The sequence below is a fragment of the Nipponia nippon genome, unplaced genomic scaffold (genome assembly GCF_047370975.1).
Source record: "Nipponia nippon isolate SJK-2023a ecotype South Korea unplaced genomic scaffold, ASM4737097v1 scaffold_8, whole genome shotgun sequence".
NCBI lineage: Eukaryota > Metazoa > Chordata > Aves > Pelecaniformes > Threskiornithidae > Nipponia > Nipponia nippon.
In genome coordinates, this window is record NW_028262402.1 from 24860032 (window position 1) to 24981927 (window position 121896).

General features: G+C 38.4%; 1 protein-coding gene across 6 annotated transcripts; it reads left to right on the forward strand.

Moving 5' to 3' along the window:
• The first annotated feature begins 60804 nt into the window (after nt 1-60804).
• Nucleotides 60805-121455, forward strand: SLC12A2 (solute carrier family 12 member 2). 6 transcript variants are annotated; one of them, XM_087741605.1, is made up of 28 exons: nt 60805-61500; nt 78924-79043; nt 80951-81026; nt 81667-81762; nt 83410-83549; nt 85131-85241; nt 88167-88275; nt 88718-88845; nt 88933-89017; nt 93051-93199; nt 97281-97388; nt 98367-98490; nt 98913-98945; nt 99905-100006; nt 101203-101358; nt 102472-102571; nt 106117-106228; nt 108316-108456; nt 108671-108777; nt 110769-110848; nt 112218-112358; nt 113049-113096; nt 114654-114776; nt 114954-115065; nt 115561-115647; nt 117454-117589; nt 119064-119131; nt 120057-121455. In XM_087741605.1, the coding sequence occupies exons 1-28, from the start codon at nt 60949-60951 to the stop codon at nt 120190-120192; spliced, it is 3480 nt and encodes a 1159-aa protein (XP_087597731.1). In that variant the 5' UTR covers nt 60805-60948; the 3' UTR covers nt 120193-121455. The 6 variants fall into 6 exon arrangements, with proteins under 6 accessions (XP_087597731.1, XP_087597732.1, XP_087597735.1 ...); XM_087741606.1 differs by having other exon boundaries at nt 112221-112358; XM_087741609.1 differs by lacking the exon at nt 113049-113096.
• The last annotated feature ends 441 nt before the right edge of the window (nt 121456-121896 follow it).

A 121896-nucleotide genomic window follows, 5' to 3' on the forward strand; every position in this document is an offset into this window, starting at 1 on the left:
TGATGTGTTTACTTATGCATGCCTGTAGCAAGTTATTGTGTAATTTGCCCATACAGTGGTTTCGTCTGCATATACAATCACTACAATTATATTTGCAAATTAAGTACATATTCATGTACACATGCGGGATAACTGTATACACAATTTTTTTACTATTTGGACTATAAATTTTTTTTCAAGTGAACATTTATCTTATTCATGTATCCACCCAATTTGCGTAAGTCTTCCTTCTGGGTGAGAGCTATTATAGTCTGCAAATTACTTTGTTCTTATCTACACGAGAAAATATGTTTGCTGGCATTTGTACAGCTCTATCTATACACCAAGTTGTATAATCTGGTAACGTCAAAACACTCACACCTTCTCTTCATTACAGTTTCTATTCCTGATGGTTAGAGTGCAAAGCCCTCCACAGTTGAGATATTCGTTCTAGTAGTTTAGCTATGGCAGCATAGTCTAATCAACCAAACATTTCCACAGCTTTTGGGGTAGTTTTCTGGTTGGCATTGAATTCTGTGTTACCGTAGGTGAATTTACAATGGTAAACATTACTAGTTCAAAGCTAGCCCATTTTTACCTATATGCAAAAAGAGCCAAGGAAGAAAAAAAAGGGAGAATTTAATGCCGCTGGGGGCATTTGGGGATGACTTTTTTTTTTTTATGAGGTGTTGTTTGTTTTTTTTTTTTTTCTTCTTTTATGAGAAATTCATTTCTTAGTATAAGATGCTGTGTCAAAGGCAAGGAGAGAAGGGTAAAAATGATAGCTGAGGTGAACGTTGAAGTAACATTAAGTTGTTTTCTCTGTTGTGTCACAGTGGAAGAATCTGTTGCTTGTAGACCCATTACATAGTGGCAAATGGTGCCATGTTGCAACTGCACGTACGTGGCCTTAAGCCATGGGGTAAACCCCTCTGTACAGGCACCTACTGTTGATGAGTCGTGTGCTACCATAGCTCCCATCTCCCTTACCAGCTCCTCTTAGTGTCTGTTCCGTATACATAAGCAATCTCACTACTTAACGTTTTCTGTCCAGGGAGCAGGAGCAGACCAAGAGAGGACGAAGCAGGGAGCACAAGCTCAGCAGAAAGGGAAAGGTTATTGAGGTATTTGCGTAGCAAGTAGATGGCTGAGGGTTATGAGGCAGATCCCAGATTAGGTGAAGCTAGAAAAGTAAAAGAGATTGGGAGTGTCAGAGGAGAATGATGATGAGTGGGCATGGTATTGGCGTGGAGAGACTGAGGTTGCATGAAAAATGGATACGAGAAAAGAAAATTAATGTATGTCCCTTTCTGTGCACTTCTGTGAACTCCTGTATTTTCAGGGACTGCAGGTGCATGACCACCACTCATAGCATATAACCAAAGTATGCTGTGGAAGCCCTGGTATAATACTCCTTGAAGTTCTTTAATTGAAGGAAATTTAGTAAAGAACTTGAGAATTATTTGTTCACAGTAACAAAATTATCAGACAGCAGTAAATTCTTCAAAGTCGCCAGCCCTTAAGAATCAGTCTTGGGAAACAGGATATGGGATTTAGCATGCTGAGTACGGAAAAACACTACATTTATTTAGACAACATGAAAAATAACAGGAAAGTAAATTTCTTATAGTGCTGAGAATCCCTAAGGATTTAAAACAGGGATCGTCTTTTCGCAATAACATCTCTGCAGGTGCAGGTGGAAAGGTCTTTGAGTAGGAGTCACAGAGTAGATTTTTCTTAACTATGGACAATGCAAGAATATATGTTTTAAAAGTCAGAGGGGCTCCCCTATGATTTTAGCGTAGTCCTGGTTTGGATTAGATTGGATAGCCTGTTACCATCAATACCTATTTTAGCAGGATTCATTTAACTGTTTACTCCTGAAATGTTAGACTTCAAAACTACTGCTTATGTCTCATGGGGGCCGAGGGGCTACGTGAAACAGAAAATCGGATTAACTTACCTTTGTAGATGCGTACTGATATGTCGCAGGCTGGTGTGCTAATGATGTTTGAGTAGGGAAAGGAACTGCTGCAAGCTGCACTTCCAGCCTGAAGCTGCACAGGGCCACTATGGGAATCAGTGCTCCCCAGAGCATCTCCTGATGCATACAGTTTCACCATCTTCCATTTTGCTGTGGAAAGAGGGAGTGCCATAGAAAGTACTCTGTCGTTTCTGCTACTTTCTGTTGGTTCTTTATCTGAGCTTCAGAACAATCCTGTTTGAAGAAAAAGGTAGGGTTTAGTCCAATTGAATTCCAAAAATTTACTGTGTATAGTGCCTCCTATAAATCTTGAATATTGAGGATCTCCCTGCTCAGACTGGACTTAACAGATTTCGGAGGACTTTTCTGAAGAGAGAGATTTCCTTTTGAACCTTTGCCATCATATTGCCTCCTCTGCATTACTGCTTCTGATTCCCAAAGGAGCTGCGTTACAGTGGTCCTGTTTGCAAAATTTTAAAACTGTTCTAGGATAAAATATCTACACTGATATTAAAATACATCTATTAAAAAAATCTGGAAATCCTACAGCTTTGTAATGGTAATAGACCCATTAAACTGGACTTTGCCTGCAGCTTCCACTGAGGAAGCAAACTGAGAAGTGTGCAGGCAGGGAGATTCAGAGAGCAGGAGTCTTTTCTGGAAGGCAGAATGGAGTTGTTATATTTGGCAAGGTTGGAAGTTCTTTATTTTCTGACTGAGGAGTTAATCCTTGGACGACCAGAGGAGCTGGATTTAGGCTATGCATTCCTGTAACAGCCTGTCTGACAGCTTGTTTCGGGACATCATCTTATCTTTTTTTAATTAACAAGGATTAATGAGAAAAAACAAACCCAAAGTAACAGTATCTGAGAACTCAGACATTAAAGGATCTGAAAGAAGAGAATTTATCTGGTGAGGAGGTAGTGATGCTGTGGGTTTCTGACCTGGTTGTATTTTTTCATCAGGCAGCTCCTTCTACTATCTCACCTTCATGAAGTCACATATTGTGACTGTCTTGGAAATACAGTCCCTGTTCTGTAATGGTCAGGTTGCTTTCACATCTTGCTTCTCTTTCACTACTCTTCTCTTTCATGAATCACTATTACCATAACTTTGTTCTGAGCATTACTGAACGGGGAAAAAAAGTATTTGGGTCTAAAAATCAGTAGATGTGGAGCTTTATGGTGCCAAGTTTAGTCTCTTTTTGTTTAAGAGGAGAAACTTTATTTGAAATTAGGTGAAGGAGAGAAAATCTGGGATCTTACAATTTTAGAACTTGCTGAGGTCCTTTCACGGACAGCAAGTTAGTTTCTGGGAGATGCAACTATTATTTTATTTTCAAGTTGGTATCAAGTGTATTGCAACTAACCATCCAATTTATTGTGTTTGCCATAGGAAATAAATAGCCCTTCATTTGAAGCTTCAATCTTCCCTGAAAAAGTATTGTTTGGATGAACTATAGATTAATACAGAACTACTGTGAGCTGTTTGATGAAATATTTTCATTGGTCTCAGTGGAAGTATAAGTGAGGCACTAAGGGCAATTCCTGAAACATTCTTAGCATGAGTTCTGTCTGATTTTCTTTCAAGTTCAGAGTGCTTGCTGAATGTTCAGAACCTAAACAAATTTGGACTGTAACTCGTGGTCCTGGTCATAAGAAGAGTAAAATATATTTTTGCCTCGCAGTTTGCAACATTATGTTTTGAGGCATTTTTATAAAAGTGATATAGCTGTCCATGTCTCTGTATTTGTAGTCTGATTGGGCAAAGGAGAGTCTTTAAGCCAGTGTGTAGTCTTTTTAAGCCTCTTATAGCATCAAATTTTGAGAGAGCAAGAGCGAGCAAAGAAACATGCATTTCTAAACATACATTAACTTCAATGGGGCCAAGACACTTAATGTATCTTAACATATCTAATATATCCAATGTGGCAGTATTATAAAACCATTAAATGCTGTCCTGTCTGTGGAAATAGTAGTGATTATAAATGTTTTTCTTTAGTTTTTCATTTTAGAAGTTTCCTTTCACAAATTAGCACTCTACATGGTTTTTGTTTTGTTTTGTTTTGTTTTGTTTTGTTTTCTTTGAGAGAGAACTGCATGAATCAGGAGGCTGTATTTTATCTTTCTGACAGTTTGATGCTATAGGAGTACTGCTATCAGAACTTTGTCTCTGAAAGTTCAGTTTCATATTTTAATTCTCCCGTAAGCTATATCTGACTTTCTATTAAAATCAAACATATATAGAAATATGTGAGCTAAATATTTTTATGAAAATATTTTCTGATATTTGCTTTAGTGCAGACAATACAGTTTTTCAGCATTGTGCTGAAGAATAAGAATTATAAAACAAATTAAAATTGTCTGTTTTCCTTGGTCAAGATGAAAGGAAAAGCAAATCACATAAGTAAGAACAGTAGTTTTGTCTACCAAAAACATCAAACTATAGAAATAACTGTTCAATTTATCAAATATGTTTTATTTTTAATTATAAATTGTGGAAGACATTATAGCTTTTTTAGGGCTTATGAAAAAGGTATTCTTCTGCAGACAGTCTTCTGAGCATGCTTGCTAAAATTAAGGGATTAAGTCATTGCTAAAATTGGTAAATTGTTTACTGAGTAACTTTAGAAGCTTCACTTACACTTTCAATTAATTTTATTATTTTTACTATTATTTAACTAACTAATCCAAACAATGTCAAGTGCTGTGCAGTCATAGAGCTAAACATGATTCCGGTCCTTCAGAATTTGCAGTTTTACAGATACAAATTCAACAGTTAAGCCAAAATATGATGCATCTGGATCCAAATCTCAGCCAGTGAGCTCAGGGATAATATTTAGTTTAGTAGGAATAAAGTCTGTTGGTACTGAGAAGAGAGCCATTTTATCCTTCACAGAGAGCACAAGGCAGTTTAGAGCCTCACAGAGGTTATTGAAAGTCATTCTGCTATGCCCAGGCATTGCAGCTGATCTGAAATTTCTATCACTGTATCTGTGGCTAGTGGAGTAATGTACATAAGCTATAGTGCTACAATGTCAGATGCTGTGAGGGGCGTATTAAAGATACTAGAAAACCTGGAGCTTGGAATTTTCTTGTGTTTTTTTTTTTTTTTTAATTATTTGTGTGGTTGATAGGTCTGCTATTTTAATGTACTGTAATTCTTTAATTATTCCTCTGCATTACTGTGCATTTATGTAACTGCAATAAAATGTGTAACGTAAAAAATTATTAAAATATGTGCACCGATTCATAACACACAACTGTCTCTTACACATAGAAGACAAAAAAGAATATTAAAAAAAAGCCAAAAATCCTCATGCATGTTCCATTATTTCTCTTTTCTCTAGAAAGTTTCATATGGATCTATTCAGACTCAGGCATTCTAAAGAATTGGATTGTTTTGCTTTTATAGGTAAGCAAAATGAAATGTGTTAAGAATTACATTTATGATTAGAATGTTAGTGCACTTTGGTGAGTTACCCATATAGCCAAATAGCACACAGTTCACAATGTGATCAGCAGAAAAAATTTAATGCCTTCAGTAACAAGAAATTTTGCACTATGGAAATGAGTAATTTTATCAAAAGGAACCAGCAGGAATACTAGACCTCTAAGGCCAGACTTATTTTTAAGAGGTGAAGTGTGTACATCAGTAATTTACCTCAGAGTTGCCTACAGTAATGAAATTTTGAAAGTGTTCATTATAAATTTGATGAGGAGAGACTGCAGAGGTTAGGTATGAATTAATCTATAAGAAATGCAAATTACCTCTGTGTGCACCCTAAGTTGTCTTATTGAGCAAGCTGTGATGGGGGACTGAACACTTGCTTAACACTGTTGGTAACCTAAATGAAACATCATATACTGCTTTATCATCAACAGCAGACATGCAAGGGTTTTTCACATACTGCTATATTTCTCTATTACAATATGCTGTAGGAAGTTACCTACTTTCAAAACCAGTACATGCAGTAATACCTGCAGAAAAACAATGATGTGGCTCCACTGCAAAAGGAAAAAGGCTCAAGCAGTGGAAATAGGATGGCTAAAGTCATTGAGTAGTGTGGATGCTAGTTTTTCAAGTTTCTTGGCAGTGTAAAAGGCAAGCAACTGAGAGATATAGAGCCCAGCAGTAGTGACTACATGGTCTCATGAACGAGGAATTGTTTTAAACAGCGGGTGAAAATATTTTTTATAGTGCTCAATCTGCAGCCTTTACTGCTTAATGTGTCACAAGGAAGGATTCCTACCTTATATTATTGCCATCTTCCCCTGAAGAATATTGAAACTCATAGTATTAGAGAACATATAATGTTTCTATAATACCCATGAAGAACAAGATACTAAATCCACCACAGCATCAGGAAGAGAATTCCTTATATCGCCCTTTAATTTGGACTTTAAACTCTTTTTGCTTATGTTTGCACAGTAATATCCTCACTGAAAAATTATTTCATATGTTGGAACTCCCAGATGCTCCAATAATGCAAGTAACAATATTATGAAGGAATATCCACACTAATAATTCTCTAATTTGCCTTAAAAAAAGGAGGAAAGGGCTCAGAGGCTATTAAACAGCTTTAGCAGACAAAAGCACTTTTCTGTATGTGACTGAAAGATTTTTCTCTCTTTTTCATGCTAAATAGTACTTTTTTGTTACTGATCATATTCAGATTTCTCTTAACAGGGAGGGTTATCCATGTTAAAGGACAATATGGGATGTCAAAGACACTCAAGATGTAGGAAGACTTAAGGATACTGACAGATGAAAAATTGGACATATGCTGGCAACGTGCACTTACAGCCCAGAAGGCCAACCGTATCCTGGGCTGCATCAAAAGAAGCGTGGCCAGCAGGTCGAGAGAGGTGATTCTGCCCCTCTACCCCGCTCTGATGGGACCCCACCTGGAGTACTGTGTCCAGCTCTGGGGTCCTCAGTACAAGAAGGACATGGACCTGTTGGAGCGGGTCCAGAGGAGGGCCACAAAAGTGATCAGCACCTCTGCTATGAAGAAAGGCTGAGAGAGTTGAGGCTGTTCAGCCTGGAGTAGAGAAGGCTCCAGGGAGACCTTGTTGCACCCTTTCTATAGATAAAGGGGGCCTATAAAAAAGATGGAGAAAGACTTTTTACCAAGGCCTGTAGTGACAGAACAAGGGGCAGGGGTTTTAAACTGAAAGAGGGTAGATTTAAACTGGATGTAAGGAAAACATTTTTTACTATGAGGATGGTAAGACACTGGAAGAAGTTGTCCAGAGAAGTTGTGGATGCCCCAGCATTGGATATGGTCAGTGTTATGTTGGAGGGGCCTTTGAGCAACCTGATCTAGTGAAAGATATCCTTGCCCATGGTGGGGTGGGGTGGTTGGACTAGATGATCTCTAACGGTCCCTTCTAACCCAAGCCATTCAATAGTTCTATTCTATGATAGTTGTCTGCTTCTCCATTCACAAGATTGCAACCTGCTTCAGTTGTGACTTTCTGTTTGTTCCCCTGTAACTTTGGCCTGGGAAATTGGTTTGACCTGAAAAGTGTCAGATGAATTACTGCTGCTGAGTAACAATATGACTTGCCAGAATATGTTGCATAAAGGTGCTTTCCTTATTTAATTCATTGATTGTCTGAATAATGAGAAGGCTGAAACAATCAAGGCTTTACTGAGCAGCATTGAACAATATGACCGTTGAGTACATGTTTTCAATGTAAAATATCACCTGAGATTCCTTGCCTTATAACAAAACTGATCACAAATCTCAAAACAAAGGAAAATGCTTATTGACCTTTTTTCTTGACCTCAGAGAATGTTGAATTGCCCCATTGAAATAAAACATGGATTTGGCTTTGTGTCTGAGAATGTACTGAAACATGATATTACTTCAACCTTCTGCTTTTGCACTTGCTGCTTAGATGAGAAATGGCAGGCAAAGAAGAAAATTTCTAGAGGAGTTTATAACTACATATGTAAACAGGAAATGTTTGCCACATAGGGGCACTGCTATGTTTACTGTAAAGGTTCAGTGCATACAGTGGGAAAGACACAGATTTGCAATATGAAGAAAGCCAGCTCCTTCTGGCAGGGCCTGGAGCTTTCTAGATGGAGAGTTTATATCACTGACCTTTATTTATGGGAAGTTTGTTGTCTTGCATACTGTGTGGTGTAATGATCAGCATTTCTTATATGGAGCCCTGCTTCAAATACTATGTTAGAAAAAATACTTCGCATAAACAGATAAATTGCACAAGCAATGTGGATTTTATTAAGCTTGAGTTTCCCACTGAAGTTGATTTCAAGTGTAACTCTAGAGGTTTTTTCAGTTGGTATCAACAAAACAAAGCATTAGTGAATCACCTTGTTAAATGATAAACTGAAGCTTACCATAATTGAACTGTAGAGGTAATTGCCTGTAGAAATCTAAGAGGAAAATATCTGGTACACTGAGGGAAACTATATTTCTATAGAATATCCTTGAAGATATTGTCCCTTATTTTCATGTAGTAGCCTGTGAATTCAAAAAGTAGTACTAATCCGGATTATGTTTTCTTGTTGTTGTTGGGATTTCCTGGTTTTAGCCTCCCTGAGCATTTGCATTTCTGCTAGAGCTGAGTGAAAGCTGTGACTGGACCAAATGTATTAACAGTCTTGTGGATTGTCCAGTCCTGTTCTGGCTAACATAAAACTGTAATTTTGCATTTACTTGGGGGATTCATAGGACACGTAAATGTAACACTAACTAGTTCCACCAGCTTCACAGCATTCTTGTGCCGAGATACCAGCATGAGGCTACTCTAAAGAGCCACAGAATCAGAACTGGTTCCTTTGCTTTTCTTCAAGTAAGGAATAAAGTTGTTTTAAAATAAGCAGGGAAGTAAAAACTTGAGAAATCCCAAGTCCCAACAAATAAAAAAACTTACAAAACTTGCTATGATAACCTAAGGGGACATTTTTCCAAGGTGATTCAGATGTTGCAGGGCAGGGGGGCAGGTAAAAAATTGTGTTATTCCCATTGGTTTCGGTGTTGAAACCCCTTTTAAAATCCGGCCTTCAGTCATGGGTACTGTACTTAGCTATCAGAACACTTGCAGCCCTTATTTTTCAATATACATTTTTTTCTGAAGATCTTTAGGATATATAAGTGCTGTGAATCCTGTACTTACCACATTTTATATGTTTTCCTTCCTGCTGTCTTCCCCCTTTTGTTCTACACTGTCTTCAGGAAGTGGGGAAAGGGGTGATTTTCAACAGTATGGAAAAAAGTTGGATACTGGATTTGAAGATCTTAGCATTTGTCATTGTTTAAGAAGCTAATAAATCATCAGATATTCAAACTCATTCTACGGTAAGCCCCAGAGATTCTTCAAGCTCTATTCCAAATTCCTCTCTGTCAGTGTCATCGTAGTTGTTAGCTGTTTGCAGTAGCGATAGCAATCTGTCTTCACATACTTGGTATCAAAATATTCAGTGGTAAAAAATTCAGATAAAAGGGAATTAGAACTCTTCAGATACAGCTGGTGTAAGTTTAACTTCAGAAGTTTTCCAGAAGGAACCTACACTTGTCAGCATCGGTTGCAACCCTTTAACCTGTTTTTTTACTTTCCTAAGAATATGCGTAACAAAGTGACTAGAGGAAAAGGAAATTTCTCACTTATGCCAAATGAAATTAAAATTGAACAGACATTTTTTTTAAAGTTTACTTTAAAGAAAAGCATGACAGAAGAGCTCTGTAGAGGTCTCAGATCAGTGGCGGAGAGAGACACTAGGCTTTATTTGATTCTGGTGTCATCTACTCAAGTTTCACTGTAGCATGAGAAGATAAAGCAACTGGAACAAACTTCAGAGTAAAGTGAAAAGAAGATGCAGCAGCTGGTAGCGGATTTTAAGTCCAAGGCTATTCTGGCTGCTAAAATCTCTTAAAAGTATTTATCCAAAGTACCAAACAGCAATAACGTCAGGATAAATTTCATGGAAACTTCTGAGAACTGGAACTTTCTTAATTACTAAGTTCACAATGTAATGTCAAATCAGCTAATGTCCACACAGTTCCCACAGTTCACAGAAACAAAAGGTACAATAGTATGTTTCCCAGCAATAAACAGAACTTCTTCCTGCTTCGTTTTATCATTTAGAAAAACAAAATCAACAAATTTCAAAGCCAAATCAGAAAATGGAGCCTTCATGATAAGTGTAATCATATAATTAGCAAGGTATGAATAACCTTGGATGAGGGAATCACAGTATCGGTTAAACTGGAAAGAATGCGGCAGTCGCACTCGTTAGAGAAAGCACTGAAAAATAAACAGAAATACTAGAGTTCGAAGTTACTAAGCAACTGCATTTAAAGAAAGAAATGTCAAACTATGCGTTTCTCTTTGGGAGTCCTAGTTATTGAACTGACTGGAAAATTAGTGCTAAGCAATAAATTAGCCTGGGAAGTTTCTTTAGATATATTCGCAGTTTTGTTGTTATTGCTTTTTATTTTTGTCTGGAACACATTTCATTAACACTTAGCAAATATTTATAACACTAAAAAAGACAATCTAGGCAAACTGCGGTGGGATAATTCCAGTCAAGATGGCAAATTCCCTAAGGATGTTAAGATCACAAAACTACATGAGAAAGCAAAAGATCCATACTTTCTCTCATGTAGTTGACAAAAAAGGAAATGGAAATACCAATTAATGTTCCACCTTGCTCAGACAGCATGGTGGGAGTAATCCTTGGGGACAGAAGATTTTTTAAAAGGGAAAGAGAAATTTCAATAAATCTAGAGCCACACTGTGTCTGACCCCTGTACAGAATGCCGATGAGCTGACCAGCAGCCTTACGGATGTTATGGGTCGGCCAGAGTTGCAGTCTAAGCACTTTCCTCCTTCTTCCTCAGATGATTAAATCCCACAGGCTGGGCAGAGGTATGGTCCTGACCACAGTTAATCAGCAGCTCAAGGTGGAGGAAAGAGGAGGCATGTTACTCCTTGCAAAGCAAGGTCTTTTTATACATGCCAGTGGGCTCAGGGACGACTTTTGATTCTTACACGATCTATTGTTTAGTGGCACAGTATGAAACATACTAAAATATGAAATCATATTAATGCTCTGCAATCTGTAAGGATAGCTTGTATCTTCACAGATAGCAATCCTTTTTCACAACAGTTTAAATGTAGTCTTTCCACTATAAAGATTCCAGACGATGCAGAGTCTCTCCTATAGACTCTACAGTCTCTCCTAGAGACTGATGTACAGTGTCTCCTAACTGCCACTCATGACTATATTTAAGCCTTTTTTCCACGTCCATATCTTCTTTAAGAACCGTAACTTATTTCATTTAATGAACCATTTAATCACTGTATGATGAAGAATGTTTAAGAAGACTTTGTATCATTTTAGGACATAGAAAGTGAGCTGTATGAAGGACATGAAGAGATATCAAACCACTGAATGGATCCCATTCATGTGACAGTTTAATTTTGTCACATGCCATGAGACGATATATCCGTAACTTCCACTGGCCCCTCTGGACTTTGAGGCTGCTGATACTGTATAGAATCAAACTCAGGGTTGGTAGAAAACATATGTAATCAATTTTCCACTAGAGAAATCTGCTGTGACAGAAACTTCTTTGTTAAACAAATCATAGCAGTTTTGATCTGATATTTTTTGTAAAAATAAAATTAAAATTGGAAAATGTTTAAAAAATATCCAAAGGCCCATTTTCATATTTTAAATGTAAGTTTTATTGATAATTTCAAAATAATTATTTACTTTTGAAATTTCTTACAGTGTTTCAAAGGGATTTGAAGTCCAAGTGAAATATTTCACATTTATTAAAGTAAAATACTTATGTTGATCCAGTTTGGTCTTTCCAGACATGTGAAATTATTCATAAGCTTTAAAACCAACTTTCTGACAAGCCATAGCTAAGCTTGTGATAGAAAATATGAATTCATAAATGGTAATAAATAGCAAGATTTCTAATCCTGCATAAAACAGTGAGTAACTTCAGTTAGTCATAGAACAAACATGCTGTAGTCATGTAAGAATTTAGTAAATTCACAGGAAAGTAGAAGCTGTTACAGAGTCAGCAAGTGTCCTTCTGGAGTGATAAAGCATTATTTTCATAGCCACTGTTATCAAGTTATATGCACATACTCATACTAATGAAAGGCTATAACCTGCAACTTCATTTGATGGATCTTGTACTGATTTCACTGGGAGTCTTGAATAACTATGACCCAAAGTAAGTGAAATGTACAGAGCAAATAGATCTTTAAATTTCTACGTACTTTACAAAGACAAGCAAGCATTAAGATTCTTATTTGGCAGATAAAAAAGATTAGACTTGAGTAAGGTTACACAGGCAGACAGGCAGTTATGAAGCTAGGGAAAGAGCCCTGTTCTGACATGCTCTGAAAGCCCTGTCTTCCATGTTTCCCATCAGAAATTATTCAACTGTAGGAGAGTGTAGGAACTGTTCAGAACAGCATCTGTCTGCTTTTTGTACAGCATACCTATAAAAATCCCAAAATGCAATATTTTAAATTTGTAGAATGACTGGATTATTGCTAGTTGTCACCCAGGTCCTGATGAAGCAAAGAGCTTAAGAATCATTGTTAAACCCTTTGACTTCAATGAGGTTTGAGTCAGTTGCTTTTTTGTATGCATACCCTTTATTGTAAGTGTTTTCTGATGCAAAAGAGAGTCTAAGCTGGTTGGATTGCCTACTTGCATACAAATTCTGTAGTTGTTTTTTCCTTATGGTTAGTTACCGAATCCAGAAGCATGGGACTTGTACAAAGTATCCAAAGCAGCATCATATAGCATTGCTTATTAGCTAGCATCCCATGTACACAATATAATATATGTGACAATGTGATCCTGTGAGGAATTTGGTACCCTTAAACATCACTCCTTCTTTGGAGCTAAAGACATTGACATCTCTTTGGAGCACTTATATGAAAGAAACACCCTACTTAAAGAAATGCAAAAATGTTCATTCTGTTGAAGTTCTTCCTGTGATTTAGAAACAAAATGTATGAGTTTGTGACTGTAGTTGCTTCTGCAGTAGAGTCTAGTGTAATATTTTCCTTATTTAAGAAAACTTCAGCAGGGTAAGCCAGATGTTTAGTTATCATATACAGTTAAAAACCCCCACAAAATAACCCCCTCCATTTGTACAGTTCCTATAGAAAACACAAACTTCAACCAAGAAGGACATTTAGAAAATATCTTTAAAGAGTATTCACAAGGAACTCAGCTTCAAAGTTAAGCTGAGCACTTCTGCAGGTCTACCACTATTTTATTTCACAGACATAAACAGCTGAACATATGAGGTTTTCTCTACTTAGGATGAGCAATCATTCTGATTGCACTCTACTCTTAATCATTTAGTTCCTTTTTATATCTCTTTGCCTCAGAAATTGTTCAGTGTGAGATGAGATCATCCCATACGTACAGACATGCTAAGGACTAGTTTCAACACGTGCAGAAAGAAAATCTCAATGAAAACATTGCACAAACAGAAAAGACTTTGGCAGTAGGTCTTAACTACAGCAATGTAGCTAAGAATACTTTTTTTTTGAAAAAACTGCTTTTCATCAATACTTGGCTTATGATCGGAATGTTTTTCAGATTAATTTCATTCCAAGTTGTTTACAAGGGAGTGAGAGAAAGAGTGAGAATGAGAGTGTTTCAGTGACCTGGGAAATAGATTAGAGTACCCATGACAGCTATTTCTCTTGAATTAAACATAACAAAAAAGCACCATTTCCCAAAGATGTAACCAAATAAATGGTATGCAGAGGGGATATATGGGAAAGGCAGTTGAGACACACAAGCAAGTAAAAGAAATAGGGATGGTCTATGACTCCTTGAAACTTAGAAGCTGTTGTCTGAGTTGAAAAATGAGCATTGTCATTAATACTAAAGTTGTAAAACAGGTTGTCAGCTATGTGTGATGACTATGGAGAAAGTAAATGATTAAGCTTTTCCTAAGCTTTGAATAAAAAAATTGTTCATTTTTAAAGAATATGTCACTGAAAGGATATGTTTGTACAAGGATGCAAATAACTTTGCATTTTACTATGTTTTTGTTCCTTCTAAAGCAAAGTATAATGAGTATAATCAGTTGTCAGAAAACAGAAGAGCAACAGGAAGGAAGAAGAGACCTAATAATTGCTTTGACGTGTGTAAAATGAACTGTTTGTATACAAAATACCAGATTCATATTGGTGGATTTCTGCTCACCCCTGACGGTATGGATTATTTTACTACATTATTTATCCACATTTATGTATTTATCTTAAAGGAAATGGGACCTGATCCTAGGACTTTTGAAACTGACACAGTTTTCCCTTTTTATTTTGCATTCACTGGTCCCATCTCATGGAGAATAGAAGAGCAAACACTTGTATACATGGGATATGGTAGCAATTATTGGGAAGGAGGTTTATATGTCTTTTTTTGCTGGTGGTGGTGGTGGTGGGTTCAGTTTGCTGCACAGAGGACATGGGACTTGAGAAGGAGTTCTCATAAACCTGTCAAGAACAGGGAAGGGCCTTGAAGCCTTAATTGCCCTGACCAGCCTCACCAGGCATCCAGCCTCCAAACGCTGCACCCATTGGCCAGGAGCTCCATTTCAGCTCAGGCCCAGGTGCCCTGCTCCTTACCTGACCTATGCTCAGGTCTTTCGTGGACTTGTAGACTGGATCTGCTAGGTTGATGTTGCCTTGCATTTGCCTGATGACTGTGAGATTCTCGGTGGTCCTGGTCGTTGTCACTAGCTTACCCTGCTCACCTTGCTCAGGTATGGTCAGACTGCAGCTTTTTTGGGTGGGCACCTGTGGCTCCCATCTCACTGTCTGTTGCAGAGCAGCCCCGCTCGTGGTGTTCCCTGACAGTAAAGTCAGTCTGTAAATCTAGGCTGCAGGACAGTTGACTTGATCTTTACAGCATAGCTTACAGAGAAAAAGTAGTTATGAACGTAGTAACAGGATCATCAGTTTGGCAGCTGCTGTTACATAACTTCTAGTGCTTTATCCATGTGCCTTTAGAAGGCTATGACAGTGAAAAGGAGACTGCAATCAGAAGTCATATCTTCACCAGAAGAACTGGGATGAATGGTTCGGAGTCAGTCTTTGTGTCCATGTATGCCTGTTACACTGTGTGGCATACCGGGACTCACTCAGAAGAAACAAGGCAGCAAAGTCTCAAGGGAGATGACGATCTAGCTTGGAAATGGCATGGAAAAAGGGACATATTTTTAAGATGCCTTAACCTTCTTTGGTTAAGGGGGGGTGGATCTTAAATCTTTAGCCTTCCTTTGAACTTATGGGTCACGAGAGGACTACAGAAGGAGGTAGCAGCTATCTTAGATAACAGAAACAAGACAGATTTCATCTCAAAGGAGGGAAATTTCAGATTAGTCTAAGAAAAAGTTACAAAAACTGAGGTGCTAAACAGAGAAGGAACTGCAAACCATCATTTTTTAAAGGAGCGAATTGTTTTCTTCAAATCTTGCCTATCATTAAAGCTCACTGAGAAGTCTGACACAAGAGCTATCATCTCATTTCCACAGGCTTGCTGGAAATGAAAAACAGCAGTACTGGGACCTCTAATACAAACTGCCTCAGTGTACCTGCAATATAGAAAAGCAGACCTTCATCTGAATTGTGGGGACTTGTTTGACAGCTGGAGAGAAAAAGGGCCTTGAATACAGTGTCTGTCCCAGACCATTTCCAACTTGTTTTAGGGGCTCTCATGCTCTCTTGATGCAAGTGTTTGCAATTATTTTCTGCAAGTGTAGTCTCCTCACTGTCATATGTACAAAAGTAGGCATCTCTTGGGGAACTGCCAATGGAATAGCCAATGCAGTGGCTTAAACCACCCATACTTTAGCCAGCTTTATTGCTGTTTTTTTCCTTCAAGGCAATTATCACCTAAGGAAGTCATAGTTTTGTTTTTAAGTCACTGAAATAACTCAAGATGTGGGTAGAAGCCTCAATGGGACTTTCAAAAGCTGACATTTATCTTTAAATGAACTAGATGTGCAGAGTTTTTTGCAAGTCCTGCATAGGCACATAATCTTTAGATACCCTAATACCTTTAAATACCAGCACCTTGATAAATATCAATATAGGCTCTCAGGGACATCCTTCTAGTAAGTAATAAGCCCTCTTTGTAGAACAAAACTAATTTCTTTCTGGTGTTTCTTTTATTGCACATGCTTACTAATTTAAACAACAAATGGGTCATTTCAAGCTATAGAGTGGGGAAAACAAAGAAGTTGGTATGAGTGCTACAACCTCTGGCAGATTACGTAGAAAATAAATGTTTCAGAGGTGGTTTAACATCTAAGTACTTAAGCATTGCTATCAAATACAAATGACTGAGATAGGTACACTATAATTTCTTCAAATTAAAACAGTGTGCCAATATATGGAGAATATATAGAATGATACTGCAGTTTTATTTTTTAACTCTTGCAAGAAGAAAAGCTCTGACTGATATTTTTGCCAATATTTTTTATAACTGTAGGATGGAATGCTAACTAAATAGACAGCTCCCATCAAGTGAGAACTTTATTCCCACTTGTCATCTTTGTGGGTCTGCAATAGTCTTGCATTTTGCAGGACATCTTGTCTCTCTGTAAACTTCTCCCCATGTGAAGTACAAAAAGTTATGTTTTTGCTATATTTTGTGTTTTAAACCTGCAAGTACTAATGGAATATTAACAACACTTGGAATGAATGATCTTTTTGCAGTTTACCCCTAATACATTTGAAATTATTTTCACTTCAGGCACTAGTGTCACGCAGTTCAATCGCACACAGTAGTCAGTAAAGACACTCCCCTCTTGGCTACATTATCTTACAAGGCAATAGGTCCCTCTTCCTTCTTTTCCTCCTTTGCCTGAAACATGGGAATTTCCATGCAGCTTCCATTCTCAAGAGACCACCCACCCCCAAGTGCTGACAACAGTTACTACATACTCACTGTGCATTTCCCAATAAGGAATGAAGCCAAATTCTTTGACCTTTCATTTAGCTTTCACAGTAGTTTTGTTCCACTGACAATGCATAGTCCTGCCTAGCTAGATTCTGCAAGACTGGCTGTAAAACCAGTTTCAAGGGAGAACATTTACAAGTGGCATCGCTTACTCCCTCATTAACCTCTCAAACAGACACAATCCAGGAATCGAGTATCGTAGCTATGAGTTTAAAAATAAACAATTGGTATTATTAGCCTGCTCTCCCCCCGCTCTCCCCCCCACACTTTCACGGAAAGCATCGTGGTGGCACAGTGTGAAGCCAGCAGCTGCCACACGCTGAATTCTGTATGTAGCTCTGAGTGCTCTGTATTGAAAAGCAGTAGGACAAGAAAACATTCACATAATCCAAGCAAAGCAGATGATCCATGAGCAGGGGTGGCATGGAGGTGGGAACATGTACACTGGAGCTCCTCATTTTGGAAAAGGCTGAAAGGGACCCAGACAGCGGTCCATAAAAATCACTAGGGACAGGGAAAAGGCAAGTCGGCAATGACTGTTGATTGCCTCTTCAAATACAAGAATTAGGAAACATCTAACAAAACTACGGACTGGCAGGTTCAGCTAAAACAAAAGGGAGGTAGGCTAGGTAACTTCTTGCCACAGGAAGCGGGGAAAGATGAAAATTTTCATGTATGCAAAAAGGGACCATATAAACTTAATGGAAGAAAAATCCAGCAAGGGCTATTAAATATACTGGAGGAGTCCTTGGAGTAGCAGTTACCAGAAGTCGTGACTTTTCTGGGAAAGTATTATTACTAAGTGATGTTAGTATCCTCTGTTCTTATTTTAGGCATCCAATGTTTGTGGCCATTTCCTGCACACTCTTCACTACTCCTGTTGTTTTTATGCTTCTCTCCAGATTTTGAAAAGACAACACTGACACTGCTTGTTGCTATCATTTTTGTATCACTGCATCTGTCATGGTGATTGCAGCACTCTGTCACTGAAAGCATACTAAATATCAAACTCGTTCCCAAACAGGAGGGAATCCCAACGTTGCAGGTTCGATTCACTCTAGCCTTTTGGCAATAGCCGTCCTTATTCCTCAGGATAATTGGGAAGTCCCATTTCTCTCCTCCATTTTGCTATGCTGCAGTGATACTCTAAATTTGACTGCTTTATGCTTATCTAGCAAAATCAGTGAGGCAAGCCTTGCATACAAGAACTGTCAGTTACGTAATAGCTTCCCTTCACAATAAATCAAGTTGAACTTCTGTAGCATATTTATTCTTACACATTTTAGGGATTATTTAAAAGATTCCATGCAAGTAGCCATTTCTTTGTACATATTGCATAGTGGGTTTTCTCTTGTTTGCAGGTAGGGTGCAGCCAGAACTTGGCTTCTTGCTTCTTGCTGGCAGCTTCCACACGGGCTGGAGGACCACAGCTTGAGAGGCTGCCATGGAATTCAGTCCAATTACACTTGGTATTTATTGTGACCCTACTAATTTATTCTGCCAAGACGGTTAAGTGAGCAGCTTTACAATGAGCTTTACAATGAGGAGGAGGGCTGTATGACAGAGCAACTGTAAGTAGAAAATTCTGCCTATTGCTGGTACTGACTTCCTGAGTGCTTACATGGAGCCCTGGATCCAATGGAAAGAGGAAGGCTCCAAGAGCTGGATTAAATAGGGCAGCAGCTGCCAAAATAAGCAAGTCAGGTAGCTTACAGGGTAGAGCCTTGAGCACTTCCCATACACACACATCAAAAACTAGTGAGTGTAAAGCCACAGAGCAGACACACAGATTCCTTCTGAGCCTCACTGCTAAAGGCTAAGGGGAGGTTCCTGAAGCTGTGTCCGAGGTGACTGGAGGGGGTCTAGGTATTTCAAGCACAACATGTGCATAACAGCATCTGCGCTAACCTGTGTTATATGCAGTATTGTAGCCTAACTATATATTGACCTGAAAATTTTCTTGCCTGAAGATCAGTGCTTTGATCTTTTGGAACAGGAAAGAATCCTACATTTAATGTTATGTAACTTTTGTGCAACTCCCCAGTTGCTATTTTGCCATTTTTCAGATTTTCTTTGCCATCTATGAACATGGTAATCAAGCTGATCACGTCGTATTTGTCCTTTTTGCATCTCCTGAGGATATGAGGAAAAAAACTCAGCAGCTAACTGACTTAAAAGAGTGAGCCATTCACTTTACCTGCCAGACAGAAAGTCAGAAAAGCCTCCTCAAACTTTTTTGGCTTTGAAAGGGATGAATTTTTTTTTTCCACATTCCTCCAAGTAGAGACTAGTAGCACTCCTCTTATACATTTAATGAAAGGGGCACAAAGAAATTTCCAAAAGTCAGACTGAGAACGAGCTCCAGAGTTTTGACTTTGACTTGACAATCCTGCTCAAACTAACAGGAAACACTGAAAAATCTTCTCACATACAGGTTATTCCATTCCTTTGACAAATGTAAATGAAAATGTAAATGTAAATATAAATATAAACAGTAAAACTTCACCACCATTTATAGGTGCAGTTTTATGATTCCAAAAGCAGCTGCAAGCAGAGCCTCTAGAGCAGGCATATTCCCTACAGGACTGAAGTAAAATTCCTATGGTTTGATCACAAATTATCTTGTGCCTCAGAGTAACCCTCCTTTACTGTGGAACTCTTTTTTTCAGCTTTGCTTCGTTGTTGAGACACCCAGTCATGGGAAACAGCGATTAAAACCCTCCTCCTAACACATTGTGGGAAGAGTCCTTTCAGTTGCTACCATGGCTACGAGATATAAGCCAAGGTCATTGTTTGTTATGATTGTAGCTGTGCTGAGCCTGGGTTTTTTTAAAAATTGACAGCTGTTGCATATCAGTGAAATTAAATCATGTTTGAGGCAGACATAAAATGTAGGATTTTTCTAATTCAGGTGAGCCATGCTGATATTTCTATCTTCTCTACGGTCCAATCTCTGATCTTCATTATCACCACACTTTAAATACAGAGTAACACCTCTAATTGTCCTGCACCTTTAAAAAGGATATCAGAATGTGTAACTTCATATGGATAATTTGAAATAAACTGGTAGTTACAGAAGTGAGTTAAGTCTGCATGCTTGCAAACTTTGCCATGTTTTAGAGACGCATTTTCTAAAACTAATGACATTGCTGGCAATCTGTACTTGTGCTTTATTTAAGTCGTATAATCCTCTGAATTAATCAGATTTATCAGATTTACTCTGGGTGGATTTGGTATCAGGTCATTCACAAATGATTTCCAAAATAAGATCAACAAAGAGACATGGCGTAAAAAGTAAGGACACTTGTCTTTTTAACTGTAAGGTTGATTTGGCTATTTTTTATATTTCTAATTTAAAGAAGTTACTTTTAAGTATCTGGACTGTAAGAAAATCTGTCATATATTTTAAATGAGGCCTCTATACTAAAGACCACTTCCATATATCTGGTTAAACCATAGCACAGGATGCAAGGAGCTGGTCCTATGGTACCTTCTTGTTTTTCAGTCCCATTCTGGCAAGAACAGAGGTAAACCCAATTCCGATGGTAAATTAAAGCACATCCAGCATTGCTTTATTGTATATTAATGGAGATTATTTCCTCAAGTAGCTCTCAAGTGAATAATGCTTATATTGGTTAAAATTGCTGCAGAAGTCTAGCAAAGGTTTTGATAGAGGGCAGAAGCCAAGGCAGTAAATGTGATATGGTGTGATATTGGTTAAGACACTAACTTCTTTGGGGTAGTTTTTCCTAAACATACAGAGAGAACTAAAATAGAAGAAGCACAATCAGGTAATATTTCACATTTTATTTACTTTCTATTTCTAAAAGCTGCTTTTCATGTGTAACTTTCCAAAATTCATAATGATAGTTCTGACAGGTATTTATCACAAAAGAGAAATATTGCCAACTTGTGTATTCCTCTGCAGAGAATTTTCCATACTTCTGCATTCTCCTTTAAAAATGGTGTAAAACAACATACTTGGCATCTCTAGATCAAATATGATTAGTCTCTAAACATCCACTTCCTTAAAAAAAATATATATATACACACATATCATCAAAACTGTGCTTATCTTCTATTTCATGTGGACAGTCATGTAATACATGTACTTAAATGCATCCATGACCTTAGCTAAACCTTACAGTGCAGGCTCTTATTTTCCATCATTTCCTTTCTGACAGTGTTGACAGTAAGCCAAGTGAGCAGAGACAATCCCTATCTTGATATATACTGAAAGATTCATTAAGTACATCACTTTTCCAGGACTGAATTATTTAGTTTCAGAAAAGCATATGGAATAGAATATTTCAGAAAGAATCTCTACATATTAATTAACGCTTTACTCTCAAACCTTAGCGTATTGCAATACTTCTGAATGTAAACAGACTGATGATTTGTTAGTAGGGAGAATACTGGATGACAAATTCTTCAGTAAAATTATTTACAGGAAGATAGGAAATGAGTCAGGAACCTCAGGAAAAAATAGCTATCTTACAGGCATCTGAAAAAATGTCCAAAACTTTTTTTTTCCCCCAGATGGAGAAAGGAAGGGGAAATGTATCAATAGGAGTTACAAATCACAAATTCCTAACTTCCTTCTTAGCTGCATACCAGCTTTGTCTTAAACTGTTAGTGCTAGGCACCAATGGGCAAAACAGGCAAAGGAGAGAAATTGTTTGGCTTTATTCTGTATATTAAAGACTCCTTGATGCAGACACTGAATAGAACTTGAATAAGTAATTTGCTCTGCTTCTGAAATTCTTTGGAAATACCAATAGCACTGCACAGAAAAGCTTTCTGAAAGCCGCTTCAGGAGCTTTTCATATGCTATGCAGAATGCATTTTCATATGCTAAGCGGAATAACAGGATACTTGGTATGTAGTGACTACAGTTTTACATGCTAGGAGGAATCCAAAAGATTCATCAAAAGAATATTTACTTATTTCTAGGTTTTATCTTGGTAAATAAAATGCAGAAAATAAGGAAAGTTGAAAGTGTAGGAGCAAGTTTGAAGAGTAGAAAAAAGACAACTTTATGCTCTTTCATTTGCTCTAAGGAAGGTATCAGGGCACACAATCACTAAGTAACATTGTTTAAACTTAGATATTTCAAAGAAATGGCTTTCTAGTTGAGGGAGAGAAGATTTCAATAGCATTATCTGGTACATTCTTTTGAGATGACTTGCCATTTACATGTGGCAGTATATGAGATGGATGTCTTCCTGCGTTCTCAACTCTCTTCCTCTCCTTGGTATCCAAGACATACTAAAGAGTCTGCAAGACTCTTGCTAAGATCAAGTGGGAAAAGCTGCTTTCTAGTCAGAAATTTCAAGTGGATGAAGGACGGGGAATACTGAGGATACCTTTGAGGATGCATTTTTGTTTTGCTAAACAAGTGAGAGGAACTGCCACTTTTAAGTTTGCAGACGATGCCAAGTCGGGTGGAAGTGTTGATCTGCTGGAGAGTAGGAAGGCTCTACAGGGAGATCTGGACAGGCTGGATCGATGGTCTGAGGCCAGCTGTATGAGGTTCAACAAGGCTAAGTGCTGGGTCCTGCACTTGGGTCACAACAACCCCATGCAATGCTACAGGCTTGGGGAAGACTGGCTGGAAAGCTGCCCGGCGGAAAAGGACTTGGGGGTATTGGTTGACAGCCGCCTGAATATGAGCCAGCAGTGTGCTCATGTGGCCAAGAAGGCCAATAGCATCCTGGCTTGCATCAGAAATAGTGTGGCCAGCAGGATGAGGGAAGTGATCATCCCCCCTGTATATGGCACTGGTGAGGCCGCACCTCACATACCATGTTCAGTTTTGGGCCCTGCACTGCAAGAAGGACATTGAGGTGCTGGAGTGTGTCCAAAGAAGGGCGATGAAGTTGGTGAAGGGTCTAGAGCACAAGGCTTATGAGGAGTGGCTGAGGGAACTGAGATTGTTCAGCCTGGGAAAAGGAGGCTGAGGGGAGACCTTATTGCTCTCTACAACTACCTGAAAGGAGGTTGTAGCGAGGTGGGGGTTGGTCTCTTTTCCCAAGTGACAAGTGATAGGACAAGAGGAAACGGCCTCAAGTTGTGCCAGGGGAGGTTTAGATTGGGTATTATGAAAAATTTCTTCACCAAAAGCATTGGAACAGGCTGCCCAAGGAAGTGTTTGAGTCCTCATCCCTGGAAGTATTTAAAAGACGTGTAGATGTGGTCCTTAGGGACATGGTTTAGTGGTGGACTTGGCAGTGTTAGGTAGGACTCGATGATCTTAAGGGTCTTTTCCAACCTAAATGATTCTATGATTCTATGATTCTATGATTCTATGATTCTATGATTCTATGATTCTATGATTCTATGAACATGAACACAGAGAGAAAGGGCTTGTTTTTCCAGAAGTATAATTAAGTAAAAAATCCCCATGTCTGTTCATAATGGCAAGTTTTACTGGCATAGTGGCAGTAGAGTCATTACTGCCCTACAGAAAAGTTGGTCAGTTCCTCCATGTAGAGGAGCCTCCATGCTGCAGAGAGCAGCTGCTTTTAAGGCCTTTTCCCAGATTTGGAAGATAGAAGGGATGTGGATATTTTTCAGTTAAACTACTGTAATTCACTTTAAAAATCAGCCTTTTAACAGTAATTAGATCCAGTCTGACACTTTTATTTCCATTTTAGCAGGTCAGCTTATAGCTCCACAGTCCACAGATCCATTCAATTAAATCAACTGGTGAATATCTCTTTCTCTTCGCCCCAAGAGAGCACCCACATCCACAGCTCTAAACCATTATTCTCGACAAAGCAAGCTCTTTGAAAATGTGATGATTCCCTGACCACTCCATTATCAGGAGAAATGGAGGAAGACAGCCTGACTGTAAGTTAATTCACACCGATTGAGACATATTTGGAAAAATAAGTACATGTCAATCAAATCTCACTTATAGAGGCCTTTTTCCCCACAATACCTATACTTACTTTTATTGTAATCTTCACATACACATATGTCAGCAGTCAAAAATCCAGCCCAAATGTCAGTCCAGGCTTCAAAGAAGAACACATGCCTATATACTAAGAAAAAACATACACATATGAGTAATGAAGTTTGGGATTTTTTTTTTACACAGGCCTACTTAGGTTAAATTACTAAGATTGTATTTGCTGCTGCTCCCCAAAAGCAGCCTCACTAATTGAGTTACATGCATATTTAAATCCAGAGCTGCTCTTGCCTAAAAATATCTTCACCTTTGATCATGACAGAATAAGTATCTTCCATTGTGTGATGGTCTCAGATTGTGATTTGGCAAAACAAGCGGAAAATTACCTAACTGATTCTCTAAATTACCTAACTGATTCTCTCTACTCTTCTTAGTTTATTTCAATCTTTCCAAAACTGCAGAGAGGTATTTTAGGTATGTAACCTATACTTTAGATAGTCTGTGTTCCCGTAGAAATATCTTTCCTTGAAAATAAGTACTTAGAGTATTTTCATATCAGAACAGCTCAATCCCTTCTTTTACCGTTCCCAGAATGGGTGATGATCACAAAATGAATAGCCAGCCAGTATTGTTATGCTATCACTTGGTGTGAGATCTTGTGCATTATTTACTGCCCATCATTGAAATTATATTGTACATACAGAAAGATTAATCTCCTCCCAGATTTTCCCCAAGCAGTCTCATGATTTTAGGACTTCTTTTAACATAATTTAACCATCTTCCAAGGTCCTGTGTCTATTTGCATTAGAAACTCTTGAGAGTTTCTAATATGACTATTTAATCTTTGGATACTTATTACCATTAATGACCTGCCTCTTGCTTGTTTATAAATGTTGCTTAATAACATCCTGTGAAGTTAGTTGATAGTTTTCCTAATTGGGGAGGGGGGGGAGGGTAGGAAAACATTAAACTTAAAATTAATTCAGAATTACAGCTTTATAATATTTAACAGGAAATTTTTTTTCAGAATATTTAGCATGTAACAAATCATTGAAAAGTCAAACTCTTAACTTCAGCTGAATGAATATGAATTTCATGAATTTCGTGAATGAATGAGTTTCATGAATATGAAAGTGGTATTTTTTTCCAGAAATTTTGTTTGGTTGATTTGCTACCCACCTTTGATTATATGCAATAATTTACACAGCAAGACGCTAGACTTCTTTTAGCTTGAAAGACTAACATAAGTATATGATTGTGCTGGATTTGGCCGGGATAGAGTTAATTATTTTCTTCACAGTAGGTAGTATGGGGCCATGTTTTGGCTTTGTGCTGACAACAGTGTTGATAATACAGGGATGCTTTCATTATTGCTGAGCAGCGCTTACACAGAGTCAAGGCCTTTTCTGCCTCTCACCCCACCAGCGAGCAAGCTGGGGGTGCAGAAGAAGCTGGGAGGGGACACAGCTGGGACAGCTGACCGCAACTGACCAAAGGGCTATTCCAGACCAGATGACGTCATGCTCAGCATATGAAGCTGGGGGAAGAAGAAGAAAGGGGGGGACATTCAGTGTGATGGCGTTTGTCTTCCCAAGTAACTGTTACATGTGATGGAGCCCTGCTTTGCTGGGGGAGGCTGAACACCTGCTTGCCGATGGGAAGCAGTGAATGAATTCCTTGTTTTGCTTTCCTTGCATGCACAGCTTTTGCTTTACCCATTAAAGTGTCTTTATCTCAAACCATGAATTTTCTCACTTTTATGCTTCTGATTCTCTCCCGCTTCCCACCGGGGGGGAGTGAGCGAGCGGCTGTGTGGTGTTTAGTTGCCAGCTGGGGTTAAACCACGACAATGATACTAGCAGTGTAATGTATGCGCTGTGTGTTCTGGTACAGATTCACTATTTGTTGAATAAACATTTCAGATGTTGGACTTTTTAGCTTTGGATAAAATTTATAAATTAGTTCTGCTATTAGTCTAGTTATTCATTATTGAAATGCATTTAAAAACTTTGACAATGCAATGACTGCCTATGGATTCCTAGCAAGGCATATTATTTTGATACTTGCATGTGAATACACTTACTTAAGCTTGCAGCTCTAATTCTGTGATGTATGATTCCTAAATACTGAAAATGATTTAATGTATATTTGTATGTACATCTGGATGCAAATGCAATTGTATGGAGCCAAAGTCCTGGTCCCTGAAATACCTGTTTAAGCCAAGTATTTCACAAACTCTCCTCCTAAAATTAATGTCATGGATTATGCTGTTCTTTCAGCCATGTAGCTGAAACAAGAGTAGGTCTCATTAATTAATTAATGAGAAGGGAAAGAAAGAAAAGAATCAGCTTATCAACAAATACATTCAAGAGTTTAGTCATAATAAGGTGCTCTTACCACCATGTGAACTTTCAGGATACAGGATTGAGCAAAATGGGTACAGTTTTCATTATAAAGGTCAGGTACTGTTGAAATTTCGCTTCCACAGAGAAAATAATTTATTTTAATATTTTAATTCTCACCAGGCTGAAATTTGTCAGCCAAATTCAGTTCAAATCTCTGGTTTTCAGGTGCCGTTGGTCCAATATTTATGCCTTTTCAGCTGTTGGTTGGTGAGAACCTACAGAGTTCTAGAATAATTTCTCTAAAGCTCCTTTGAAATTGGATAATTTCCATGTATAATCATATTTCAGTCTTAATTGCTATAGATGCCAGGCTTCTCCTTCCACCTTTGAACTGAGAACATGTTCTCTTTTACCAGTTTAATTTAAAAGCCAGAAAGCCATTTAAGACAGCGGATCATCCCAACAACTGTATACAGCTTAAAGATGGTGGTGAGGAGGGAGGGGGGAAGAGAGCTATATTGTAGTTTTAATGGTATAAATAAGCAGTAGTGCAGTTTTTTGATTCATCTTTGCTTATATTAGTGGTTTTTTTAAATATTATAGCAGTATTTGAGGACTCCAAGCAGGACTGAGTTCCTATTCTGTCACACATTGTGCAAACATAGTAAGAAACAGTCTGTCCACTGAAAAAACTCTAGTCTAATCTGAGACAATAGTAGAATCACGAAGACAAGATAAAAAGTCATAGCAAAAATGTGATATCTAATTGTTATATAGCCAGCTGTTGATTATCTTAATGTGTTTATATACTTCTGATTAGCTTAATTTTTATTTATTGCACATTTCTGTCGATATATAACCACCACATCTGTGTGGACTTTGCCAATATGATAATACACACAAAAGCCCAGACTGCATCATCTATATTACAGAGCTGTTACAAACCTTGTCTTGTCTGCATCGACTGTCAAAGCAACTAAGCTGTTTTACAGATAATTAATTAAAAGGTGCTTATCCATGCTTGTTACAAAAAAGTCTGAAAACATTGAGGACAGGTTTAAAATCTTACCTTAATAAGAGTAGTATTGTATGAGTTCTGCAACACACAGTAGCAGTTAACTCTCACATTACTGCATCAGGTTGACTGGAGCATGACAATTTCATTTCTCATACAAGGTAAACCAGGCAAATCCCTGCAGCTGGTAAAAATTATAAAACATAGAAGAAGTGAAAATCCCTTAGGTTGTCTTTGGCCTTCTGTCCATTTAAGGAGAAAGTAAGTCTGGCAACATGAATTTTCCACAAAAATAAGACAGCAAAATAGAGAATTCATGATTCACAAAAGATGTAGCTTCACATTTTATTATGCATTTGTTTTCTCTCAGGAGTTCAAGGCATTGTGCTTCTGGAATTAAGATACTCTTGACTCAAAAAGGAAAATGCAATATTCTTCTTGATGCCCTGCACAGGAAGTTATTAGAATGGTATTTGTTTTCAGCGACTAAGCACTGGGTTAACCATGCCCCAGATTAGCACAGCAAATCATCTGTTCTGGTTGAAAGTGTTTGGTTTTAGCCTGTAAATAATGAAGCACATTTTCAACACACAAGAATCTTGAATTGCCTTCATTAATTCATGAGACATCACAGTTGAAGAAAACGTGTCCTGTTGATTAAGTTCTTGGATGGGAATCAACGGTTTCACTGCTTAGATGTATTAACTTTCTAAATATCATCACTGTGTGTTTCATTACAGAGAACACAATAGATTGCACACAGCTGAGTGAGATATACCCAGGAAGCCAGTCACTTAGAATTAATACACCGTCCTCCATGAATCAAGCTGTCCTGCTGGTGTTCTGCAGAAAGGGAGAGAAGGACATACTTGAAGGCCCTGATTCACAGGTGACGTTCACTCCAACCTCTCTTTCACATAACATGAAATGAATATGACAGGCTGGATGTTTGGTTTTAGAATATGTGCTACTGTGATAAATTGACAGGCAAGATGATCAAACACAAGGGATGAAATAAGGACCTGTGGTTTTGGTATTTTTAGGGAAATCAGATGGTTTGACAAAAACTTTTTTCACTGACAAATGGGAGATTTTTGAAACTTAACTAGAAATTAGTTGTCAGATATATATTCCTTCTCTCTTCTTTCTGTCTCATCCCATTATTCTTTTTCCCCCACTGAAGACAATATAGTGTAGTATTTAAGTTTTTTTTTCCCCCATTTCTATTTGAATCTTTTTCAAAGTGAGGAAAGTTTGGTAAAAGAAAAACAGATTACTTGTATTTTTTCCTCCAATTTTCATATTTGTATAGCTTGGGAATTACCTATTCTGCCACATTCAGTTGCAAAAGAGAAAGAAAAAAAGGAGAAAACTTAATTTGCGTTAAAATAATCACAGCATTCTGGAATGAAAATCAGAAAATGTTTTTACAAAACCCTTCTTTCTTTCTTTTTAACCACTTCAGTTACAGGAGGTGTGGAGTTTCTAGAATATAACGTAAGTATGAACTGTGCAAAATCTTGAGACGCTCGACGCGAACTATATGTTGCCCTTATTTACAAAGAGGAAGGCCCTTCAGTGATGTCCCCAAACATAGTGATAATACTGATAGGGATGCCTGTCAAGTGGGCTGTTATTGTGGAATTGCAGTGTGTTTGGGATAGTCCAAAGCTACAGTGTGTTAGCATACCACACTATCTTGTTTCGTTTTATGAGTTACTTGGCTTTGCTTTCCTTATTCTACCTCTTCTGTACCAAAAACTTAATTGTCTCATGTTTTTATTCCTGTTTTCAGTGCTTTTCTCCTAAATTTTTATTCTGTAGGAAGAAAAAAAATCTTTCTGAAATAAAGATGAAATTGGTCGATAGTTACCATTCAGGAAATATGCCTGACTCAATGTACAAATCACCTATGTAGCAGCTACTGCTGTCCTATTTGGTACAAACTCAGCGACAGAAATGCTATGATGTAGTTTATTCTGGCAATGGCTTCAAATGACCATGCAGGGGCCTGCAGGCTCCTGAACTGTTCTCCAGAATGTCCTGCCTTGGTGCACTGGTGGGTTAAAGTACAGGCTCCCTTGGAGCTGAGCAACAGCCTACCTCCGTCAGATGTTCCTTCACCCTGTGGTGGGTGCAGTACGGAGCAGACCCCAAGCACTAGCACTACCTTAAAAATGTAAGCATTGCAGGCAGATTCTTTCCTCAGACAATTTGCAAGTCTAGTGTACCTTTTTTACTGTTTTTTTGTGTCAAGAGTAAAAATTAGAAGAGCAAAGATAACATTATATGTTTCCTGAAGTATTTGAAATTCCTCTCCAAAGACTGCCATTTCCATACCATCCTGTACAGCTTTCTATTTCCAGAGTTAGAAACAGTTCTTTCACTTGACATTATTTGGTAGCTTGAATGGACACACAGTTAAAACGCTTTTCTCTAACTAACAGGGAGCTGGATTCCTGGTGTTCAGAATATGCAGAGTGTTGAAAAGATAAATAGCACTGCTCTATTAACATCTTAATGAACTTACTGAAAAGCCCATCTGATGTCTTAAATTCACATTTCATATGTGCTGAACAGTTTTATGTTTCTTTTACATTCCTTTGAAGTCCTTACATGCAAAAGATCATCACAGAATTTTTTTTTAATCTCATATATTAAGAGCAGTTGCATGTCTGACTCAAGACATGTTAGTGACTGCTGATATATGGCATACCAGAGAGAAAACAAAGTACTGGGCCTTTATCATAAATGCCACCTGTTTCAGAAACTGTCAGTCACCAGACTTTTGAACTTCTAATTTCATTCAGACATTACATTGAGAAGGAGGAGAGGGAGCTGGGGAAGGACAGAAAGATTTCAAGCCAAAAGCTCCAAAAACAAACTGCAGTTTTCTTCCAGCCCAGGGAGTACACCAGAAACATCCCTGCCTGAAACAAAGTGGAGGGAGGAAGGGTGAGGTTGAATATTGTGTTTTAAAGTCTACCTCAATTCCACATGAGCGGTTATTATAGATCAGGCCTGAAACATAGTTACTTCTGCATCAGCACAGATGAGACCCACTTTTTTCAAGATTTGCTTCATAAAACAGTTTCACAGTTTCATAGGTACACCCTTGGATGGACCATTTCCACAGTTCATTTAATCTGTGAGACTTAGGACAATTCTGAAGGAACTCAACGTTCAGTCTAAGCCCCTTTGACAGGGATTTTGACAATACCTTAAAAGACTGAGTAGGAATTGAGTTTAATTCAAATTTTCAAAAATTCTGTCCTTACATTGTAATTTCAGGAACTGAATTCCAAACTCCATAACTCCATCAGACTCACTGTTTAATAAAGTGAGATGAACGCATTTAATTTTTCATGGTCATTGTTCAGATGGGGTAATTATCTGTAAGATGATGTTAAAGAAATAGCTCCTCTGTGATGACAGTGTTTGTATCACAGTGTAGAATGCTAAGAACATTTTATGGAAATTTTATCTCATAACAACAAGTTATGGATCCTGGAAATATTAATACTCTGGATTGACATTTTCGTTCACAGAACTTCCTGTGGGTCAAGCTTGAGAGCCATAAGCAATATTATTACTTACTCTTGATTTTTTCTGGAGCAACTTAAGTGGTGTACACAGGTTGCAATACTTCTCAGATGGGTTTTTTGCCCTCTCATTCTGGTTATACAGATGGAGAGGCATTTAGTGAAGAGTTTTTTTAAAAAACGTCCTTGTGAGCTGAGAGCTCATCTATGCACCTGCAGAAAGCTCAATGAACTGGGGTGCTAGGATTCTGGGACAAGAAATAGGATTGATTTAATTGCTTGCTGTTGTCAATGTGCAAAGAAGCTTTCTGACTGAAGACTGTCATATCAGTAAGCTGTTTAATAAAATCAGAAATAGTATCTTAAGGAACTTGTGCTGCTTAAGGGAAAGCAAGTATTGTAAGGCACACTGGAGACCTTAAAAAGCAGCATTGGCTTGTTATGGTTGTAATTCATATTTACGTCACTTCGATTGTCACAGACTCAGAAAAGCAAGACAAACTGACTTATCCTGGATAATATTCAAAACCTCCCACATACAACCTGAAAAAACCCATCCTTTATAAATATATATATATATATATATCTCTCTCTTAAATATCCTACCCATATTCTGGAGTTACTCTTTTATATCCTGTTGTCTTCATGTTGCAAGAGCCTAATTATGCATGGCAAATAATATACCATTTTCTACTGTTTTTCTAGTAAGAGCTTAAAATTGTTAAAACAGGTAGGAGGCACCTTCCTAATAACATATAAACTACTGAGAAAACTAAGAAATTCATAGGAAATCACTGCTATTCTGGTACATGGTGCATTACTCACATGTTTTTGTAGACTGGAATCCAACTTCTGATACAAGCCCTAACTGAATACAAATGAAATATTCTCAAAGTACTTAATACATCCCAGAGCTGGCACTGAGCTACAACTGGACCTGCTTGGCAATTTCCCATCAGTAACTCCCCCTGAAAAGTGGGGACAGTTACACAGAATCAAGCCAAACTCTGAGAACCCTACACACATTCAGTATAAATGATCTACAGCTGTCACAGATGTTGAATCATACTAAAAAATCATCATTTAGTTTTTTGGATCAAAGCTGGACAACCCTATGCTCTGCTACATCTTTACTGTTCTTGGGAAAGTTGCTTTAGTCAATTTTTGTAGAATCAGGAATAGATGCTTTATTTGTATGTTTCCCCTGTGCATACCATGGATGGTAAATGCTTCACTTGAAATCATCTGATAGTTATCTGATCTGTATAGTGCCTAAGAGGGCGAGCTTTATAACTATACCACTTATTGCTTCGTCATTGGGTACTACTGACTGCCAGTCTAGCTTGTCACTAAAGGAATCTGAGTTGTTTAAATGTTGTGATGTTTGGGTTTGTTTTGTTGATAATCAGAGGGTATCGTGTGTCCAAATTATATATTGGGACCTTAGTAAAATAGGCACATCTAACCTTATCACCACTATATCAATTTTCACATGTTGTTTCTGGTTCTGAACTCTGAATAAAATGTGTTTTTACGATATCTAACAGACAATGGAGCCTCACAGCAGTTTATGAACTCCTGGATTCCTTTAAAAATTATGCTGGCAAATATTTAAGTGTGGAAAGTGCCCTTTTTAGAAACTTGTTTGCCTGCCTACTAGATTCTCATAATCTCTCTTTTAATTGCTGTATATTTATTGGATTCTGACAGAAAGTTGCAAAACATGCCTCTGGTGATTGCATACATTCAAACATATTTAGATAGCACTTGCCTTAAGCAATCAGGGCTGTGAAAGCAATCCTTATGTAAAAGAGGCGAAAAAACCCTGTAAACTAAAGAAGAGACAATGTTCTGTCATCTTCAGAAACACACAGTCAGTCAAACACTAATGCCAAGCATGCTAAAACAGTGGAAAAATCCCAAGCATTATACGTCAGCATTCCAGTATCTTTCAGAAATGGTTCTTGCAGCTTTGGACTCATGCAACAAGAAGACACAAGACATCAGCCTTCTCCCTAACTGTAACAATAAAATCATATGCTGCTTGGAACATGTAATTTATTTTCTCTGTTTTATATGCAGGTTAAATGTTTCCTCACACATTAAAATGCTCGGAAATATATGGGGAGCAGTGCTGTGTCAGTGAAACCCATTATTGGAATAGTATCATAGTCATACTGGTCTAAAACTAAGTGAGAAGTACGGTATTCAAGGATAGGTTTCTCTCTTTTTCTCTCTTTTATTTTCTCTCTTTTATTTAGCCAGCTGGAAAAAGATTTGCACAGAATGTTCTATCATCTAAACAGTTGACTTGATTGGCCTAACAGGTCATAATTTCCTTTTTTTCTACAGGAAGATCATCAGCATTCACATATCACCTTGCTGTAATAATTAGTATTAGCACCTGGTTCTCTCTTACTCTTAACAGTAGAAGGCATGAAAAAAGTGCCAGTTATGCCAAGAGGAAAAGACAGAGGGGAAGGAGTGTAACACAAATTATAATTTTAGGGAAAAGTGGGCGGAAGTCACTAATATGATTAAAACAATGAATTCCTTAACAAAAAAAAATTCAGTAACCTAGTTCTATCATAAGTATTAATTATGACACTGGTGTGTCTCGACCAGAGCACTTCCAGTGCATGGCAGATTCTGCTTGCAAAATCCATTAAATAACAATATGAGAAAGCGTGTGACTGGCTACCCAGTAATTTGAACATGTGCGCCTTCTCTCTGCATGCTGGCACTGCCTCTTGCTCGAATTCAGTAATGCAGAAGATTAAAGCTGTCACTTACATATAAGGGTTAAGAACTCCGAAAGGATTTATGATCTCTGTGCAGTCTCCAGGGAGAATAAGCAGACTGTTCCCTGCCAAAACACTCCTAAGCTGCCCTGCAGTGAGGAGCGTTACAGGAAAAGTACCAGAGTTAGACAGGGGGAGGGGGAACAGCGAAGGAACAAGGAAATGCAGCTGTCAGCATCTTACCTGCTGTGTCTCTTCTCCGTTCTTCAGCGTAATTCCTCTTTTCTTTCAAGAAATGTATTGTAAAATTGACTTAATTTTAATGTAAAGCTGACTTCATTCAAGTTAGAGAGTATATCTTCTGCTGCATATAGAAACTTCCTTAGAATAATGAACTTAAAGAACTTAGAAATAATGGACTACTAAGAATAGTGAACTACTAATGATGATTGCTCCTCTCCCAATTAGTGTGTTCATTGCCAGTAATCTAGCCTGAGCTAATAGTCATAGTTTACAAGTCCACTGATGGCTGAGACAATTTCTTGTCACTCTAGTGCTCTTCTGGAGAATAGTGCTTATCAGACTATAATTAAAGATTACAGTCTTTCGGTGTCTGAAAATCTGGGAATACAATTTGGTTTCAGCTCCTATCATTTAGGTATTAACTAAAGGAAAAGCTTCTGGAATTATCACAGTCCAGTCTCTTGTCAAAACACAATCACAGCGTCTGTCTCCCCCTTGACCACAGTAAGTTTTACACAAATTTACCCGTCAGCAGAGCTCTTTCAATCACTAATTTCTCAAAGGCTTTGCAAATGGGTTGTTGAGAGGACAGAAACCCCAGCTGAGGAAAAAAGACCTGTGATTTGAGTACAGATCTGCAGTGGAGACAAACTGCTTATGTGTCCCAGCTGTGCGAAGCCTCCAGCTGGAAGAATACGCATCTTTTTAAACATCAAAATCAAGAATCAGCCATAGTTCATTCATCCTATTGCTTGCTGAGCAGTTTGCTTTTCTGCAGCTCCATTCAGATTGTGGCAAAGGCGAGGGTGATGATAAAGGTTTACAAGAGCTTAAGCTAACCCATATGCTTAGTCGTGCGATTCACGTCATTTGCATTAGCTCTTTAAAAATTGTCCAGTCGGCATCGAACCTGCTGCACAAGAGTACGTTCAGTAGGGAGGTCAACCCAGCCTTGAATGCGAAGGGGGTGTTGTTTTTCATTGAACGGCTTTTCCCCATTAGTGATGAAGAAGCAGAGTTTTGTCAGTCCCAGAAAGTGAGGAAAACAAGCCAAAGGGAGGGTTTCACTGGCTGGCACAGGGAAGGCCCATGACGACTTCACCTGAATAGCCTTTTCAAGTGTAATGTTGCATGTCCTCACTTGTGTAGCAATTTATGTCTTGTTTGCATAAGGTGTGCGAATAAGATGCATCTTTCCTGTGAAACGGGAGCATTTCTGAACAGTTATGTAATAAAGGTATTAGTGTGCCTGTCTGCATGCACAGTGCCGAAGGAAAAGGGGAATAGTGTCTGAAACTGGAGGAAGTATGAAAAAGCTTAAAACTCCTCTGTAACTCCACATTAAATTTCTGTGCATCTTCCGTCAACGCTGTTCCACATTATAAAACATCGGCAATAGGAAATGCAGTCTGGTGCAAATTATGCACTAACAACCCGACTGCAACTTTGAATATGCTATGCAGCCCTGAGTACTGCTAAAACTGTGTAAGCAGGGAAAGAATTTGATACTTCTGTATATTAGATTGGCTCCAAAACACACCTTAGTATATCTCTGAAGTAGTTTTCTTATAATTTCTTTGAGTGTTTTAAGCAAATGAGCATCCCTGTGTAACAATTCATAAACAGGGAAAAAAAAAAAAAAAACTGACCACAGATTACCTAGAGATTTAGTTCTACCTGAACTCTGTAATTTGGCACAGTCTGGGTTAAAGTGGCTGTCCAAATGACTCATTGAACCTGGATCATTACATTGGAAAAGAACTGTTCTGGAAGGAAATTAATGAGTTGAAGGTACAAGACCCAGGATGCCAATATCAGTTCCAAGCAAATAGGCGGTTTCTTTATGGAACACATGTATTTTTGGATAGCAGTAAGACAGTGCCATAAGGAAGTGTAGGAGGATAGCAGATTACAAGCCAGGATCTCAGAGAAAGTCAGAGGCAGGAAACAAGCAGAAGAAGTCGTGGGGAGTCTGTCTAGATCCAAAAGCCTCTTTGGAACGCCTCTGAAGTTAGGAACTGAGAAGACACAGAAGAAGAGAGACAAGCTAATATATTTTCAAATTATATGATGCTTTTATTGTTATCCCCATCCCTTCCGTGCCAGAGGTAACAGCTTCATAAATTTTGCAACTGTTTTTGTCAGGAAATGAACTGAAGCAGTACTGCAGCATCCCCTTTTTCTTTTAGTTCCAGTGCCGAGCCACGGTGTCAGTCCTGTCGCCCTTCAACACCTGACTTGGCTCCTCTTCCAGGCAATGCAGGATTTTTTAGCTTTGTCTGAATCCCTTTCTAGCATGGTTCCTCCTCCATGTGGGCCAGAAGTCCAAGGCAGATGGCTGATAGCAGTTGACTGCATTGTGTCTCTGGCCACTGATTGAATATGCATAAAATTCAAACTAAGAGTAAATATATGAAATACAGTAAAGCAAGCACAAAATTATGATTAACACAGTTCCTTCAAGCACTTCACTGTTAGGCACTGAAATCAGGATATTTATTAAAGAAAGCTGGAAAAGAATCTTAAAATTTTTTCTTTTCTCAAGGATAGTCTGAGGATTTTTTTTTTTAATTTATTGCTTTAGTTTTGTAGCCTCATAATCAGGTGACAGTAATTTCCCTGTATTCCCTGCCAAATTCTTTTGTGGTTTTCCTGTTCTGGAGTATGTCATTTCTTGGGATTTCTTTCAAATAATTTTACCAGTTTGAAAGTTAGATGTCTTGTACAAATTCATCATCTAGGTGACTTCTCTAATGGAAAGACAGGCAATTCCCATCTATCTTAGATTTCTATCTTAAAGTGGCATGAATCATCCACTGGAGGTGCTTATCTCTCTCCATTAGCATAGTTTGAGAATAGACAAGTAATTTAAACTCGATGTTTAAATTTAGATGGCTAAAGTTAGGGGTGATAAATCCTACCCTTAGAGACTTTAACAGCAGCTTAAGTTACACTTCTCTCTCCCTTGTTTCCAAATCAGAACAGTTTAGGAGTATTTCTAATTGCTGATGCCATACACTTCCTGCAGATGATCCCATAGCAATCAGGTATGAAACTAGTTTGTAAATATTTGTTGAGAATAGAAAAAGCAAGCCAAATTTTTTTTGTTCCCTGGAAGATTTTAATGGCACTGATGGACAGAAGACAAACTTGCTACTGATTTGGGGCAATTTCTTGTAACAGAGGAAAATACTTCAATCTTCATGGGCATTGTTTTGTAGACTGAATCTCTTAACAAAATTTAGCAAACCTGATTGCTGTGTTACAGAAGAGGCCATGTTTTCAAGCTGCAGATACTAAATCTATAGTAGCTTAGCATTTAAGATGTATGTGGTTAGAGCTTTGGTTAGAATTCAGTTTTGCTGAAGTTAATTATGGAAGGGTGAACCTAATTTATAAACACATTATAATATTGTATTATCAGCAATTCAAATAAATCACTCGGTAAGTAAACAGCTTTTGTGACCTCTCAAAAAAACATTGTGGTCAAACACTGTGTCTTAAAGGTACTTAAAACTAATTACATTGATGTCCAGAAGATGTTCAGAACACACTAACTGACTTGAAATTTTTTTTCTGGTCAATATTAGGACCATTCTGCCTATAGTGGCAAGAGTTAGAAAGGGGAATATAACAATTTTTTAATCAAAGCTCTGTTTAATGGTAGTGCTCAGTTTGACCTGCATGTCATTTAATTTTCCTGTGTTGAGTTCTGATATTCCTACTGAAGTGCACTGGAGCCTTGATTATCAGGATTAACAGGAAAAGCAGTTCCTAGATATCTTTAAATGATTTGCAGGATTCAGGGGATGCTTTTGAAAGCTCCGATATGAATGATTATTCCCGGTTACCCTCAAAGCCAGCAGCAAATCTAGGAACAAAGCCTACTTATTCTCAATCTGTTGTTTCAAATATTTTTTCTGGATTCTAGGATTAGCTTTCTACCACAAAATTGGAGCAATTATAATTACAAAATACCAACATCTTGTGCCTTAAATGCAGTGTGTATTCAAGGGAGTTCTGGATGCATAGATGAAATTCCCAGAGAGATCCACAAATCAGTGTAATACTTGGTTTTGTTTACCTCCATAGTTCTCACATTTTCTTTTCTTGTAAATCATTAACTGAAATAATTTATTTCTTACCAACAATGAAAAAAGGCAAACATTATTTGATCATGACTTTGACTCATGACCTTGGTCAGGCAACAAAGCAAAAGCTGAGGGCTACATAACTAAAACATGTACATAGACTCAAAGAAGAGAAAGCTTCACAGAGCTATCATGCCTCTTTAGAAAATGGCTGGCAGGTAAAATGAATAAGGGAGAGCCTCAGCAGTGAGTTCTGCCATATGGCCTTTCAGTCCATCAAAAAGCATGTGCTTGACACAGGTTTCCCCACTTTTTATAAGGCAAGAGCAACAGAAAGGCTGATTCCTTGAGCTTAGCTGATCCAGAGAGTGCAGCAATGTTTTCTTCTTGCAGTTGGGAGAATGCTACCATCACTTGATCCCTAAAAGAGCACTTAGTGAGAAGCACTGTAACATTTAGGAAATGTCTTTCTTTACGAGTTTTAATTGTTTGTCTTACTTCGGAGCTGTCTGCCATCGTGCTAAAAAGCGACTTCATCTAAGAAACTTGCAACAAATTACAGCCAAGTGTCAAAGAATGCAAACAATAAGACAGAGAGTGTAGAAGTTTAATATTTACTTAGTGTTTTAAAATAGAACATCTATTCCAACACACGGAGGGCTTAGATGCCACAGAAAAGGCAGAGCACTCGTCTAAGAATCAGTACACTATGCAGCTATTCTTACCCTGTAGCTTTCCCCCTTCTCCTTTTCAGCTTTAATGAGATTTCACAAGCAATTGTGTTTTCAGGTTAATTTACACATTGCCTTATACTTGTCAGAGTCATTTTTTTTGGTCTGGAATGTTATTGAGAGGAGAGAGATCACTGGAGGATGTGTGTAACATCAAACACTTGCAGATTTGTATAAAGTTAAATAGTTTCTTGTTTATGTTTCCCATGACTTACTTACAGAATTTGGAAACAGGCCCAAATCAATACAGTTAAATATATGCATTGTGTAAATATGGCCACATTCCAAAGAGGAGCATCAAGTGGGAGGGCACTGGACACTAGACAGGTTATTGCTGATGTTTTGTACATCAGTACAACCTGTAAAAAGGAAAGATAATTACATATGTGGGCACTTTTATGGCCTGTTTTTCAGAAATTAGAATACTAACAGCTAGTAGGTTTCTAGTTGATCTACTTGAGTGCAGGTTTAGACCTTTGCTTTAGTCTTTTATTATTCAAAATCTTGGCCAAAGATATTCAGACACTGTTTACTAAATCCATGCCTTTATGTTCCAGGCTGCAGTTCAGAATGAGGATAGCCCAAGCCTGCACCACAAACTCCAGGCGGTCCCACAGGTACTGGCATTCCGGCATTTTGCTGGGAGCTGAGGTTCCTCCACTACTTGGGAGAGCTGGTTCTCAAAGGAATGGCCTTTCAGATGATAAAGTGAGCGTGAGCTTGAAAGAAAAGCTTAGGACGGGATTTTATGACTAATCTGGTTCAGCCACTTGATAGGCATGTCTCTTTCCCAAGATAATCAGCCTTCAATCCTTTCCTGGTGGTAGTAATCATTCAAGAAGCTTAGTTTGGACCTGCTAAACCCCCATACCTATCATTCACTCATGCAGGCTTCCTCCCCTGTATTCCTTAGGTTTCAAGTGTTTTCTGCATGAGTCCTCTGCTGTCTGTCACCTATTAGGCACCTTTCTTCTCTCGTAATACTGTTAAGTAATAGTTATCAGGCATGTTGTAAGAGTGCCAATGATAAGGAAAGGCTGCCTGGGGCTCATGTTGTGAATAGTTCAACTGTGGCACCCATAACAGTCTATCTCATATGGCCATATATGCTAGACTCAAAGCTCCTGGGCAGTCCTAATCCTGAGCTGTGCCAGGAGCTAGGTTATCATGAGACCCAGCTGCACAGTCAGCCACATCCCGTCCAGCCAACATCCAAACTAAATACATTGGAAGCTCCTGTCACCTACCTTTAAACTCCCAGAGCTCTTTCCTTTTGGCCCCTCTGTGTGTTTTCTGGGGTCCAGCCTTTGTGAACGTTTTGACGGATGGTTCATAACATCAGGAAGACTGGCTTAAGGAATTAAGGAATTGTACATTTTCAGCCTAACTAAGTAACGCACTTCAGGGGCCTTGGGACTTTTTGAAGTTGGGTTCTGCATAATGTTTTAGCCCTGGGAAGGCACACAGTGGTTTCTAAATATGAAAAGGTAGAAAAGCAAATGGTAGCAGACAGTCATCGGAGTAATTCTGAGGTTTTGTGCTGGATCAAGATGGGAACGAAACCTGAAATTGCTATCATAACTTGCATGTCAGCCTCCCCTTTTTATTGTGTTTGTTCCAGTAATGACCAAAGAGTAAACATTAACAGCGCCTCACTTATCATTCTACAAAGTTGAATATGGAGAAACATATATTGTTGCTTTTTTAGTGCTTTATATCTAAAGTGCATTTGGAGGCTCTCTGAGGTACATGTTGTCCTGCTTGCAGCCAGCCAGTCAGTCAGATGAACAAGCATTCTGTGCTATGCAAAACTGCTATTCTGGTAACATTGCACCTCCTAAACATTAGGCTGAAAGCAATTTACCAGTGTACAAACCTGCATATCCTCAAATAAGAAAGATCTTGTTAACATGGAAGTAAAATGATATGAAGACTGGGACAAACTCTCAATGACTAGAATCATTCTATTCAACACAGATCAGCATAATCCAAGTAAACTTAAAGTTTAAAAATGCTCAGCGACACCTCGTGTGGTGTGATTCTCCAGATCCACCTTGTTAATATTAACACTTGATTGATCCTCCTGGGAAGGGTCCCTGCAACAGGAATAAAAAAAAATGCTCACTTCTGCTCAGGCAAATTTTCAGAATACTTGCTTCTGCTTCTGCTTCACCTATTAGTTTGTAGGGCTGTCGTAAGCATTTGGGTGGCCCTGTCCATGCACACGTAGTGAGGATGGACTCATGGTGTTTGAAAAGCAAAGACTGTTGCACTGGTACGGAAATGTTGACACCGGCAACTGGCTGCAAGGGAATCATGTGTCCAAGAGTGCAAGGCTCTAAGACCATTTTGTTGTCAATATCGCTATCGAAATAGGAGTGTTGTTTCTAACTCCCCCACTATTGGACATCTTCTGAATAGTTTAGTAACCTCAATATCACTACACACACAACTTCAAAAGATCTCAGCCTAAGGTACATTCTTTTGTCTCCCTCTGTAAATGTTTAATTACTGGCTCACAGCATAATGTCCAGCTGACACAAGCATGCACACATCCTGTGTCTACATTTCCATTACCTTATAGTCACACAATATTTTATGAATGCTGTGTTAGAAGACTTTGAAACATTTTGTGTCACAGGAAAATCACTGTGCAGCATATTGGGTATTTTCACAAAGATATGCAAAAATCCACACAATTATCACCATCTTTTGGTGTCTAATAATTAAAATGCAATTTAATAATACTATAAATATACTGATATGCACAAGAAAAATATAAAAAATTAAACTCTCAAAATTCAATGATCCACTTTATAGGAATTGGACATACAGAAAAGATACTCCTGCATTATAAAATATAACCATGCATGGAAATATTTATACTGCATTTACCTTAGACAATGTAACTCTAAGCTCTGCTAAAGTATATAACATTTTATCGATGTATGCCAAGTAAATTGTTCACATTTGGATCACAGCAATACAGCAAATCTAACCCAATATTCAAAACACAGCAGAAGGCATATAAAATCTGAACAGTTCTGCCTGACAGGTATTTGTAAGTTGTTTGTTTGGATGTGTGATAGCTTGTTCCATTTTTAACATTTTTCGTAGAAAACAAGTAAACTCAGCACTCCAGAGGTGAAAAGAAATGTGAAAGTGCTTATGAGTTCATGAATGTGCGGAAAAGATGGCACTGTCTCTGGCTTTGTTATTATTACAATCAGTGTTTCTGTAGAGAGCCAGTTAGCCTCCTGTGCAACAACGTGCTTTAGCATATGCCAACATTTTAGCACCAGCTAATTATATTCCTGCTCACCAAAACATCTACTCAGTTTTAACAGAATTTACATATGTATAAAAATTATAAGTTTAATTGTTTTGCTCAAAGCAACTTTTCTTCTGACACAGAATTTTACGTCACCTGAATGGAAATGCCATAAATTAAACAGAAGTAGACTTCTTCTTTCACTCTGGGGATTTTTTTGATAGATCACTTTTAAATTAACTTAACTTTACTCATACAGCATTTAGTTTGATGTTGCTCTACTGAAATTAATCATTTTTGCTATCAATTACTTATGAGGGTCAGATTTCTATTTTAAATAAAAAAAAGAATAAAAGTCATACTTCAGTCCACTTCACAGTGAGTGCTACACTATAAAAACAGGTTTTGTCTGATGCAGATTTTTAACCATGTAGATTATAATGTTTTAATCTAATTTCCACCAAAACTTAATAAGCAGCATATTTCAAACTCCAAGGAAAATCTTGTATTCCCAAAGTGCAAGTTATCGAAGTACTTCATAGCCCTAATAGCCTTTTGGCATTAACAACCTAAACCACAAATGACATCCACGGGCTATTTGTTAATTATGTTTTTTAATTGCTTATGGCTACACTAGAGGATATATTCCAGGCTCTGATTTCTATTAATAGATCCCTGCTTTGGAAAGCATGAAAAATCCTCTGTCCTATCCAGCCTCTTTATACCTAAGACAGCAAGTCCCTTTCTTTTAGATCATCTACTCTCAATAAAATACTACAAACTGCTGCTCTCCTGTAACACATATAGAATATCCATGTGAATGCACAATGTGTAGTCCTCCAAGTTTTGTGAAACCGTTTGTGAGCACTCAAGAAATGTGGGAGACTAATTAATTTGAGACAGCAGTTGTATTTAATGCTTTCATGGACTTCAGTGTTCTGTAATCCTTGAGGAATAGGTTAGGTTCAGTTCAAAGGGATGTTTATCGTAGCTATCTAAATGTCTTGAGATTAGACTAGACTGTAAATAACATAAAGTGAGCTTTCTTACTAGGCATCTATTAATTTCTCTTTTGATCACTCGGAAACAATTCAAGTGCAATCAGAGTCCGAGCCAAAACCTGGAACTGTGGAGCTATAACGTTTACACAATGTTTTGATAACGACTATTGGATTTCAGAAAGTTCTCACAAAAGCTTGGGTCTGCTTTTGTTTTACCTCTTCAGCTTTACTGCACTGACTGAATCAAAAGAAAGGCCATAGGTATGTAAGTTTTCTCCTCAGTTTTAGGACCACTAAGAATATAACAGCTAGTCTATATTACAGGAGCTCAAATATTCTGTCCCACTGTCACTGTTAAGTCCCCATTTCTTCCTACACCCAGGCAGACGAAGAGAGATGATGAAGTACCTGCTTCCCCACGAGTGTTTCCAATAGAAAATGTAAGATACATTTTGAAAAGTAAGAAGATGTAAATGAGAGCAACAATTATTTAATCCTGAAAATGCTGTGGAATGATCGCTTCAGGAGATGGAATATTGCTACGGTAAAACCAGGTATTTTAAAATTTACAGTACTTATTCATAAACTATTATAATTACAGTGTAAGTAATACCATTAAATTAATTGCTCTTTTTCCATAACCAGGAGATAGCCTCTTAAGAAGTCTTATCCTGTTTTTCCAAAAATGTCCTTGAAAAATATATACCCACTGCAGACACAAACATTTACATGTTGCAACTCGTGGTACAGATAAAAAAAAATTCCATAAAAACATATTACGTATGTATTGACAAGTTGGATAAGAATGTAAAGACTGATCCAGGAACATGTATCTGCTACTTTTGGCACGGAATAAACCCGACATTACACCTGCCCTGGCTAGGTGAAAGATTGTCTAGATATGAAAAGGCAGAACAAACACTAACAATGAAGCTTTCATGTGAGGAGCTGGAGAACTATGTGGTGTGAGGGTAGGGCAGATAGAAACTGCTCAAATGACCTCTCTGAGGGCACAGCATCAACGCTAGTTAAACACCAGAAGAGAGAGAGCTGGTGGGAAGTCTACCATTGCAGATTTTATTAGCAGGTTAGACAAACATATATCATGAATGTCATTGGTGCGGCTGATTTGTCTTACTCCACAGCAACAATTACCTTCTCAAAATCTCTTTTCCTTCCTCTCCACCCTGCTCATTATTGTTCTCATGATCTTAGTCCACTGCATTTTTTTCTTGGTCAAATTTGCCTCTCTAGGTCATCTTCAGCCGTTGGAACTCAGGGCTGTAATAACTCTACCGCTTCCTTTCAGGAGAGAAAAAGAATCAAGAAGAAACCTGGACACACTGAATCCAGAAGCAAAGGTTTAATTCTCCAGTGGCAGAATCCTGTGTAAAACAGCTCTTTTCTCACAAACCGGCTGACAAAAACCTGCCCTCTCCTATCCTTGCCTGACAGTCTCTGCAATCCTGAGTCTTGATGCAAGCACCAACATACCTCTTGGGTTTGTGTGCCAGCTACCTAATTTTACAAACTTTAAGAACTTAGCTGGCCTGTCTGCTCTCCATAGTTAAGAAAAGGAGTTAAGACCCACTGAGGAGCGATTAGGCCTTGGCTAGGCCAACTGCCTTCTAGAAGTGCTCTCCCCACCAATTTCAGGCTGACTCTGGGAAGACAAGGCACCTCATCTGAATGGATTCATTCACTTCATGTGAATTGAGGCTTCTGTGCCGTAAAACAAACGAATTTCCTCAGAGAATGGGATTGCAAAACTAAAGGGCTCTTGGAGTTAACCTTTAACTTGAATGGCTAATCCAGTGTTTTGTATAGCGAGGATAGGCAAGCTCCTAGTGTTCCTACAAGAAGAGGAGCAGAAGGTGCTTTGGCACAGTCAGGATGCAGGATGTTGACACTAGGAGGCCGTTCAGATGGGAGCTCTGGAAGAGGCTGTTCTGTTGCTGTCTTTGGGCAATTCCCACCCGGACTAGTCCTGCAATGCAGACTACCCACAAAGAGAAATAAGGAATAAAAGCAGTAAATTTACACACAGAGAATGGCTCTTTTCCTGCTAAAAATTGTTTATGCTGGTGGCTTTTCTAAGTTGGGGGGAGGGGGGGCAAAAAAAAGACCTGGCTCTTACTGACCATGGGGAGGGAGAGGAAGCAAGGGAAGAAAAGGAACAGCCTTATCCCGGCAGGAAAAGAGTGGGGAGAGGGACGGGAAAGAATTTTCCCTGCATCTTTTCCCAAGTCAGAACACCACTGAGGAAGCATCTGTTTGATTTAGTTCTCTGAAGGTTGTTTGCACCCTGGAATCTTTGGTAATAATTTGACATACAAGGTAGTTACACCTGTATTTACCAGGCATGAAAAACGAAAGTACAGCATTTCTTTTGTGAAATTAAGAAGATAAAAAATGACTGAGACCCAATTAGCTACACGGCTTATAACATTTTGGGCATATATATATGTGTACATATGTAATTTTCTAATACTGTACTGCCTAAATCAAAGTAACTGTCATAATTAATTCGTATTTAACTAAAGAATTCCTACCTTCCTGCATAATAAATAAATAATTGTTTTTTCAGTTTGCATGTTGGGCAAAGTTTTAATGCAAAAATGCTGATGTTTTATCTTCCTTCTTTATCCACAGTGCCTGCGAATTACTGGGATACATTTCAGTTAAGTGTACTGTTACGATGAACCTCTACAGCTATTTCTGAAAAACCACTATTTTGAAGAAATGCTAGTTCATACTTAGAAAATAAATCTTAGGAAAATAAAACTGGCATAAAGATATCAATTTACAGACCCACTAACCAAATTCAGAACAAGGCAAAAGGGTACCTACTACCAAGCCATTCTCCAAACCTGACAAGAATTTTAATAGAAGTTCTAATATTTCACAGAAAGGACAGGATTAAAATAAACAGATTGATAATAAATTCTGTTGTTGGGTTTTGTTTTTTTTTAAATAATAAATTAGCCAAGGATTTCAGCGTTGTTCAATTTTTGTCAATTAGATTTAAAAAAGCAGCACCACATAAATGTAAGCTAGAACTGAAACAATCTCACTACAGAATAATGGAAAAATTAGCCAGCAGAATCTATGTTTTATCTCAGCACTATGTTTTTCCCAATATCTGCAGAATGACTCCACTGGTAAAAAATAGTTCTGAAATTTGACCCATGTCCAAGTCAGAATGCAGGTGAAGAAATCAAGAGTGCCTTCAATTGTGTGTGTGTGAAATGTTTAATGTTCAATATGACATTAGCCAGATTAAAACCATGAATTTTGATACATCTGGATACTACAGAAAGAGGGACGGCAACAGCTGCAAAAATTTAAAACATATTATGTACCGTAACTTCTTGTCCTGGATTTCTAAACTTTCTGCCTTTGGCCCTGACCTTTTCTTCCTGTGCATACTGGATAAACAAAACCCCAAAATTTGTACTGCAGAACTCTCAGTGAATCATATTTGTATTTAGAAGTCAGTATCTTAAAGGAATCTTCATTCATCCACCAAAAGAATATTATTTATCAAAAGAGCAATTTTTTTCCAGAAATGTAAGGACTACATTATGCAAAGTATTCACAGCAACACAACAGTTTTAATGTAAAGTTGTTTTCTAGTTTCATTGTCCTCAGTGGTAAAATCATTACCTTATATAATGTTTTAAAGTCACCCTGGTCTCTTTGAGAAAAGTCATCCCTTTTCTTTGGAAACAAATTGATATATTTGGGGTTTGTAATTGAAAAAAAAATTAATGAAATATCTTCAGAAATCTGGTTGAAGAGAAGATGTGAATGCACGCAAAATTCTTAGATTATGAAATCAAAGTTGCAGTTTTCACAGTGCACTGCTAAGTATAAATTTTCAGATAATCTTATTAGGGAAGGCCTTTCTAGTGTCTTCTATAAATTTAACAATGCCTACACTTTAGTACCAAGATACAATGGTAATCTTTCACAAATTGACAAGACCACTTATTTGTATATAGTTGCCAAATGCCTGAGATGTCTACACTTCATCAACCTATTGACAGGGAATCAAGGAATAAGTGGAGTGACAAGCACTGCCTTCCAAAATGCCATATTGAGCATTTACCTATTTGATTTGGTAAAACAAGAAAACGCTTGCTCTCCTGTTGGAACATGAAAAGTGGTATATTAATATTCTACCTAAATAGAAATAATTGTCAAATTAGCAAAGTAATGGTGGCATCCATGTTCTAACAGAAGTAGGAATTTGGGGGAAAAAAAATTGTCTAATATTATATTTCTGAAGTGTATATTCCCTTTCACACAAAATATGCTGTGTGTTATTTCCTGCAATACTTGTAATTAGAATTTAAAATTTACTAAGAGTTGCCCCCAAATAATATGCAGCATATTTCCTTATATTTAATACAAGAAGAAGCTACAATGCCTATGGATGGACAGTTCTGTTGCACATGACAGTATATGTTCATCTGAGGAGTAGGAGTTGCAGGGTCAAATAGAAAAACCCTGTATGAATCTTAAAAGAATCTTTTATGGAGTTCACTGTCTGTGGCTCACAACTAGGCTCAGTTGCTAGAAAAATAAATCCAGGGAAATTCAATGTAAGTGTCATTACTCAATTCTATTTCCAGTTTCTATTAATTATATTTCTGTACAAAAAAGAGCAACTAAATAAATAACATCAGTGAAAACATTTAAATATGTCTGATGAGAGGTGAAATATTTCAGTCTGGAACTCTAAACCTCGTTAGCTTCCATTTGTTTTACCTATTTTCCTGTGTACCAAACTACAAAATAATGTTTAATGGGAGATTTCTTTTAGCAATCTACCTCTGTTTGGCATGGTTCTTAAACAAACTGCTTGACCTTAGTGGACCTGGACAAGTTTAATGCTAAATACACTCTTCAGTGCCTTGCTGAATAGCAAAGAAGACAAACAGATGCTTACATAATTTGCTAGGCTGGGTGTCTAGCTATGTATATAATATAGCTATTCAGCTGAACAGCTATATTATACATCCATTTATTTCAAAATAGTACAGGTCATTAACCAGTTCTTAAAATTCAGTGGCCTAGATGAGTACTGAAAATTGTAATCTGGGATCCGATACCTTTCCGTGTGCGAAGACCCAAACTGTATTACTGGACAAAGGCCGAGAGGAAAGACAGAAGCAAAATAAGATAAGAAATGTAAAACAGAATACTAGCAATAGATTTAGGAGAAAAAATCAGATAGGGATTCAAAATTTCACTTGTAAATTAGACAAGATAGTGACAGAATGGAGGCAAACTCTCCTCTAGGGTGTGTCTTTGCTATGGGAGGTTGCTGGTCACACAAAGAAGAACCTAGTGAGGTTTGTCATTACAGGGCCAACGAGGAGGACAAAAGTAATTAAGAATCAGTTATCATTTCCATCACAAAACCAACCAAAAATATTCTTTTAAGAGATCATACCATACAGGGATAGGAGGAAAAACTATTGCTTACTGACAGAGTAAAGAGATAACAAGAAATAGCGAGCAATGCAAAAAGACAAATTTAGATATTTTTGCATTTTGATGTTCTAGTTGAGAAGGATAACCAGATCTCACAATTAGAGGATGTGCAGAGACAGCTGCAGGAAAATATTTCTACTGCATTTCCTTCCAGCCCATTCTGAAAGATTAGGGAGTGCCTATGATATTAATTCCCTTTGACATAAATGGGTGATGACAATAGATTGCAATGTGTGGGGGTGATGCTTGCCATATGTTTTTTGACACAGTTCAAGTAGCTATTTTTGAAACTGGATAAAACAAATTTTACAATACGACATGTGGGATAGAAACGAGCTATAGTTATAGCAGGAGTTCTCCCTCTTGGTCTAAATGAACTGTTTACAGGATGTTTTGAAAATATGAACTGCGAACTAATCAAAGCAGGAGCAAGTTGGTATCTGTTTTGCTGGAGTTTTATGTACCTTTCATCAAGGGAGAAGAAAATCAAAAGAGTAGATTCTCTTTGGAACATTCCTACCAGAATTTGCATCAGATTTTGCACCACCAGTTTAGTTTTCCAGAAGTGTACTTGATGACCACTTTTGCCACCAGCTGCCTCTGAATAGGTGCTTTCCTAGGAGCAAAAGCACTATATAAAATGAGATAATGCAAACCTCACCTGGAAACCTAGTCTCTAACAGTGACCAGTGCCAGGAGCGAGCATGAGGAAATTCAGAGTAGCAATACCCTGATTTGGGGAGAAATTATTTCTAATCCTTGTTATAGATCACTTATACTTTGACAGAAATAGATTAAGATCTGTTTAAAACTTTCTTCTGCCTGAAAGCTGCTGATGTGTTTATCAGTCGTTGGAATGGCTAGTCCTTTCTTCCCACCTACCTAAGTCTATGGCATCTGCATCAACAAGTTAATTATGCTGTGTGTCATTACTTTTTAACTTAATTGATTGTCCCATTCTAGTAGAAAGGTAGACTGTAGCTCCCTATTTTCTCTCTTCCATTGCCTTCCAGCATTTTGCACACATCTACTAAGCCCCTTTCTATTTTACCTCTCTAAAGAACCGCAGCCTTTTCAGTCTCCCTTTCCCCACTTCTAAGGACTTTCATTTCTCTGAAACTGGAAACCTTCAGTCTATTGCTGTTTTTTTATGCAGACTAATCAATCAAAACTGTCTCTATGATTTCAAATGGAGATGAGTGACTGAATATTATTATAACAATTTTCTCTGGTTTTATCCCTTTTTTAACTGCTGCTGCACCATGATAGGGGTTTTCATTGAGCTCTGTTAACATAATTTAATTTTTTTTTCTTTGAATCGTTCATGTTTACTTAGAAAACCCATGTACATGCTATCTTTTCCAGTGAATTTTCATCAACATTGAATTTCCTTAGCTCTCCCAGGGACCATTCATTCAGGTCATGCTGAGCTTATCTTAGGAACAAAGTTCAAAAATATTTTAAGGATAAGAAGAAAACTGCTTGGATTCTACCTTATATAAAGACATGGGGCTACCTTTTTTTATAAAACTTCGGTGTAATGATTTTCAGCAGTTAAAGATAAACTCTTTGAAAGGATTCAGGTGAGTCACTATCTAAGCATTTAAAGACTTCAGGAGCACATACAAAAATACTCCAAGAAAAAAGAACACTTAACCACAATATTTAGCATTGTTCAGGAATACAATAAATTATACAGCAACTTATCCTGCCAGCATATCTTAAAAAGCTACACAAAGGAACTACAACTCTAATATCTGTAATGCAATCTGTAGTTCTAAGATAAGTTCTAAGATTGAAAGGAGGGGAAAAACAAGTGCACTACTACAAACCTGTGTTTTCAGCTTCCATTACTTATAAGGTTATAATGGATTTGACTGCCTTTGGTATTAGTAATTTCCCCAATGAATCTGTGGGTGGAACAAAAATGTGGAAATGAAAACTGAGAGGGTATTGTATGTTCAAAATATCCACCTCCACTCACACACAGTAGATTTGATTCAAGCTGCCATCTTTCCATGCTTCAGTTTTCCTATTTGTAAAATGGTTCAAGTCAGAATATGCTCTTTTACCACCACTAAACTTCTTCTCCCAACTTAGTTCCCTTGTGTTCCCACGTTCATTTCCTCTTCTTAAGATGAAAGGAGAGAAATCATTATTAAAACTGCTTATAAGCAAGCTTACTTGATTCCCTCCCAGTGGCTGCGCTCCTAGGTGCTATCACTCCGAAGGCTGTACACATGCTGGGACACGAGTCCCCTGTGCAGCCATCCTCAGTGATGAGGTGAAGGTCTATCTTCCTTGGCCAGTCACCCACGATCTTATCCTCTGATGCCTACCAAACATCATAAGCATCACAATTACATACCATACCTCTCCAAGTATTTGAATATGAATTATTGTTAAATGAGTAAGAGAGGATATTGGTGACATCCGATAGAAGTAGTGTAAACTTCCTTTCCAATAACCTTAACTTCCTGAACATCTAAACTCTTTAAACTCATAAAACAACATGAAAAAGTGTATAATGAGTGGATAAATAATATTTTATGCTGCTGGCATATGGGAGATGTTTAGCTTGTCGTATCAGAGGATGGTATAAACATTTCCATTCAGACAATTAGACTTCTCCCTCCAGTCTGCAGTTTTAAGCACTTATTTTACTCTGATTTGTCAAAAACCTTTATGGCACCTACCAGCAAAAGCCTGGAGCAAAATTCTGTTTAGATTTCTAACCATCTTAAATAGCATCCTAGAATTAATTAGTATCCATTTTCCTGGCATAAATTCAGTAGTAGAAAGGAATGAAAAATTCTTGCATTGCAGGAACACATAGCAGGCATGAATCTCTTTGGCAGTGCCTACTCAGGTTCCCGCTCTTATTAAAATGCATGTTAGAACTTATGTTGATGAGTGGTAGAGCTCAAATCTAACTCAGTTTGACTTAACTTCTACCAGACTGGCATACAAGACTTGGCAAGTTTAACCGGCTGGAGTCCCGCATATAAGGAGTCCACTGATTCCACATGAATGTAATGCAAAGAAAGTATTACTGAGATATGACTGGCATCAAGTAACACCAGGCAGTAACCATGAAAAAATCTTTAAGAAACACTCAAGCTAGTAGTTACACCTTACATGCAAATCATGACAGTTTGGAACATGAGAGGTAGTAAAATCGTTTGAACAGCCATAGTCAAAAACCAGTAAAATAAATCTACACGAACCTGTCAGCATCACTTGGACTACAAAGGCCGTGAATGCAAAATGTCATCCTGTTAATTTTGGTACTTTCCATTAGTTCTCGATTATTGTTTACAAGTATAACCTTACTTTGGAATATTATGATTTTCTTGTTTTCCTTTTTTTGAGAAAACTGTGTTATAATCATTCAGATGTACAACAGTTGATCAACATTTAAATCATGTATTTGACTCATTTTTGATCTGACAAAATAAAAATCAAATGATTTTGGACTGAGGGGGGTTGCTGCCCAGGGCTGGGGGACATGTTGTGGGTGCAGGGGAAGAGCAGCTTGGGAGCCCATAGGATTTATTATATAATATATACACTACGGTGGCTGGTAAGTAGTTGGCTGGTGGGCATGCTTGTCAGCCATGTCCTGCGCCTGGCCAGCACAGCCTGTCACAGCTGCTCACCACAGCCCTTCCTCACTCTGTCCTGGGTGACGGCTCTGTGTGTGTATGTGTGCACGCGCACGCGTGCGTGTACGGTCTGTCGCAGCCGCTGGCATGGGGCTGCAGCCTCAGGGGTTGTATGTCCCAGTGCCAGCAGCTGGGGAGACTGGGATCCAGGAGCAGCTGCTGGGCAGGCTGAGGGTCTGAGCCAGCTGCCAGAGGGACCCACCTCGTCCATACGTGTGTGCATGCTGTCACTTGTGGACTGCATCCTGCTCCACCAGAGAGGGGAGCAGGATGAGCTCCTCGGTGCTGTCTGTGTCTGTGTGAGTGCTTTGGATGTCTGTCTGATCCGTGTGTCCAGACACGTGTATAGGTATGTACATGGCGTGTATGTGTGCTTTGTGTGCATCTGCCTGCTGGGAACTCGTCTCCAGCCTCAGTGTTGGTTGGACTCTGGGACATGGAGCTGAGCAGCATCACCTCTCCCAGGCTCTTGGATCTGGCAGGATATATTTGCTCATATTTGTCTCCTACACTTTTTTTTTTAACTTCTGTCACTTTACCAACAAGTTGCTAAACACTAATTGCGAACAGTGCTGCGATATTTCTTGAATGTTACATGGTTTCCCATAAGAAAAACCCAGCAAAAAAAAATTATTCTAAAAGAATATATTATAATAAGGCAGAACAAAACATAAGAATTTTCCAAAGACTGAATGAAGTAGGCAAGGTGAAAATAACAAAAGGATGTCTGCAGTATAAATGATTAGTAACTTCCACTCAATTTTGATAACAAGGGTTTATAGAACATGAAAGAAAAAAAAATTAATGGACTGACTGTCATAACACAGGGAGAATTAAAAGAAAAGGACTAAAAATTAATTGTTTGAATAGAATGTGGTTAGCTGCTCTGAGCTTCTGGAAATATAGAGATCTTGTCTGTGGACATTGGTGGGCTGCTGGGCAATCCACTTCCTGAGGCTTCTTTACATAATGGATGTCTACTCCAAAGGACATCCATTTCAGAAGCTAATGAATGGGGTACAAAGATGTGGAAGTTATTTTATCTTCAAGAACCATGATTAAGTAACCAGACAAAAAACCTATCACTTTGAAAAGGAAAAATGAAAAACAGAAATTACTTAGATACACTCCTGAAGGGTAAAGCAGTTCCTCATCCCTGTATTCCGGCTATCTCATGTCTATACACAGAGAACGATCTCCAGGAGTCTAATGTTTGTGACAACTTCTTGCACGTAGGTCTGGAGAGCAAAGAGATGAACTGAAGAAGGAACTGCGTCACGCAAAATGGCCTTAGTTCATGGAGAGGTGTCAGGAAGGAAGTATCAGAACAGGTTCCTAGCTCTCGGAGAAATGAACTAGGAGGCTCTCTGGTGAGAGAGACTCTGTCGGCTCTGTCCTGACCTACTTGGCTGCAATCTGCATGCAAGGTTTGGAATTAAAATTAGTACTCTGTGGTCTGGACTGAAGAGTTACTGAGCATTCAGGTTGTCCACTCTACATTTCAGCAGTGCCTCACTGCTACCCTGCAGCTTCATCTACTATAAAATTCCTTAGAGACTGAGACACGTAGAAATGAGTAAAACTAGAAACATAACAAAAAAAAAATTCATTAAGAGTATCATTTTGCTTTGAAAATACATTGGACTGCACAAAAAGCCTGTATGTTTGTTTGCTTATTTGTTTACATTTCCAGAATTGTTGCAATATGTTCATGTATATTCTCAAGTTATTCTTGATGTAACTGTCCATAACCACAGCAGTTTAAGATAACAAACTCCATCTCACCTTTGAATAATTTCTTCTTCCTAACACATGCACATACACACTGCAGTTTTCAAATGCTGGGCAAAAAAAAGGAATAAGTCAGATGTTAAGTGCTCTGGATGACATGTGATAATTGAAATCCATAATTATAAGGTCTTCACATTTACTCTCACTTTATCACATGTAGACCTTGGCAATGGTTTCTAGAGCCTGTGGGGCTTTGCTGGTCTCAACTGGACTGATATGGGCACAGGATGACAGGCAGTCTCTAGGACACTAAGACAATCAGAACTTTAAAGATAAATCAGCACCCTAAAACTAGACACGGAAACTCACAAACTCAGGACAGGGAGCGGGTGCTGGATGTCCTTCCTCCATCTACCAAATAAGCTCAGCATCTTGCAAAAATTTCCATTTCTGGATGGACATGAGATATATCCTCCACCTCACTCCTAAGTAAATACATTGCTAACAGAGAATTAAAAATTGGAGTCCTTTGAGGAAGCTATCAAAAACCTATCTATATCTTGCATGTCAGTCTTCAAACTGAGAATGTTAGAAATACTCAAATATTAGAAATAACTAGAGTCATTATGGAGGTACTCTCATTACCACCGGGTCAACAAAAACAAGGCAGTATTGTGTTAGGGCAGTGGAATATTGAAGACACCCACAGACACGTCAAAAGCATGGTTGGAACAAGAAAGGCCCCTGAAACAGATTGTTCCGCCACCACATCCGGGTGCCAGCAAACAGGTTTAATTTCTGAGTGTCTTAATCATAGCATTTATCTGGCAGCCTTTCAGAAGTGTTGCTGCAATTACCTATTTTCCTTGTAAGCTAGGATTAGTATAATACAAATACAGGTAAGCTGCCACATGACAATACAGTATTTGTTAGGACTTCATCCAGATTTCTGGGAAAAGAAAGACAGTATTACTTAAACACTGATTTGGATGAACACCTGTGATAATTATAAAGGAGACAATCAACAGCACAGTAGTAGAATACAAATATTAACTGTGACTCCGTTGTGGAACAGGAAGGAAAAAAGAAGGAAGGAAAAAAGAGAAAAGAAGAAACAAAGGAAGGAAAAGAAGGAAAGAAGAACCAGGTCATGTGCTGACTGGGAAAATGTGACATGGGACCATGATGCAGAAACAACATTTTTAGATGCTAATAATAATGACTGTATCAAGGAGCAACCAAGTAGGTGGTATACAAGAGGGGAAATAACCCTCATTATGGTTCAAGCAACGCACACACAGGACCTGTTCCAAAATTTTAGCACTGAAGAACTGCACTGCAACGGTGGCTATAGCTTGCCCTGCAGAAGCAAAAAGTATGCAAAACCCCCAAATCCACCAGACCTATGCTCAACAGAAAAAAAAATACAAAATGAGGATCCTGGTCAAAGGTAAAGCTGGAGAGGAGACCAAAAAGAGTTAGGTTCTTACAAGTGCTGATTCCTGAAAAGTATCATTTTGGAGAGACAGACCAAACTTATACCACCAATCAAGAATGAACTGACAAAGGTTGAGAGGAAGCTGGAACAACTAAACAGCGGGAATAAGGCAAGTTAGTAGAAGAAAGAAGTAATCCTTTGAAAAACTGAAGTTGTGTCCAATATATTAAACCCAAACCAAAACAGATCATAAGCATGAGATGACTGCCTGAATAGAATATGCAGAAAAAAAAAATGAGTAAGAAATCATCCTTTACATGTATCTGGAACAGCAAGCCTGTCAAGAGTCCAAGGCCAATGGACAGTGAAGATATAAAAAGAGCACTCAGAGAAGATAAGGGCCTATCAGGCAAGCAAAATGAGTTCTTGACATCCGCCTGCACTGTGGAAGAGGCAGGAGATGTTCCTCTGCTGGAGTCCTTCTTTGCAAGGCATGAATAGGAGGGATCTGCCTGAACAGTTAACAAGGCAACAGGTCCAAATGGCACTCAGCCCTAAGCTCGAGAGGAACTCAAGGACGAAACTGCTGAATTATTAACTCTGATGCACAGCATCTTAAAACCTGGTTTGTGCCTGAGGTCAGGAACTTTGGAAAAGAGATACCTATTTTTAATGATTTGAGGGGAGATCTGTGGATCTACAGGCTTGTAAGTCTGGTGCCTGTCATCAGACAAATCATGAGAAACTACAACAAAGCACACAATCAGCGGACACATGGGCAAATATAATTTTTGGAGTGTCAGCACAGCTCTTGTACATTTGGAGTATACCAGAGTTTTCTGAAGCCATTCACAGGCAAGTAGATAAGATTTGGTTGAAACTATTTACATGGTTTTCTGAAACACTTTTGACAAGATCTCTTGCCAAAGGCTTTTAAGGAAACTAAGGATCAATGAAATAAGAGGGAAGCTCCGTGTTTTGATAAATAGCTGATTTAAACACAGGAAAGAGAATAGGACTAAGGGGCCTGTTCACACAGTAAAAGGAGATCCACAGTGCACTCAGAAGCTAAACACTGTGTGCACATCTCAAAGAGGACCTGGTAGAACCAGAGAGGAGCATGGATGTGTGGTACCGTGGCCACACGAGCAAGGACTTAGAGTTCTGCTTGGAAGAGGCAAACGGGAGAGAGATCTAGTCAAGGTCTAAACGGCCACGATAGTCATGTCATAAAGTGGCTGCATTTTCCAGTGTTTCATATTGGGTATCAAATGAGCACTACGGAGTATCCGGTGAAGCTGGCAAATTGCAAGTTCAAAGTAGAAAAAGGAGGCAGTTCCTCAGACTACGTTTACACGTGGAAGTCCCTGCCACAGGACACTGGGGAAGCTGCATAATGTCAGGGGGAAAACAGACAAGTTCATGGAAAAGAAAGCCCCTCTGGCTTGCTTAGCTGTGCCCTAGCTGCAAACTGCTGGAGGCTGGGAAAGTACCTGTAAGACCTGTGCTTGCCCTCTTCTTAGGCAGTCTTTCCTTGGTGGCCACCGCTGCAGGCTGGTCTTTGGACTAAAGTCTTCTTCTGACCCAGAACAGCTGTTCTGTTCTGATCTTCTTATGTGGAGGTTCATACGGACATTAAACTCCCTTTACCAATGCTGACAGGCATTCTCACAGACCCTTCTGAGGCCCTCCAGTGCCGAAAGGACATGTCTGGTGACGAAAGTCACTGCTGATAATGGTAAGACATTGAGCCAACTGCACCTGATACTTTCTCCAGTAAGAGTATGTATTATACATGTATATATAAATATTAATCCAATGTTCCCAAGTTTTTGAACTACCAAAACCAAATGTGGAATTTTCAGTAGTGCTTTTGCATCTTTCACAGGACACTGAAAACCTCCACAGCTCCTCCGTCCACACTTTGTAAAGAAAAAAAAAATTGTTAATGTTCTGTGGTATATAATCTTAGCTAGAATTAGAGTAATTTATTGCTTACTTTTATTTAATGTGTTATCGGGTTGTTTTTTTTTTTTTCACTGATGATACCCAGACTCTACTGTGTTAATGTTTCAAGTAGTGGTATGTCAGAAACATTTAATTTGACAGGAATTTAATTAAAAGCTTAAAGTGAATATTATTTTTTTTTCTTCAAAGTGTATTTTTTAGTACCAATGGCATTTTACTTGGCAGTTAATAGGAGCATGTGTGCCTTTTATTCTCCTTTACTGTTACAGATTCTCTCACCCTTCTCGCAGGCCACGTGAAGTCCCAGGAGCTTTATGAAGACTTGGTCTATTTTCCGCTTACTCTTGTCAGTTTCCCATACAGTGGTATTTCTTAATCTCCTTGATGCTTTTGGTTCTGAGATGCCTGCATTTTCCTTATCCATATTCTTATTCTTGGGTCCTCTATTTCCTTGTCTTTCATGGGGACTGTGGTAGCATCCTCAGTTCTTTGCTTTCTTCAAAGCCAGTATTTAGCATTATCTCACTTTATATTAGATGGATGCACATCACAAAACGTATCTGCTATGAGCGCTACACCTGGTCTTTTTCTCTCATTTCCGTAACGTTCTCCCTCGTGTGGAACCACGTGGCCCTACTGTCTTTCCACTAGGATGATGCACTCTTCTCTCTTAGGGCTTTTCTGCGCCCCATTTTCTTGCCATTAGCATACTCTTCCCAGCCAGTTCCCTCTTCCTTCTTCTAAGAAGGAAACTCTTCTTGAAGCCTGAAGTGCAAGGGCATCTGCCACCTCTTTCGCTCAGACCGGTGCTTCGGCCTCCCTCAGTATGAGCGAGGCCAACCTGATCACTGATGCTGGGGATGTAAAACTGCGGGACAGGTTAAATGTTTGAGCATTGCATTGCAATAATATAAACAAAGACAAAGAGGACCTGACATCAGCCAGGCTGTGGGCCTCGCGGGTGTAGCCAATACATATCTAGCCTTATATATAGAATGCTGTTTGATTAAAATAGCTAATCATAATACAATCCCATCATCACCAACTGTATCATGAGTATGGGATTTCACTCACTGAGATGCTTCCCTCCTCTTTCCTGTTATTACTTACTTATACAGGAAATGGACAGAAATAACCGTTTCCAAATCTAAATTGCTTCCGAACACCTTAACATATGACATTCTATGCAGGTGTTGATCACGCAGTGTTTGTCGGCTCATGCAAAATGTACAGTGGATGAATTTTTTTGCACATCATCTGCTGTTCTAGTGATGTTTGCTTTCAATTTTGAACCAAATTCCTTTATTTTGACTTGTTCTCTTTGTCATCCCGTTTTTCAAGTTCTTGCTCCCTGACAAAAGTAAAAATTTCACCATGGTGTAATCTTGTATTTTCCAGTTCACTCACGGATTTTTGTTTATTCCTTATACTCTGAAAATTTACTGAATCCTGTCTTTTTTAATCTGTTACTCTTGGGAGTTTTGGAGTCCATCAAGGAATTTCTCAAACAATTTTGAAGTATATGATTTTTGTTCTTTTTCTAGAGCAGTGTTTGAACAGGAAAGTATCAGTACACCCATGTTTTCAACCTGCTGAAGTGTCCTCAGCTCCTTTATGCATATACACACCCTAAAACTGAAATACTTCTTCCTCTAAGTAACCGTTAAGAAAAAGCAAGCTTTGTTTTATAATTCCAGTCCTTTTCTGTTGGACTTCACGACGTTTGTTGTTAATGTCAGTAAAACAGTAGAGATGTGGTGAGCTAGAAAACAGACGTTGGCACTCAAGAGTTTGCTAGACAAAAGTGAAAAATATAAAAAACTGCGTATCCTTAGGGAAAAAGATTTGGAACCAAGAAGTACCAACCAAAACGTTTTCGAGGTAAAGAGGTTCCATATCTTGAGAGGACTAACTTCAGTGAATGTTTGCTTGATGATTTTTAGCAACTAAATAAAGTAAAATTTTTTTGGCAACTGTTGCCCGAGTCTCCTGCTATTCTGTGAGCAACTATCTTCAAGTATAAAGACAATAAAAATACATGATGAAAAATTGTTGGTGGATCCATTTCCAGTTTCTTACTACAGAAGCAGAAGCATTTTACGTACATCTGAAGTTTCTTTTTCACAGCCTCAGAGCTAACCTCCCATGCTCTAATGGATTACCCAGGCACTTATGCTCCACTGAGAGGGGAGGCAGAACAACTGCATTTTTTAAATTAAAGAACTAACCACATATACTTTTGGAGAAAGAATACCATTTAAGAGACTAGGGGCAAAGAGTTGCAACACAGGACACAAAAAAAAGACTTACTACTGACATTAGATGTGTTAGGCGAGAACATGGTTTTTACAGCACAGGAAGGATCTAGATGCTGGAAGGCCACAACAGGGCTCAAACGACCACCTACTTTTGCTCTCCTCGTTTATTTTTCCTTCAGGGCACCCGTGGGCACCCATCCTTGCGCACCCCCAGCACTCGCTGGTGCACGCTCACCCGCAAGCACCCATCTCATCCTCGCACTTTCTCAGCCAAGCCGTACATCCGCACCCTTTACGCCCGGACAACGTTAAGGAGCAGCTAGGTGGCGTACGGCAAAGATCAAGATGGGGCGGCTCACAGCCGGACCGGGGGTTTGGCAGGGCTGTGAGCAGGCGAGGGGCCGGCGAGCGGGACGTGGCCAGCACGGGCGGCGGTGGCGGCCCCCGGGCCTCGGAGCCCCGCGGCCGCCTGGCCTCCATCCCGCGGGAAGCCCCCCGCCCACCAGCCGCCTGGGGCAGCGGCCGGGGTCGAGGAGGGGAGCGGGCAGCCGCCTCGCCCGCCATGTGCGGCGGGCCGCTGCGGCCCGCTCTGCGGCCCGCGCTGCGGCCCGCGCATCCCCCGCCGCCGCGCTTCTCTCGCGAGATGTGGCGGCGGGCTAGCAGGCTCTGACAGGCGGGCGAGCGCCGGTGCGCCGCGGCCCCCTGCCCCGGGCCAGCGCTGCCCCCCCCCCCGCGCTTCCCCGGGCCGCCGCGGGGCGGATGCGGCGGCGGCCATAGTTTGGGCCGGGAGGAGAAGCCGCCGCCCTCCCCGCCAGCGCCGCCGGCGGGCCGGGGAGCCGCTCCCGCCGCCGCAGCCGGGAGCGGGCGGAGCCTGGGGAGCAGGCGGCGCCGGCGGCCCCCCGCATCTCGCCCCTGCCCGAGCGGGGAAGCGAGCGGGCGCGGCGAAGCGGCGCCAGGCGGTTCGCGTCCAAGTTGCTGCCTCCGCCGAGCGGGGATCAGGTGGAGCCGCCGGAGGGCGGGGGCGGGGAGGCGGAGGGCACCGGCGACCGCTTCCTTCCCGGCTCCGCCGCCCCACGCCGGCCGCGGGCCCCGCGCCGCTCCCTCCTGCCGGAGCCCCGGTGGGCTCGCCCGGCACGGCCGCTCCTCCCCGGGTGGCGCTGTCAGAGCGGCGGGCGGTGCCTTCGCATAGCGGGCGCGCCGCGGGGAAGGCGAGCGGGGGCAGGAAGGCGGCGGGGGCGGAGGGAGAGAGCGGCCGGCGCGGGCGGAGAGGGCGGCGGCAGGGCCGGGTCCCGCTGAGGGGGCGCGCGGGTGGCGGGGGGGCGGGCGGCGGCCGCACCGGCGGCATCATCACCTGGCGCTGCGGCGGGGGGAGCGGGGCGGGGCGCGCGCGGCGCCTGGCGTTGTCTGCGGCGCGCTGCAGCCGCGGGCGCTGGTTGGCGGTTTAAAGCGGCGGAGCCGCCGCCGCGAGGGGCGTTCAGAGCAGCCGGGGCCGCCGCCGCGCGCAGCGGGCCAGGGCCAGGGCCAGGGGCAGGCATGGAGGGCCAGCACCAGCAGCAGCCCGGGGCCGCGGGCGAGGAGCGGCGCTCGGAGGAGAGCGGCAGGGATGCGGCGGGCGGCGGCGCGCTGGGCAGACCGCTGGGTCCCACGCCGAGCCAGAGCCGCTTCCAGGTGGACCTGGTAGCCGAGGGCGCCGGCCGCCCGGCCGAGGAGCCCCGCAAGGCGAGCGGGGAAGGCGGCGCGGCGGGGAAGGGCGGCGAGGAAGCCAAGGGCAGGTTTCGGGTGAACTTCGTGGACCCGTCGGCCGGCGACGAGAGCCCCGGCGAGCCGGGGGGCGGCAGCTCGGAGGGCGGCAATGTCAGCTTCCAGAACGGCGGCGACACGGTGCTGAGCGAGGGCAGCCTCCACTCCGGCGGGCACCACCACTACTACTATGACACCCACACCAACACCTACTACCTGCGCACCTTCGGCCACAACACCATGGACGCCGTGCCCCGCATCGACCACTACCGCCACACGGCCGCCGACCTGGGCGAGAAGCTCCTCCGGCCCAGCCTGGCCGAGCTGCACGATGAGCTGGACAAGGTGAGCCGCCGCGCACCGCGTCCCGCCGTCGCTCCCCGCTACCTCCCCGGCCGAGCCCGGGCCGCCGCCGCGCCGGGCAGGAAGCGGCCCCGGCCCCCGCCTTGTGCCCCCGGCGGGGCCGCCCTCGGGGCGTGCGGGCGCTGGGTGCCTGGCGGCGGTGGCGGCGGGAGGAAAAAGCGAAAAGCTCGCCGAGCCTCGGGGAGGCGCAAACGGCGCCAGTGCATCGGGACGCTTGCGTCTTTCTCCCCCTCCCCCCCCCTCCCCTTTTTGCCCCCTTTCATGACGCAGTGGGGTTCCCCCCCCCCCCCCCCCCCCCCCCCCCATGTTTTTGGGAGACGGTCGCCACGGTGAGAGGTAGTTACGGCTGTAGGTCTGCGGGGCAAATGTTTTCTCCATAGCCGAGGGAGGATCTGTTACAGACGCAGCGGTTTTCCACTTCTGGTCCGTTTCGCCTTCAACAGATAGGGAATTCGGGGTCTGCGGGAGGTATTAGCATGGGAAGGGGAATGAAAATGTGTGGAAGAGGTGCTACAAAGAAATGGAGGAGGGGGGGATGTGCTCGTTTTTAGTAGCGACAAGAGGTTCGTCTCCTCGCCAGCTGAAAACGCACGCCTCTCCCTGCGCACGCAGCGCCGAACCGAAGCGCCTGCTGGCGTGATGCTGAGGGCTGCACGGATACAGCCCCGGCTCCTTCTCCCTGCCGAGCCTTTCCAGTCGTGCCGAGTGGCCCTGCGTGTGAGGGCGTCACGATCAAGGCTTCAGAAATTCTGAAGCTATGCGTGTCAAGCTTTTTCTATTTTGGACTAGTCAGTATGTTACTGGAGACGAGTTACAGTGAAAGCTCATTTGCATTGTAGGCTGTCTTTATTAAAGGGCGAGCTTTAGCTAAACCTGGCATGAATTTGATGTATTTTTTAGATTGTGATTAAACAATCATGACTAAACCAAAGCCAGATCAAACTATTGCAATGCTGTTTTCTTGCAGTCTGAAAATTGGTTCTTGGTACTTGGCTGTGCTCTAAGAAGTCTGTGTTCTACTGGGTTTTTCTGCTGGGTTTAGGGAAATAAAGGAACATGTGGGCCACATCCTAATGAAGCAAAGAATATTCTGTTCCCGGAACTTTTTTCATCTCACCTTTCACTCCTTATAGGTGGAGTTCCATGAGAAAATGAATGTTCTTTTGACACTGTTCTGTTTCACACCATTAGTTTTTTTTTTGGGGGAGGGGGGGGAGTGGGGGAGTGGTGGTGATTCTTTAAGTGTGTTTTTCTGAAACTGACTATTCATCTCTTCTGATAGAAATAATTGTTTGGTGTGCTATAGAGATACTTCCTTGCAACATCTAAGATTAGATATCAAAATAATTAGTAACCGTAACGGCAAATTACTCTTGCCTTTCAGGTCCCCTCCTGATGGAGTTAAACGATGTTCTGTAGTCTGATTCTAAGTTAATACGGAATGGAAGTTGGCAATTACTGTCTCGTGCATGGAGTTAGATACGCTATAAATAAACCACATAATAGATGTGAAAACACACTGATTTCCGCTCCCCCTCTGCCCTTCTTTCCCCCCCCCCCCCCCCCAGTTTCAGCCTCCTGCTCCATGATGGGGTGACCAGTCATTAGATACTCTGCTCTGTAAGCAGAACATTACTTGAATTTCTAAGCTTAGCAGATAGGTTTTGGTGCGTTTCTATTGCAGCAGTCAAGAAGGCTGTTTATGACACCATTAAGACATTTCAGTGCGGAATCTAACTTACACTGGAACTACAGTTTCTAAAAGTGTAATTTCTTCATATTTTAGCGATTTCCTTGGTAGGTTGTGGCATAGAGGAGGTGTAGACGACCTGATTACAGGATCGTTATCAGAACAGTTTCATTATGAGCATTAGTTAACTCAAATTATTGATTTCTCAAATGTCATTAATTTGTTCTGCAGTGTGGATAGGTGTCTACGTGAAGACTTTTTTTTTAAGTGATGTCCTGTCTCGTGTGGCCTTTTGTCCCGTTCCCCCCCCCCCCAAAAAAAAAGATGGGGGATGGAATATGCAATTTCAATTACATTTGATATTATACTTCAGTATTAATTTTAAAAACTGTCGTGGTATGAACTTCCAAAGTTAAGCTGAAGTTCTGTGTAGTAACTCAGCTGTTGTGTTGCAGGATGTTTCATTTCCAAAGCAATTAACGTTTTAGCAAGCTTGTATGAAGAAGGGAAGCAATTATTTTCACTTCAGACTTAGCAAAACAGTTTGCAAGATAAAGTTGAGAACACAAAAGCTTTTAATAAGGGTGTGCCATGCATACTAATAGCATTGGGTACCTACATTTTTCCCAATCTCTGGAGTATAAAGTATACCACGTCTGTAATTATGTACTTGATTTCTGGCCACAGAGTGCTGATAACTTTTAAATCATGATGGCGCCATACTTTTATATGAAAGATGTTCACAAAGCTATTGTGCTTTTTTTCCACTGTGTTTAAGGGGGCTTATTGTCTCCATTCCCAAAATGACTTCAGTTACTGCTGAATAACAGTAATGGTCCCTAGTGTTGAATAATATTATGCATTAAAGAAGATATTTCACTGACTTTTAAGAACTTGAAAAATTAAGCTCGCTCTTTAGCTGTGGTTTTTGTCCTAACTTGTACAGCATGTATGTCAAAGACTTAGTAGGGCAGCTGGTATAAACATCCTAGTACCATTACATAAAATTTGCACTGCGTAAAGACCTATTGTTATGCCCCTGCTTCTTGACCCAGTGCGTCAAGGTCAGCAGTTATTTTGTGTTAAGACTGATAGAAAAATGTGTTCACCAGCAATGTGGTTCACCGCTTTGAATGTAGCGATTTCATCTTGCAATTAAAGTTTGTGCTATTCTTTTTGCCTTTTTAAGAGGTAAATAAATGTTGTGAGGCAGTGTTACAATAATGTTGATGCTAGTGCAAATTATAGAACAGATTTCTGCCCCCCCCCCCCCCCCCCCCCCCCCAGTTTTGTTTACAAGCTTTGTATGTCTAACTCTTCTACTGATTCTATTCTCGCAGAAAAGCACTGTTGGAGGAAGATGCACTGTTTGAGGAAGATGCACATACACCTACAGAAGGGGTACCTTTTGACAAGGGTTTGTCTTGCTCTTCTGGTAGCGTAGGTGTCTAACCACCTCAGATTTCATATGTTCGTTCCAACAGTGGCTTTCCTAGTAGAAAAGACAGGGATTGTTCTTGAAACGGGTTGTGGAAGCACAGCTGGGTGATGCTGCAGAACTCTGAAGTGGATGAATTGCATACTACTGGTCTTGGTCTATGATGTTAAATTTCAAGTGAGGGGTCTTGTCTTCGTGTATCGTTGGCTGCAGATAGCCAAGGTGATCAATCTTGCTTACCCAATTGGTGTGTGTTAATCTTACTCTGCTTTAGAGAGATGGTAGAGGGAATTTGGCGATGCTGTTACAGTTGCTAATCTCATAGATAAGGTGATGCTTTGCAGGAGCATTGGTCTCCAGAGATGTAGAGGTGAGAGGTTATTAGTGAAGAAGTGGGAGGGAAACAGCATACCATGATATGTAGGTTTTTGTTGCAGTTGCAGTGGTGTCCCCTGCCCTCTTGAGGGGATCTGGTTTCAGAGAGTAGGAAGGTTAAAAGTGCCCTAGCTTTTCTTAATTTTTTTTTTTTCTTTCTATCTTACAGTTTAGGAGAATCTGTTTTGCCTAGGTTGGCTACATCTGTAAGTAAAACGATAGCCTGTAGAAGACATTCCATCTGCCTTTATGTCTTCCTCAGTGTAAAAACTACCATGCCATAATGTCATGAACCTTATGGTTCTGGAAGGTGAATACTTTTAAAGTATTCAGAATTGGACTGTGTTTTAGTAATCCACTACTATGCATTAATTCATAATATTTCTGTATAGCATTGCCTTAATTGGGGAGCTTATTTTTTTCGAAGAATAAACTTCGCAGTACGTAAATGATTCTGATTTGTTGAATGTCTTTTGTGCAGTCATTTACAGCTGTGGTAAGTAGATGTTATGTGAACCAAGCCCTCTACTGGTAGCTTTGTTCTGTTGTTTGTTAAATACTCACTGAGTACTAGCTGGTTCCCTTGACAGGCTAGAAGGTGGTGATCTCAGAGGAAGAGCTTTACACCACCACCCCACCACCCCCCCCGACCAAATTAAAAAACAAAACAAAAAAACCCCAAAAGCGTTTAAAAACACAAGTGTCCTTTGCTTCCTCCCACACTGAAATCTGTGTACCTGTCCTCTGAATTTGGAGACAGAAGTAAGAAAGAAGACATTACTGATAGTCTTGATGGAGAATTGAGGTTTTTTTGTTTGTTTTTACTCAAGTTGGATGACTATAATTTTTTAAAATGAATTTTCTGGCTTTGATTTGTATTTTTTTGAACATTGCAGTTTCTGCTCTTATGTGGTAACTTGAAATATTTAATTTAAGCACAGTGAAAAGGCTGCGTATGGCACTGATTTTTAACAAAGAATGTATTCTCTCTTGAAAATGTTAAATGAATGCTGCACCTCTAATGTTTGTTTATACTTCTTTTTTTCAGTTCTTAGTTTGTGTCTGCTTAGCCTGTAAAGAAGACAGAGCTTGGCTAAAGATGTGTAAAAGGCTAAAAGATGATTCTAGGTGATTCTGGGCTATCAAATTAGCTGACCATGTTATGTAAGGTCTATCTTTAAAAACTGCTTCCTCCTCTCTCCCTCTGCCGGAAGACGGAGACCCTCTTGCAGATAGTTTTTTTTTATTGTACTACCTTGCTGAATCTTGCTTACAAGCAGTAGGTCTCTTAGTTCTTGAGTCAGTGTGATTTAATTCGGATAGCTTCTTTTCCTTCTTACTTTCCTTTATATTTGTAAGCAGAACTTGAATTTTCTTTCTGAACTTCATTGTACTAAAATAAAACAAGAGAAACTCTTAGTCGTGGTCGCTGTGCTCTTGGATGTCCTAGAAGCCTTTAATTTGTAACTGTTCTCATTCATCACTTTTGGCAAACAGTGAGCTCAATGCACCTGTACTCAGATGAGGCTTTACTAGCATAATGCAAAGTGGTGGTTTTATGCTTTTTCAATCAATGTGGAGAATCCTCACTTTGCTTATCCTGATACCCTACTTAATTACCACCATCTTCATCAAGGGAAAAAAAATCAATGATGTACTGCTCTGTTCGCAGCAATAAATCATATTAGTTCTCCATAAGAACCATGTGTATTTTGTAATTTTACATTGCTTGATGCTTGAATCTCTCTTACCTGATCTTTGTGACAAGTCTTTAGTCCAGAACACCTATGGAATACTGAAACCCTTGAATTGTCTTCAGCAAACAGCTAATGTTGTTCTTACTACTTTGCTTTTGTTTTGTTCCGGAGATGCTGGAAATAACTTGAGTGCTGTTAATAGGTTATAGTTTGACAGCGCAAGTGTGGGCTGTTGCTGAAAGGGGTAAACTTTTGTGCTCTCTCTTGTGGTGATGTTTGTATTTTTGAGTTGGATCTGGGAATTGATCTGGTTTACAGAAAGCAAACATCCCCCAACTGCAAAATCTTGCACTGGGTGTGGTGAATCAGTTCCCTGATCCAATACACCAATGGTCTCCACAGTCTTTTGACTGCACGCTCATATCAATAAAAACTTTTGAGAATGCACCCCTAATACATGTATATTTATTTACTTATAATTATATGCATGTACTACTGTACTAATATTGTGTATGGTACAAAATAAAAATTAAAGGATGAGATAAAGATAAAATAAACACTTGCAGAAATTTTTTCATACTTCATTAATGTTACAAAAAATATTTTCTTCGCACGCTCCCAACGGACTGTCTTGTGCAACCCTTGGAGACTGCTGCAATGCACTGTGAACCCCTTGAGTGCTCATGTCAGAAGAAAATGCATTGTAATTTGCCAGGAGAGTACAACTAGAGAAGGAAGGAAGGAGGGAGTGCCTGTTTGGAGGAGCTTGTTTTTTTTTTAATAAACCAGTCTTAGCTGACATATTGTCAGTATGACTAGTTCAAGACCAGAACCTAAGGAATAGCATTAACGTCTCTCTAGCTGGGCAGCCTTTCTTTCAGTGCAAGCTATTTCAGAACTGGTTAAAGAAGAAGGTGCTGCAGAATTAATCTTCATTTTCAGATTAACTTTTTTCCCTTTTGGTACTGCATTTGATTAGACCTCAGATGATTTTCATTCTTGAACATTCTTGCAGAGGAGGAAGTTGGCAAGATCAATATCTTGGACTAATTCAAACCAGTGTACTACATCTTCTATTGACCCCTTTGGTTTTTTTCCTAAAGCCCCATATAATATTCATATATGAGCAACCAGAAACCCATTTCCCCCCCCTTTTGGTATAGGTAATAGCAATCATAATATGGTCATTTGTTCACTACTAAGAATTTTTTTAAATAGTTGACTTAGGATTGTTTGCCTTTCAGTGTTTTGGAAGCTATCCAGTTCTTGCAGCTTGAGTGCATGGAACGTCTTTGATTTATTTCTACACTTCAGCATGCCGATGAGGCCTGATAAACTTACTGAAATATCTTTTTATGCATAAAAGCTACCCAAGATGCATTTTCTGTGCCTGATAAACTTAACTGACTTAAGAATGTGGTGATTAAAAAAAAAAAAGTAAAAAGTAAAAAATTCCTAAAATTCCATTTTAACAAGGAAGCTTATCTCTTGCATCTTCATTTTGCTAGTTAACTTCTTCAAATGAACTGCTTCTATTTCATATTATTAAGGGTTTTCTTATTAATTCAAAGAAAACAGGAATGTCTCTTTCAGCTGTAAAGAAGCTGTGATGCTAGGTTAATGTTTCAACTTATTCTGAGGGTTTACCTGGTAGAGAGGCTCCAAAGACTATTCTGGGTAGTACTGCTCTTGAGCTGTAAGCAGTTTGGCAACTTTGGCTTCAATGTAGTGCTGTGCCAGTCCAGCTAAGTGCTGTGCTGCATGAATGTACGAGCTCCGCTCAGTGCTGGCTCTGGGGCTGTGCCTGTAGCTGTATTTACCACTTCATGGTATGACGTTAAAAATTCAGGCAGTGCTTAATTGATTTTTAAGATTATTTCAATGGGCTGTTTAGTGTATTGTAAGACCGTAGGTTAAATGTAACATTTTATGAACTTACTACACTTAGATCGAGACTGCTAATTAAAATGTGAAGTTTTATTAAGGTTACTGCTGCATAGCATGGTACACTTGCTCCCTATCCCCCACCTCTTGAATGGAAAGTGCATCATTCTGTTTTGCAGTAGTGGATGAAAAGTGAAAGGTGTTAAGAGTGAGAATGCTTCAAATTAACCTTTTTTTGGGGGTGGACGATAGAAGAAGACTTGGGAATTTGCTGCGTTGAAAACAAGTTCTTGAGCAAGACTGAAACGGATTCTCTTTTGCACTTATTTACAGAATGTTGTATTTTTCGGACTATGCTTGACTATGCAAAACTGCTATGCAAGAGGCTTGCTAATAGTGATTTAGTTCAGCTCTTATGCAGTCAAATGCAGTGTCTGCTTCATTCTGGAGAGCAACAAAATTATGTGAAACGCTTAAAAGGTGTCTAACCATTAGACATGTATCAGGGTTATGTCTTTCAGATAATGAAGTGAAAAATACCTGTGTTCAGAGCCTGGATCTGTTTTCGTGAGCAATGTTATTTCTCTTTTCATGCCTATGGATATCAAAAAGGAATATGATGGTCAATGCACACTAATGAATAATTCCTTTGATAATCATTCACAGTACAATGGTTCTTCTGGAAAGGATCAAATACATTGGTACAGTAGGGAAACTAATCATTTGGTTCTGGAGAGGGCAGGAAAGGAGTGATCCATAACACAAACTGGGGTGTACTCTTGAGGTGTGCAGTAGACTACATGTATTTCTTCCTCTTAAACTGGATGGATTGGTTGCCTCTACACTTGTGCAGGAAGTCATGCCTCCTTCCTTGTGACTGGGTGTTAATGGTGCAATTTCCTGTTACCTAGAAGAAGTGGAGAGACTGGCAAAGGAAGGTGGGTTTTTTTGGGGTGTTTGGGTTTGTTGTTGTTTTTTTTTTTTTTTTTTAATGGTGGCAGACCATGTTGACTGTTCCTTGACAGGAAAGGCCTGACACTGCCTGCAATATTTCTGGGAGTGCAGAATATAAGCATTGTGGGTCTACCATGGGGTAGCCACACTGCATAGCTGCTGAACAGAGGTCTTTTCTCATTTGTCTCTAATTCTCATGATCAACTTGCTCAGAGTATTCAAATCATCCTGTGCTTATGGAGGGATGTATGAATCAAGATGTGAAGATGTAGAGAGTTTTCTTTATCTTGGTGCTTTTGCAAAATGCTCTTGTTCTTTAGGTAATGTTTTTGGTATGGAGAAAAAAAATACTATTTATATTTCAGATAGGATACCGCTCTTGCATACCTGCAGGTGTCAACAAAACTTTGCTGCCATGTCACATGTAAAAACTACTTAAAAGGATTCCATCTGGCTGCAGGCTTTCAAATTTCAGCCTTTGCATGTCTATCTAGACTTCAGTGCTTTCCTCTGGAACTTTTCTTCTGTAAATATGGCTAGTCCTTCTCTGTTAGGTATGCAGAGATTTGAATCTGAACTTCCTATGCTGATGTTATGACAGCTAGATAAAATGATGTTGACACTGTCACTGTTTCCAGAGGCACTGATTAGTAATCTACCTTGAGAGAGACTTTATTTTGATGTGATGCTTAGGAAAGCATTGAAATTTTTTTGCTTAAAAAGGGCTGAAAACTCAAAATTCCTGGTGATGCAGTAGCAAAAGCAGACAGAGGAAGGGATGAGATCACCCTTGGAATATTACGTAATGTTCTAATGCCTGGATTACTTAAGTGACATGACAAGTTAGTGGCTGTGGAATACTACTATGACAATCAAGTTTATCAAGATCAGTCAAGGAGCAGATTCTGTCTATTTTCACCAATTAAAGTACTCTTAAATATGGACAGTTTTGTTGTCACTTCATTTCTGAATTGATTCCAGACCTTTTTCTTCAAGCAAAAGTCTACCATATTGCAATTTGTATCCATCCTGTATTAGGAGGGCAGGATCATAATCACCTCCTTAAAGAGAAAAATCCATAGCCTTTGTGTGGTTAGTAAGCTTAGAGATCAGTCAAAAAAAAATTGTATGCATGTAAGACATTAAGTGGTGGTAAGCTTTATAAACGAGGCTCCTGTCTATCCTTTGTAAGTATACCACCTTGCAAGAACAATGATTTACTCCTAAGCTGAAATCAATTGCTTGAGTAAGTTTCTTGATTAAGAGTCCTGCTGGCCTGGTTAATACATCATACTGCTTGTAAGAGTTGGGAGGAAGAATGGATGATTCTCTATGCCTTTAAAAGAGTTGAAGTAATAATGGCTTTTAAAATCAGAATATATGTATACACACAGACAAAATATTGCTTAATGTTTCTTTGTTAAAAGCTGTATTTTGTTGCAAGACACTGAAATACAAGCTGATGGCAGAGACATGTAGCTGGCTAATTTTTCAGTTGACATGTTAATTGTAACTATAAATTTCTACTGTTTAAAATTGTTCCACTGTAATCAAAGTACAACAGACTTTAATTTCAGCTTAAGATAACATTAATGTTCTGTGTTTGATGCAATCTCTTTTAAAATCTCTGGAGGTGGATGCCAAAAACATTTGCTGCTATAGTTTAAATTTGTAATTGTAGAGAAGGTAATATAGCCAAAGCACTTAAGTTTTGGTCTCTTGGCTGCAAACCTGAAAAGAATTTCCTTTGATTGAGGTGAGTATCCAGTGGTTGAAGCTGTTCATGTTTGATTCCAAGGAATCCCGAGTTTTAAGAACAGATCAGGTTTTATCTGAGTAATTTATCTCCTGTTGCTGTAGGTAACTGCTGGGTGCCATTTAATGGGTTAGTAGGCTTTTTTTTTTAGGTTATGAGTATAAAGATACTGGAACCACGGTGTAGTAACAGCATTTTACATGTGCTTCAAACAAGGAGTGGGAATTATAAATTCTATTAGCAAATTTGCTATATTCATTCCTGGTTTGAAGCCAAGCAGTAAAGTACCTAATAGGACAGCTGAATTTTCTGAACTGCTGTCCACAGCTAGTCATTGCACAATGACTAGCAATGCTCCCTGAAAGTGTGTGGTTTTTGAGTTTGTTTTTTAAAGAAAATGCTAAGAAGGTGTTTAGGCAGACTGAGATGTCTTCAACATGTCTTCTGCCATGTTTTCTTTTGCGTGTGCTACCTGACTGGGTTTTTCCCACTGGTAGCAATACTAAACACTCAAGCTTCCCATCTAACTCCTGAAAAACCTGAACACCTGAGTCTGTTTTGCTAACTTGGCAAGTTTATTTTTAACTAACGAGTTATCAGGAATTTGTAAAACTGTTCTGGGTGTTTGTGGAAGCTTCTCTCTTTACAAGTAGCAATCTTTAAGTGTGAGGTAGCTGTGTCACTTGGATTATCACCCTGTTTGAAGTACCGAAGATTCAGGCTATTAGGCCTGTTGGTAAGATGTAAATTAGCGATGCAATTAAGATGTAGAAAGTGATAACCTACTTTCAGTTTCGGAATTTGCACTTTCACTGCTCTTTCATCAGAGTAAGGGCTATTACAAAGCATTAATGGAGAGCTGGGCACACTAGTTCTTAGTCTCCATCCTAACTCATGATAACCCTCTCTCCATCCTCATCCCGGCAGAGGACTGGTGAGGAAGAACTAGAACTGCATACAATATTTAAAGTTCACGTGCACTACAGCTTTTTTTTTTTTTTTTCTAAATTTACTCATTACAGAGTTATTTTTCTGGGTTTATAATCTTTTCAGTGTTACTGTGTAACAAGGTGATAATTCTCTGGAAGTATTTATGGTAGGCCAGAAAAAGGGTTCCTTCAAGGGTAGTGCAGGATGTAGACAGCATATGTTTGGTTTTTTTTCCTTTTTGCTTTGCTTTCATAGCCATCGAGTTTCAGTTGCGTTAACTTCCAGTTCCTAGCTCTAACAAGATTCTTCTGCATTGTTTGATAGGTGTAAATAGCAAATTGTCTTTGTTAAGAAGTAACTGTTTCAGTCAGGTTTGGATATTGATATTTACTGTATAGTTCTAGGGTTTTAGTAGGAGGGAGGCTTAGGTAAATTCATTATGGCATAAATGAAAGCAATGAGGATATCTAACAAAGCTTTAGGATTAGCACTTCTGAAACAGATCAGTATAGAGAGCAAAATAGCTGTTTGTCAACAACAGTACTGCTAGTGTTACTAGTTCATAAAATAGACTGTTCATGTCAGTACTGACTGTTCTTTCAGAGAGTGTTACGTAAGAGTAAGATATTTTAAAAGTAATTACCTACATTACTTACTCCCTTTTAGAGCTGTTTATTTCCCTTAGAAAAAACACTTGAAAACTGTCAGACCCGGCAGAGGTGTTTTTCAAACTTAGTATTAAAATCTCACTGTGATTTATTGTTAGTCTACAGAGCCAAGTTAACAACAGTATCTCAGCCATTTTGAACAGTGGTTGGTTGAAAAAAAATGGTTACAAACAACAGTCAGTGTCATCAAATCAAGTCAAAGGCTGGTGAGAACTTATTTTTCCTCTCGCATATTTAAGTACTGAAATGCTTTGTATTCTCCGTCAGACAATCAAATTTGGTACTTTTCTTGATAAAGTGTTATTCACAGGACTCTGTTGTGTCCCTGGACAACAATATGCTTATAACCATTCCACAGAGATTTAGACATTTTGGAAAGGAAACTCAGTGCTTTTGGTTTCTTTCATCACTGTTTAGATAAAAGCATTAAAACATAAGGACAGCTTATCAAAGACCCTTAGGCACAAACTGGGGACTTTATGACTGCAAACGTTAGCATGCGGCAAAAGCAGTGTTTAAGAACAGATGTGTTTCATGCAGTTTAGTGTCCTACAGTCAACATTTAATAGCTGGCTTATTTTTTGGTTGTATAGTATCATACTTAAATATATTTGTACCAGTACAGACTGTTTGCAGAAGTTGTTACTGCTGCATCAGAGGTAAACACCTATGTCAGAAGGATTATTCTGTGCAGTTATTTTATGCATATAATACATCTAGCACTCTTTAAACCTTTTCTTCAGATCATTAGAAATGTCACAGGTGAGGTGGGAGGAAGAATCCAGAAGTTCGTGCCAGAAGGGAGAGTGGAAGGCTTGCTCATCCAAGAAAAGATATGTAGTCTTTAAAAATCATGGGAAGTGTTAGCGTCTTCTGAGGTAAAATGTTTAGTAATTCTGCTGCTGTTTGATAACTTTCTTTAACCTGTCATTTTATTTTGTCCACACTGTGGCTAAAGTATGTTTGAATTACAAAAGCAAAACCAAATGTTCATAAGCTTTTTTTCCGTGTATGTTTTGAGCTGTGTTAACTCTGAAAATATTCTGTACTGTCAAGTTTTGTACTTGAGTAGCCATAGTCTTAACTGTGTGCGGCTATAGAGTTGGTCTACTTAGGAGTATAATCTCTACAAGTAACGATTCTTCCAGTGTTGAGGCAGCTGACATGCTACATCTGGATCAATACATTTTACCGGTTGCTTTTTCCACAAAACGGAATTTCTTAAAAATGGTGATGCCTACAAAGTTAGCCTTTGGGAGATGGAAACAAGAAATTGTTACGGTAAGGTGTAGTGAACCTGTGCACAGTAAGCATGTTAAATGATGAGGGCACCATGCTCAGTATCAGAATATGTAAGTACAACGCAGTTTTAAATGTAAGCGCCTGTTCTCTTGATCAAATGTAGTGGAATGCCATTTTTATACTTCCTTGCAGAAATTGGAGCTTGAAAAGATGAGGCTCTTGATTTTCTTTAACATTTTGAAAGTATTAGATATCTAAACCAGGTTCAGTGCTGTATCCTACTAAGACAAGAAAATGCTACTGTTGTGAAGCCTTTCTAAGGAATTTGTATGAGGAGAAGCCCATGCTATATGCTGTGGGCTAAACGTGTAACTGGTCAGACTTGAGAGGTGGAAAAAGAACAGTTAAATGCTCTAGTCTCAGGTGCTCCTTTGGCCTCCTCTCTTTGTACAATAGTAACGGCAATAGGAAGGATTAGCTAAAGAAGTTACTACTTGGGACATGCCGAGTCAGGCAGACCACAAAGAAAGTGGTCTGCCTGAAGAAGAACCATGTAGTCTTAGATACAGACTTGCTGGTTGCCCTGTCCTTTACTTGGGGCTTTCATGTTGTGATACTTGAAAAGAAGCAGGAGCAGAAGAGTTCATGTGCATTTATTCTGGTACCCCCTCATACAGTTCAACATAGCCTAAGTATGTTGCCTTTAAGATGGGATCTAGATAAGTTCACCATAAATGAATGTGCTGCATGACATACACCACTATCGAGAACTCTCAGTAAAACTAAATAGCAATTTTTACCGATGAGAAACTTTGCCACGCATAGTATACTTCAAGCTGTGTGTGAAAAATCTCAGATCTCTTCTGGCTAACAAGTCTTTTCTCATTACTAATCCACTTCTAATAAATGCGGAGGCTATTCACAATTGGCACAAATAACTTATTGTTATGATCCAGTACTGGAGATGAAATAGTAGATTATCTGTCCTTTTCAGTGCACTGTGATACAGCAATGGAAATTTCTGTGTAGGAACAGAATTTTAACTGTTTCTTGGCTAAATTCCTATCAGTGTATGATAGAATTGTCAACATGTAAATGTATCTTATTTTTCCTTTAACAGTGCAAGTGAACGCCATAACTCTGAGTGTTCTTTGGACTGATGAGATAAAAGACACCATTTTGATTAAAAAGTTGTGTTAATAAGAGCATTTCTGATCTGAAATGCTAAAACCTTCTCTTTTCTTTCCCCTTTTGTTACTCCCCCTCCAAATTCACAGTGTGTTAGTGTTTTTACTGTTTATGAAGATCTTATCATACGTGTATTCCTGTTCTAAAATAGTGCTAGTGTGTTTTTTTCCATTCAGTATGTGACTTGAGTAGAAGCATTGTTTCCTCATGAGCACAAGCATGAAAAATACTACGCCTGCTTTATTTACAGCTGAGACCACAGCGGTGCTTTCTTAATCTTGCATTAAAGGGCTGAACTTGGAGCCTTGTGTAGTGGCATTCTTTTGTGCCCACACTCTGTAATAACTATTCTCACTGGTGCTTTATTGGGCACCCACTAGCACTGGTAACCAGCAATAACCTTTCAGTTATTGCATTTTGTGTGTGCTTCAAAATATTTTCCTAAGAAATATTGCATAGTGTGGAGAGACAAGACATACAGAACAAAACTTTTTTGTGTTCATAGTGTGCGTATCTTGCAGCTGATCTGGTAACTGATAACTCAAAATCAGTTGTGAGCCATTACCTCCCTCTCAGAATACCACAGGCTGAGCTATGGGCTTGTTTGAGTGCTATAGTAAAATGCATAGCTATTACATGATGGTTGAGGTTGGAAGTGATCTCTGGGGGTCATCTTGTCGATGTGTGCAGGTTCTACCAGTACCTGGCCAGCCATGGTCGTGTGCTGAAGTATATAATTGTCTCTTACCCTAGATACTAGGATATCCTCCACCTTGTCTTAAAACCTAAACATGCAGTAAACAAAAACTTCTGGCTTGTTTAAAAAAACAAAAACAAAAAAGTGTTGTGATTCAGTATTACAGCATTAACTACTTTAGTTGCATATAATGTTTCAATATGTTAGGACATGAAGATACAGATTTCTTCTAGCCCTTCCTTCATCCTCCCTGACCAGTCTTTTCAAAGAACAATTCTATTGTTTCTCATTAGAGACATGACATGCCTTTTTGTAATACCAGAAGATGTTATCAGATGTTGGCAGTTTTCTTGGCCAAAGCAGGAGAACTGCTTAGATAACATAAATGTGACTCCCTTTATGCAACGCTTTAAAATTGAGTTTGTTGCAAGTATAATGTGATGCTTGTCGGAAATAAGAATGGATTTTATATGAAGGAATAATAATTTACAGTTACACTGTTGCATTCTTGATTAGAGGTTTTGTTGTCATGGTTGTGAACATGTTTATTAATCTGTCCTTTGTTTTAATGTACCTTTTTTCTTTTTTTTCTCCCCACTTCTGAAGGGGGGTGGGAGGGAAGCAGGGAGAAACTTCCGGTAAGTGCTGCTGGAAACAGCAGAATCTGATGAGGGAGACATTAATATCTAGAAAGAGTTTTGATGTTTATTCCTGCATTTCTAGGAAAGTCATCTGAAGGATGAGTACTCAAGGGTATCGGACCAGGGCAGTATGTAGGCTCATTCTTTTCTGTCATGAGCTTTGGATGTGTCTGAGTTGAGTGAGGAGCCTGATTAGAGGGCTTTCCATTTCCTCAGTTCTGGTTTGGGCAGGTCAGCCTAGGCTCAGCAAATGAGGAGCTTGTAGATGTATGTATTAAATTAAAACTAGTTAACTATTAGTCTACTTCTTGACATAGAGATGCTAGAGTTAATTTTATGTAAAATCTTAAATGTAGCAGTATGGTAATTATCTTTTTTTGGTCCTCGCTGTTCCTCTTCCCACTCTAAATGGATCACACACCACTTCTTGCTTGATTTGGTTTGAGTGGCTGAGTACAAATAATCAGCAAATCAATAGATGGATCTGGTCAATGGCTGTGCAAATCTCCCAAGACGCTACAGCCATTAGTTCTTTTCTGTCCAGAACAGCTGCAGTTCAGCAAACTGGGTAGTTCCCAGTTATGTTTCTTTTTGCCCTCTGTTCACGTATATAACACATTATATACGTATACACACATACATATAAAAATATGTATGTATATAACACATAGATATCTGTCTTTTTTTTTAAAATCCCTTCTGGAGACAAGAAAACCTACTATTTAAGAAAGCGATCTGTTAAAGGTAATGATCTGCAAAGTGATCATGATTCTGCCTGCTGGTGGAAAGCTTGTGCCATACAAGATCTCCAGATGTGTTGCAGGTACACCTGCTTTTATGAAAATTTCATAATGCAGAGTCAGTGAGAGAAGCACTGACATGAATCTGTGCTAATGACCTTTGGATAAGGTTGACATAATCTGATTTTTTTTTTAATCTGTTTGTATGTTTACTGCTGATTGTAAGGGGATATTAGTGGCATCCTTCATAAGTGACAGCTCTATAAATATTTCCCCTGGACTCTGTGCTGATGGTATATTTGGTATTAATGTATCAGGAGGAGGAGGAATTCAATAAAGTATCTCACATTAAACTTTCTTACTTGTCCCTTCAGCACAGAAGGTACTTCTTCACAGCATCATTTGGGTCCAGACTATTTTATGTCTTATTTAGCGAATGGGAGTTTTGTCCTTTACCTCATTGGGATTGAACCTCTAATTGCTTAAATGCTTTCTAAGCCCTCTGGGATGCAGGCTGCTTCACAAATACTGCTTGAGCTGGTTTGTTGAATAGTATTCTCTGAATGGTATTCAGGGTCTTTCTAATATATTCATGCTTTATACTTGTTGCCTTGGATAAGTAACATACTTTGCTTAGAGTGCTTCCTGCAGATTTCTTACAGTGAGTGTAGGAAATATTCAGGTTCAGTTTAAATGTTTAGATGTTTGCCTGGCTTGGCAAAACAAAACTGCCTCTTGAAAAGCAAGCATGCAACAAGTATGTGTATATACGCATATATTTTTAATATATATCAAGCAGTTAAGGTTTCTGCATTGTAAGGCTGAGAGTTGAATTGTAAAGAAAAACCACAAAGTGGTCTTTGTCCATGGGACTGATGTTTTCTGTATCTATCATCCTTCCCTTTTAAACAGGGAAGAGTGCTTGGGAAGCAATTTCTTTTCCCTCCTCCCTGAAATGCCACTCTCCCACCCTCCTTCCTAGCCGCATCACCTTACAATGAATAGTAGAATAGTTTGCAGGGAAGTGAATAATTTATATCCTGAAAAATCGATCAAATGACAGCTAAGTCTGAACTACAGGAAATGCTATAGCTGAGACCAGTAACTTGTGGTAGAACAGTATATACTTTCAGATTAAGAAATAAAACTTCCTGTGCTGTAGAAGTTGCTGCATTTGAAATCTTGTTGCTCTTTTTCTAAAAGACCAGATGTTTTTTTCTTATGGCTGTAGAACTGATTCTTAAAAATATTTATCACTCTGACTGCTAACACTTCTCTCTAACTGAACCAGAATACCAAAGTTGGCTGTGTAAGTTTGTTTTATATTCCTTGAAATCTGTGAGATGTGCCTCATGCAAGGGACATAAAGGAAAAGCTTAAAACTTCTGCTGTGTCATTCTTTAATTTTTCTGTTTGCACAAGTAAATTTTTTTTCTTTTTTTTTTTTTTACACAATGTGAGTATCAAATACTCTACGTAAAAAACAAACTTTTTTTTTCCCCAAGGAGCCCTTTGAAGATGGCTATGCAAATGGTGAGGAAGGCACACCAGCTGGGGAAGCAGCTGCCACTTACACGCCTGATAGCAAAGGGGTGGTCAAGTTTGGCTGGATAAAAGGTGTATTGGTAAGTTTGATGTATTGTACTTCCGTTTCTTACAGATATGATCTTTCTAATAACTTACTTTTTTGAGAGGGATTGTGATAGCGCTATATAAAGGAAAGATTATGTGTATGAGAGATGTGAAAAATGCCATAATTTTAGGAAGGGTTGCTCTTACTTCCTTAAAATTCAGTACAAGTAAATACTTCAGGACCTCAAGTTTTGAAGGGATCATGGTTTCTTAGCACAGGTTTTACAGTTTCGAAGTTGCATAATTTCCAAGAAGGAAAAAGATGATGTAAGTGTTCATATGTAGTAGAAAAACTACATATGAATCTTAGGTGACAAAGACAAATGCAAACTGAGAGAATACAGTTAATGTGTGTTTGCTTTGGATCCGTAAAGTTTTGGACTGAAATGTTAGAAAACTTGATTGTTATTTATTTTTAGAGAAGCAAAAAATACTGTGTTGCAGAGAGTACCTACCTGTGTATGGCAAAACTTGACCAGGATTAAGTATTTAAATTCTGTTGCACCTGTTACAAAAGTTGTCATCTCCTAAGCTGTGGAAGTCTTAACACTAAATACAATATAGCCATGGTGGAAAAAACTGAATCTGTCGCCATTTGAAGTAGTGAAAAATTAAGGGTGACATGGGGGCTTTTATTACAAGTACATACTAATTTATCTTAAATATTCTGGCAAAGAGAAACCACGTTTAATACATAATCTCCAAAGCTATAAGAATTTATAGTGGTGGCTCCAAATGCAACAGTTTATGAAAACATTCTGAACTTGAGCATTTGGAATACCTAACTTTAGTTCGGCCAGCTTCCACTGTGTTTTAGCAACTTCCATAAAAGTCTTGAAGTAGCCTTGGGGAGAGGAAGAGTGCCTGTGGTAGCTGTGAAACAGGTATTACGAACTTCTATTCATGTACCCCAACCAAGCACACAGTTGTTTGTTTTGAAGCAGGTGTGAAGCTGACTTTGAATTTCTCCAAACTCAAATTCTGTATTGGGCTATTTTGGTAAGCAATAATTCTACGTATTAAAGAGTTAGGGGATAAATGTTGCTGACCGTTTTCTTCCAAAGTCTATTTAAAAGTTTCAAGGAGGATGATCTCCTCCTTTTCAGTGGTTTGAAAGCTGCAGTTAGTATTTCCTAGTAGGCATAAGCTGCCTGGGTTAATACTTCCAGCTCAGGTGATTTACATTTTGCAAAAGACTTTTTAAATCTCTGAAAACTTTTTACTTTTGTTGTTTGGAGAGGTCCTTGTCTCCCTTCTAATCCTAATGACTCGCTAAACTTTTTGCTTTAGGTAAGAGAGACTTAAGACATGATGTTAGTCTAAGTTCTGTACAGTGCAAACTCTATTTTATTGAGGACTAAGAGTTTAAAATACAAGGATAAAAAAATAAACCCTCTCCCCATCTTATTAGTGTGTAGCTGTGATATAACGTACAAATGTTCTAGGACTGGAGGTTGTAGGAGTTGTATTGCTTTAGTGCATTTCTGGGGGGAGATTTGGGGGAGGTCTGAAGGTGGGGTTGTAGACCTCACAATCATTGTAGACCTCTCAATCTTATTTTTTGTCATGTATTCTGTAGTACGAATTTTGGATCCCAAAGGTTGGGGTATAAATTTTTATTGTTTGGTCAAGATATACTATCAATGTCAGATATTGAAGTACTGTAACTTTATCTATGTTCAAGGTAGTAACTTTTTAATCATATTTAGGTTCCCTTTTATTTTTTTTAATCAAACCTAAACTTGTCTAATTGAAAAATCTATTCTTGTGAAATAATTTGAAAAGTGGTGAGGAAAGACTGCAAAATAATTTTGACAACATTAAAAACTGGAATGAAGAATTAGTGGAAATGACTGCAGATGTAAAACCTAACCTATGTAAAATTTCTGTTTTATCTTAGGTACGATGTATGTTAAATATTTGGGGTGTGATGCTCTTCATCAGGCTTTCATGGATTGTAGGGCAAGCTGGGATAGGTATGTGTACTAATGCTATAATTTTATTTCAGTGACTTGTAAATGTGATCCAAAAGAGGTGTTGATCCTGAGCTTACACTTTAAACAGGGGTAGAAAATAACGTTAATATTGCCAGTTTTTAAGGTAATTTACCCTTATCAAAACTTTGAGCAGTGTGAAGTTACTTAGACTTTTTCATTTAGCTATAAGGTATGTAATTTAAAATTGACATTTGTATGTCTTCACAGTGAACCGTAGAGATAAACTTTTGATCTCCGGTTATTTTGACCTCTGGCATCTTTCTGCGCCCCCCTCGTCTACATATAGACTGTGTAGTATATAAACAGTTTTCTTCTAAGGCTTAACTTAGTATTGGACTGCAGAAAATCTCTCATCTGCAAAAGGCATGTGTTTCCTTGAAACTCTAGGATACAGCTTTTACTCTGCTGATCAAAGAGAACACTTACCCAGTTTTGTTTGTATCTTGGAAACCTCTGTACAAAAGGGGAGTAAAAAAGCCTTTTGCTTGAATGTGCAGGACCACACACAGTAAATCTGTGTTGTATTTGCAAGACTAATTCTTTAAACCAAGTTAAGTTGAAGATTCGTACATTTTAATACTGTTGGACTTAACCTTTTTTTCCTCCCTTTTTCCAAAAGGTCTGTCTGTCTTGGTTATTGGAATGGCCACTGTTGTGACAACTATTACAGGACTGTCTACTTCAGCAATAGCCACAAATGGTTTTGTAAGAGGAGGTAAACCTACTGTCATAAAGCTTTTAAAGCTTTCATCGTTCTGAAGCGTACAGCTTAAGGATGGAACCTCTAACTTATTTTCCATTTTTTTAGCATCAGGGAAAAAAAAAGAATGGATGAAATGTAGGGAAGAGTTAGTTTTCCGAGGAGTAGAGTCTTCCCTGTGTTCTGTATTTGACTAAGTAGTCGTGTAATTAATGAAAAGCCAGTAATTAGCCTACTAATTTGATTTGACTAGTGGCTTGCTTTTCCACTGTGGAAAAAACATTTTTTTTTCCAAAAATTAAGAATAGATACATTTTGAGAGACGCGTATCCAGAAATGAATAGGGTCTTAATATTCTCCTGCATCTTCACTGGTTAGTTAAGAATGTGCATGTGTGCTTGTATGTTTTCATGTCCTGAAATAAAACTTAATAATGAAAATATACATCCTATAAAAGGATAAGCTATATCTATATGAGAGCATACAAAAGGACATGTTCTTGTTCTGTCGTGATTTTTTTCTACACAAAAGCAATTCTCCAAACTCTTGATTATCTCCAGCTTTCCTGAAGGTGATGGTTTTCATTTTCTTTCATGGTTCATGTGCTGTTGTCAGCAATTCCTACAAAATAGTTTTGTAAGTGGTTGGTGCCTTTGACGTACTGAAACTGCTTCATGACATTACAAGACTGCTACTAGTAGAAAATCTGGTGGAATTAAAATAGAAGCTTATAAAATTCTCTAGGTTAAGAATGAAGAGAAGAACCTCGCTATCACAAAGTAAACAGACCCAACGGGAAGGATCAGCTATGAATCTTAGCATTATGTCAAGCTTAGTTTCTAAATGCCCTTTCTTTTTTTAAATTGCATTATACATATCAGATTTTCCTGTTCTTAGGAGGGCTGGGTTTTTTTTTTTTAGTCACTCTTGCAAGATAATATTTCATTAGAAAATTTGAAGTGCTGAATGGGAAGAAGAGCTGTAGAATAAAATCAGTTGTTCCTATGAAAATCTTACATTGTAGTAGTATTTTTCTTAGGTTAACATTCTCATTTGCAAAGTATGTCAAAGCTGGGTACCTACATATGTTTTGCACAAGAACTGTAATGCAGTGAAATTAAGGATTTCCTATTCCAAATTTTTAATGTGCACTCAGTTACTTCAAACTGGAGGTGGAGGATTTTCTTGCTTCTAGAAGCTTAGCCTTAAATTGGAGCAATGTGCCTTTGCTACTTTTTTTTGAGTGGGTTTATTACGGTCTACTTTGACAGTTTCTTGAGCTATAGTTAATGAAAATGTGTCAGAGTAGAAGTATGCACAAATGCTTTGAGTAGTTTGAAATAAAAAGCCCAGTAATACTGCTGCTTGTGTATTGCAATTTGTTTTTTAACTGTACAGCTGGTTGCACAGCTGAATAATATGTGGTGCATGAGTCAGGTGATTATTTCCAACTGGTGTCTTTTCTTAAAAACCTGAAATGTATTCCTGAAATTTCAGCTAGCCTGTCCGTAAAATACTGAGTGTTGGGTTATTTTCTAGTACATCAGGGAAGATGCAAGAATAAACAGCATCTTGTTTGTGTAAACTTTAAAGTGCTGATGACTGTCTATTCTTAGGCTCTTTCATGCAGTGTTTTTTTTGTCTTTTCTTTTTTTCTTTCAGGAGGAGCATATTACTTAATTTCCAGAAGTCTGGGGCCAGAGTTTGGTGGCGCCATAGGTCTGATTTTTGCATTTGCCAATGCTGTTGCAGTAGCAATGTATGTTGTTGGCTTTGCAGAAACAGTTGTGGAGCTGCTTAAGGTATATGGATGATAGTGGTTATGTTGATTGCACTGTCCTTCATGCAAGTTTGAGCTGTCATCTAATCATAGAACCATAGAATGGTTTGGGTTGGAAGGGACCTTTAAAGGTCATCTAGTCCAACCCCCCCTGCAATGTGGAGGGACATCTTCAACTAGATCAGGTTGCTAAAAAGCCCCATCCAACCTGACTTTGAATGTTTCTAGGGATGGGACATCTACAACCTCCCTGGGCAATCTGTTTGAGTGTTTTGCCACCCTCATTGTAAAAAATTTCTTCCTTATACTTAGTCCGAATCTACCCTCTTTTAGTTTAAAACTATTACCCCTTGTGCTATTGCTACAAGCTCTATTAAAAAGTCTGTCCCTAGCTTTCTCATAAGCCCCCTCTAAGTATTGAAAGGCTGCAATAAGGTCTCCCCAGAGCCTTCTCTTCTCCAGGCTGAACAACCCCAACTCTCTCAGCCTGTCCTCATAAGGAGAGGTGTTCCATCCCCCTGATCATTTTTGTGGCCCTCCTCTGGACCCACTCCAACAGGTCCATGTCTTTCCTGTGCTGAGGGCTCCAGAGCTGGATGCAGTGCTCTAGGTGGGGTCTCACCAGAGCAGAGTAGAGGGGCAGAATCACTTCCCTCAACCTGCTGGCCACGCTTCTTTTGATGCAGCCCAGGATACGGTTGGCCTTCTGGGCTGCGAGCGCACATTGTCAGCTCGTGTCCAGCTTTTCATCCACCAGTAGCCCAAGTCCTTCTCCTCAGGGCTGCTCTCAATCCCTTCATCCTTCAGCCTGTATTAATACTGGGGGTTCCCCTGATGAATTCAAAGACATGGAATGAGGTACAAGGTTACTACTGCTATGTCAGTAAAATACTACTGTAATTCAGTAGCTTTTTGGTAAAAGACAAATTATCATTGATGTCAAATGGAAACACTGTTTATCTCCCTGAAAAAAAAAAAAAAGTATAATTCGTGGTAAAGTCCAACCTGGCTGTTGAGAAGACGAGTGGTTGTACAGATACATGACACAAAGTATAAGTTGTTAATGCTGAGATTCTTATTAGTGAACTGTTTCTTGCAAGTGATAGTCATTTATACTAAGCTCATTTTCAAAGTTCTGCTTATTAAAAACAATTCCTGAAATTAAACACAACCAAGTATTATTTGTCTATTGGGTGTTTGGACTAAATGTAATACTGAGAAGAACTCAACCATACTTTTTGTAGATGAGAAGTTTGGAATACATTAAAAGTAATAGTGAACAACAAGTGAAATACATGTATAGGTGCAAGATGGTAGCAGTTGCCTTGCTGATTAATCTAATTCTCTGGCAGTTGAAGACAGGTCATTCTCTCTGGGAATGGGCTATGAATAGGAATGAGCATTTCCATTTAGAAGATTCAGTAATTTAAAACAAGGCAAAAACCAAATTACTTGTGTCCATACAGGGAATTTAAAATGAGTAAATTTGTGGTATAGAGGTTAACTCAGTTAATAAATTACAGTCAACAAAATGCTAGTCTGCGGTAGCGAAGATAAGTACTTGATAAAGTATATGACTATATTTTTTTGTTTGTTTTGTTAGGAAAATGGAACGTTGATGATTGATGAAATCAATGATATCAGAATCATAGGAGCTATCACAGTGGTTATATTGCTGGGTATTTCCGTTGCTGGAATGGAATGGGAAGCAAAAGTAAGGAACTATCACCTTTTCTTTTATTCTCTACTTCATAATTTTGATTCCATTTTCTACCTCAGCCGTTTGATTTATTTTTAATGTATTTAGTGCACTCAGTATTGCATGCATGGTATGTTAGAAGTCAGTCAGCATGCAGTTTTTATGTAATAGCTCTCTGTCTAGCACTAGCATGTGCAGGTCTGGACAGCATTTCAGACCTTAGACTACTTTCTCCACTGGAAGCTTACGCATCTATGAGAACCTAAAAACCAGCATAATCTACTCGTAATGACACTGTCAAGTAGGTTAACGGTATGACCCTCTTCTGGGCAGCTACAGCACAACAAGAAAAGATAAGAGCATTAGCATGGGAATTTTCCCTGACTGGGAACTTCAGTTGAATTCTGTGGATGGAAAATACAGGGCTGGAGTCTAAGCCCATCTAAAGTCGTGTAGTTTCTGCTAACTCAAAACCAGTATTCTTCCCTTCCACTCTCTTCTGGTTTTGTTTTCACTTGGAAACAGACAGACAGTGTGATGCTGTCACTAGGCCCAGCTTTGAGGAAGATTGAACATTGGTGGTGATGAATGTGTAGGCGGGGTAACTTACTTTCCTCATCTTGTTGTGGCTGTGTGGTCTTAGGTCAACTCTGTGGAAACAAAGACAGATCCTAGGATACCTTATTAGTGTTCTGCTCTGCATGCCTAGGCAGTGTAGCTTGCTCAGTGTTTCCTGCACCTGGTAGGCTTTTTCTGAATACCTGTCCGTAGTGTGCTCAAAAGTAACTGAGAAGAGCCTCATTTGGTCTTCCTTCCCATTTGATACTTGGTTCACATGATGATGATATTTGTAATGGAAATGAGAGTTTTTTTCTCATTGTTGCTTCCAGCCCTAGAGATAGGAATGGTAGAAAAAGGAAGTGAAGATGAAGTGCTTTACTTCAGTCTAGCACAGGGAGAAAAGAATCTACAGAAATTGACTTTGGCATGTACTTTTAACTCAAACGGCACACTTCTGTAAGAATTGTTTACCTTTCTCAGTCCTTTACTGTCTGTAACTTCAATTTGTAATGCTATCTTTGCACCCAACTTCAAACAATACTGCCGTCCTTAATCTCAACTGTTTAGTTTTTCCTTTGAATGAATTAGTTGTTCTTAACCCTCTGGCCACTGTCACTTAAAGTCACAAGAAATACCTTGCTTTCGCTCTGTAGCATGAACACTTCTATAACAATAGCTTGCATAGAAATACTGCTGTTGTTTAATGTTTCTATATCAAACCTGAACTGTGGTATCACTGCAGCGACATCCTTATTAGGGAATAGGTAGCTTTCAAAAATGCCATGCTCAATGCAAAAATCAAGGCTTGTTAGCTTGGTTTCTGCATCATGGAAGAAGGCAGGTAGGAGCGATGGTAAGCAACTGAACCTGTCAAACAAGCACTTCATGTGGGTTAACATACAGCTTAGCATAGCAAAACACTAATACTTCCCTCTTGATTTAAAGTATCTGTGATGTTATCCTATGCCTTCCCCATGACTTAGAGAATGCCTTGGAAAATGGGACAAGGGGAATCTATAATAAGGCCTTTGAAGTAGATCTAAAAGCTAAAACAGACTAGGATTCCAGGGAAGCCTGCTTAAAAAATGACTTTTCAGTGTTTGTGATCTCTTACCACTCAGCTCCTAGTGTTGAAGTCTTCAAAGCCCATTCTTTGTCTGAGCCTTTTGAATGTAAGGAAGATATTCAGAAAACGCTCTTAGCTTCAGGGAGAAGCCTAGGTTTGTTACTGAGTAAATCCACTTGGGCAATTGCTCTGTGGTAACTTCATGTTGAATTCTCTGGGCTTATTGAAGACTTCTGTAAGCACCTAACTGCATCCTTGCACCTCTAACCTATTCTCTAGGCTTTGCAAAGGAGGGCTCTAAATATGATGCACAAACTAGTTTCTTCAGGTGGTCTTCTAACTCCGCTCTTGGCTGTCACGCTCTGTTTATCACTGTACTACCCAGTTTTCTTGCGAGGCTGTCTGAACTGGAAACTTTGTTTTGTAACAATCAGCAATGCCACAGTGCTATTGCATATTAAGTTCTGATCCTAGGCCTGAAAATAATGTCAAACTATGAATAGGTTCCCTGGAGCAACTGGCATATGCCTTTGTAAGGAATCAAATAACATAAAAGATAACAGGGCAGTGTGGTTATTTATTTAAATGTAAAACCTGAACTGTCTCTTCAATGCCCAGATTTATCTTTACTCACATTTTTGAGTGTTGGATGGTTTGAAGTACCTCTTGTGCCAAGTGTAGGGTTTATAATGGTTTTATTGAACAGTGGCTAAAAATCAGGGTTGTAATGAAAAAGTTCTGAAGAAAACTAGAAATTAACAAGTAATCGTGGTAGTTGGCAATTTAATTTCATAAATAAGGGTTGAGAATAGGAGAATGTACAAATTAATCTAGTCCATTGCATAAAATAGCAAACAAAAGCTGTTTGATTCCTGATGTAACATAATTCTTAGTAAAGTAAATATCACATACTAAAGTATAAGGCAGAGTATTATGTTTACAGTTGACAAAGCAATACTCCTAGCATTTGTGTACATTTAGTTGTTTACTTGTGAATTTCTTTAGTCTATTCAAATGCTTATAGAGAAAATGGTTCTTTTAAGTATTTTCTCTTTAGAACTATAACTTTGAGGAGTACAGTAATAACAAATTCTTTTCTGAATGGATGTTAAACTTACAAATTATTCTTATTTCTTTATTAAAAACCCTGTACATGTTCTCTCCAGCTTGCCTTATGTATTTGTGGAAAACAAACAGACAAGACTAAGCTGAATTTGGAATCAAGTAAATATTCACATTTCAGATCACAATATTGAAGCTTGAAACTGAAAAAAAGCAAGTTCTTCTGTCTGACTGCAATCATTATGTTTCAGGCACAGATAGTCTTACTGGTGATTCTCATACTTGCTATTGGAGACTTTGTCATAGGAACATTTATTCCTTTGGATAGCAAGAAGCCTAAAGGTTTCTTTGGTTATGAAGGTATGTTGGAACAGTTAGTATCGTAAACAATATCTTTGCAAAGAGGAGACATGCTGTCCTAATTAAGTTAAACATCTAAAATAGCTTATAGTCCTATTTAACTATAGAGATATTTTTTCATGATTGTTTTAAACTTCTGCAATTTTGTTCCTTAAAGCTATTGGGCCAAAACTTGGTCCTGCCTGCTTAATATTGATTATAATTTTTTAAAAGTGGATGATATTGTAAATGATTTTTCTGGTTTTAAAGTCCATTTAAGTTTACTGTGTTGACTTTTATTTTGATTTGAAGTGATGAATTAGGACTTAAATGTTCTACACTTAATTTTAAGAAGGTCATATAGCTGTGACTTTTGGCTTTCTCATGGAGCTAATAATGGCTGGAATGGGCTAATACTGTAGCCTCTATATGAATATTGATAGACTTAAATCTTTTTCTACAGCTGAAATATTTATGGAGAATTTTGGACCAGATTTCCGGGGCGAGGAAACTTTCTTTTCTGTATTTGCTATCTTCTTCCCTGCTGCAACTGGCATACTTGCTGGTGCAAATATCTCAGGTGATCTTGCGGTGAGTAGTGAGTTAGCAAACACTGTTCACAAACACTGAGTGTGCGTTTATCTCTGTCATCACTGTCCACTGACATTTTTCTTTCAGGATCCTCAGTCAGCCATACCTAAAGGAACGCTGTTGGCCATCTTAATTACTACGTTGGTTTACGTAGGAATTGCAGTATCTGTAGGTAAATGGAGAATGTTTTTAACTTTATCCTCTTCATTCTAAGGGTGTGTTTTGATACAGTTTATGTAATTCATTATGTAAAGTCATTATGTAATGGACTTTCATGCATGGGAAAGTAATAGCCAGAGGTTTGTAATTTTTATTGTTGGAGATTCAATTTTCAGCTGGTTTTATAATTTCCTAAAATGAGTGATATTTTTCTAAGACTAGTAACTGCTTCAGACTAAAGATGACAAAAGACTTCATATGGGTATTTCCTCATTTGTTGCGGTTATTTATGTTAAAAGACTTACAATTTAGCAGTGGGATAATCCCTGGATTAGAAAACTGCATTTTCAGAGAAAATACTCACTGAACAAACACCTGTATTGTTTTGAAGATGATGGTAGCCAGCTACTCACCCGAAGTCAATTATGGGATGATCAAACAGCTCTTTGGTGAGAATGCATGAGCAGTAATTCCCCAGTAGAGGGAGGAGAGTGAGTAGTACCTTCATCTGGCCAGCCCACTTTCAGAAGTGTTGTCATGTTCAGAAACGTTGTCTGTAGTTTTATTTTCCTGTGGAAAGAGGAGAAACAATCATAGACTGATCCGAGTCTTGTATAACCACTCTTCCCGGTCTTCCCCACCCCACAGTGGTTTGAAATTCTCTGTAGAAGTTGCCTTGGGGTTTGATGCTCTCTATATCAGTTTTGCACTAGAGCACCAATGGTCAACCAGGTTTTTCCCACCCATAAAGTAGTTCTATTCTAGTAACCTTAAGAACAAAAGATTGTAATCATATCTTGCGTATTTCTTGCCTGTGATTGGAAATGTTTTTATTTGTGTCACATAAATTAGTTTCTGGCAGCAGTAATCAGTTTTCGTACATGAAAGACCTTGCCTTATCTTAGCTGTGCTGCCTTTTGAATGAAATTCTCATTTGTAAGAGTACCATGGATCTTACCACTAATGATACTTCCTTTCCAAAGATACCAATCTTGCTAGTCTGCTTCTGTTGGCTAACATTGTGCTGTAGCTCTGCCAAATAGTTGCTCTGTAGTGATTGTGCTTTATGCAGCATAATGACCTACACTTAGTTCCTAATTAGATTGACCGCATAGACCTCTGCTACCAGATTTGAATACTTTAGAACTTGAACCCACATGAGTGAAATGCTCATTAATATTCATTTGTTAATGGAATACTTTGATCATCTTTCAAACATGAAAAACCTCATTTTTCATATTGCGAAAGGAACAGTTTGCAAAACCAACTGAACATGAAATTGATGCATCAGAAATGTCGTGCTTTAGTTGCCTCCTATAACTTACACTTAGGATTCTGCTAGTTAGAAAAGGCTGGTGCTATTGCAGAAGTCAGAGATGATGACATGACTGAAATTTAGCTTTTTTGAGGCATTGGATCAGGAATCTGACAAGTACAAATACTTTTATTCCTTTCCCCACACATTATTCCCTGCTGTAAGTTTCCAGACTAGTGATAAGCGCAAGTCATTAAAACTTTGAAGGGGCTAATAAATGTTACTGAGTAGTCATGTGTGAAGGGGAAGATGATGTTCTGAATTTAGCTCAGTATTTGCATGCTCTGTAGTAAGAGGGTTAAGAAACTGAGTAGAGAAGGCTTAGAAGAGGAAAATTGCTAGTCTTACTGCTAGAGCTAGGCAGCCTGTTTCAAAAAGATAACAGCTGTGAGGAGAAAGCATGCAGTTTCACATTTTAGCGAGAGAGTAATGCAGATGTGCAGGTGGCAGGATGAAGATTGCATAAGCAACATTGATATCAAAATTCTTGAAAGACATATTTCAGAGAACAACATTTATTGCTTTAAAAACAAGGGAAGCTCTAATAACCCTACTCAGAAGTTTGGTTTCTTTAAGACATGCTTTCTGTACACAGGGAGGTGAAACTGATTAATGAGAGCCTAACAGTAGCTGCTTGTAGAACTGGAGAAGTTAAGCACTCTCAACTGCAGTCGGAAGGACTCAGGGTAGTATCTCTGGAATTCTTGCTGGCTGCATGTAGTTAGGAGATAACTTTATATAGATCATCTATTGACCTTCTCAGGCTTATAGCCTGGCAAAACTTTATTTGACTTTGGCAGGAACATGCTTAGAAATGCCTATGAAAATCTTATAAATAAATAAAATTTTTCTGAATGAGGGTTAAACAAAATGTTTGGACTCTTAGATATCAGTGTCTTCTGCTGAGAATGGAGCCTGCCCAGCTGTCTTCTGTTCTGCATTCTCTCATAGTAAGGCTCACGTTAAGTTTGTTCATAGTGCCATTGTCCCCTCCTGTCTCTTTGACTCTGTGCGTGAAAAGACCTGCCAGCCAATTGGATCTGAACTGTGAAAAAGGGAATGAGGAAGAGGAGGGCTGTGATAATGCACTGTAGCTATTTAATGGGTTGCTCAACTTAATGGGTCTGCCACTGCAATCCATTACCAACAAAATGTTATCTCCAAGTAGTTCAACTAGTAAGTATATTGTTACATCCATTATGTACTGCTTGAATGGCTAGGGCAAATACTTGTGTAGTGGAAGAGAAGAAACTTTTTCTCATACAGACCTTTTAATCCCATTTAAAACAGAACAACACCACCAAAAATCCCAGTCCCTCCACGTACCCACAAGAAAAGCATAAGACAGGTGATCAATATAGGAAACTTACGGAAATTTAACCAATTGAGCCTAATAAATAACTGAAAAATAAATCTGAGAAGTGGAAGGAGTAAGTAATGTCTACCTACGAGGACCAGGTGTTATTGTGGACTGTTAATCAAGTTCTAAGGGCTCAGAAGCAATCTAAATGTGGTATAGGTATTTAGGAATTCATTTTTCCAGTGAAAGAGGGACAATTTTTAAATTACACAGATAACCGGGATTGTTATTGGAGAAACTAAAGCTTGCAGCACATCTGTGCCCTCCGTATTTTGCATGTAATTTAGGTTGTCAGTAGTCACATGGTTCTGTTCCCAGGACCTCCATGTCATTCAAGTTCCTAAAAGACCAAATTAAGGAAATACTATTGGCTACTGCTCTGTAGACCTCCCTCTTCTTTTCCTCACTCCTTATTTGATTCCTGTTCCTGGAAATATTTGCTGATGTCCAAACAGTTTGACTACCTCAACTGTTAAGCCATAGAATGTTAAATAATACTTAGTCTGCTCTAGTTTGTTTTGTCCTTTATGAGACAAAAACCCTTGAAGTAGAAGACTTGTGGGCTTTTTAGTACTTTTTAGTTTTTCTTAGTACTTAAGGGCTGAAATGCTGTGTCTTCAGCATTTTCTTGACTAGTGAAATTACAGATAATCATAGATGAATTGAAGACAGCGGTTTAAGTGATAAACTTAATTATGAAAAATGTGGTAGGAATGGGACTCTGTGGCTTTGTTTTTCTCCAAGAAACCAACTTAAAATACCACAGTCACATAGGAGGTGGCTTGTTTAAGCATTGGAAAATGGCTTGCAACAGGCTTTCATGGCAAACTACTTAATTTTTTTGAATGTTTGAGCCATATTGACTGGAAAAGAAATAACTGCAACAATATGCACACCTGTCTACATACTTCTGTACATACACTACAAAAATGCCTTCCTCTAGGAAAACTGACAAAAAGAGAAACTTTAAAATCAAGTGATGGTGCATAATACTAACTTCAATTAAAGAGCTATGTGGAAACTCATGATTCAGAGAAATAATATACTGAGCTAAAATTGTGCTGTTAAATTTTTGCAAGTCTATTGACGTTGTTTTCCTCTGTGCTAAAACTTTCCTTTTCTTATTAGACTCAGATTTATTCAAAAACTGAAGATCATCTCAGGCAAGAGGGCAATTAGCTTGCTTGTTTGTATTTGTTCTTCATAGTGAAGATGTGCTTAATACTGAAATGTATTAAAAATGTGAATGCCATATTTTGAATGTTGCTCTGTGAGAATATGCTAACATAAAAAGGGAATTGAGCTTGACACATGTCCTTAAGTTCAAGTTCAGTCTGTTAATGCCTTCTTTTGTGATTGTATCCACTCTAGGTTCCTGTGTTGTTCGAGATGCCACAGGGAATGTTAATAACACCATTGTCACTGAGCTGACAAATTGCACTACTGCAGCTTGCAAATTAAACTATGATTTCTCATCCTGTCAGATGGGGTGTCAGTATGGTCTGATGAACAATTTCCAGGTATAAAACTTTCTCCTAAATCTGTTTATTGGCTTTTGTGTTTGTTCTTTTCTGAATTGCATATTAGGAAAAATCATAGGCTAAAAATGCCTATATCCATAAATATAAGGTTTATCTGAAACAGTTAAGTGGTACACTCTAGCTAGTATGTAGAAGAACAAGGCAACTATGTTAAGAACTTTTGGGTGTTTATACATAGGTGGTGTAACTATTTACTCTTCTTTTGAGTAAACTGCTTAGGTTAGGTGGTGGGACTGCAACTTTCTCTCTTTAGACAGCTGAATGTCATCATTCAGTGATGTGGATAGAAGTACTTACTGTTCAGTAGTGACGCGTAGTAATCATACGTAGCCTCTGTCAATAACTTGTTCCTTAATTTTTTAAGTTTCTTAGAAAATATTTTACTTTTTAAGAATATTTTACTTATTTGTCACAGTATCCTCTTTAAGAATGTTGTGAATTGTCATAAAACCTGATGTTACTGCATTTAAAAATCCTCTAGAAGTCAGGGGGCAATTCAACTTAGACTTCACAGGTTTGAAAGAAACTAAGGAAAATGCACTTATTGCTGATTGACTTAAACTTGCTTTGTGGTAGTCCCTCTTTGCCCTAAATTTTTCTAATAGGTGTACAAAAGGTTGGCTGGAGATTAAGCTGAAATCCACTAATGAAAAAGGTGCCTGCTTATGGGTTTTGATCGGAAGTACATGTGGTACATGTACTCCTTGCAGGTACTACTTACATGATAGGCTGACAGCCTTACCTGCAAAGCTGGGTGGAAAACGTATTTTGTACATATTGAAACAATGTTGCAGTGCAGACCATTCTATTAGAGTAAAATACATTTTTATGGTGGAATAATTTGGGTACCTGTGTGGCGTTACGTTGTTCTGGTTTAGAAAAAGCCTGTATTTAGAAATGCTTCAGAATTGCTCTTGTGGGAATAATTATTCTGCAAAATCTGATGACTTCCCTCATTTGTTTAAGCTTGAAAGAACCCAGTAATCATCAGATGTACAACTGAGAATTGTATAGAACTGTTTTCCTCTGATGGTATCTTTCCCTTTAAGTTGTAACTTCAGAAAGGTTGCTTACCATAAATGTTGCTTGTACGTCTAATAAGTTAGTCATTAATGTTCTAGTTTCTTACCATTTGGTCTAAAGAGTACTTCTATCTCCCAAAATATTCTTGCTTCTCTCTGTAGAAAAACTAGTGGGTTCCAAACAGGAAGAGTCACTTTCAAGGCCAAGGGCTGCACAGAGAATGCAGTGCCCCATATGCACACACCCCACCCACCCCCACCCCTTTTTGTAGGGGTTTTGAAAACTTTGTCCTGGAGACTGCACAGCATCTCTGGGCAACCTGCTGCAATGCACGGTGCACTGTAACTGCCCTAGAATAAGTTATAGCTTTGGGTAATTTAAATGCAGAATTGGGTCAACTTTGGATGAAAGTTGAAAGTAGCATGAAACTCCATTCCAGAAGCAGTGTAAAAGTTCCGCTAAAACATTCCTCCTGCAAAGGAAGACAGCTGTAAAACATTTGAAAAAAGTTAGGGGGAGTTGAACAATGCTTTGTCCATATTCATTAGAAAAATTAAATTTAAAGAAGCTGCTGCTTGTTTTCATGTGGCATTTTTTTTCTGCCCCACAATGGCTGGACTAAAGAACTGAAACTGTAGACAGAATATGATATTTCATTATTCCAAATGTTTGAAATTTAAGAAACTGTCTAAAGAGTAAATGCCAAGCAAACATAATGACTCCCTTAGTAGCAGTAACTATATATCTATTTCACCACACCAGCAGTAACAGGACAATTCTTACTACATATCTGTCCTTCCAATTCTGTGTGTTCTTTCAAGGATGAAAATTTCAGAGCTATAGCTAACTGCGTATGTGGGCTCCTTGGTTTTGTGGTCATGAGGTTTGGATTATGGTGTGTATGTTGCGGGGGGGGAGGGAGGGCTGCTTAACACCATGGCATACTGGTTCTGCTGGAATGGGTTCCCCTTTTGTTCCCCTAGCTTAGAAGAAGCTTCCTAATGTCTCTTACATTAGTAACCTAAGTCATAACTTACTAGCGTTTAAAATGGACAAACATTATCTACATACATCTTACTCAGGTTTCTCTCAGATTTATAAAACAGATGTAATATTCAGAAATAGGTAGTGTAAATAAATGGAGCTAATGAACAGAACCTAGAGAGAGAATGTAAAATCTGAGTAGATTGTAAGAACTAAATTGCAAGAAGTTGATGCAAGTGTAGTAAAGTGAAGAACTCAAAATAACAATGTTTTAAATGGGATGGGAAGAAAAGTGATGGAGACTTGTACACAGATTCTGTCCATTCTTACAGGGAAGATTGATCAAGCCATCCTTGCAGGGAAGAAAATTTTTATACTGCTTCTACAAAGGTTATTCTATGCTTGGTTTTTATGTTGCTATAGCAAAGGTTTCTTTATAAAATACTTGTCAGTGAAGCATTTACACCCTTAACTTCTAGAAATATAGTATAGGGTTATTACAAACTGGCATTTACAACGGTAACTTCTGTTGATTATAAAACTGACTTAAACCTGGGCACAGGAGGGATAGCTGAATGTATGTGTCATTAGTTGTATTCATCTATGAATAAAGGCCTATCCTACCTTTTTTTTGTTGTCAACTACAAATATGCTTCAGGAAATTCTCTCCTTCATTTGTTGTACTACTATGAAAGCTACTTCACTCTCATTTTATGCACCTGCAATAATTTAATGTCTCTTTTTAGACAAGGCATGCCTTGAACTGACCAGTGAAACCTGAGGTAGTGTGGAGATTCAGTTGACTCTTTGAGAGACCCGGCAGTCTTTGTCAGTCTGATCTGGAGAAAACCACTAAAAATTATCATTAGTTTAGCCCTAGGAATATGAATAAAACTTCATCAGTCACCTGTGTATTGTTTCTGAGAGCATGTCCTACCTGGTAAGATTGCTTTAGACAGCTAGATTTTACAACTTCAGGTGACAGTAACTTAAAAACGGAGCACTTCTGCATCATCTTTCTTGCCTTCCTTCAGTCCCTTTCCTTATACTCTAGGTGAGGTTGCGAGGACGAAAGGCAAGTAATCAGTGGAAATGATGCAGAACCTCATTCTGACACATTGTGCTTGAAAGGCACCATGCTGGGTTTGGTCCATTGACTAAAAACACAAGATTTTTCAAGATAGTATCAAATTCTTAAACACTGGCTGTCTTCAAGAAGCTTACGCTTTTGTTTATAAACAAAAGTACTGTATTGAACCATGATTATGTTTTAAATACATAGTTCTGCATCTTAATTCACTTGACACATGGAAAGCTGGATGCAGCTATGGTATGGAAGTAATCAGTAGAATGGTAGAAGAGCATCTTTAGGCTATAGGGCAATTAGACAGAAACTGCTTTGGTTCTAATTTCTTTTTTTTTTTTTTTAATGTTTTATCAACATTGTTCTTTTACACTTAGCTTACTAAGCGTTTATCATTTTGTTAGTCACCCAGTCTACCAAGAATTGCATATTGTATTTCACTCACTGGGGTTACAAAGATGTTTTAGGATGTGACCTCGGGGAGACAGGAAGCAAGTTTGTCTTGTCCTTGTGGTTTTGAATGGGAAGCAAGCCTAACTTAGAGTGATGGAAATGTTGAGAAAGACAATCAGCTTTCCCAAGATGTTCCCCAATTTTGGTTGTTTTGTCACTTGGACTTCCTGAGACCATGTTATTCAGCGGTAGGCCAGTCAAAAGATGTAACAAATTCCATTTTTCTTCCATGACTTATTTTTAGTCCCCTGTGAGCCCATGGAGAAGTTTGCTGTTGATTGTTTTGACCTGAGAATTACGTGATTGGACTATATATTGTATGAAAAGCCATCTTCTCTTGTTCTGAAATTAGGATCCACTTATAGCCTCTGATTTGTCCCTAGTTCATTCATTGATATGAATGCATGATATTCAAACAGCTTTTAAGTGGTGGGTACATAGTATTTTATTTTTCTGTTTGGGTAGTTAATGTTGTTTTTCATACTGTTTTTAAAAAGTAATTTTTTTTTCTTTCAGGTGATGAGCATGGTATCAGGATTTGCACCACTGATTACTGCAGGTATTTTTTCAGCCACCCTGTCTTCTGCATTAGCATCTCTTGTGAGTGCACCTAAGATCTTCCAGGTAAGTATGGAAGCAAACCCATAATCTTCTAAAGAATAATTTCAATCAACTTTTGAATCAGAATTTTCGGAAGGGGACTCTGACGTAATGCCATCATGATTCGTACCAGTTGACATCAACATAATATTTACTTGTTGCTTAGAATGGGAAAACTGTGTTACTGTTACTAATCGTCGCTAGACTATAATTTATTCCAAATATTATGTGTTTCTGGTTAGTGTAGAGATTAGTTGTGGTGTAACTAACATTACAGGAATCTACAAACTCATTTAGATGTTTTTTGTTGTAAGTAACATTGGAGCACATACAAAGATAACAGATTAGTTCACTTCTCAAAATAATTGCAGCAGGAGACAGCAAGAAGTAGAGCCTGAGGCTGTGGAATCTTAATTCTCAGAGAATACGTTATCAAAATAATTGTGTACTAGTCCTCTCATAAATCATTCACACTGATTTTGTTGGCGTTCCTGAACATATTTTGCTTTACCTTCTTTTTAACCATTTAATCTCATTCCTTGTCTTACAAGTTCTCTTTAATTGGGTAAAACTTGAGTGTCATCTAATGACCTTTCCCAAAAGTTCAGTAAGGAGTCAAATGTAGAAGGGGTTTTGTTGCAGAGTAGAAGCACAAGTATTTATGCACAGAACTAGTGTATACATTGGGCAAACTTTCCATTTTCTGAGAAAACATTGTCTCTAAAGAAAGACTCTCTGATTGTAAGACACCAGTGAAGTAAAATAGTCAATTACTTGTAGAAGAGCAAAGCTTGTTCTTATAAACAGAAATTACTGAAGGATAGAATATTGGAAATGCAAAATGTCAACATGCAAAGACAACTGAAAATAGAATTAGTACATGGTGGCTGTAAACCTTCTTTCAGGAAGATAATATGTAGTGGAAGACAGCATTAGTAAGTATTAGTAAGGATACATTTTGAATAAAACGCATGCTGATTCTTGAATTTTATTTTTTCTTAGGCGTTGTGCAAGGACAACATTTATCCAGGATTTCAGATGTTTGCTAAAGGCTATGGGAAGAACAATGAACCACTGAGAGGATATCTTCTAACATTTTTAATTGCTCTTGGATTCATACTAATTGGTTAGTTTGAAATTACAATAAATCTCAATATCCTTTTGTCCTTTATAAAGCATTCTATTCCATATCATGACTTGGTGACAGTGTCCTGGAGGTCTAAAGCACAGCTTAATTCTAAGCCAGCATTCTAAATCTGTTTATTTTGAGGGTTGCTTTCTCATATCTTCTAGATACAACTGTCTAGAACTGCTATAAATTTGAATTGAACTGTAGCAATACTGCACTTTTCTTAGTGACTGCACGTATCTGTCTTTAGATGCTATCAATCGATAAAAATAGACTTTTGCTTGAGGTAGAGAGATGTTATATCTTGTAAATATGGAAGTTTATTTCAGATTTTTAATAATTACAAACAGCTTGAGTAAATGGCAAACTTGCATGAACAATACTGTTTAAAGTGTGTTTTTCTGTTATGTTACAAACAGTAGAGATGAGTGCTGATGCTGCTGTTGCTAAAGGTAAAGGTAGTCTAGGTAGAATTACATGTGTTCTATGTAGATGGCAAACTAATTGTGCTGTGTCCGTATATGAGTCCTGTACCAGTGCTTTTAAACGTCTTTCCCCAGTTTGCTTTTTTCATTCTTGCCCCAAGTCTGCTTAAGGCACAGGTATACCCATGGTGTCCCTACTGCAGCATGCTGACTGGAAGCTTGATTACAACAAGTAGAAACTTGGAGATTAACATGGCACATTCTGCATTTTGATCACTTCTTTTTGATGGTGATATAAATGTTGCGTACCGTGCTGCCTCAAGCAAAGGAGAGCATTGGTTCTTCCATCTCTTTCACTAAAGAGGGTGTACTCATCACTGTTGTGATGGTATTGGTCTGTAATAATGTGCTGTACTAGTACCATTGATGCAACTTTTCATTTAAAATGCAGGCAGATGAACATGTTTGTCACATTGCTCACACTAACTTTGTCTGCTGTTGCCTTTCACCATAGTCAATTGTCTCTTAAACTTATTAGTATCTTATTCTTTGCTGTTTGAGAAATGAGCTAGAGACTCGGTAGTACTGCAGATACGTTAATTCTGTCTACTTGTTCTGACATTCTTCAGAACCCAGTGTATTGGTACACTATTTGATCAAGCCATGGTGGGAAAGAAATTTTCTCAGTGAATTATTTTGAGAAAGTATGTAGTACTTCAAAAATGGCAGTCCTGGAACACTTGGTAGTGTGGAAAAATGTTTATATTTTTAAAACTGAAAGTTAGACTTCCTGACTATTGGAAGATAACTTAGTAATTAAGAGACCATTAAGATAATAGCTCTGTCTGTTGAACAGAATGGATAAAGTGCTTCTCCTTAGAGTACATCAGAAAATAAGGTTGTTTAGCAGATTTTTTTACTCTGGAATCTACAAAGACACTGGATGATACCTTTCATAACAGCCTGCTTTGTTTTTGGTTTTACAGCTGAACTGAACGTCATTGCTCCAATTATTTCTAACTTCTTCTTGGCCTCATATGCCTTGATTAACTTCTCTGTATTCCATGCTTCTCTTGCAAAATCTCCAGGTAGGAACCACATTTTGGGGGTGAGAGTTTAGCCTGCAATTTCTTTATGCATAAATACAATTTAAAAAGTATTAATGCAAATGAATGTTTAGTTCAATTTAGTTACTAAATTTCTATTTGAAATCTTCTGAGATTTTGAGGACTGAGTAATCCAGTAGAGCTTGGGAGCTACTAATTTTGTCATCTTTGCTGAGGGAACACAAGATAATTCAGTGTTTACTCAGAAACTCTTGAAGAGAGGTTTCTTACTAATTCAGTATCTGGTGTTCAAGAACCACCCTTTTGTCTTCTTTGGATTTCTCTTAATATGTTTCATCTTCCAGCCCAGAAGAAACTGGAACTGCAGGTGGCATTGCCACATTTTTATAGCCTTTGGTGTGGGAGGCTAGTTAGATTATAGGAATGAGCCAAAACCCAGTACTTGAACAGATGTATATCATACCCGATCCACTATGCATTTGTACTGAAATAATGCCCTTAAAAGCTTCTTAAGTTGCTGAACTGGTAGCTATTATTATTTTGCCAGAGCATGAGCATAACTCTGTTTACACAACAGTTCTGTGTCTAACATGCTTGTTAATCTTGGGTGTGTTAATGGGGGTGTGCGTGTGTACTTCCCTGATTTTGGATAAACTTGTGACAAACAAGGATGTAAAGTAGTGACAGTCCAGTATTTTGACGTATTCAAGCTCTACTTTGATATATCTGTCCTTTTGCTTTTCATATGGTGACAATTTCTGGCTACGTGAAACTAATGAAAATACACAACTAGAAACAGTAGTATGTGCGAGAGCGAGTCACGAGCTGATGATTCGTGCTATACTAGCTTTGAAAGCAAAAATCAATTGTCAAGCAAGCTATTGCCAAAGGTTCCTGTAGCCTGATTCAGTAGACATACTGGCACAAGCATCTTCAGACTTTCCTTTTGAGATATGCTTTTAGAGGGCAAAATTAGGAACATTTACATATCTATGTAAGAAAGATGCAAATTCATTTGAAAGGTGTTGGAAAATTGAAAGCATAAAAGTGCCAAGGTCGTCTTGTACATTACTGAAACTGTCACACATTCACATGAAATGTGATACAGAACACTAGGGAAGGAAAAGAGGAATAGCGCCTTCCTTCTCTTGGAGTAGTGATTAAATTACTTTTCCCCGCTCTTCTCTCTTCTATCCTCCAAATTATATTTTGACTAGGTTGGCGCCCTGCTTTCAAATACTACAATATGTGGATTTCTCTTGTTGGAGCTATTCTGTGCTGCATTGTCATGTTCGTCATTAATTGGTGGGCAGCACTTCTAACATATGTCATAGTCCTTGGACTCTACATTTATGTCACTTACAAGAAACCAGGTATGTATAGGGGCTTTTGGTTGCGGGGCACAGGGATGTAAAAGAAGGGAAAAAGTGATGTCCTTTAGGGGAAAAAAAGAGAACTTATTTCTGTTTGGCTGACTAGTTCAAACTTATGTTTCAGGCTTTTTAGTTGTAATGAAATGTAGTTGTGCTTGTATAGTCACTGCCATTGTTTCCCCTCCTCCCAAATTATCAAGATGCATGCCTTGCACTTAGACATAAACATTTGAATGAAAATTGGAGGAAAAGGTGCATATGGAAAGAGCTTGGGTTGCAGCAACGAAGGCACTAGGAAAGCATGTTATGTTTTGATAGGAAGTGAAAAAGGATGCTCCCTTACTTTTCCAAATTGAAAAGGGATTTGAGTGGTGGTTGTTTTTTCAGTAAACCATTCCTATACCTATGAAAAACAATTCATATACTTTCTTCCCTCTTTTAAGAGCACTGTATGATCATAAGTGCAAGATGGCGCAGAACTGAACTAAAAGTGTTCCTGAAGTTGAAAATAAGGAAAACCTTACATCCTGGGCTATGACGATTATTAAGTACTTGGATGATAAATTCATTGTAGCTATCAAAAGATGTATATGGGAATGAATAGAGAGGATATTGGGATCTTTCCTTTCATTTCCTTATGAAAATTGTAATCTAAAAGGAACTGCTTAATCTAGCAGTTTTTTGCTGAAAGTATTTGACTTTGTTTAGGCAATGTTTTGAGATTATTTTTTCCTTTGCAGTGATATAAAATAACTAAGCATGGCATTTTTTCCCGAAGTGTTTTTTTTTTTGTTTTTTGTTTTTTGTTTTTTTTTTACTCTAAAGTTGTCACAGTCTTTGAAATGTTGGGGAAAAAACCCTCAATTCTTTCTTCTTGTCATTGTAAAATATCAAACTCTTAACTTGTTTGCTAAAACTTCTACAGATATGTTATCTTTAAATAGAATTGCTTATTTAGCTGTAGGGTTTGTTGACTACTATTGTGTAGAATGTACCAATATGTAGCTTAAGTCTTCTGTGCTTTCAGTTGGTATTTGACATTCATTTTGTGATCATGTAGTTTTACAATGAACAGCCTTAAATAAAATATTGGAACTTCAAATCTTCCAACAGATGTGAACTGGGGATCTTCAACGCAAGCTTTGACTTACTTGAATGCACTACAGCATTCTATTCGGCTCTCAGGAGTGGAAGATCATGTGAAAAACTTTAGGTAACAGTTAATATTAAAGACATAGGAAATTACTTCCATGTATTCAGTAGGATACTGTCATGATGTTTGCTGTCATGGTTTCCATTAAATGCCTGTTCATCCCCTGTGGGTTATAACAACTTTGAATTTCACCACCATGGGCGTCCTCTGGACATATTTACATTGGCATTTTATTTCTGATTAAGAGTGCGCTTTAAAAACAAGTCTATGGAGGATGCCTGCTTATTGTCAGGTGCCTCATGGTTTGAATCATGAACTGTGAATTGCATTCCTCTTTGAAACCGAATTGAAAGATGTGTTCCAAACAGCTAATGAGCATTCAGTCTACATGCTTGGGATAAAACTGATCTAACCTAAAATCCCCAAGATGTGTATACTGTGGATGTTGTTCTCAACACCAGCTATTTCACATTAGACATATCCCCTCATTGCACTTCAGTAATGGCAAACAGGCTACATGAGTGTTTTCACACAACTAAAGAAGAGAACTGATTTGTTGTCTTCCAGAGTGGCTACCCAGGAAGGTCCTAGTCAAGGAGGCAATTTTCTATCCTATAGTATTTATGCCACTTTTCTGGAATAAGCTATTGTAGAAGAAAGATGCTTCAGAAAATTTTAACAAAAAGTATTGACTTAAACTAATTCCTCCAAATAAATAGAATCACAGATTGAACATGACTTTACCGTGTGGTCTTGTCCAGTCCCTGGCTCAACTGACTCACCATAGATCTGGCTGCAAAGTTAGATTCAACTTTGATGTTACATCAGATTGCTCAGGGCCATATCCAGTCAAGTTTTGCGTACTACCAAGGAGGGAGGTTCTTGTTGACCTGTCTCTTTTCAAATAGAGCAGTTACTTCCTACATGCTGCCTATGCACCGCACAGGATTTACAGTGTTGCCATTTAGTTTAGCAAAACTCTATCATCCCTTGCAGCTGTAAGAAGCGTATTATTCTGTTATGCTCAACGTATTAGCAAAAGAATCTAGCTACTAAAATCTTCTGCTGTGTACGAAGGGAGACTTTGTGTACTTAGGGCAGAATTTAATAAGGAGTGAGTTCAGGAAGAGATTCTTGATACAGGTACCATTCTCTGAGGTTAAGTCCAGAATGCAGAAGCTGGCAGCATCACAGTTTTTCAAAGAAAAGATCTATGGTATTTCCTGTCGGTTGGGAAAATACTCCAGTTCTGACCCCAGCCTCTCTTGGGAGTGACTAAATTTTCTTGAAGTACAGGATAGGTACTTAAAACGTCTATGTTGCATACATACAGACAGTTGAAATTAGATGTGTCAACCAATCATGATAGGTACCAGCACAACCTCAAAGAATATGACAGTAAAACTAAATTACAAATGTATTAATATGAGTATTAATGGGCTTTCCACTTCCAAACTGAAAAGAGTTGGCTGTTATAGGTATAAACCACAAAACTTGATGTTTAATTATGAAAGAGCTTTTCTTTCTGAAGTCCTAAGTCCTAATGTGACATTAAAATCCCTGATTTTTTTTGCAAACCTTGTATTACATATTACATCAAACTGCATCATTAACAGGAAAAAACAGTCTACGTTGAGAAACTTGTTTGTTGCTTAGGTATCAAGAGCAGCAATTTTCAAACTTTCCCTAATGCAAATCTAAAGGCTGGCATTAAATAATTTGCAAAACCTAACTGTGATTAGTGTTGTAACCTTGCTTTTGTCTGCTGTGGGTCTATTTTGGGTTGCAAACTTCAAGGTAGGAGCAAGCTTTATAGGAAAATTCTTACCATGTGTAACTTTCTGCTTGTGCTGATACAGTAAATGAATGCTCTGCTGATCAGTATGTATTAGGATTGCACTGGAAGTACTTCAGCTCTTTTGTTTGGGAAGCTAGTATATAGCTTTCTGACTTTGAAACTTTAATTGTTATCCTAAGGAGATATAGATCTTAATGTAAGCCAGTTTTAAGCTCAGTGGCTTTAGGAGAACTATTTTTGGCCTGATACTGGTTTTTCTAACCTATGACAAAAAATGTTTGGAGTTCTAGAGATACATTCTAAACCAGAGCAGTTCAATATTTATTTATTTATAATACAAGTTTGCAGACGACACCAAGTTGGGCAGCAGTGTTGATCTGCTGGAGGGTAGGAAGGCCCTACAGAGGGACCTGGACAGGCTGGATTATTGGGCCGAGGCCAGCTCTATGAGGTTCCACAAGCCTCAGTGCCAGGTCCTGCACTTGGGTCACAACAACCCCATGCAATGCTACAGGCTTGGGGAAAAGTGGCTGGAGAGCTGCCCGGCGGAAAAGGATGTAGGGGTGTTCATGTACAGCTGCCTGAATATGAGCGGGCAGCGTGCCCAGGTGGCCAAGAAGGCCAATAGCATCCTGGCTTGCATCAGAAATAGTGTGGCCAGCAGGATGAGGGAAGTGATCGTTCCCCTGTACTGGGCACTGGTGAGGCCACACCTCAAATACTGTGTTCAGTTTTGGGCCCCTCGCTGCAAGAAGGACATCGAGGTGCTGGAGCGTGTCCAAAGAAGGGCAACAAAGCTGGTGAAGGGTCTGGAGAACAAGTCTTATAAGGAGTGGCTGAGGGAACTGGTGGTGTTTAGCCTGGAGAAGAGGAGGCTGAGGGGAGACCTTATTGCTCTCTACAACTACCTGAAAGGAGGTTGTAGCGAGGTGGGGGTCGGTCTCTTTTCGCAAGTAACAAGCGATTGGACAAGAGGAAACAGCCTCAAGCTGTGCCAGGGGAGGTTTAGATTGGATATTAGGAAAAAGTTCTTCACTGAAAGGGTTGTCAAGCATTGGAACAGGCTGCCCAAGGAAGTGTTTGAGTCCTCATCCCTGGAAGTATTTAAAAGACGTGTAGATGTGGTCCTTAGGGACATGGTTTAGTGGTAGATTTGGCCGTGCTAGGTTAATGGTTGGACTTGATGATCTTAGAGGTCTTTTCCAACCTAAATGATTCTGTGATTCTATTCCATGATTCTAATACGGAAAATGAACTATAGAGATCGAGACAGATAACTTTAGGTGATTCTTATGATATGAAAAACTATCTCCTGAAATTAATTCTGAAGTCTGGACACTTCGTCTTTTAAGATTGACTTGCAGTGTTTTGGTTCTGCCCTCTGAATGATAGTAATTTAGAAAAAGCATATGATTCTGTTTTTTCTGTTGGGCACAGCAGAATGTAAGCTAGAAAGTGCAAAGGGATGTGACTTACAAATGGGGGAAGAAATTCATCCCTCTAACCTAGTCTTGTCTAAAATCTGTATCTGATCTTTTTAAATGTCTAAATTCTCAGATTTAGTGGGATTACTAAGTTTGGAACCAATTAATCATAGGTCTGCTGGCAGTTGTGGAAAAATTGATCTTTACTCAATTTAACATAGTCTTGTAAAAGTAGATGAGGTTACTACCTCTCCAGCGACAGTTATGTTCTCATGGCCCATATTTGGAAGGAACTTCTTTGTGTTAATAGAAAAGCTCCACTACTCCAGATGAAATGAATTCCAACCTTTTTTTTTTTATTCCTCATCTATTCACAATTCTAGACCTCAGTGCTTAATTATGACAGGTGCTCCAAATGCACGTCCAGCTTTGCTTCACCTTGTCCATGCTTTCACCAAGAATGTGGGCTTGATGATCTGTGGCCACGTACATATGGTAAGTGTATTCTATCTTTACTTTAAAGTTACCTTGTTCTTTGTTTTTGTTTTCTTTTTTTAACAAATTTGCTTTTTGTTTGTGGTTCTTGTTTGTGTGGTGGTGTTTTGTTTTGTTTTTAAATGAAAGCATCATTAGACATTGAGAAGTGCAAAAAGAGAGATTTATTGGTAGGATCCACTCATGTATGGGTCATCACTATCCCAGTTAGGTGTACTACAGGGCAGTCTTTGCAAAATTAGTGTATTTGATCATTTGATGCTTGCATGCTGAGGAAGCTTTGTAGGAGTAAAGTGAACATTGGATTACAGCCTGGGTCTCTTTCTGTCTTTGTGTCATACAGTCTCATGTACTCTGTCATGCTTTGGACAGAGCAGTTGATCAAAATGACGCACAGTATACAGCTAGACTTCCTCTCAGTGTCACAGTTTCAGAGAGATTGATTCCTGTGTAGATTCCTTACAAAGCCTGGTCTAAAATAAACCTTCTTGAGGGGTAAATTCAATATCAGTTTAACCAATAGTTAAAAACTGCTCCTAACATTTCAAGTAGTTTTTTATTCCTTCAGTTATCAGATTAATTCCATTGGCAGGTGAAACAATAATGTTAACAGGTATTTCCTTTTCTGTTCCCTTTCTGCCCAGCTCCTAGTATTTCACTTACTTTCCCTATTTTTTGTCAGTATATGAGGTGTGGGGTTTTTGAGGGCTGGGGGTGTGTGAGGGCTGGTCTGTCAAGATGTAATTTCAGCAGTTCTTACTACTTGGGGAAAAAAAGTGTTTCCTTTGGCAGACTTGTAGAGGTTTTGGGGTGGGGGGAAAGAAGCAAGGTTCAAGTAACTGTTCTTCAAAATCATGCTTGTCATGAGTTGCCTTAACTGTGATAGAAGGTGGCTGTCATACTGTGATCTGTACCAAAACTTCAGTTAGCTACAGAGAGGCTGTTGCGTCTCTGATAAACACTGGTAGATATGTTTTAGCATATTGGAATTGTGTATTCATATTTTAAGGCCAAACATTTTCTGTCACTTCATTAAGAATGTTTAAGCAAGTGTAACTTTAAATACAATGAGAGATTACTCTTAAATATGCTTAAATTTACCACACTTCTAAATATGACTTGCTTCTGATCTAATGAACAGATAAGAGTAAATCAAGTTAATGCAATCCACAGAACATGTATTTTGTTAAGCAAATATTTGCCAGTTTTGTCTTCAGAAAATTTAATTCCTGTCTTAAACCTTCAGTGAATGTGAAAGACAGAAACTGAGTAATACTAGAGAGGTAAGATATCACAGGTGGATTTACTGTCTTTCAAAAGCAGGGCTGTACTGAAAAGAATAAGGTAGTGTCATCCTTCTTGTAGGAAAGTAGTTCTGATTAGAGATTTTCTGGGAACGTATCCTATCTCTATTTAAAATTGCTTCAGTTGCTTATTCTTCACTAACTGACCATTTGGTCAGAGTGTATCCTTTTGCAAAAACTGGGCTACGGTGTTCTTGATTATACCTCCCCCTGTATTCTGCATTTTGATGTCTAGGAGGAACACAATGATTCGTCCTGATGGAAGTAATAAAAAGAAAGTATTTAAAGACGAGATGACTTTGACTGCAACATAAAACTGCAGAAGTGACACCACTGTGACAAAGACTTTCTGATTAGGATTATGTACACACAGAGGCACACTTGTGCAGCCTGAAACAAATATTCCCATAAAGCCTAATATTAAGTCATTCTGTATCTGTGTATGTTTCATTACAAAGCCCTTTCCTTTTAGAACTATGTTATGTTTTGGAGGACAAGCTCGTGCCACCTGCTGGGGAAGTGGGTTGTGCTCTGCAGGAACAAGATTGCTTGAGCAACCCGCTTCCTAAAAATGAGAATCTGGTCCACTCTTTGCTGCTGATAATGCCTGGTATTTTGTTGTTTTGGGGTTTTTTTTGATAGTGTGAAAGCATGTTTTGAGGTTCTTCAAGCTTGAACTGGATTCTAGCAGTGAAATTTAAAAAAAAGCGGGGGGGGGGGGGGCTTTATTAGTACTCATACTGATAATTCTTGTTCCCTCTTTTTATTTCCTTATTTTGAAAGGGTCCTCGGAGGCAAGCCATGAAGGAACTGTCAACTGATCTGGCTAAATATCAGAGATGGCTAATTAAAAACAAGATGAAGGCCTTCTATGCACCAGTGCATGCAGAGGACTTAAGGGATGGAGGACAATACTTAATGCAGGTACACCTCTCTTAAATTTTTTTTTTTTTTTTAATGGAAGTGGTGAAGATGAAAATCAAAATTGGAAGTGTTTTTATACTTCGAAATATTTTCATTTGACAAAGTTACCTTAAAACTTTGATGAAAATACTTTGTTTTCTGCTTAAGAAAATAATAGAACCTTTAGTTGTTTCAGTAACATGGTTTTTAAAAAATATTTTTTTGTTCTTCTTAGGCTGCTGGTCTGGGTAGAATGAGACCTAACACCCTTGTTGTTGGATTTAAGAAAAACTGGAGACAAAGTGACATGAGAGATGTTGAAACCTATATCAATTTATTCCAGTAAGTAAAATGTGTAAGGTGTAGCTCTTAGCTTCCATTTCAGTATGTTTGGTAATAAGTCAAGAAGATCTTAGTTCCATGAAGTCTCTTTCAGGTAGACACAGATTTTCCATACTGCTGATCCAGCAATCTTCAATACCTTACCTTTTTCTTATATGGAAATTAATAAGCAAGTCTTTATATTTTAAACATATTATATGTCTATATAATAACTCTTTCTGTGTCTAGAAAGAGCTGTAGCAGTGGTCTGATTTTGAAGAGTTACTGTCTTTAGGGATGGAACTAGTGTCTTACGTGCCAGTCTACTGAATTCTTTAAAGCATAGTTTATATTGAAATCAGGGGTTTTCCTACACTACTTCTGTACAGATTAAGTGTAGTAGAGAATGAATCAACTCTTTTACTGAAGTTCTGTCTTCATTAAACCTTGCTCTCATATACAAGAAATATTTTACTTACAAGATACACAGCACTGACACCCAAAGTAATACAGTAGCCTAAAAGGAGATGGAAAAGGAAATCCCAGTGTAATTTGACAGCACTGAAAGGCAGACCAGTTCTGGCTGAAAAATCTAATAGAATAACTTGTGCTACAAACACTTAAGAAAACCAGAACTTGCTTCTTGTACTTATACAGAGGATTTTTGGTTTTCTGTATGTACTGCTTAACCAGCTTCGTTTTGTGCTTTACACTTCTCATTTACTGTGCATTTAAAAGAAAGAGAGGATGGGAGCTTACAGGCAGAGATTAGAAAAGGAAAAAAGTCATACCCTCCCACTCTCCCACTTCCTTAAGAGAACAGCAGGAGCACCAAATGCAGTGAAAAATAAGAAGACATGTTAGTTAGTTCTTGGTTTTTCTTTTTTTCCTATTTTATTTTGGAATGTCTTGTGCTGGAAGATCTGTGAAGGCCAACAAGTCATGTGGTTCTCCACATCCCAAAAGAGAAACCTCAGGAGGTAATAACTGTAGGTCAAGCGTATTTCTGGAAAATCTCTGGAAAATTGAAAGTCTCTGAAGCACACAATAAAACATATCTAATCTGTACAGATATAACAAATTAAATAATGAATTAAAAATGTTTGCTAATGGACAAAACATTTTCTTCTTAAATCAACTTCAATTTTTCTTGCATTTATTATAGAATATGTTGATACTTTTGAACATTTCTAATCAAGTCTTCCTACTTCTAAAGAGAAGTGTTTAATGAGTGAAATCTTGAGAAATTTCTGTCTGTGGAGATGACATGGGAGGGAGTTCTCTGATTTATGGTTGTTTGTAATGAAGTATTTATATTAAAAGGACTGATGATTAATGGCTAATGCAAACTGTATGATATGGTTAAGTTCATGTTTTTTTGTCTTATATCTTGGGGGTTTTTTTGTCCTTCATTTTACTCCACTTCTAGTTACCCATTTATTCAGGCTTTTTGCTTGTTTCTACAATAATGAAGTTTTCCCTCTATTTTTTAAAGGAGTGAGTTCCTTCCCCATCAGATATAATGGGAATAGATACATTATAGCTAACTTATAGCTAATTTGATTCTAAATTACAATTTTGTGTTTTTAATACCCAAATGTTTTGGAAAGATGACAGAAATATTTAGTTCTCAGATCAAGGAGACCTACTCAAAATAAATCCCTTTATTCATTGGGGGGGGAGCTAAAAATTTAGATTTTTCAGTGTACCTTGTCATCATCTGTGCAGAATTTGACCGACCTGTTCATGTTGCTTTTATTTAATCACTGTTTACATAGGGGAGAGAGGGAGGAGAGGAAATAAATATGCTTTCTATGTGTTACTTTTCAGGATATGGTGTTCAGTTCACTGATGCAACTTGATAGTTGAATTGAAACTGAAATTGTAACACAAATTTATGATTTGGGAGTTCAAACGGTAGTGTTTAATCACTGGAATTTGTTCAGAGAGTGTGTAAAGTAGATCCTTTGGGAAAGAAAGTTGTAAAATATTTTTTCGTTCCTTTTGTTTAGTGATGCCTTTGACGTTCAGTATGGTGTAGTTGTCATCCGCCTAAAGGAGGGCCTGGACATTTCTCACCTTCAGGGCCAAGGTAAGATTTATTTTCTTTTATCTGGTGAATAGCTGTTCAAGTTCCCTTTTAATACTGCTTTCTGAAAATGTTAAATGAAGATAAGTTATTACAAAACCCAACAAACGAAACCACCACTCTTCTTATAGCATAAAAATCACTGCAATTAGCAAGTCTGAAATGTAAAATAAGAATAACCGATGTTCAGCAACAGGACTTGGTTTTCTGTTTCAACTTTCTGTATTTGTAAGCTGTATATAGTTTCTTCCCAAGGATTTACTATTTTACTGAAACAAAGAAGCTGCCAAATTGGTATCAAGTATTTGGGACCCAAGTCCAGAAATTATGAAAATCACAACAAATGTTGCATGATCCAAGAATGCTATGGGTCTGGTGTAGGTTGTGAACCTGTACACACTAGTTCAGAGACCTCAGCGGTAGTCTCTCTTAAGTTTGGAAAGGTTTTCTATTTTCAATGTAGAAGGCTTGATTATGCTTTGTAGGTAGTGGTCTTAAGACGAATGGTATAATTTTAGTTAAATTTCAAGCAGAATAATGAAGGAAGCCTGTTAGCTTTGGTGGCAACTGTCTACTGAATTGATAATGTCTAAATCATTTGTGGCTTGCTCCATACAACATTGCTACAATGAGGAAGAATGCTGGTGACAGAATTTATGTAGAGGGGCATCCTCCTGAAAGAGGGGAGGGTTATTCCTTCACTGGAAACATAGGAATGTCTTAAGATGGAGAGAGGTAGAGAGCCTGTCACTGTGTGCAAGAGGGCAGAGGAGTATGAGAAACAGCAAGGAGTGAACCTGCAGTGTGAAAACAACACTGCTGGGAAGACTAGGAAATATAACACTGAAGTGTCAGAGGAGTCTTAGTATCTGCTGAGGGACTGTGAGTTTGCTTAACGCTGATAGCAGCCAAGTAGCTATGCTGCTGCCAAACCTGGGAAAAAAAACTTGGCTGTGAGACGTACTTGGTCTGGGCCTTGTCTAAGGCTCATCTTCCTCTTGGAGTTAGAGTGGAAATGGAAAATTTTTCCCCAGGTAATTTTTTTTCCTCCTGTTTGTACTTCCTCAGTATTAGCTAGCTCTGTTTTATGTTTAGCCTGTGGTAATGTAATCAACGCCCAAAATTTAGGAAGGAAATAGCAGTGAATTACAGCTCTGCTCAGAGGAGGTGCCTCTTTGTACTCTGAAGCAGTTCATAGAAGATTTTTTGTTGTTGTTTTTATGCTTTTTTTTCTCTCCCTCTCTTTGCCATAGCATAACAGTTGCAGTAGAGTTTAACCAACTGTGAACCATCTCAGTATACTCACATACCTCTACTGATACCATTTGGAACAATTGAGTGGTTTATAATGTGTTTCTTTGCTTTCCCAAAGAAGAGTTACTGTCATCCCAAGAAAAATCTCCATGTACCAAGGATGTCATAATAAAAGTGGATTATAGCAAGAAGGCTGAGACAGACACTTCTATAGCTTTTGCTCCATCATCTAGTGAAAGAACTTCCACTCTCCATAAAGGTAACTTGCTAGTTAGCAATGAAATTTGAGTTCTCACTGTTTCTCTCTCTCTCATTCCCTCTTCAGTTTCTCTCCCCTCACCAAGGAATTATTTAAGGAATTTTTGTGTTTATGGAATGGAAGTGTGTTATGGTTTTCTAGCTGCTGATGTCTAATCATTTACGTACTTTGGTTTAGAGCTTACCAGTATGTAAAATAAATCTTTCATGTCTAGTCCCCTAAATAAAACAGGTGGTAGACAATGGCCTACAATGGATTTTCATTGTTAATGAGCTTGACAGGTAGTAAAAATTTGCTTGAGAATCATGCCACGCATCTATATATTAAGTGTGATTTGAAGGCTGCTAAATTTATGGAGATTTTTTCACCTCAGAATAGAATATTATATGCATGTTAACAGACACAAATCATTCAGGATACTTTACACATGGCAATAACCAACTTTCCTCTTCCTTTTAAAGTAAAAGCTTGGAGTGACTTAATAGTTAAGTGAGTGATGTGCTTAATTTTTTTTAAAGTGCAAATAAATCTCAGGATCTGGTAGACTGCATTTGTGTGCTTTTCTTTGTATGAAAATCCATTTCATTCTACATCTTTATTTTCTAATTTTTTAATATACACTAGTAGTGTTTTCATTAACATCACAAAGGAATTTAACCTTTTTATTTTGTATCTTTAAAAATTTTCCAGAGGAGGACGAGGATGGAAAGACTCCAACACAACCACTGTTGAAAAAAGGCAGGCATTTTCCACCTTTTTGTGTTAAATCATTCTTTCGCATTGTTAATTTCAGTTTTTCTTTTGTACTCCTTTCTACACATATCTATGAGAGAGAGGAAAATATCAGCCATGCAATGTTAGCTTGTTTCTTCTTATCTGCTTTGGAATGTGCTTCATCTTTAGGGATTTGGCTATGGAAAAATGCAACTTTTGGAATTTCCAGAATGAGTTGCTTCTGAGAAAGGATTATGCATGTGTCTAAGCTATGAATGTTGGATTTTTTTTTTTTTTAAACTTTTGTTCTTAAGTAACATTTGAAATGTGTTCAGGAGCTTGCTTAGTTCTCTGTGTCTCGGTATCTGTCTTGGCCCTTACTTGATTTAGGAGTAAAGGAAATATTATCTAATGGTACAGTGGAAGTGCTCCATCAGTCTATTCAGTAGATTTTCTAAAGCCATAGTTGTTGCTCTGTTACTTGGAATTGTTCAATAGCTTGAAAATTAAGGTATAATGTAGCCACTCGGTGAGATTAACATCTGAAATAATGCAAAGTAGTCATTCAGGTAAACAGCATTTTGAGACCTGAATTGAGCAGTTTTCCCTTCCTGGTTTATTTCAGACTTTTTTGAGTTAAGCAAATATTTTTGCCTTAACTAAGATTCATCTAACTTCTTTGACATTTTCTTCATGATTTCAACAGCTAGAAGCTGGTGTGTTTTAATAATGGAAAGTGAGATTACATCTTGAAGCACAAGATGGTGGTTTGAAAGAAGTCCCAGTGTGCAGTATAGTAGTATATTAATGTAAATCAGTCACAGATGTACTCTGTATTTAAAAATGCCTAATAAAATAAGGACTGAGATGAATATCAAACTCCTGGCTCTTGTTCAAACCAAGGTTTTAATTAAGGGAAAGGGGTTAGTTTTTTCTATAGTTTTAAAAAATATATATTTACCTCTATTAATCTAATTGAAAATGCTGTTGTTGTTCTCAGCAAATCCAATGACTTTGCTACGCAGAATAGTGTATATTGTACTTTGGAGCCTTGCACGTGCAAAACAGTACTTGTTCCAAAAGATAGAATTGCAATGCGTAGAACTAGCATTTATTCTTACCATATACTTAAAGAAAAATGGATTCAAGGAAAGAAGAAAACTGCTTAGGACATGGTATTTACTTGTAAATTATATCTACATGTTTTTAGGGAAGTTTTGTCATATGCAAGAGATAGCAACAGTGCATGACCTAATGCTCTGAAGTATGTGTGCAAGGTTAGTTAAATTGTCGAGGCAAATGACTGTATAAAGATCTTACAGATCCTTTGTTTGTCAAATATCTGCTAAATGACTTAGAGAATTAAATCTTTAACTGCTGATGTTATTAGTTTACAGACTCCCTAAATATAGCTCAGTTTATATCCATTCAATCAAAATTTGGAGTCGGGTTGGGGGGAAGAAACTATTTTTATTTAAACTTAGAGATATCACAAAATATTAAGAAGTTGCCTTTTTGATGAATTTCAGGGTGATTAAGCAAAACGCTTAAAAAATGAAATTTCATTCTACTTCTTTCCAGATTCAAAGAGCCGATCTTCTCCTTTAAACTTGGCTGACCAAAGACTTCTTGATGCTAGTACTCAGTTTCAGAAGAAACAAGGCAAAAGCAATATTGATGTCTGGTGGCTCTTTGATGATGGAGGTAATGTGCTTTATACTTCAAAAACAAATGTTGAAAAAAAATTATTGAAGTGATTTTAAATTAATTGTTAATAGACATCTTTCAGTCAGTTCATATATAGATTACTAATTTGTACTATTACATTCTAAAACAATGCTATGTTTTGTGAATCATTCCCAAATTCTGGTCAAAATGCAGGTTTGACACTGTTGATTCCGTATCTTCTTACAACCAAGAAGAAGTGGAAAGACTGTAAGATCAGAGTGTTCATTGGTGGAAAAATAAACAGGATTGATCATGACAGAAGAGCGTAAGCTTACCTTTAAAAATTCCATTTCAAATTCTAGTAGATCATGTTACACAGTAGATGACTGTCTTTCTAGTAGCCTTCTTTCAGTTGTTCTTTGGTTGAGGTTTAATCAGTTCATATCTATTCATATTCTATTCCATTTCTCCAAAAAAAGTTCCATTTCCCTCAGATTGTTTTGGATGGGATACCTTATGTTAAACTAGTTTTTCTGCAGCATTGTCTGACATTATCATTTTACTTGTCAAATATTTCTGAGGTTTGTCTTTAAGAGAGCTGTTCTCTTAGTTTTATGGTTTTAATTTTTTTTTTCCGAAGCATGATGTTGATTTATAACTGTATGCCAGGTCTATTTGATTTTTTTTTTTTCCTATTGCATTTAAATTGCCTTTTTTTTTTTTTCTTAATCTAGTGTTTTTATTACCGAACACCTATCTGTTTACCCTGTGAAACAATTAAAAATCTCATCATGCATAAAGGCTTGTTTTTCTGATACAGGATGGCTACTTTGCTCAGCAAATTTCGGATAGACTTCTCGGACATTATGGTTCTTGGGGATATTAATACTAAGCCAAAGAAAGAAAAGTAAGTCTCAAAAAAAACCCAACTTCTTTGTTAGTTGAATTCTTGATGTCTTTTGGGAATTTAAAATAATTCATTCTTTCCTATGTAGCAATTTTGATAGAGTAGTTCCTGTGATATCCAGTGTTTCACAAATACGCAGGAAATAAATGAAGCAATAACTCCTGTGTCCAAGAACATAGAATTCTGTATGTTTTAAATCTATTACCCTTAGATTGTAATGTTAAATTTAGAAAAATACAGTTTAAAAAAATTCAATATTTCTGGACCAATCTTCTTTAAAAAGGGAAATGCTCCCAAAAACTTAAATGGTCTTTATTTCACTTGGAGTCTTACTTTAATGTAACAAAGCTTGGTCTTCAAATAGCCTGATCTGTTTTTTCTTTCTTTTTTTTTTTTTTTTTAAAAATTGCTTGGATTTCTAATTTACACAGGAATGATCATATATTCCCCACAATATATCCAAGACCTTTCTAAGATACCAGTTGGCATTAGCAATAGCTGTAAACTAAGTGGAGAAAGATTATTTGTTTTTAACAGTTGCTGTGCTGTATAATAGAATATTGTTAATGCTTCTTTTTGTTCAGCCAAAAAATAGCAGATCACATTTGGTTTTTCCCTTTTGATGAAGGTGAAGTCCTTGTAACAACTAACTTCAGTAAAGACTGCCAAGGGTAGAAAAAAAGTTCATTTGGGTGTTTTTTTTCAATAGTGTGGGGGTTTCCTGGAGGAACGGGAACACCTCAGTTAGAAAATGGGCATGGGGGAGTGTTTAACTATACGGAAGATAACACGTTACCCATACTGATACTACAATATATCCCAAGAGGTTTTCCTTAATGTTTGTTAAATTTTCCACACTGTAATTTCGAACCACAGAAGATTGGCAATACCTTGTCATCTTTCTAAAAAAACATTCAAATAACACTGAAATGCAGTTATTTCATTGGATGTAAGGCATACATTTCAGTGTGTTCTACTAAAAATCTTGTTTATTTTTCTCACATGTCACATACTGGGGCTATTCAAAGACAAGTTAATTTCATAACTTGTGGCAGCCTTTGTTTGCTGTTCAAGTATCCTAATGTGGGTAGAGAAAGTAGGATAATGTAAGTTGTTCTTTCTAGTGGAAGTGAATGCCTCTTTGGTCTTCAAAAGGTTTTCTTCAAAGTTCTTGCTAAAGTTCAAGTGAATTCAAAGTAACACCTCATTCTAACAAGTGCAACAAGGAGACTAAACAAGATGGCCATGGTCGTTTGCATTTGAACGTGGCTCTCGGACTGTACTGGAAAGATTAAAAAGAAGCGAAATAAAAATACCAAAGCCGAAACCCTAATGGCACTAGCATGACACTTGATAGCTGTGTTTTTTAGTGTGACATGTAAACTCCTCTTTCAGATTTAGTTCTGAAGAAGCTACTGTTAGTCACTATACATTTTCTAAAGTGGTACTCCAACTTTCAAACCATTATAGTAAAACTCTAGCAAAAGTTATTTGGTGGTGTGGGGTTTTTTTTTGTTTTGTTTTTTTTTTTTTAAACTGGCTAAAACTTTATATTTAGTTGCATGATGAACTTTAGTTGCATGATGAACAGTGAAAGCTCCTACAGATGTCCCTAATTGTTTGTTGAATTATAATGTCTGCGTATGCAAATAGCTGATTTGATGTTCTAACTGCAATTGGCAGTGAAAATATTTCAGCTCACTTTATTTACATGGTAGTAAAACTTAATTTCTGATACTATGAAAGTCATTGCTGATGTATAGACTCATATCTGTTTTAATATTGCTGTTCACTTAATCGTTCCAGTATTGCAGCTTTTGAAGAAATGATAGAGCCCTTCCGACTTCATGAAGATGATAAAGAACAAGAAGTTGCAGATAAAATGAAGGAGGATGAACCATGGAGGATAACAGATAATGAACTTGAGCTTTACAAAACAAAGGTTCTGTATTCTTTAGTGTTATGTTAAATGTCGTGTAAACTTTTTTCTCCTGCATTTGTGAATGTGATATCAGTGAGTTCATTTTTGTTATTCTCTCTCTTCCATATCTGTTTTTATGAATAGCTGATGGAAAGGAGCATCTAAAACCATTTAGGTGGTTCGCAAAAAAAAAAAAAAAGTTTCTGCATTGGCCGGAGGGGGGGGGGGGGCCTAAACTGCTTTACTACAGTATTTCAGCAGTTAATTTAGAATAATATAGTCTATATTCAGCTGTTGACTTTTTTTTTTGACCAAACTAACATTTTTTGCTTTGTTATTAAAAAAACCCAAAACACACCGCATCTAATCGTGATGTTAAGGAGCAATTAAAGGTTTGTCATTCTTCCCAAGCAGTTGTGCACTATAGAGACATCAGAGGTATTCCTTCTCAAATACTTCTATGGAGGAGACTCAGGTAGCATCTTATAACAGACAAGTATCTAAAGAAAGACTGGTTAAAGTTTCAGTGATCTGAATTTCTTCAAGATGGTCCTGAGTATATTCCACCCTTATCTGCTTTTTATTGTCTGGGTTTTACAAGTTCTGTGAGGATTTGCAATAGAGAAGAAATGGGAATGATAGGTCATTCTGCATTGTAAGTGTTTAAAAAAAAAAAAAGGCAAGAATCTGTTTAACAGGTAGGTACGGATTGACTGGCAGCTGCTGCTGAGGTCTCTTAACTGCATATTACAAAGGGGCTGGGGGACAAGATTTTGTAAAGTACAATTACTTTATATTTAATGAACTGCTTGATGCCTTGCTGTTCCTCATGTGTACAAACACTGCAAAAACTCATTTCAGTGAGATAACTGAAGTGATTTATTCTTTTGTCTGCTGATAGCTTAATTGTTTATGCAGATGCTATCCTGCAGGCTAACTAGACTTCAGGTCATCTGAGAACAACAGAACTACAAGCAATGGTTAACCCAAAATGTTTGCTGGAAAGTTAGCTGATATAAAAGAGAACTGAAAATTACTGAGGAAGCTACCTCAGATGTTAAGACAGAATAGGGTAGTAAAAAAAGGGAGGCCCATTATGAAGGTAGGCTTACCAAGTGAAGATAGGGCTTTACTTCTGTAAGACCTGCTCACTGTGAGCTTACAGGATACAGTTAAAAGACCCTTGAAGAGGGCGTAAGGGGCTCTTGCTTCCAGGAGCTATGGAGGATGGTATTATTAGAGGGACTATCTTAAATTTAGCTTTCATAGTACTTGGCTTATTTGCACATTTTAAGCTTACTGCTTTCTTCTCTCTCAGCCTTGCAACCATAGGTATTTCAGAAAAGTGAACAAATTCCCAAACTGAGGCGAAGTACATGCTTTCTATAAATGACTCCTACGACTTGATCATAGGTGTTTTTCATTTTTCTTGAATAAATGAACTTTTTGTAGTTTTATATAAAAGATCTCCTAACAAGTTTCATTTTAATTACAGACTTACCGCCAGATTAGGCTAAATGAGTTGCTGAAAGAACATTCAAGTACAGCTAACATAATTGTCATGTAAGTAAATTATTTGTACTGTTATCCTAACTGATACAGAACTGTAATTTGAAATATAAATATACGTAAATAGAGGTTAGGAAAAAGCCTATGCCTTGACATTAAAGTATAGAAACACTCCAGGAGGTTTGAGTGCTGAAAGTATTTATTAGAAGTGTGGAGCTACTATACCGATGAATGAAAAATGGCCTGTGTAGTTTCATGGTTCTGATACACTGCTTTAGGTGATTACCTCCACATTTGTAGCACTGCTCCGGATTCTCACATTCCTTCCACTCCTGCATGCCAACTATTCCCCTCTCTTTCAGGTCCTTCCTTTCAGTTCTTTTTCTAGGAAATATCTCTAGATAAAGTTAGATCATCATCTTGCTGATGGATTTCCATGGAATTACTTTTGGTGTAAACAAGCAGAACGCAGATCATAGGTTTCTTCTCTGTGTCTTTGTTTAGGAGCCTGCTTCAGAGCTCCATGAAGTAGTACTAAAAGTGAAGTTTGAGTAGGGCAAATAGAGTAGTTTTTTTCAAAAGAAAACGAGTATGGCATGTTGTGGAAGGATTGTGAGAAGGAATATTAGACTGCACCAACCTGGCATCATAAGAAAAACCCGTATTTTAAAATCTTGAAGAGTCTTTCAAGAAACTGTCTTTAACTGAGGAGAATTCTCCATGAAGCTACCTGAATACAAAACAGTGGTAAGAAGCTAAAAGTGAGGGGTAAATAGATGTGAAGGCCTGTGGTGCTTGAGATACAAACTCTCAACTCATTAACTGAATTGTGAGGAAAAAACCAAAACTAAAAAGGTTAGGAAATTTGACTTAATATCTACCTCTTTGCAGAATCATACTTTCATATTTATATGATAGGACTTGTATTCCACTAGGTTTTTCTAATTGTTGAATGCTTTTTTTTACTTGTGAATTACAGGAGTTTGCCAGTTGCACGAAAAGGTGCGGTTTCTAGTGCACTATACATGGCCTGGTTAGAAGCTCTTTCTAAAGATCTGCCACCAATTCTCCTTGTTCGTGGGAATCATCAGAGTGTTCTTACCTTCTATTCCTAAGAGTACTGCACATGGGACAGCTATGATGAAATGGTACTCCAGTGCCCAGGGCAGAGTGACTGACATGGTCTGTAGTTTATTAACATCACAAAGGCAAAAAGTGACTCTTCTTTCACTATTTCACTGACTTGAAAGCACACAAGGAAAGTCACTGTATTTCTAAAGTTGTGACATCTTCAGTTTTAGTCTATATTTTCTGTAATTTAATCTTGCTTAATGGGGGAGGATTCCTTGTTAGACTGAAGAACAAGACAAGCTTTTTGTTTGCTATTTGAATAGCAGCAATAAAATGTTTTATTTTTGATCAATGAAAGGATTATAGATTTATAAAAGCCTTTTAGCCTTGAGGTGCCTTCTGAAATTAACCAAATCTCATCCATACATCCTATTTTGTAAATTTATATAGAATGTCAAAATCTGCCTTCAACTAAGAGTTTAGATCAGACTTTGTTTAGTTTCTAGTCTCTTCCATATTACAATAAAAATGAATGCTGCTTTTCAGTCTTCCATTGAGCTATTAGTTCTTAGTACTGTATGTTTTCTACTGTCAGAAAGTTTTTGGATTTTTATTATTATATCTGTTAGATTTAAAGGTGAGAATTGGGGCAGGTCAGTTGAACTAAAACAAATTTCTGATGTTATTGTCAAGACTTCATGCTACTAAATTCTCTAACAGTTAAAATAAAACTAATTCTACTAGCAGAGAGGATCCTTTTCTGAAATTTGACAATTTGTACTACTTTGGCACTAGTCTGAGATACATAGCTAACATCAGTTACCTTGGCGAAGGATACTGGTCAATCTTTGCTCTGTAGCTCTAATATGAAACCGAATTCATCTTAGTGGCTGAGGCTTTTTATCTTACTACAAATTAGAGGAAGAGAAAAAGACCTGTCCTAATTCTTGGCCTATTATGTTTTGGTGTCACTTTCAACTTACTTTGAAACAAAACTCAACTTAAGGCTTGAATGGGGATAATATAAGCAATGTGATGCTATCTAACAGAAAACAGTAAACACTATGTGGAATCTTGCTATCCAATATGAAATGTAAAAGCTACAGTTCTCTCGCATTTTTCAACAAATGGTTAAAAGGACCACTAGTTACTAGGGGAGATGTTTTTAGGTCAATTCATTCAGCTGTCAGAAAATACATTTAGTCTTATTAAATAATACTCAGGTTTGATCATCTAGCAATTTAGATCTATTCCATACATCCTACTTTATACATTTTCTATGTTCAATAAAGAAACTGCCAATCTTGTGTGCCCTTTCATTGTATATTTTGAAAACTTCATAATTTAGTCTACTATGAACACCTACACAAGAAATTTCACTTGGGCCTTTGTATAAAGGTTAGTAATGTGAACTGTTTTTTAAATTCCTAATATATTTTGGATAGAAAGGATTGCCTAAAAACATTTCACAAGCTTTTGATATTAGCATTGGACATGCTACTCGATCGGTATACCAGTGGTTGAGTGACTTTCATTTAAGGACGCACAGAAAAGGTGTATTTTTATGCTAAATACAAGATCAAATTGAAATGTAACTGTTCCTTTTGAAGGACAAAGCATAATCATTGTGTGGCAAGGTAGAGCTTCAAGTTGTTGTGATTAAAGATAAAAATACTCTACACAGGGCAGTATACACTGTTGTCAAGTTCTTGGTAAACTGCAAAAAATCTTTTTTTGCTGTTTCTGTC

Bases quoted from the DNA above. Each gene is read 5' to 3' on its own strand.
- SLC12A2 (XM_087741605.1), top strand. From the start codon at position 60,949: ATGGAGGGCCAGCACCAGCAGCAGCCCGGGGCCGCGGGCGAGGAGCGG. The intron at 93,200-97,280 runs GTATAAAACTTT...TTTTTCTTTCAG, and splicing joins GTCTGATGAACAATTTCCAG to GTGATGAGCATGGTATCAGG. The intron at 115,648-117,453 runs GTAAGTCTCAAA...TAATCGTTCCAG, and splicing joins ACTAAGCCAAAGAAAGAAAA to TATTGCAGCTTTTGAAGAAA.